The sequence below is a fragment of the Rattus norvegicus genome, chromosome 3, assembly GCF_036323735.1.
Source record: "Rattus norvegicus strain BN/NHsdMcwi chromosome 3, GRCr8, whole genome shotgun sequence".
In the NCBI taxonomy this organism is placed as follows: domain Eukaryota; kingdom Metazoa; phylum Chordata; class Mammalia; order Rodentia; family Muridae; genus Rattus; species Rattus norvegicus.
Genome location: NC_086021.1, coordinates 163923046 through 164051475, shown reverse-complemented (window position 1 = coordinate 164051475; position 128430 = coordinate 163923046). Strand labels below are relative to the sequence as shown.

General features: G+C 45.9%; 1 protein-coding gene and 2 non-coding genes across 3 annotated transcripts; 1 reads left to right on the top strand and 2 right to left on the bottom strand.

Annotated features, from left to right (window-relative positions):
• The first annotated feature begins 6913 nt into the window (after nucleotides 1-6913).
• Nucleotides 6914-22138, top strand: Ahcy (adenosylhomocysteinase). The gene is made up of 10 exons (NM_017201.2): nucleotides 6914-6967; nucleotides 12985-13175; nucleotides 14634-14709; nucleotides 16329-16478; nucleotides 17089-17201; nucleotides 17595-17802; nucleotides 17882-17969; nucleotides 18063-18180; nucleotides 19588-19782; nucleotides 21303-22138. Exons 1-10 carry the CDS (start codon nucleotides 6940-6942, stop codon nucleotides 21432-21434), a joined length of 1299 nt encoding a protein of 432 aa, NP_058897.1. The 5' UTR covers nucleotides 6914-6939; the 3' UTR covers nucleotides 21435-22138.
• A 7960-nt stretch (nucleotides 22139-30098) lies between these two features.
• On the bottom strand, nucleotides 30099-117708 carry Asip (agouti signaling protein). Its single transcript, NR_131764.1, has 4 exons — nucleotides 117627-117708; nucleotides 35433-35583; nucleotides 33623-33687; nucleotides 30099-30494 (listed from the first exon to the last, which is right to left on the bottom strand). It is a non-coding gene; the product is annotated as an agouti signaling protein, transcript variant 1, non-coding (transcript).
• On the bottom strand, nucleotides 54309-54390 carry Trnaa-agc28 (transfer RNA alanine (anticodon AGC) 28). Its single transcript has one exon. It is a non-coding gene; the product is annotated as a tRNA-Ala (tRNA).
• Nucleotides 117709-128430: the final 10722 nt, after the last annotated feature.

Genomic DNA, 128430 nt, shown 5'->3' with positions numbered 1-128430 from the left:
TGCTAAGGCATCTGTACCCACACACACACCACATACACATATTCACATGCGTGCTAAGGCATCTGTGCCCACACACACACCACATACACATATTCACATGCGTGCTAAGGCATCTGTACCCTAACACATATACCACATACACATATTCACATGCGTGCTAAGGCATCTGTACCCACACATATACCACATACACATATTCACATGTGTGCTAAGGCATCTGTACCCACACACACACACCACATACACATATTCACATGCGTGCTAAGGCATCTGTGCCCACACACACACCATATACACATATTCACATGCGTGCTAAGGCATCTGTGCCCACACACACACCACATACACATATTCACATGCGTGCTAAGGCATCTGTACCCACACATACACCACATACACATATTCACATGCGTGATAAGGCATCTGTGCCCACACATACACCACATACACATATTCACATGCGTGCTAAGGCATCTGTACCCACACACACACCACATACACATATTCACATGCGTGCTAAGGCATCTGTACCCACACACATACACCACATACACATATTCACATGCGTGCTAAGGCATCTGTACCCACACACATACACCACATGCACATATTCACATGTGTGCTAAGGCATCTGTACCCACACATACACCACATACACATATTCACATGTGTGCTAAGGCATCTGTACCCACCCATACACCACATACACATATTCACATGCGTGCTAAGGCATCTGTACCCACACACATACACCACATACACATATTCACATGCGTGCTAAGGCATCTGTACCCACACACACACCACATACACATATTCACATGCGTGCTAAGGCATCTGTGCCCACACACACACCACATACACATATTCACATGCGTGCTAAGGCATCTGTGCCCACACACACACCACATACACATATTCACATGCGTGCTAAGGCATCTGTACCCACACACATACACCACATTCACATATTCACATGCGTGCTAAGGCATCTGTGCCCACACACATACACCACATACACATATTCACATGCGTGCTAAGGCATCTGTGCCCACACACACACCACATACACATATTCACATGCGTGCTAAGGCATCTGTACCCACACACATACACCACATTCACATATTCACATGCGTACTAAGGCATCTGTACCCACACACATACACCACATACACATATTCACATGTGTGCTAAGGCATCTGTACCCACACATACACCACATACACATATTCACATGTGTGCTAAGGCATCTGTACCCACCCATACACCACATACACATATTCACATGCGTGCTAAGGCATCTGTGCCCACACATACACCACATACACATATTCACATGCATGCTAAGGCATCTGTGCCCACACACACAACACATAAACATATTCACATGCATGCTAAGGCATCTGTGCCCACACACACACCACATACACATATTCACATGCGTGCTAAGGTATCTGTGCCCACACATACACCACATACACATATTCACATGCGTGCTAAGGCATCTGTATCCACACACACACCACATACACATATTCACATGCGTGCTAAGGCATCTGTACCCACACACACACCACATACACATATTCACATGCGTGCTAAGGCATCTGTACCCACACATACACCACATACACATATTCACATGTGTGCTAAGGCATCTGTACCCACCCATACACCACATACACATATTCACATGTGTGCTAAGGCATCTGTACCCACCCATACACCACATACACATATTCACATGCGTGCTAAGGCATCTGTACCCACACACATACACCACATACACATATTCACATGCGTGCTAAGGCATCTGTACCCACACACATACACCACATACACATATTCACATGCGTGCTAAGGCATCTGTGCCCACACATACACCACATACACATATTCACAGGCGCGCTAAGGCATCTGTACCCACACACACACCACATACACATATTCACATGCGTGCTAAGGCATCTGTACCCACACACATACACCACATACACATATTCACATGCGTGCTAAGGCATCTGTACCCACACACACACCACATACACATATTCACATGCGTGCTAAGGCATCTGTACCCACACACATACACCACATACACATATTCACATGCGTGCTAAGGCATCTGTACCCACACACATACACCACATGCACATATTCACATGTGTGCTAAGGCATCTGTACCCACACATACACCACATACACATATTCACATGTGTGCTAAGGCATCTGTACCCACCCATACACCACATACACATATTCACATGCGTGCTAAGGCATCTGTACCCACACACATACACCACATACACATATTCACATGCGTGCTAAGGCATCTGTACCCACACACACACCACATACACATATTCACATGCGTGCTAAGGCATCTGTGCCCACACACACACCACATACACATATTCACATGCGTGCTAAGGCATCTGTGCCCACACACACACCACATACACATATTCACATGCGTGCTAAGGCATCTGTACCCACACACATACACCACATTCACATATTCACATGCGTGCTAAGGCATCTGTGCCCACACACATACACCACATACACATATTCACATGCGTGCTAAGGCATCTGTGCCCACACACACACCACATACACATATTCACATGCGTGCTAAGGCATCTGTACCCACACACATACACCACATTCACATATTCACATGCGTACTAAGGCATCTGTACCCACACACATACACCACATACACATATTCACATGTGTGCTAAGGCATCTGTACCCACACATACACCACATACACATATTCACATGTGTGCTAAGGCATCTGTACCCACCCATACACCACATACACATATTCACATGCGTGCTAAGGCATCTGTGCCCACACATACACCACATACACATATTCACATGCATGCTAAGGCATCTGTGCCCACACACACAACACATAAACATATTCACATGCATGCTAAGGCATCTGTGCCCACACACACACCACATACACATATTCACATGCGTGCTAAGGTATCTGTGCCCACACATACACCACATACACATATTCACATGCGTGCTAAGGCATCTGTATCCACACACACACCACATACACATATTCACATGCGTGCTAAGGCATCTGTACCCACACACACACCACATACACATATTCACATGCGTGCTAAGGCATCTGTACCCACACACATACACCACATACACATATTCACATGTGTGCTAAGGCATCTGTACCCACCCATACACCACATACACATATTCACATGTGTGCTAAGGCATCTGTACCCACCCATACACCACATACACATATTCACATGCGTGCTAAGGCATCTGTACCCACACACATACACCACATACACATATTCACATGCGTGCTAAGGCATCTGTACCCACACACATACACCACATACACATATTCACATGCGTGCTAAGGCATCTGTGCCCACACATACACCACATACACATATTCACAGGCGCGCTAAGGCATCTGTACCCACACACACACCACATACACATATTCACATGCGTGCTAAGGCATCTGTACCCACACACATATACCACATACACATATTCACATGCGTGCTAAGGCATCTGTACCCACACACATACACCACATACACATATTCAACAACAGTCATAATAGTAAAAAGTTTAAATGTTATAAAAATAAAATAAGTCTCAAACTAGGGGCTAGCAAGATGGCCACCGAGTCTGATGCTCTGAGTTCGATTCTTGGGACCCACATAAGTCAAAGGAGAGAACCAAGTCTCACAAGTTGTCCCCAGACCTCCATATGCAAGCTCAGGTGACCTGGGCACACAGAAATGCATAAATAAATGAGTAAAAACAAATCTAATAAGAAATTATAGCAGACAAAACTGTTCTTATATTTCAAGACTCTCAAGAAAGGAATGCCCAAGTTTAAATAGTTCCACTGGGTACTACCGAAGATTAGAATTAACAGAGACTGGAGAGAAGGCCCAGGGGTTATGAGTGATGACTGCTTTTGCAGAGGACCCAGGTTTGATCTCCAGGTTGATGATTACCTATAATTCCAAGGGTCTGATCCCCTTTGGCCTCCAAAGGCACCTGTACACAGGTGGTGCATATAACTCACACGGGCACATACATAATATAAACACAAATAAAAGTGTTTTAAAGAGGGCTGGAGAGATGGCTCAGTGGCTAAGAGCACTGACTGCTCTTCCAGAGGTCCTGAGTTCAAATCCCAGCAACCATATGGTGGCTCACAACCATCTGTAATGGAATCTGATGCCCTCTTCTGGTGTGTCTGAAGACAGCTACAGTGTACTCACATACATTAAATAAATAAATCTTTAAAAAAAAAAAAAGAAATGAGGTTGGAACCTCACTCAGTTAAGCTAATGAGTGTTATTAAAAAAAAAGAAAGAAAAGAAAGCTATTTGAAGACTAAAATACTGCTGATACAAGTCAACAAACTATAAGTTAGGAAAAGCCAGGCATGATGACCCATTCCTTTAATCCCAGCACTTGAGAAAACGGCAGGCACATGTCTGAGTTTGAGGGCAGCCTGGTCTACAGAGTGCGTTCCGGGCGGCCAGGGTTACGAGGAGAAACCCTGCCTCAGAAAACAAACCAAGGAGGAGCAGCAGAGGAGATAGAGTAGTGGCTGCTCGGGGGCTGGACCACACCCTTCCCTGTGCCTTCAAAGGTGTCACAGAGTCTGGTGACACCTTGATCTCTGATTTCTAGCCTCTAGAGCGCTAAGAAGATATGCTTACACGTAGAAATAGAAACAGAAACAGAGTTACTCAGTCTACCTCTGCCTCCCAGTGCTGGAATTAAAGGCATGTGAATTACTCCCAGTACCTCCCTGTCTCTCATTGAATCTACAACTCCTCTGTTTCTTAAATCTTTTTTTTAAAAGACTTGTTTACTTACTTTATGAATACACTGTAGCTGTCTTCACACACACCAAAAAGGACATAGGATCCCATTACTGAGATTGTGAGCCACCATGTGGTTGCTGGAAATTGAACTCAGGACCTCTGGAAGAGCAATCAGTGCTCTTAACCACTGAGCCATCCCTCTAGCCCATTCTCTGTTTCTTAAAAAGAAAGAATTTAATTGTTGGCTTGCTTACAGTTTCATAGGATTAGTCCATTCTCATCATGGTGGGAATATTTCAGGAGCATAGTGGCACTCATGGTGCTGGGGCAGTCGTTGAGACAGACAGGCAGACAGACAGACAGACAAAAAGATAGATAGAGAAGGGAGTTCATACTTGTTACTGTGAGCCTAGTCAAAGACCCACAGCCGGGGAAATCACAGGTCCTCAGGAGAAGCCTACTGCTATTGAGCTAAATTAATGTGCTGTCTCCTAAAATATTCTCTTATACTCACAGAGTGGCATAGCCCTCAGTTTTGGTCAGAAAAATCTCTTTTTCAGCAGATGGCAGGTGATGTAAACAACCGTGGCTGGCTGAGGTGCTGAGGGTGACTGGTGAGCTCTCAGCTCATATCAACCTCTCTCAAAGCTCAGGGGAACACCACAGAAGCAGGAGCAGAAAGGATGTAAGAACTGAATAAAGGGGAGGGGCGTTGGGACACACAGGACAAGGTCATTGCAATCAGAACTCACAACAGCTGCAGTTACCTGCACAGGCCCTGCACAGGGCTGGATCCCTGGCGACAATGAGTCATGAATGAAGGAGGGGCCCTGGGATGGTGCTAAAATTCCTTCCTAGGAGACATAAGCAAAATCTACTCCTCTTCCCAAATAACCCGAGGCGTGAATCTGCTGAAGATCACTCTGGGGAACCAGTGAGTTCACTGAGCATCCTGACAAAGCACATACAGGTACAGGCCAGGGGTTACTTGAAGGGGTGTGGACGATCCTCTTCCCAAAAGGCCATACCTGGAAAGCCTCTATTCAGCAGGGATGAGGGCTTCTCCAGCAGCTAGGTAGCTGGAGCCCACATCCCCGGTTGCATACTCCAGTCCCTCCCCAGGCCATGTTCGATGTAGGCAGAGTTGCATATAACAGGTGGCAGGGTGCAGCTAAATGCTCGGAAGAGGGTCTTGTGCTTCTCCTTGCTACTCCATGAGAAGACAGACAAGTCCGGCTGGGGCAAACTTTTTACAAAGGGGCCAGCTGAACTCCCCAGGGATGGTATTTCCTTTCTGAAAGCTATTGGCATTTAGAGCTGCTGAGGGAAAAGTCATACTCTTCAGGGGTACAACCACTGGTGAGTTATCTGTGCTCCTGTGCATTGCTCCTCAGTCATCCATGGGAGCAGCTTGTGAATCACCAAAAAAGACTACAGAAGGAGAACTTCTTGAAGAGCAGCTGGGGGCGAGCAAGGAAGGGAGGGCAGAGGGCGGAGAGAGGAACACATTGCAACTTGTAATTTTTCTTTCTTTCCTTTTGAGATAGGGTCTCTGTAGCCCAGGCTGGACTGGAACTAATTAGACCAGACTGGCCTCGAACTTGTGACAATCCTCCTGGCTCTGGTTCCCGAGTGTGGGAATTACAGGTACGTACCACTAGGCCCAGCTCTTTACTTTTATCTTGCGCGGGTCGTACACCTGAAGCAGTAAAGGCTCAGGGAAGTAAATTGGCTAGAGCCTGAGAGTTCTGCCTTGTTTTGACCTCTGATTCACTGGCTGAACGAATGGGAGAAGAACCGCCTCTCTACACGCTCCCTCCAAGTCGGCTGCCAGGGATCCAAAGGCCACATAACATTTGCATAACATTTTTGATTTTTGAGGCAGAGACCGAACTTCGGCCTCGCTCCCGCTCAGATCAGTGCCCTGACCTAGGCTCCGCCCCCAGGTTTCAGCCCCCAGCAAGACTCATGAATATTCAAATAAGAAGATATTTAAAGACGCCGGCGCCAGGCGTAGATCCCTGCCCCGCGCCGCCCGGCCCCCTTCACAGAGTTCATCACTCCTAGCGGAAGCTTCGCCAGCATGGCTGATAAACTGCCCTACAAAGTCGGTGAGTCCCAAGGGTTCAGTCCTCCGTGGCGACTCGGCTCCCGTCCTGGGTTTGTTGTCAGTACGGACCTGCGTCTTATTTAGGTGGCGGCCTCGGGGCACCCGGGACCCCTAGAATCGCTTGGCCTGGCCGCGCAGGTGCCTGGGGACTGGAGTCCACACGCCGCCGAGAGTCAGAAGTGGGAAGCGGCCTCGGACTACGAGTCCCGGCGTGCCTCGCGGCAGGCGCCCTGAGCGGTAGCGCGGGCTGCGATCCCTGGTCCGGCAGCGTGCTCCTCGCGGAGAGACCGGCCCTTGGGAAGCGGCCAAAGAGGCCTTGGCCCTGGCCCTGCGCTTTGGCGGCTTGGGTGGCCACTAGCAAGGGCCCACCGGTGGTCTTCTGGGCCTTGAGCAGGGCGGGAGAGAGCATCGGTGCTCCAGGTGTTAATAAGGAGAGGCCTGGAAACGGCCAGTACCGGTGCACCGGGGACTTAGGGTCAGAACAGCTCTGTCTGTGGTGATAATCTAGTGGATGACTAGAAAATTTGGAGTGGTTAGAAATTACTGTTCATTTTGTCCCGATTACAAAAAGCTGTCTGAGTAAACACACCTTCACTTAAGCGTTTACAGTGAGTGGGATGGGCACTGCCTTGTAGCTTTATTCTAGACCAACCCGTTTTATTATTGTAGCTCTCTATGGAAGGCACAATTTTATGTTTACAATGAAAATCCAGAGGTATAAAGGTCATTTTCCCAGAATCTTGTAATGAAAAGTGGTTGGCTAGAATTTGGACCCAGGCCATCATGACCTCTAAGGTCGTCGTCATACCTTCCCCTGTTGTCTGTATGCAAACAACCCTAATGACATTTCAGCACAATCCAATTCAGACTGTGCCTAGTGACACAAACTTGTAATCCCAGGCCAGCACTCACTACTGAGGCCAAGGGATCATCGATCATCTGATTTCAGAGATCAGCCTGAGCACACAGTGAATTCCAGATCAACCTGGACAAAATAGGGAGACCCTGTCAAAACAAAACAAAACAAACAGAGAAACAAAGCAATTCAGGCTGGCTAGCTTTTAAAATAATTTCAATACTCCATTAAATTGGAGAGAGTCCCCAACTTAAGGTGGATGCTATCCTTTTACACAGGGGAGGAACCTAGGAAAATTCTTAAGATAGTTCATCAGCCAGCACTGTAGATTATTGTCTCCATTGCGTAGATGCTGAGACTGAAGTCCAGAGAGGTTTAAGTCAGTGTTGTCTTGGTGGAAGAACTAGAATGGAGGCTTGCCATACTGTGGAGGGGTTGGGGGACCCCGGATTGTATGGATGAGGATAAGGCTGGGTTCTTGCCTGTGAGGGGAAGAGGTGTGAATCATCCATCAAGGAGGGTATACTATAAGCTAGACCTTACTCTCTTGGCACCTCCTATAATCCTTGGGTTCAGGTTCAGGTAGATCAACCTTATTTTGAAGAAGTGGGTTTAGAAAGGGTGGCACAGTTTGGCTTGTTCTTTTTGACAGCTGCTCCTGTGATTTCTGTAACCCTCTGGTTCTCTTGGCACTAATAGCTTCCAAGTCTGATATACTAGCTTCTCCTGTCCCTGTGGAGTGGAAGTCCCATTGAAAACTCTGGGACTGGCACAGTAGCCCCGAGGGCATTGAAAAAATCATTTTTAGCTAGAGGGACAGGTAATAGTAGATGGGTAGAATTTAAACAGGATAACAAAAAACAAACCAAAAACCCAAACAACACTTTGTCCTCACTATGGGTCCTGCCCTTTACCGGCTGGGGATTTGGACTGCTACAGTTGGACTAGGTTCTCCTTCCTTCCTTTTTAATTTCATGCTCGTTGGTGGTTTGCTTGTTTGTGGCTGGAGGTGTCAGATCCCCTGAAACTGGAGTTATGGCAGTTGTGAGTTACCATGTGGGTGAGAGCTCTTAACCACCAAGCCATCATTCTAGCTCCCTCCTTTCTTATTTCCTCCATTTCATTCATTTTTATTTTTTTCTCTTGTCCTGTACCATTTCTTCATGAATCTTTGCTCATTTATTTTTTAGCAGCTGGTATGGTCGGTAAACATTTTCTGACTGTGCCAGGGCCTGCTGGTCACTGGAGGTATGAAAGAGACCCAGGCGCAAGGTTGAGGCAGATAGACTCATAGAGTATAGCACAGTGTCAGTTTTATGTGAGGAGATCTTTTCTCTCCATGGTTACCAGTTCTCATCTCTCCTCCTAGGTCTCTGGTCTTTTTTTTTTTTTTTTCAGAGCTGGGGACTGAACCCAGGGCCTTGCACTTGCTAGGCAAGCGCTCTACCACTGAGCTAAATACCCAACCCGGTCTCTGGTCTTCTTGCTTCCATTTTGTTTGCCTGTTTTTTGAGCCTCAGCTGTTCTTGAATTCAATCTTCCTTTAGCCTTCACAACACTGTTTATAGGCACATGTTGTTGTAGTTGGCCAATAGAATCTTTTCACAAGAAAAATCTGGTCATTGAATAATACCTCCTTTGAAACTCTAGGTGACCTAGCTCACTGACAGTGAAATCCTGATTTATTTTAAAGCCTCTGTTTGAGTCGGCCTGCCCGTTTTTAGTTGTTTTTTTTTTTTCTTTACTCATTTTTATTACATGTGTATGTGTATTTTGCCTGAAGGTATGTCTATGCACCTCGTGCATGTGATGCCCACAGAGGCCAGAAGAAAGTGTTGGTTCCCTGGAACTGGAGTTATAGACAGTCGTGAGACTCTATGAGCTGCTAGGAATTGAACCCCAGAACAGCCAGTGCTCTTCACCATTAAGGCATCTCTCCAGCCCCTCAGTGTTCATGCGTGTTTGAGCATATACCGAGCCCGGTACTTGGTATGAGCCTTCCAGGCTAACTACCTTTGTTTAAGCCCTACGATGGGAGAGACCTATGTGTCTGAGCAGCTAGTGAGGAGAATAGAGTGGAGATAGAAACAGTTGCTAGATTCAAGTGGGATCTGAAGCACAGGTAAGGATTGGGATTTGAAATTTTTAAAAGGTTGTCTACTGGGCTGTAAGGAGCATGGTATGTGGGAACAAAGGGGACCGTGAAGCTACTTTGTTGGTCCAGTTTAGACGAGGGTGAGATGTTCAGTCAAAACCATGCTGATGGAGGTGGGGTATGACGGCCCACATCTTTAACCTCAGTACAGTGGGAGGCAGTTACCTGTGAGTTTGCTGCTAAGCTGCTCTACACAGCGAGTTTCAGGGCAACCAGAGCTATATAAGAGGCCCTCTCAAAAAAAAAAAAAAAAAAAAAAAAGGAACCCAACAACAAAACCCAGCAAAAAAACATGCTGACAGAGGCAAAAATGGGAACAAGAAATTTTACAAGGTTTTGGCCGGAGTGGTTGGTTGAATGGTGGTTTCATTTTCTAAAATGCAAAGATTGAGGGTGTTAGGCCAAGGAGTCTTGAGGGCTTGCACTTGACGGACAATAATTGGCCATGGATCTAGAGCTGCTGAATCAGCAGTTGGATCGTGCATCTCAAATTCGTGGGAGAGGTTTGCACTGGAGGTAAATACGTGGGAAGGTATTCAGAATCATATGGCTAGAACTTGTCGAGCATTGTGAAGAGCTACTATGGATCCCCGAGGGTTCCTAGAGTTTGCCAGATGAAGAGCAGCCAGGAATGTAGGAGGGAAAGGTCAATAGAGAATCAGATGCCAAGGAAAGAAAGCATTTCAGAAATGAAGGAGTCGTTAGTGGAGCCCCTGCTCCTGTGAGAAACCTGAGCATAGGTAATTACTTCAGTGGCCCCCTGTTACCTAGGTGATCAATGCAATGGTCAGATCTGAAGGAGTGAGAACATGGCCTGGGACCAGGGACAGTTCATCTTTTGCATCAGACAAGAATGTCTAGTTAACCACAGATGGAGTTTTGACATTACGTTATCAAGTTGATGGGGAAAGATGTTTAGGGAGAGGAGAAGGAAAGTAAACTAGGGAAATGTGGTAGGATTGATTGCTGGGATGTGTCAGGTTTCCCTCAGGTTTCACATTCATAGAAAGCAAAGTGTCTTCCTGTGGCTGTCATTCTCCTACCTGGTCCAGTGGAGGGCTGGCTCTCATTAGGTGGGAACTTTGTTGTTTTGTGTGTGTTTGTGTTTGTATGTGTGTCTGTGTGTGTTTTGTTTTCGAGACTAGGTCTCTGAAGCTTAGGATGGCCTCAGAATCATGGCAGTCTTAGTGACTCAGCTTCCCTAGTTCTGGGATTGCAGGCATGGAGCCCCTCACCCCAGCTTTAAGTAGGAGCTTTGCCTAGCCAGTTCTTAGAGTCTTAAGAGAGCAGGGGATGGACAATGAGGTGGAGATCATGAAGGGAACACTAGGAATTGATAAAAATCAACAGTTTATAGATTCTGAGCTGGCTGCTTCCTCTTGGGGTTGGAAATCTGTAGGGAGAAGGGACATGGCCAGAGGTGGTCATTTGAAATCCAGATTTCTGGAGGAGCTCTCATTGTTGATGTCCTGGGGTAGTGGTGTGTGTTTGTATGTGATGAGGGAGCTGTGTTTGTGTAGCAGGAGTGAACCCTTCCAAAGGGGTGGAATGTTGACCTTGGGAACTGTTTGTAGTGCTGGCGGTTGAACTTAGGGCCTTGGACATGCCCTGTCACTGCTCCTTTGAGATTATTTAATGCAATTTAGGAAACAGAATAATGTATTATTGTTATATCATCATCATCATCAACAACAACAACAAGACAGGGCTTCATGTAGCCCAGGCTGGCCTTGAACTTGCTATGAAGTCAGGGATTCCCTTCCTCCTGCCACCATCTCCCAAGCACTGGGATTACAGGCATGCTCCACCACTCTTGGCCAGTTATCTGTTAAATTATTAAACTCCTATATCAGCCTCCTCTCTGTCTCACCTCCATTTCCTAGGGTGATTGGGAAGATCTAAAGTCCCCCAAAGGTAAAAATCGTGGCTCTGGGGAGATGGCTCAGTTGGTAAGCTTGCCTGTCTTCACAAGCATGAGAACCCGAGGACAGCACCTGAGTTCAGATCCACTTATAACCTCAGTGCTGACGAGGCAGAGTGTCTACCTACCCAAGAGAGTGAGCTTCGGTGCAATGGGAGATCCTGTCTCAAAGCACAAGACAGAGAAGCTGAGAAAGACCCTTGACAGTGACCTTTAGCTCATACATAAGAAGAGAGGCTGTTGTCCTTTCATTTAAAAAATAGCTTCCCCCAGGTCACTAGGGGAAGTGATGTAGAGGTTTGTTGCTGGAATTTCCAGCTCTAATAAGCCCGTATGAAAGATACACTTTAGATATATTAATTATAAACCACGTGCCCAGACGGGGCAGATCTAGTACCATTCTCATTCCCTAACTATAAGACCCCTTGTTACTTGCAGTTTTTTCAGGCCATCAAGTTCTGGTCCATCGAGGCTTCCTCCTCCTGTTCTTCTATACATTTCTTTTTTTTTTGGTTCTTTTTTTCGGAGCTGGGTACCGAACCCAGGGCCTTGCGCTTCCTAGGCAAGCGCTCTACCACTGAGCTAAATCCCCAACCCCCTTCTATCCATTTCTTTTCCCTCTCCCTGCCGCCCCTCTTGAGCCTCCAGTCCCATGTTGGCAGGTATCTGTGGAAAGGACTGACTGTGTGAGATTCATCGTTCCAGAGCTGTTTTTCCAAGGAGCATTTCTTAAAAGTTACATCTTTTTTTTTTTTTTTTAAAGATTTATTCATTTATTATATATAAGTCCACTGTAACTGTCTTCAGATACACACGAGGTACAGACAAGGGCATCAGATCTCTTTACAGATGGTTATGAGCCACCATGTGGTTGCTGGGAATTGAACTCAGGACCTCTGGAAGAGCAGACAGTGCTCTAAACCACTGAGCCATCTCTCCAGCCCCCAAGGAGCATTTCTTTGTTGTGAGTGACAGACTGCCCAACTGAAGGCTATAGGCTTACACTTGGATTGGTCCTTCTAAGGTGATGGTTCATGGTTGATGGGAGGAGATTGCTCCTGTAACTTACCCATTCCTTTCTTGCAGCGGACATTGGACTGGCTGCCTGGGGACGGAAGGCCCTGGACATAGCTGAGAACGAGATGCCAGGTTTGATGCGCATGCGGGAGATGTACTCAGCCTCCAAGCCACTGAAGGGCGCTCGCATTGCTGGCTGCCTGCACATGACTGTGGAGACTGCTGTCCTCATTGAGACTCTCGTGGCCCTGGGTGCTGAGGTGAGGCCCACAGCTCTCTGACTCCTTCGAGTTGCTTCCCCTCTCTGGGCTCATCCAGGAGTGAAGACTGTGCTGGTAGGGAGACATAGCTCGCAGAGTCTTTTCTAGTCACCTTGGCTTTCTCTCCATTTTCCATTGCTGCCGCTCCCAGGGGCAAATAATCTTTAGTGTAATTTCTCCAGTTGGGAACATAGCTTCTTTCTGATTGCTCAATACACCTTCCTGCCCAAGAGTGCAGGTAGAAGAAGCCCCTCCCCCCAAGATTCCATTTAGTCATCCAAAAGCACTCCCATTGGCCTTCTGTGGGCCAAGTGCATTCTGGACAGTCATGTTGCTAGAAAGAGTGCTTTGATTGGTTTAGCCTGAATCGTGTATAGTAAGATCTCAAGGAGAAGGGGGCCTGGTAGAGTTGGGCAACCAAAAATAAGAGTACTTGAGGGCTTGTTTTGTGGACAGCATCCCACTGTCCTATAGAGTTCAGGTTAGGCTTGAGCTGTCTTATTTAAATGCTCATACCCATCTCCATTGACCTTTTTTAGATTTGTTCTTATTTGTGTGTATGGAGGTTCGCCCACATGTACATTTGTGTGCCACTTGCTTCCAGTGCTTGAGCAGGCTAGAAGAGGGTGTCAGATTCCCTACAACCAGAGTTTCAGATGGCTGTGAGCCACCGTGTTGGGGCTGGGAATTGAACCTGGGCCCTGGATAAGCAGCCAGTGCTCTTAACCATTGACTCTCTCCAGCTCTCATTGCCATATTTTATTTTCAACGTTCAGCTTGCTGGCGATCTGACCTCATAGCTTTAAGTATTGCCTGTGTGGTGATGACACCTCACTACCTGTGCAAGCCTGACCTGGAGCCACAGACTTATTTGTCCACATATTGGTATAAGCCACTTGGAGAAGTTCACAGTCCAGACACACTTAGTTTCCTGTCCTCCTTGTCCTGAAGTCATTGCCACATTACCTGTGTCCTTGTTCACATAGCACTAGAGTGTCACATCCATGCCTGGTTCCCACAGAGGCCAGAGAGGGTATCTGATCTCTGGAATTGGAGTTCTAGGTGGTTGTAAGCTTCATTGTGGGTGCTAAGAACTGATCCTGGGTCCTCTAGAAGAGCAGCAGGTATTCTTAACTGCTGAGCCATCAGTCCAGTTATGTGTGCGTGTGAGTCAGAGTCTCACTGTATAACTCAGACTGGCCAGGAACTCCCCATATAGCTCAAGCTGATCTTGAACTCTGATCTTCTTGACACTACATCCTGAGTCCTAGGATTATAGGTATGCCACCATGCCTGGGCCAGTGATTTATTGTTTTGTTTTGAAGATCTGGTGGTGTCAGGTAGCCACTCACTTACAGTCCCCAGCCTCGCTCAGCTTTAAGGCTTTCCTTCCCTGTTCCTAACATCGGTGCTTCCTGGCCGCTTGTGACCAACAGCCTTATTTCCCTGGCCCTCCAGGTGCGGTGGTCCAGCTGCAACATCTTCTCCACTCAGGACCATGCAGCGGCTGCCATTGCCAAGGCTGGCATTCCAGGTGAGAAGCGGGGTCACTGGGTTATGTGGGAGTGGATGAGGCTCTCTGCTTTTTTTTGTTTCCTTTCCTGAATCCTGTAGTAATAACCTTCCGTATGGTAGAGAGAGGATCTTAGCCTAGTGACTCACTGCCAAGAGCAGCTTTGCCCTCCTACCTCGTCTCAATCCCGTGGAAGATACTGACCGTCTGAGCTGTGTCGTGTTCAAGGGAAGGACCTTATGATTGGGAGCCACGTGGTGTAGAGGGTAGCGATTCTTAGGGGAACCGTGTGGGCCATTTTCTAAAGAACTGCCTGGGTGTAAGGCAGAGCGAGAGTCAGATGCACTAGCTGGGGTTCAGTAGTGTAGGAGGATGAGAGGACCAGGGCTCAAAAGCAAAGACTTTGTCTCAAACTGCTGCAGAACGGTGCTTGTCTTTCTGACCTGCAAGCAGGGACTTGTTAGATTCAATGGTGATTAAGTCACAAAAATCTTCATCAGGGGGCTGGAGAGATCTTTCAGTTTAGAATACTGACTGTTCTTCCAGAAGATCTGGGTTTGATTCCTAGCCCCATATAGCCGCTCACAACCATCTGTAACTCCAGACCTAGGAGATCTAATATCCTCTTCTGGCTTCCTCAGGCTACCAGGCAAAGACATGAATGCTTGCAGACAAAACACTTAGAGATTTGGTAATAGTGGTAGAAGTCCTACTCGGCTATAGGTAGAGGGGCAGAGGGAAGGGGCTCTATAGCCTCACAGGGTTGAATGGCCAGTCAGCAGCTCTTCTGCCTTGGCTAGGCTTGGCAGCCCTTGTTCAGAAGAGGCTTCGCTTTCTACAGCGTTATCTTCTACAGTGTGGGGAGGGAGGCAGCTGGCTGACTGGCTGGAGTCCTGTGCAAACAGGAGAAGCTTGTGAGCCCTGCACCTGTGTCGTTGCACGCGCTGTGAGGCGCACCCACCTGCCAGTCCCCATGTTTAAGTGCTGCTTCAGGGTGCTTTGCTGAGTGATGCACATCCTAGTCCCATCCGGAGGTATCTATGAGCGGTGCTGGCAGTGCCACCTCACTGAGTTTGCAGGAGGGAACATGAGAATGGGGCATGAAGCAGTTACAGAATCTGGCACAGAAAACACTCCCTCTGTAGTAGCGTCTACTGGGACACCTTAGCTATACATCACCCGAAACTACAGAGACTGCCAGGCCCTTAAGACCTTTCGGTGAGGAACAAATCCAGGGTCCTACCTGAGGGTGCCCACTGATTGGGACGTTCCTTTGTGTGGAGTCCTGTTCTGTGTGGGCCAGTGTCCTACTCCATGGAGCTCAGGCAGGAAAAGATAAAAAGGGAGTAATTTTTTCTAGACACCTACATCTAGGACTGTATGTGGCCTCTGTCTCACTTGACTTAGGCTATAGCAAGCCCCATTTACAGAAGAGGAAACTGGCAACGTGCATTTTCCAAGGTCACCTAGCTCGGTTTGAGCTTAGATCTGTCCAGCTTCAAGCTGCGCAGTTCCTACTGTTGTGTGTCCAGGGGCTGGACGTACTTAGGATGGGTGCTAGGAAGGAGATGGTATTGGCTTTGTTGATGAAATTCTCTAGAGCCTCCCTGCCATTTTCTCCTGTGTCACTTACCCTGCAGTGTTTGCCTGGAAGGGAGAGACGGATGAAGAGTACCTGTGGTGCATTGAGCAGACGTTGCACTTCAAGGACGGACCCCTCAACATGATTCTGGATGATGGCGGTGACCTTACTAACCTCATCCACACCAAACACCCACAGCTTCTGTCAGGTGAGCAGCTGGGGTGGGTACTAGTAGCCTGAGGGTATCTTGCTCCTTCACAGACATGAGGCAGCGGGCCTGGCAGAACTTCCAGATCTATAGGAATGGAGGACAGGAGGTTCCTGCAGGCACTGGCCTTCTGACTTGTGATGTGAAACCAGGGTAACTGAGGGTGGGGGCAGGGCTGGCTGAGTTCATAAACACAGCCAATGCAGGGCAGTGCTAGGAATGGCTGCAGGGAAGCAGCTTTGCTGACTGTGTGACAGGGAGGAGAAGGAGTATGGAGAGACAGAGGCCCCGAGGTAGGAAGAGATTGACTATATAAAGACTTAGCGTCACTGACTAGTCCATGAAGGAAGCCCTCTCTTGAATATTGTGGGAGTTACAGGACAGCTGGGTGGAAATGATGCCGTGTACTAGGCTGTGGTGATGGTTGGTGTGAGGAGGTTAAGTCATTAGCCTGGCAGGACTGTGGATGGATGGCATCAGATGGCACCTCCCTGGGTGACTGGGTGGACCTTACAATCAGGCACAGGTAGGAACAAGGGAGAGGGGACAGAAGGGAGTGAAAGGGGCTTTGGGTAGAGATGTGTTCTCTGATGCTCCTCTTCTTGTTCAGGCATCCGAGGTATCTCTGAGGAGACCACAACTGGCGTCCACAACCTCTACAAGATGATGGCCAATGGGATACTGAAGGTGCCTGCCATCAACGTCAACGATTCTGTCACCAAGGTGAGCCCTGGGGTAGCGACATCTCTAGCTGTTGGTGCTCAGAGAGCTTAGGAGTGAACCTCTGAAGAAAGGTGTCCAGGAAGGGTATGGCTGGGCCGTGAAGCTCCTATCTGAGAGGGACAGGGAGAACTATCCAGTAGGCCACAGCTGCTGCAGGAATACCATGGCTTTGATATCAAGAACTGTAAAGTTAAGTGTATTCTTTGACCCAGCAACCTGTCCTAGGTGTTGATTCTGTAGAAAGACTTCTAGACCAACAGAAAAACTAGGGACATGTGAGAAGATTCTTAGGGGATCAGCCCAGGCTGACAGGGGGTCTTAGCCCAGCCTGTGGGGTGCTTGGTCTCAGGGCATTGCCTGCCCCCATTGTCCCCTTGCACCCTCTCCTTTCAGAGCAAGTTTGACAACCTCTATGGCTGCCGGGAGTCCCTCATAGATGGCATCAAACGGGCCACAGATGTGATGATTGCGGGCAAGGTGGCAGTGGTAGCAGGCTATGGTGATGTGGGCAAGGGTTGTGCCCAGGCCCTGCGGGGTTTCGGGGCCCGAGTCATCATCACCGAGATTGACCCCATCAATGCACTGCAAGCTGCCATGGAGGGTATGATAGGGTAAGGGTTGGCTGTTGGGGTTAGAGGAGAGTGAGGCCACCTTTGATAACACATGCCTAATGTCTGCAGGCTACGAGGTAACCACCATGGACGAGGCCTGTAAGGAGGGCAACATCTTTGTGACCACCACGGGCTGTGTTGATATCATCCTTGGTCGGTAGGTAGCATGTCGGAATCCTAGGGAGCAAAGAGGACTTGGCCTGGGACCACTCCTGGTCTCTGATCTCTCACGGGTTGGGCTCCCTCATAGGCACTTTGAACAGATGAAGGATGATGCCATTGTCTGTAACATTGGACACTTCGACGTGGAGATTGATGTGAAGTGGCTCAATGAGAACGCTGTGGAGAAGGTGAACATCAAGCCCCAGGTGAGAAGCCCCAGCTTTCCACACAGGGCTGCCGGTGAAGGGAGGAGGGGAGGAGGAGGAGCGGGAGCGGGCTTGTCAGTTGCCTACCACAGAAGCTGTTGCAACCTAGAGGGGAAGCTGGTTAGAGCTGGATTTGAGGAGTCAGCCGAGGCCGCTGAAATCCCTGAAGGTTGCCCACAGATTGTGTCACGTGGCAACCTCACTGTTTCAGAAAGCTCACTTGTGCTTGTGAGTGAAGAGGGCAGACAGTGGCAGCCCAGGACACAGGACTCTGAGGGCGCATGCTGGATGGCATGCTGTCAGCCAGAGAGCGTGGGCTGGACTGGCAGCAGGGTCAGGATGGGGAGGACCTGAAAAGGACATTGCATTTCTGTCTGCAAAGTGGGCCCATACTGAGAGAACGGACAGCTCTGTGCAGGACACCCAGAGGTCCTTTTGGTTATATGCAGTTTTTTATTTAGGTTTTATTTATTGTTGGGTTTTGGATTTATTTATTTAAATTTATTTATTTCTTAAGACTAATATCTCCTTATAAGAGTAATGTTTCTTGAAAACTTTTAACCCAAAGATTTATATATTTTAATGTGTATGTGAATGCTCTATCTGCATGTGCACCTGCAGGCCAGAAGAGGGCATGAGATCCCATTACAGATGGTTGTGAGCCACCGTGTGGTTGCTGGGAATTGAACTCAGGACCTCTGGAAGAGCAGTCAGTGTTTTTAACCACTGAGCCATCTCTCCAGCCCTTAAGAACTTTTAAGTTAAGCTCTTTTTTACATTGTAGAGCTGGAGATTAAACCCAGTGCTTCATCTAAGCCAGACAAGCACTCTGTCATCATCCAGCCTTATGCATACATGTGTATATACATTTTACCTAACCGTTTTATGTGTGTACGCACATGCATGCTTGCATGAGGAGTAAGAGGACAACTTGTCAGAGTTGACTCTACTATATGGCTCTTGGAGATTGAACTCAGGCTTGGCGGCAAGCAGCTTTACCTACTGAGCCATCGGCCCATCCTGCATTGAACTTTTTAATGGCAATTGAGAGCATGAGATCTGGCCGCAGATTGTCAAGGCTCAGATCCGCAGCCACTTCTGAGTGTGTGGCTCTGAACAGATGACTCAGCCTTGTAAACTTCATTCTGAGGGGAAGACGAAGTACTCACTGGTGGTCAGTAGAGTGTGTGACAGTGTGTGACAGTAATATACGACTAGCTGCTACCTGCCGAGTGCCCACAGAATGCCGAGTGCTTTATAGGTCTGCATTCAAGACGTTCTCAGACACACTTGTTAGGAGATTGGGCTGTCTCTGAAGGGTGGGTGTGCTTTGGGGGCATTCCAGGCCATCCTGTGCAGTGTAGGAGGTAAACAACAACACCTTACGGTTGACCTGGGCCCTTGCAGGTGGACCGCTACTTGCTAAAGAATGGGCACCGCATCATCTTGCTGGCTGAGGGCCGTCTGGTCAACCTGGGTTGTGCCATGGGCCACCCCAGCTTCGTGATGAGCAACTCCTTCACAAACCAGGTGATGGCACAGATTGAGCTGTGGACCCACCCAGACAAATACCCCGTGGGGGTTCACTTCCTGCCTAAGAAGGTAAGCTCTTGACTTTACTGTAAGCCAGAGCTTATGTGCCGGTCCCTGGGCTCCCTGTGCAGGCTTGCTAAAGTTTATAAAGACGTGTCTGTCTGCCCTCTTAGCTGTCCTCCAGAGTCCTCAGTGCTCCCTGGAGCACAAACACACACGTGCACACGCACACACCCACACCCACCCACACACACCCACCCACCCACCCACACACACACACCCAGTGGCATTGGCCGTGGGTGTGACTCAGGTCTGGAGCTCCGTTCCTCATCTGTAAAGTGAAGGCAAGAGTACTTTCCTTAGAGGTGGCAAGCATCTCCCACACGTCTACAAGGAGTGGCAGGAGGTTGGTAGCCCAGCACACAGCTCTAGTGCACAAGGCTTCTGACCCCTGAAGAGAAGTCACGTGCTAAGGTCTTGATAGGAAATAATTTAAAAATATGTGCAACACATGGTAAGCTAGAAAACATGGACAGGCCCCATTTGGTTTGTCCGTGTGCTTGGATTTTAGACAGGGTCTCAGTATAGCGCTGACTAGCCTGGGACTTGGTGTGCAGACCAGGCTGGCCTTGACTCGGGCCTGTCTGCTGCTGCCTCTGTCTGAGTGTCCCTGTTGAGACTTGGGATTAAAGGTGCAAGCCTCCATGTAAGTCTTGGGTTTGTTGTTCATTTTTGTGATGCTGGATATGGAGCCCAGGTCCTCATACTGCCACACAAACATCCCTTACTGCATCCCTAGTACTTAGCTGGGTCAGCGGCATGTTTCTGTAGATTCATTAGGTACCTTACTTCATGATGACAGTAGCCACCATTTACTAAATTATAACTTACCCCCTCGAACTAACAATCTGAACGTCAGCTTCAAAAGGTGGGTATTGGTATGTGTGCCCTTGTAAACGAGGAAACCAAGACTTAGAGGCTGGTGTGCCCTTGGGAGTTTTTGGAAACCCAGCTCTAACTGCCCAGGTAGTCACCCATTCTTCAGCACACTGGTGCAGGGTGCTATGAGAGGCAGGCATCCTGAGGAGACTGCCCAGGCAGAAGAGGCCTCCATTCCACTTCTAATATGCATTCCGGGTTAGGCCCATCTTGCATCTAGCCTGAACCGGCTATCACTTTCCTTCCTGTTTCTTGGGGATGTTTGTGAAGCTCCGAGGAGCTGTGGACACAAGATGGCTTTGGAGTGTAAAAGCACTCTGGGCTGGGCTGTAGTCCTGCCATTATGAGGTGTAGAACTTGTAGAGAGTGTCCCTGTTGATAATAAAATGTCCTGTTCATCCAGGAAGCATTGTGCTTAGCTGCTTTGGTTAGAAGAGGTGAGGAGATAGCATTGGCGTTCCATCAGAATGATCCGATGGTTGTGCGTGACTCTCTCTTGGGGGCAGCACTGCAGCTGGCCTTGAGGAGAGAACGTGGTGTAATGAGGGTAGGGCCACCTGCCAGCACCCTGTCAGAGCAGTTTGTTGGCTAGATGCAGGTCAGGGCTCTAGAGCATGACGTGACCTCCGGGTTTTTCTCTTTCTCCCCAGCTGGATGAGGCAGTGGCTGAAGCCCACCTGGGCAAGCTGAACGTGAAGCTGACCAAGCTGACTGAGAAGCAGGCTCAGTACCTGGGCATGCCCATTAACGGCCCCTTCAAGCCTGATCACTACCGCTACTGAGAGCTGGGACTGCCCTTCACCTTCCAGCTGCCATCCTTGTTCCAGGCCCTACCTCTCGTTCCCAAGAGCAAATGTCACCAACTTTGCAGTTACTTCTCCGGTGTTCTGCTCCCTCCCCCGGCCCTCATCCACACTGTGACTGGTCTTTCTGTCTTTGGCTTCTGCTGTACCCCTCATACTGTTCCCTATGTGGCATAGAGAACAGAGAGGTACCTGGGAGGCATCCACAGGGGATCTGAGCTCTTGGAAGGTCTGAGGCTGGATGTTGCTGGTGGTCACAAGCCCATGCACCTTACTATCCAAACTCTCGCTTGGTCTTTAGATCCGTGTGCTTGGTTTACAGACCAATGGTTTCTCGGCCCAGGACCCAAGAAGGAGCTCTACCATGGGGGAAGGAACCACTGGAGTTTGAAGGCTCCTGAGAGCTTGGCCTTTTTACTGTTGGGCTGTCTCTTAAACCTCCTAATACTGAGTTGGTACTTTTGGTCCCTATTTCACAAGGGTTAGGACAGATTAACCAAGAAAGGACAAGTGACAGAGACTGAAAGGGGCTGGAAAAACAAATAGGGAAAGGCCTGTCACTACGGTATAATTGATGGTTCCTATCACAAGCCTGGATCACAAACAGATTAATTTGTTCTATGTTTATATACTGTTTAGAATGTTAACACAGGAAGGTGGATAAAATACAGTTTCTAGTGCCTAAAGAATTTTGGCTCTTTATTAAATTTCGAGAGTGTGGTATATGTGGGTGTGTGCTTTTGGAGGACACTAGGTGTCCCATCACTCCTCCATATTCCTCTGAGACAGGGTCCCTCACTGAACTTAAAGCTAGGCTGTTTTGTTCTTCCCAGTTCTCAGCTCAGTGCTGGGGTGAGAGTCGAACATGCCCATGTTTAGCTTTTTTACAAGTGCAAATGGTTTTACCCATTGAACCATCTCTTCAGGGAAACCACACAAAAAAGTATCTTATTTGCCCACGTGATTAATTTACTGAACCCATTTGACCATTGAAAGCAAATCAAAACAAGCCCCATGCCCAGGATGGCAAGAGGCTGTTCTAAGTACCCTTTGCTGAATGAAGGGCTTGGTTGGAATGCTGGGAAATGTGAGAGCTAAACATGGATGGCTGGGAGGTCCAGGTAAAGACCGGTTCTCAGGGAGATCTAGGACAGCCAAGACTACAAAGAGAAACCCTGCCTTAAACAGCAACAACAAAGGAGTAGGGTTGGTTTGTTTTTGAGACACGGTCTAAAGTTGGCTCAGGCTGGCAAACTCTATGGCCAGAGTGACTCCGTTTCTGATCTTCCTGCCAGTGTGATGTGAGTACAGGTTTGCGTGTAGGTGAGGGCAGCTTCGTGAGGTCCACTCTCACCTTCCATCTTCATGTGGGTTCTAGGGACCGAGCGAAGGGCTCAGGCTTGCACAGCAAACCGGCACCTCCACCCCCAGCTCCTCACTTGACTGAGCCTACAGTCACAGGCCCAGAGACTGAGAGTGCTCGTTCCCAAGCCACCTCCCTGCCGCATGTGTAACTGGAAGTGCATAAACTGCATGAGTAGATGATGACTTTGCTGAAAATCATCCGTAAATTTCGGTAAATTCAACATTGTACCCACTTCTCAAGTGATCACCATAAAATGTCAAGATAGTCAGGTCTGATTGATGGACGTGTGTGATCCCTGCACTAGGAAGTGAGAGCAGGGGAGTCAGGGGTTCAAGGTCAACCTTGAGTACACGGGGAGTTGAGAACAGCCTGAACTGTGTTGAGATCTTGTCTCCAATAAAAAAACAGGTAATGGCGGATGGATAGGACCAAAATCTAGCGGATAAAGGTACAGGTATTCAGAGAACGAGGAGCAGTCCTAATTCATGACACAAAAAGATCTATTACCATCCTCTCCTCTTTGTGTTTTCTTTTTCTCAAACCAGAGTTTCTCTGCAGCACTGGCTGTCCTGGAACTCACTCTGTAGACCAGGCTTGCCTCAAACACAGATCTGCCTGCCTCTACATTTTCCGTGCTGGGATTAAAGGTGTGCAACACCACCCAGCCCCCAATACTATTTCCTGCACATTAACTGCAAGCAAGGTTTTAGGCCAGATCTTTGTTTTGAGATGGCTGTGCTATGAAGCACAGGCTGACCCTGAATTTGCAGAACTCTTGCCTCAATTTCTGGAGTGCTGTGATCAGAGGGGTACCCTGTCATTATAGGGGACATTTTTTTTTCCAGAGCTGGGGACCGAACCCAGGGCCTTGCTATTGCTAGGCAAGTGCTCTACCACTGAGCTAAATCTCCAACCCCTAAAGGGGACATTTTTAAAGACCCTACTCATTCTTCATGTGAACTTACTAGAGACTGGACTCTGAGGCACTGAGAGAGACCATGCAGATGAGCTAGGTGTTGTATTAGGTTGGATTCCTTAAATTTTTTCTTCCTTTTTTTTCTTTTTTTTTCTTTGGGGGGGGTGTTAATGAGAGAAGAGTAGAAGAAGAGAGGAAAGGTGGCCAGCCATGGGCATTGGGGAGGGGGTGGGGAAAGGGGCCAGAGCAGCAATGAAGAAGAAAGAGCAGCAAGAGGGTTAAGAGGGTAAGAGCATAAGAGGTTGGATTCTTAGAACCAAAATCTGAGACCTATACCACAGGCCCAGGGTTAGGACTGTGGGAGCCAAGTAACTGGATCTCAGGCCGCTAACAGCAAGACCCCAGCAGGAAGGGCTGCTTCACCCTACCTTGGCTTTACCATGATGGGTTTTAGTAAACAGGAGGGGAGGATGCTGCTCTGAGCCAAACGTTCGGTAGACAGCAGCTATGTGGGTCCCTCCAAAGGCCTGGCAGAGTGAGCACTTCCCTGAAATCTGAGAGTCCCTAAGGTGAAGGGGACCTGTCCCCTGGGCTAGTTTCTGTTACCCTGGCTTTTCTGTTCTTTGGAGATGTCTTCCTGTTTTCAAAACCTTTAAAAGTAACAAAACTTTCACATCCGGTCTCGGGTGTGACTCTGATCTCAGGTGTGCTACTCAGTTTTACAGGCTTGACCTTGACCAGGTACCCACAGTGAAGGGTGATTTGTCTCCTGCCTTCTCCATCTCCGTGGCTGGCGTTGAGGTTCCTTCTCAAAAGTTCCCTGAGAATTAGCTGAGGGCCCTGCAGTATTTGGCCTGACCTTTGTTGTGCTCTCCCTGTACCCCAACTGGAGGATTGGGAGGCAGTGATTTGGGGGTTAAGGAGAAGAACTAAGTCATGCTACTCAGAATAGACAGAAGTACATCAGGTTGTCGCCTTGAAGCTCAAGTTCTATATCAAGTTGGGAGCGGAGGGGGTTGTTTAGAGGGTAAGGAATTTAGACTATTTTGAGAGCTGGACAATGCTTATCATATTTTATAAAAGCACCTTTGTACTCTTCTGTAGGAAGGACTCTCCTCCTCACATTGCAAATGTTTGTTCTGGGTTAACCTTCCACCTAGATGTCGTCCAAAGAGCTGTGAGGGAGGAGTACAAGACTCTGGCCTTGTGTGCCAATCCTCCCATGTACACAGAAACGATAAAGGGGAGAACAAATCCTTCGCTGCTACAGAGGAGGGCGGGGGGATGAGGAGAGCTGCACCTGCACCACACACCTCAGAGGACTGACCACTTGACCAGAGAACAAGGCTCAGCTCTGGAGTGACTGACAGCCTGCGTCTCCCTTCCTGACTAATGAAGCGGAAGGCAGATCTGACAGATGGGAACACACTGTCTTCTCAGACCGTTGGCTCTGAAGAAAGCCAGGCTTAAAGATTCAGTACCTGGTGTCTGCTGTTGTGTCAGGAGGCAAAGATCCAGTTACAAAACCTTAAGAAATACCTTGCAGTTAGAGCCTTGCTAAAGTAGGAAGTCAGAGTTTAGGTATGGAGAGATGGTACCCCAAAGCTGCAGCAACTTAGCTGCAGTCACCTTGCAGGTCTGGGTACTGTGTGCCTCTAGGTGTCAGGCTGTTGGAGACTCCTAAGGCTTGTGACTCAAGGATCCCCTTTTCAGGTCTTAGCTGGAACAGAAGCCTAGGGGCATGGAAGAAACATGGACTATAAAACCCAGGAAAGGTCGTGGGGCCACTGATACCACTGAGAATCCCAGGAGGCAGCAGGCAGTGGTTTGCTCTGCTTTGGAGATCAGAAACTCCAGGAAGCCAGATTCTCACCCATGAGACTCAGCACTATTCCAGGAGACAAAGTCACAGGCCTTGCTTGAGGCAACCAGGGATGTTCTTGTAATCTGGGCCTTGCCAACTAGCTTCACTCAATTCCTCGATCAACTTTGAGAATTGTCTTATGAATGAGCACTCGATTCAAGTTGGTCCAGATATCAAACACACAGCTTTAGGGATTTTGCTAGAAACCTGCTGTAGTAAACAGTGACCCAGGAGCTTGCTCTGGAAGCTGAATGTGGATCCCTGTAATTTTACTGTCGGCTCAAGTAGTCTCCAGCCATTGGGCATAGGCATTCTAAAGAGGAACCTGGAAGGTGTGAAAACCTTCAAGACTCAAGGGGGAGGGTATTTGCTGACTTCCTCAACAAGAAGGCCAAGCATCATTACCACTACTAGGGCCACTTCCCAGGGTGCAACTCTCAGATCTGGCCACAAGCTGGTAAGTAGGTACTGGCTTCCTGCAAGCTACCAGGAGAAAAGTCCGCTCAAGAACGAATAGAGCACACACATATGCCATTTCAAAATATTCTGCTTAATAAAACAAAACCCATTCCTTTTCTTTTCAACTACTTTTTTTTTTCAACACACACACACATTAGCTACCTTTGGTCCATGGAAGAAGAAACCCTAAAAAGTCTAGATGAATCTGAAAGGTACTACAGATGGTTAGGCTAATTCAGATCAAATCACTCTTTTCTTCACTTACCCTGTTCTCTCCACACATGTGGCATTGGCCCCTGGGGCTAGGTTCCTTAATAAAGTTCCTATTGGAGAAGGGTAATTTCCTGCCAGTGGATAGCGGTGCCATATCTGTGCTTGTCGAAACAGATGGACGAGTTTAGAATAAGGACCTAGTAATTGCCAGACAGACTGACCTAATAATATTCATAGTCTGGGGCCCCGAGGGCCTTCTTCCTCCGAGACTACTGTTTTTGAAGTATATTGCTTCTGTGAAATCACAAGCATTAATTTCTTTTTAAAAAAATATCGGGGCTGGGGATTTAGCTCAGTGGTAGAGCGCTTACCTAGGAAGCGCAAGGCCCTGGGTTCGGTCCCCAGCTCCGAAAAAAAGAACCAAAAAAAAAAAAAAAATCAAAATCTTTAAAAAAGACGTAATTAAAACATGCATGTTTAAATCTTCTATGCATTAAAGTTTAACATGTTGAAAAACCACCTGGACCAAATTCTGAAATAAACTGCTGTCTCCGTTTACTAGAAGGCTGTCTGAGGTCACGGGGTGACCTGTTAAAACCTTTTATGTCTCCACGTGACTTAAACTTTCTTCTGAAACCAACCCAGAAGACAAACTGGTTGATGAGGCTGATACAGGATGTCGACTGTTAGCGTCTAATAACCGATTTCAATGTCTGGTGTGCATTCTTCTGACATTACACTGATTAAAAATGCCTTCATATGTGCTACATGACGAGAGTCTCATTTAAGACTTTTCTGGGGCTAAGGGTGTAGCCAGGTTGGTAGAGAGTCTGTTTAGCAACATGAAGCCATGGGATGGATCCCTAGCAATGTATAAAACACAAGTCGCACACACCTATCCTCTAGCACATCAGAGGTAGAGGCAGGAGGATCAGAAGTTAGAAGCTAGCCTGGGCTGGGCCAGCCTGGGTTACATGAGACTTCCATGCAAGAGAAAAAGGTTCAAGGTTACACAATGAGGACTTTGGGTGCTCATGGGAAGAAATGAATAGTGAAGCAAACCTTCCCAGGACAGCGTTCACACAGTGTGTGTGTGCATGTGTGTATGTGTGTGTGTGTGTGGTGGTGGTGGTGGAGGAAATAAATAATTGTGTTGAAGCTGGATTAAGGCACTCATATCCTTACAAACCACAACTACTTTTGGGCATAAATGTGAGCTTAATTCTGGTCGCCAAAGTGGGAAGAGTTTTGCAATGGCCCAGGGGCCATGATCTTAGAACTCTAAAGCTTACAGAAGAATTTCAAAAGAGTAGAAGAATCTTGGCATCTCAGAGCTAAAGGAAAACTTGGGCAGGTAAGCGGCTTGGCAGGGATCTGAGTGGATGGCACATGAGCTAAGTGTGTGGGAAGAGGTCCCAGAGCTAACAATTGCTCTGGCCTCTGAGGATCAGGGGTCAAGACCCACCGGACTGTAAGCTCTGTAGGGGCAATACCATATTGGAGTTTTTCATTAGAGCAGTTACAGTACCCGACGCACAGTAGGAGGTCAATACACATTTGCTAATGAGTGAACTGCTGGATTAGTGGTCTAAACCCAGAAACTCAATGGCTGTTACTGAAGGGCTATGGGGTGGTGGCAGCAGTGGGAGGTAGAGGCAAGTGAATCTTTAGTTCACTGCCAGCCTGGTCTACACAGCCAGTTCTAGGCCAGCCAGAGCTACACCCAGTGGTATTTTTGACTCAAAACAAAGCCAAAATTGAAAACAAATGGGCTGACAGTTGAGCTTTGTGGCCCAGCCTCACTGTGGGACAGTACCTGGTCAATGAACAGTGTCAGGGAAACACAGGAGCGGTTGTTGCAATGTGTTCCCAATCTCCTCATTACTGATGACATTCACTCAGCAGCAGCTGTCACGCAAGGAACAAAATGTTCTTGCCTTGTGGGTTTGCAGCCTAAATGACAGAAAACAGAGCAACTGGCAGCTTCTCTGTGAGCGTGGCTGTGTGTGTGTGTGTGTGTGTGTGTGTGTGTGTGTGTGTGTGTGGTGGTGGTGGTGGAGCTGTGTTAAGGCATAGGGAAATAACAACTTCCTGGAGTTTTACCAAGAACAGCAGGAATTAGTATTTCTCGTTTTAAAGATAAGTATATGGCAGCTGAGGGAGACACACAAAGACTTTCCCAGTGTCCGCACCCTGTGGACAGCTTTGCCTGGAGCACCTGTCTTTTCTTGTGTCCCGTCCAGGTTGGCGGCTGGTTCGAAGTGTTGGCCTCTTTGTGTTTCCACACTAGGAAAGTATGACACTAAAGGCACAATCCGGGTCTCTTTTTGGGAAGGTCGGTGGCAGAAGGGGAATTTGAAGGAGTAAAATTTGCATTTATTATACGTGTTACTGTTGTGGGATGTGTGTTTGGGAGTGCGTGTGTACTGTACTGTAGCGGTTAGACAACTCTGGAATTTCTTTCCTCTTAAATTTACATGGGTCTTGGGGTTTAAACTCAGACTGGCAGGCTTGTGAGCCATCTTGTCAGCCTGTTTAGGACATTTGAAAAACTAATGGCAAATGAACACAAAGGCTTGAAAAACTGGACCTGTGTCACTGACACACACACACACACACACACACACACACACACACACACACACACACATACCCCTCTCTTTCTCCTGCCCCCCTCTCTGGTTATCAGGGCTAAGATAAGGACTCCAAGCCTTTCTGTCTTAGAGCCTCTCTATGGAAATTTTTTTTTTTTTGATGAGGCCTTTTTGTTTGCTTTTGGTATTGGCAGTATAGTAGTAATTTGCAGGGGTAGGGGGTAGGGTAGGAGTAGCTCAGGCTAAGGAAGGGAGCTCTGTACATGTTTTCTCCTCAGCCATTCTTCCTAGCACTGCGTGCACAGGTGCCACGGCCAAGGACAAGTAGACGACATTATCTAGAGCCCTTCCTCTAGTCTCAAAGGGCGTCCATCTGCCCCTCCCTGCTGGTCCTTCCTTATTGTACCTGCTCCCAAAATTCTTGACTCCTTTCTGTAAGTGCTCTACCTGCACAGTTCTTTCAAAGTTACATCGCTGCACCTCAGCTTCTCACAGATTGAGACTCTGTGGGACTTCAGGAAAACAGTCTGGAACATTTTTGGTCTTTGATAATTTTGTTCGATTGCTGCTTTTCAGTTCCCACCCACAACTCCCCATACCGATTCTTACCGGTCAACAGAACTAGGGTGAAAATCGAGGAAGGTTATCTAAAATTTTGCTTCTTTGGGAGCCCAAAAGAATTGCTATTAGAATTTAAAAAAATAAAAAGGCCTTGGACTAACCCTGGCATAAGAAAAACTCTCAGGTCCAAACATCCGTGAGCCCTTGGGAGCAAGAGAGAGTGGGTTTGGGTGGTGCCTTTGATTGGAGCCTCTTAAAAGTTCTGGGATCAACTCAGATCCTTCTGGTTTTAGAAACCCATTGCAAATCACAGTCCCGCCTCCCCTCGCCTACCGGGCTGAGACTGCTTATGGAATTCTGCACGTCTTGGATTTTTGTGCTCCAGCTTAGGAGGAGAATGGGTGAAAAGATTGGAAGATGGTGCCCTAATGGTTCCTTGCCCTTGGTTTGGAGGCAGCCTAGGCACTGGCAGGCTGGAAGGAACCGGGCAACAACGTGCCCACCCGCAAGATGCGGTAACACCCACGAGAGCAGGTGTAGGCGGTATATAGCTGTTTCTCTAGGGTCAAGAGTGGCGCGTGTGCAGACGGCAGGATCTCCGCAGGAACCAGAACTCCGTAACGGAGCAGGAAACTTTCGGCTTTTTAAAGAAACAGTCACACTTTCCCAGCAGTCTAAAAATACTGTATTCTGATTTTAGCCTCCACTAAGTTTCCTAGAAAACCCATCTTCTGAAAGCGCCCACAACTCACAACCACTGGCCACGCCCACCTATAAGCCCCACCCGCAGAGACCCGCCCCTCAGTCTAGAAGCGCGGGACCCTGAGGTCCCGCCCAGTCACCCTGTTTCAGAAGCTGCGCGCGCAGCGCAGCGCAGCGCAGCGCAGCAGCGGGATCAGCAGTTGGGGTTGAGTACGCGGCAAGTGCAGGCGCTGCCGAAGAAACGGCACTGGCAGGAGGCGCACGGGTTGCAGCAGGCGGGCGCAGGCGGCTTGCAGCTGTCGCGGGTGGCCACGCAGGGCGAAGGTGGCGGGGGCCGTGCCACCTTCTTTATCGAAGCCTTTTTCTGTAGGAGAGAGACGTTGAAGACTGCTGAACGGGCCACGCCATCCTGCGACCCTCTGACCCCTACCCACCTCTACTCTTGAGTGCAGGGCATCCCAGAGGGTCCTTGCCTTCCACCCCAACCTGCACACCGCCTTCATCTTCAAGCATGCCTAGCTCTGCCCGGGCTCTTTTCTTAGACCCCACTCAGCCCTAGTTTTAAACAACCTTCCTGCTTCACGCCTTTCACCATCCCCGTTACCCACTGTCCCTGGTTAGGCCACTTGCTGTCTTGACACCTGTCCTCTAGAGTTAATATCTTCCAATGCATAGGAAGAAAGCTCTTCCTATGACCTCATTGTCTGCTTAAGGGTCCCCAGTGATTTCTCTAGGGAAAAACTAACTTCCTTTGGGCCCTAGAAGACCCCTGTGTTTTGTCTCTGCCCTTTGGGCTAGCGCTACCCCATAGCCTAAAGATATTCTAGTACGGGAAGTCAGTGTGCTGTTTAGTAATAAAATGCGGACAGTGCAACTGAGGAATTGAGTTTTCTATTTAAGTGTAACATAAACATGTATTTTCCTGTTAAACACAAATTTACTAGGTCCACCTTTAGTATTGGGATTGACATGTGCTGTGTCAGCTGTACACCAGATTTTAAAGATTGCATAAAAGTAACTTTAAAAATCGTTTACATGTTAAAATATTACTTTTTACCGAATTCTTAATGTTGTTAGTCTTTTAAGGAGTATTATAAGGGGTTGGGGATTTAGCTCAGTGGTAGAGCACTTGCCTAGCAAGCGCAAGGCCCTGGGTTCAGTCCCCAGCTCCGGAAAAAAAAAAAAGGAGGCTATTATAAAATGCAAAGTTATATATACAAAATTATATATATACTGTGTTTCTACCGGATATTGCTCAAGCTTACTAAATTTCCGTTTAATACTTCTCTAGGCCTTCACCATGCTTTATCTAAGAATGTAAACTAGTTTATTGATTTACTTGCAGCCTGGTTTCCCTACACTGACATAAGCTCCACACAGCAGCAGTCTCTTGTTTACTGCTGAGTTACCAGCACATGTACATTATAGTATGTACATATATTTTGTTCAGTGCTCTCTGCTTTGGTTACAGTCGACCCAATTATCTGAGACACATTAACACAGGAGTAGGACGTACCAACAATGCTCCAATCTGCTATTTATCAGAGTGTAGGAACCTGTATTATCACAGTATGGTTTTAGGTATAGGTACAAAACCATGAAATGGTCCTCAATCAGTGAGAAAGCATTCTTTTACTCTATTTCAGCTTGAAAGGCTCCATTTGTTCCTAATATGCCATTCATTACTTTTTTTTTTAAATGCAGTCTAACTGCCTTTTTAACAAAGCATGTTTTAGCATCGTTTCTCAAGTTGTGGGTCAAGACCTCTTGGGAGTCCTTAATAACCCTTTCACAGGGCTTACCTCAGACCACTGGAAAACACAGATATTTACAATTCATAACTAACAAAATCACAGTGATGAAGTAGTAATGAAAATAATTTTAAGGTTGCAGTCACCCCACCATGAGGAACTGTATTAAAGGGGTTGAGGACCCTGGACTCCGAGCCTTTAGCAGGTAATAATGGGGTTGGGGATTTAGCTCAGTGGTAGAGCGCTTGCCTAGCAAGCACAATGCCCTGGGTTCAGTCCCCAGCTCCGGAAAAAAAAAGAAAGAAAGAAAGAAAGAAAGAAAGAAAGAAAAGAAAGCAGGTAATAACATGCAGCTTACTTTAATATAGTATTTTGTTTTGCCGTAGTGGGAATTGAACCCAGGGCTTTGTGTGTTTCAGGCAAGCTTTACTACTCCACTATATCCCCATCCTTTAAAGATTTTCATTTTGTGACAGCGTCTCCATTTGCTCAGGTGGGCACCCTGAATTTGCTGCAAAGTTCCAGCAGACCTTGAAGTGGGGACCCTCCTGAGCCCCTGGGGTTGCAGGCCTGTGCTGCCATGCTCCATCAATGGTGTTTTTTTTTTTTGTTTGTTTGTTTGTTTGTTTGTTTGTTTGTTTTTTTTTTGTTGAATCTCTCACTCTAGCTATAGCAAGTGGTGTCAGTTTCTATCATACTTCTATGTTTCAGTGGCTGGGCAGTCCAGGCGCATCCAGAACTTGGTATGTAGTTTGGGATGGCCATGAACTCCTGATCTCTGTGGTCCCCCCAAACCCCAGGTACTGGGAATACAGCTGTGTACCACCATATCCCACTCAGTTTCATTTTTTAATGTTTTTAGTTTGTTTGTTTGGGAACAGGGTTTCTCTGTGTAGACCAGGCTGGTCTCAAACTCAGAGATCCACCTGTCTCTGCCTCCTGAGTTCTGAGGAGGCAGAAGGTTGTGCACCACCACACCCCGCCCAACTTCTATTTTCTGTTCTTTACATCTTCTTATCTTTATAATTTTTTGATGTGCCTTGTGTTTTGATTGCATGTATGTCTGTGTGAGGGTGTCGGACCCCCTGCAACGTGAGTTACAGACAGTTGCAAGTGGCCATGTGGATACTGAGAATCGAACCCGGGTCCTCTGCAAGGGCAGCCAGTGCTCTTCACCACTGAGCCATCGCTCCCCTTTCTGATTTTTAAGCAGATGAAACAACTGGGCACAGTGGCATGGACCTGTACTCTTCAGCACTCTGGGAGCTCTGGACAAGGAGGGTGGAAGGTTTGCAGTCAGCCTGCACTGCAGAGCAAAATCTTGCTGGAAATACTCTAGGGCTGAGAGTGTGGCTCAGGAGTGGAACGGCCCACCTTGCACAAGTCCCTGGAACTTGGTCCCCAGGACTGCAAAGGAGGCAGGAAAAGAGGAAACTCAGGTAAGGCAAGAGTGGTTCTTCAGCAGCTGGGGTTTAGGTAAATATCCAAAAGAACTGAGAGACAGATTTCAGGAATGCTCAGGTAGCCTTGGGAACTAGTTTTCAGCAGGCTGCTGTTTTGCTCACTGAATTTCGGCTCTCAGGCTTCTATGGAAGCCCTAAGGTTCCAGGCCAGGAAACCTCTAGGTAGTTTTCAGGTTTTTTTTTTTTCTTGTTTCCTGGAGGCCGAGGAAGTATCTTTCATTTAGTTCTCAGCCCTGGCTTGCAGTTCTCCCACCCCACTCAAGAGCTCCCAGGTCTACCTTGGAAGACCTCTTCCGCTTCTCCGCTTCTTTTCTGCTGATCTTCTTGGATTTCTTGTTCAGTGCTTCAAAGAAAGACAGAAGGAGCAAAGCCAGATGTTTCTGGGGGCCCAAGCTGTGGTGAAGTGGGAGAAGCAGAGGGGACTCTGGGAAGTCTTAGGGAGAGAAAGAGGAGACTTCCAGATGAATCACATTAGGGAATCAAGCCAGCAGGTTCTTGTTAGCCTGGCTTCAGACCTAAAGAGCAGCGTACTCTGAGGGGAGGCCAAGAGTAAACCCAAGAGAGACCTGGGACCTGTCAGTGGCATCTGTTAAGAGAGCTGGTCTTTGACCTTGCTAACCCCTGAACGCTGCTAGTTCTCGCAGGTGCAAGAACAGCCTGGGAAAATGGACGCAGCCTTTTGTTACTGGACACATCATTCCCACCATCACCACCACCATCACCATCATCACCACCACCACCACCACCACCACCACCATCTAATCTCAGAGCCAGGTATACCTGACTCAAACCTATATAGCAGCTATGGTCTTTCCCTTGACAATCAGTTTTCTCATCTCCCAGAAAGAGTTCCACTGTAAGAAATTTCTATATGTTTACATGGGGCTGGAGAGGTGGTTTAGTAGTTAAGAGTGCTTGGTGTTTGTGCCTGGTTTGTTTCTCCACACCTATGTGGTGACTCACAGCTGCCTGTAACTCCAGTTTTAGGGGCTTCAACGTCCTCCTCTGGCCTCTGAGGGTACCAGGCATACAGTGTATAAGCATAGATGAAGGCAAAAAGCACATATTCACATAAAAATAAAATATTTTTAAAAGACCGACATATCAGCAGGGCATGGTGGCACATGCCTTTAGCCCCAGCACTTAGAAGGCAGAGGCAGGATCTCTGAGTTCAAAGAAGCTTGGTCTACAGGGTGAGATCCAGGAGAGTCAGAGCCATACAGAGAAACCTTGTTTTGAGATACTCAAAACAAACAAAACAAAGCAAAAACCCCAAAACCAAAAAACAAAACCAAACCAATAACTAACTAAATAAAATAAAAAGGGCTGGCATATCAATAACATTGATGTCTCCTCTTTTCCCTCTTTTGACTTCCCTGATCTGTCTAGATCTGTGCCCAGTGAAATGCAAGTCTGCAAAGATCTACTAGTCCTGAGCTTCCGTGTATGATCTGCCTCTGTCTGCGTTCTGGCTCTGCTCATTAGGAACTAACGCCAGTAAGCTCCAGTTTCACCAGTTGTAAATTATAAGTGGAACGGGAGTCACCTCACGAAACCTAGCATACTATGTGTGTTATCACTTACAGGAAATGAATCGGACCTTATGCGTGCTAAGCACGCACTCCCATCGGGCTTCATCCCCAGCCCTTTATGATTAGGTGAGATCAAACCACACAAGATCTCCAAGGCCGGACTCGGCTACTCCTCGTAACTTCCCATCCCGTGGCCAGACTCATTTATCGCGGACTGATTTCTAGTTCCGAGGTTTACCTAAAGTTTGTTTTGTTGAAGAATTCTACGATTCGTTAAAGTTCATCAATGCTAAATAAAACCAAGTCCACCAAGCACGCACCTTGACCTAAGGCTTCTTCAGATCTCTGACACACTAAACTTGGTATTACAGTGGTGGCGCGCAGAGCTTTCCCAAACTCAAGCTCTCAAGGACACTGCCAAGGACGCTATTTCCCTAGGAATGAGGGAGAAAGCACCATAGCTGTGGCGGGAGGCAGCTCAGGCAGCAGGATGACATACTGTACTCCCTCTCATGGGTCAGAGCCTAGAGGCTGGGTCCCAAGGCAGGCTACTCACCCACAATGGAAACAGAGGAGAAATCCAGTGAGTTAGACTCCTGTCATCTCCAAGCGTCTCCTCAAATACCAGGTGGCTGTGGACGGTGAGGAAGCACAGGAAGCCCACGAGGGTGGCCAGGAGTAAGCGGGTGACATCCATCCTGAGAAGCCTAAGTTGGGCAGAGAAGGGGATCAGGGGTGGGTGGGAGAGAAGATGGTGGTAAGGGATGAATGTACCTTTTTGCTCTCTCTGTGTGCCTTTGGACTGGTGGTCCGACTCTGCCACACAAGTCTCTCAGAAGGGCCGGAAGTGGAGCAAGGCTGAGGGTAGGGAAGGGATGTTGATATGGGGAGAAGACAGAAAAGGAGAGATGGGGAGAAGAAAGACGAGGGAGGGAGGGAAGGAGGGAGACTGAAGCCAAGGGGACAAGAATTCTTTGTGTTGCTTTGTGCTGTCCAGAGGGCGGAGTACTGACTCTCTGTGTTTCTTTTCTTTCTCTTTCTTTTTTTACCCCATCCTGTACAAGCAACAGTCCCCAGAGACCTTAGGCCTAGGCAGAGTTGTGGAAAGGGCCTCCTGGCCCCCAGGAGTGCCTCACAGTGGCAGAGGTCTTTGCTAAGGTGGAGAGAATCCAGCTAACAAGGCAGAGCTCAGTGAGAAGGATGAAGGGTGAAGGCTCCTGAAGACAAGTGTGTGTCCTATACCCGATTCCCTGCTGACCCATTGCAGGCCGGGAGGGATGTGTCAGGATGTGTCCACGGAAACTAAACGGATTTCTTTATTTGCTAGCCCGATTTTTGAAGGGGCAGATGGACTTTCAGCAGATTTCTTTCCTCAAATGCTTTCTGTCACTATTGGATCCCCATCCCTTCCCACCCCACTGCCCCATTTCCCTCTCAGGTTTTGAAAAAGCCTGGGTCTGCATTTCCAAGGTTTCCTCCACCCTCGGCACACTGACTGTCACAGGAGAAGAGGGTAATATAGGTTGCTCATTCTGATCCTACCCAACTGCTGGGCTCCCTGTGCAGCTCCCTGGCCAGCGCCAGCCTCCTCCTCTCTGTTCTCAGCTTGGTTGGCATGCTGGCTAGTTTTATGTCAATGTGACACAAGTCAGAGTCATTTGGGAAGAGGAAACTTCAATTGAGAAATGGCCCCTACCGGACTGGCCCGTGAGAAAGTCTGTAGCACATTTTCTTGATTGATGATTAATGTGGGAGGGGGTGGCTCACTGTGGGCAGTGCCCCCACTGGCATAGTGGTCCTGGGTGCTGTAAGAAAGCAGGCTGAGTAGGCCATGAGTTGCAAACCATGAAGCAGCACTCTTCCATGGCCTCTGCATCAGCTCCTGCCTCCATGTTCCTGCCTGATTTCCTCTGATGATAGACTGTGAGCCGAGAGTTGTAACCTGGAATAAACCCTTCCTTCCCCACGTTTCTTTTGGTTACGGTGTTTCTACTGAAGCAATAGAAATACTAAGACAGTTGGCACCAGGTTTTCTGCATGCCATTACATTGCAGGAGAAGACCCAAGCAACTGGCCTCCACCCCTTCCAATTGTCCTGGGACTGTAAGGGACAGTCCTGACCTTTAGAAGTCCACCCACCCATGTAGCCCCAATGCCAGTTCTTTTTGATGGCCTTAGATCTTCTTTTCCATCACCAGGCACTGCCTGTCATAAGCTCACCACCAAATTGCTCTCCCAAAGCATAGTTAGTTAGTTGAGAGTGGGCACTGGCCCGACCAACTGTGTTTTTTCATCTTGGCTCAGTCTTAATGAAGACGTACAACTCTGGGCAAAACTGCTCCTTTAGTCAGGCTGCAATTTCTTTCCTGGTGAGGTGAGAGGAATGGACTACATCTGTGGTCTGCACGCATGTACAGGCTAACTCTTCAAAACCACAGTGACAGGTAGAGTAGGTAAAAGGAGGGTGGGTAGCTCTCCTGGCAGAGTAAAGAGTCCTGGGTTCAGTTCCTAGCCCTACATAAGGTGAGGATGGCAACATACACTTACGATTAGGAGAATGAGAAGTCCAAGGTCATTCTTGGCCATGTAGTGAGTTCAAGGTCATTTTAAGGCTGTTACTTAAAACCCCGTTCCCTGGCCAAAAGCTTGCTTTTTTTTTTTTTTGGTAACACAGAAGCCACTAGATCAGGTCCTGCCTGAAGGCCATCTTATACCTGGACTCTTACATCAACTACTGTTCCCCTCGTTGTTTTAAGCTAGTGTGAGTTGAGAGTTTTCTTTCCAACTGAAGGCTTTTTGGGCAGGGGGTAATTTGTTTTGGTTTTGGATTTTTTGGATTTCTTTTTTTTTTTTTTTTCAATCAAGCTCTCACTATGTATTCCAAGCTGACCCTGACTTCAGAGTGCTGGGATTGTAGGTTGGAGCCACCATACCCAGCTTTTAACCCAAGGCATCCTAAAGGTGCACTCCCCTGTCGCCTGCGATAGCATGGTATATCACACGTGGTTTAGATCTAAAACCAGACTTCGACCAAAGACAAAACGGAAGTCAGAGTTCAAATTTTCTCCGGCAAACAGTGGCTGCTATTTTTCTTCTCCCATCTTCTCCTCTATCTTGCCTTCGATACCCCCTTTCAACCTGCAGCAGAATAAGCTGGTCTAACAGGCTGCCTTCAGGGTTCGTACTTTACAAAAGAAATTCCTTTTCTCTGAACACCGTGGTCACAGCCTCACATAGTGAAAGCCTCACAGACACAGAAACAGGGCAGCTGAGGAACCTGGCTGAGCAGGCATCTGCTCCAGAGCCAACCATCTCACCATCTTCGAAGACCCTCTCCAAATGGAGAGTTGAGACGAATCATCTACACTTTACCCCAGCCTCACTCTTTGCTGTTGTTTTGTTTATCAAGACAGTGTAGCCCTGGCTGTCCTGGGACTCACTCTGTAGACTAGAGAACTCAGAGATCTGACTGCCTCTGCCTCATGGGTGCTGGGATTAAAGGTGTGCGCCACCGCCACCAGCGGCTTCCCAGCCTCATTTTCAGTGGAGCAGTCTTCACACTGACCGCCCCAGACCCCGCCCCCGCCCCCGCCCCAGCCCCTCTGCTTTTCTCTCAGTGTATCACCTTGTTCATCTATTGTCTCCCTCTTAGCTGCTCCGAGCTCTGTCTCATCCTCCAGAGCCCGGGCCAAAGGCTCTAGCACTTCTTTCCCTCTTTCTTCCTTTTTGAACCCCACTTTGCTCTTGGACATTGTTCAGTACCTCATTGTTCTTTAATTGCTCGCAGGGCCCGTGCTCATCAGTTAGACACAGTTCTTTGTATAAAGTAGGTAGGGCAGCGAAGCTGAATGTCGGATCTGTGGTTGGACGGACGTGACTCCGTCACTTTCCAATTATGTGAGTGTAGAGGGGAGAGAGGTCCTCTCGACCCCCTTCTTAGTTGGGGTCTTTTGCTGGATCTAGGAACCCAACTCATTGCATAAGAACTGATTAATAAGAGAAAAAGCATAAAGTTTTATTAAATTTACGTGTATATGGGGATCTTCACAAGAGCCTAAAGACTGAAGAAGCGCCCAAAGCACGATGCCTTTATATTCTCTAGACAAAGGATAATAAATTTGTGTAGTAATGACAAGACAACTGGCTATCTTGGAGGAGAGGAGCCAATTACGGGGCTGCTGCTAAGAGTGCTGAGGGATATATGGGCTGAGGGATATCCTGAGGCAGAGGGGGTGCTGCAATTGAGAAGCTCCGAGAGGCTCGCTGAAGTGGTAGGTAGACACAAGGGGATGAGACTTGTAAGTGATGGTGAGGAGCTTGGACAATATTCCAACTGAAAATGACTGAAGAGCTGTGGGTGGGAAAAAGACTTAATCAGAACCGCACCATAGGAAAAAGTCCCTCCGGAGGCCACACAGGGATGGGAGGAATAAGAATGGGAGGAAGGAAGACTCTTCAGACAGAGGCTGCTGCTGGACTCAAGGCCTCCTCCTCCTTCTCCTCCTTCTCCTCCTCCTCCTCCTCCTCCTCCTCCTCCTCCTCCTCCCCCCTCTTCCTCTTCCCCCTCCTCCTCTTCCCCCTCCTCCTCTTCTTCCTCTTCCTCTTCCCCCTCCTCCTCTTCCTCCTCCTCCTCTTCCTCCCCCTCCTCTTCCTCCTCCTCTTCCTCCCCCCTCCCCCTCTTCCTCCTCCTCCTCTTCCTCCTCTTCCTCTTCCCCCTCCTCTTCTTCCTCCTCCTCCTCCTCTTCCTCCTCTTCTTCTTCTTCCTCCTCTTCTTCCTCCTCCTCCTGACATCTCTCCAGCCTTATTTTTCCTGTGTTATTTTTTATTTTTACATACACCACAGGCTGGCTCACTAGCACTGAGCAAGCGTTTAAAAGTGTTAAGTCTAGTCAAGCTTAACTGCTTCCTGGCCCTGGTATGAAGCCCATTTTCCCCACTTTTTTCTTTTAAATTTGTTTGCTTGGTTGGTTTTGTTTGTTTTTGTTTTGTTTAGTTTTTAGACAGGGTCTCACACTTAGTCAAGACTGGCCTGGAACTCAGGGTGATCAGGCTGGTTTCGAACTTGCAGCAACCCTCCTGCTTTTGCCTCTTAGATGCTGGGATTGCAGGTGTGAACCACCATGCCTGCTTTTCCAGCCCATTACGTATGCCTGACCATAGGACTTAGCTTATTTTTTTTTACAGTTTATTCATTTATTAATTATCTATTAGTGCTGAATTCTCAACATCTGTGCCCTCTATTTCAGATCCCTTTCATATAGTCTGTGAACTAACAGCCTTTGCTATTTTCCTTTTGTTTTGTGTTATTGGAAGTGCTGGTGAGATGACTTGGGACCTTAGATAGCACTCTACAACTGAACTATGTCTTAAACTTGGTTTTTACACTCGAAGTCATGGATTCACATTCCCGTAATCCCAGCATAAGGGAGACTGAGGGAAGAAGATTCCTGCCTAAAGGAATGTAAGACACACGCATACGCGCATGTGCAACCCTGGCAGTCTGACACTAAAGGCAGGTGTGGGGCTGGGGGTGTAACTTAGTTGGGAGGTGCTTGTCTAACAAATAGGGCTTGGATTTTCCCACTTCCCACTCCATAAGGATGCATACCTACAATATCAGCATTCAGGAGGCAGGGGCATTAGATATTCTAGATCTTTCTCTGATATATATTGAGTTCAAGGCTAACCTGGGACACATGAGACCCTGTCTCAAAAAAAAAAAAAAATAAAGGGAACCTTTATATATGGGCCAGTCAGTGAATAAAGGCACAAGCCTGGAGACCAGAATCTGATCCCTGGAATTTACATAGGTGGGAGGAAGAACTGAGTGCAAAGAGAACTTTGCTCTAAGGGCCACACATATGCTGCACCACACATGACTCCCCCAGGAATAATAAGGAAAGGAAATCTAAAGATAAGTAAATAAGGAGCTGAGGAGATGGCTTAGTGGGTAAAGAGCTTGCTGTGCAAACATGAGGAGCTGAGCGTGGGTGCCTAGCATCTGGATAAGGTGCAGGGGGAGCCTGCTTGCAATCCTAGAGTTGAGGTTAAGTCCTAGGGTGCAGGGGGAGCCAGGGAGACTCCTCAAGCTTGCTGACCAGTTTAGTCAGACAGCACTTACCAGGTTAAGTGAGAGGCTGTGCCTCTCAAATTAAAGTGGAATCTGGGTGAGGTGGTCCACACCTCTAATTTCAGCTCTTGGGAGGCAGTTATAGGGAGATTTCTGTGAGCCCAAGGTCAGCCTGGTCTACATAAGTGAGTTCCAGACCAGTCAGGTTACATATGAGACCCTGTCAATAATAAAATCACAATAATGATATAAAATATAAATAAAATAATAACAATAATGATAACATGGAGAGTAGTAGAAAAAGCCAGCTAATGTGGACCTCAGCTTCTGGCAGACACAACAAACAAACAAACAAACAAACAAACAAACAAACAAGGTGGATGTGATCTTGGGAAGGCAATTTGCGCTATTATTAACCAATAGTATTTCTTATTAATATCAGACTTCAGATTAATACAGGGTTGAGTTCTAATGAGACAAGATTTAGGACTGATAAGTTTTTTTAAAGAATTATTTAGGGCTGGAGAGATGGCTCAGCCGTTAAAGGCTAGGCTCACAACCAAATATATAAGAATTATTTATTTTATGTATGTGAGTACACTGTAGCTGTCTTCAGACACCAGAAAAGACTATTAGATAACATTACAGATGGTTGTGAGACACCATGTGGTTGCTGGGAATTGACCTAGCAGAAAGTGCTCTAAACCACTGAACCATCTCTCCAGCCCTCAGGCCTGGTTAAGTTTTGATTGTTAGAAGAGAACAGTCTGCATCACGAATGATTAGTACAATGTTTTGAAGCTTTTTCTATTACCCTATGCTGCACAGAACTATAAAGATTTAGTTTAATAAAAACTTAGACTAAAAGCAAAAATCCAACTATCGGAAAATATTTCAATTAGTTACATGAAGTTAACTGTATATTTTAAATTTTATCCTGTAGCCCCAACATCTTCCAAAACCAAGTCTACGTTTAACTTTGGCCTCTAAGTGTGCCAAAGAGACCCCCAACCCCTAAATGGCAGAACTGTAGCATCGGTGGGAACTAATCAGAAGAACGAATGGATGGCTATCGGGTGGGAGGTCGGGAAACAGCTCTGACACTAGAGTAACAGCCCCAGCCAGGAGGCACTGTGACTCTCTTGAGTTCTTTACCATAAATGGCGTTGTCACACATGCTTACTGTGAACTCCTGCAAGGAGGTGGAAGGATGTCTGGGAAATCAGAGTCAGGAAAGGAGAAGAAGGCTTTGGGGGAAGATTAATTGAGACCCAGGACAGAGCTCATGAGACTGAACATGCATGGTGGGGTTCAGTCAATAGTTTAACCCAGTATCACACCCAAGGATCAGAGGGACTCATGAGCAATAGGTAACGGACAACAGCATTGTCTGCTGGGGGCTGGGCACCCACGGGGCACCCACGCTTATCACTCGCTCAGAACAGCTGGTAAGTGGGAAGGTCTTTGTCATCAGAGTTGTCGCAGACACTGGACCCTGTGCAGTGAGCAGGGAGTGGGGAGACTTGACAAGGTCAGAGGCCCGAAAGAACTCAGGACACACAGTGAATGATAAAGTAAAAAATGAAAGTTCTCTTGATAGAAACTTGGGCTGAGTTTTTGAAAGAGAAAGCCTCAGTATAATTAATTATATTTGGGTGTTGGGAGAGGGTTAAATAATATGGAAATAGAAAAGAGGTGTGTTTAGGATCCCGAGATCATCAACTTTTTAGAAGTTATAATTTTGTGCATTTTTGAAAAACAATTATCACCTATAATGTTGAATCACATAATATAAGGTGTCTAGGTGAACCCACTTGAAAAATATTGAGAGTTGGACTGTTGGCATTTGGAAGGCAGAGGCAGGAGGATTACCCAAGAGCTCACAGCCAGCTCACAGCCAACTCTGTCTCAAAAAAAAAAAAAAAATCAATGTTTCCACAGTAGGAAAAAAAGTGGAATATTTGTAACAAGCAGGATAAAGACTTTGAATTTAATCCCTTTGATTTAGGACAGACTTTGTAGTTGAATGAATTTGGGTAAAGTCAGATATTTTTTTCGGAGCTGGGGACCGAACCCAGGGCCTTGCACTTGCTAGGCAAGCGCTATACCACTGAGCTAAATCCCCAACCCTGTAAAGTCAGATTTTGATGGCAAATGAATTGCCAAAGGTGAGAGAGGAGTTGCTTTAGAACCCAGGCCTCTGTGATTGGATGTAAAGAGTCATGTGAGGTCCTGCACAAGCCCTCACCTGTATTAGTATTGGACAGTGATGTGCCCACTGCTGTCCCACAGGGCAGCAGGCTGGAAACAACGATTAACAACACTTCTGTTTCTCAGAGACAATTCATTCATGGGGCCTTCCTTTTGAGGACAAGGGTTTCCCCTCTGAGAATAAACCTGATTTCTGGAAATAGATAATGATTTGCAGAGTATTCTGGTTAAAAAAAAAAAAAAAGCAGTGTTTTTGCTAAAAAATGAGGTGTGGCCTAAATTGTGGGGATTTTAATTACAGAATAACTATAATTTGTAGCTGATGAAACCAGAATTGTGACAGTCAAGTTGAGTGATTTCCCCCAAAGCTGTAAAGCTTGAGAAACCATCAATTTGCCCAAATGTTGCAAGTTGCTTAAAATATCTCTGGATTTTAGATACGTCTTTAGAGGCAACTTAATATTCATACAAGAGAAAAAGCTCCATATTAGCCAAGAGCAGTAATAGCCTGCAATCACAGCAAGGGGGATGTTACCCGGACTAGATGCTTGCTGTGATCCTGAGGGCAGCCTAGGCTAGACACCAGGATGAGAGCTACAGAAGCTTCTCTGTCTTGGGCCTGGGGGTGGGGTTCAGTAGTAACATCCCTCCTGTGCAGTGGGAGGACCTGATCAATGCACCCTGTAAAAAGCCAGTTGTAGTGGCCTCTGTCTGTAACCCAACGCTGGGGAAATGAAGAGAGTTGGATCCCTTGGGATGCTTACATCTACTCTAGACAAATTGGTGAGCTCTGAGTTCAGTGAGAAACTGTCTAGAAAAAGAAAAAGGTAGACAACAATAGAGGAAGAAACCATTGACTTCTAGAGTCTACAAGCACCAGCACACATGTGTACACACACAAACACACACACACACACAAACTCACACACTCACACACACACTCATATACACACACACAAATACACATACACATTCACACACACATACATATACACACACACACTCATACACAAACTCACACACTCACACACACTCATATACAGACACACACATATACACACACAAATACACATACACATTCATACACACATACACAGACACACACTCATACACAGACACACACATGAATGTGCACACATGTTTGAGCTCAGATTGCACCATGATGACACTAATAATTTAAAGCTACAGAGAACACACACTCCTGAAGAACTAAGCAATCCAAGGGAAAGACCTGAGATAATCAGAATAAATTCAGACGAATACCTTTGCAGCAAGTAGACACTAGCAAGTATGGGACACAAAGATGATACAGTGTGAAGTCAATTAGCATCTGCGGATTGGGGAACACAGCAAAGGAAAGGACAACATAACCAACACGCTTTCCCTACCGGCAAGGCAAGGGAGTTGTGACTTCATGTTGCTCACCCCCAAGGAGGCTCCAGCCTGTTCAGATAGAAAAGGAATGGGTGGAGGGGAGAAAGAGCTCAAGATCAGTCAACATCTATCAGAGTAGGCTGTTGTTAGACGAGCCAATGTGCAATGGCAGTATCACTGTCTACAGTTGTTGTTGGGCAGGATGGAGGAGGGCAGGGCTCTGCACGTCTGCTCTAGTACCTTCCATGGAAACCCTTTTACCTTGTCTTGGATGTCATGGCTCGTCTGTCTCCATCTCTAAGTTCTACCTTCCCCTCCAGAGCCTGCTCAAGTTCTCTAGCCCCTCTGGGTTCTCAGCTTTGTTGGACAGGAGCACTCTATCTTTCCTGAGGTTCCTATGGGGTGCCAACCCACTTAACATAGTTTGAAATCCTGCTACTTAGTGATTCAAGTTATAGAAGGTCCAAGCTATTCTAGCTAATGTCCTTACCAGACAAGTACCTCCCCACTGAGCTCTGTCCCCAGGATAAAATGGAATTTAAGGCCATCCCACCTCAAAATACCCACCTTTATTTACCCAGTTGCCACAGCGTGTCTTATGGGTCCCTGAGGTCATAGAACAAATGACCTCGGACACAGCTGGTAGCTGTTTGTGTTTCTGGATTACTTTTCTCTTTTCCCAAGGACAGTGTCCTGAGGAATGCTGTCAGGAAGACACATTCTGCTGAGGTTGGGAAGGGAACATTTAAGGGAAGAGGTGACTGACAAAAAGGAGAGGCCCTGCCCATAAATGGTGCTCACTTCTCAAGACTGCTTCCTTAGGAGGGGGTCTGAAGAGACACAACTCAAGGCACGGAGCCCAGTGTTCTGAGGAATTTTAAAAACCAGCCTAAGTCATGACTGGTGGGAAACATTAGAAAGTCAAGGCCCACTAAGCATGAAAAATTTGTTGACATCTGAGCTTGTAATTTTGCTGTCATCAGTTAGTCCAACCCTAGAAGTTACTCTGAGCCACTAACCAAAAGCTTACACCTACTGATGTGAAAACCGGATGTGCAGTGCACATCTGTTCCCCCGGCACTCTGGGAGGCAGAAACAAGAGGATGCCTGGAATTTACTGGCCAATCAGATCTAACTGGCAAGATCCCCATACAGTGTCTCAAAGAACCAATCAGATCTAGTTAAACTGGCAAGATTCCTGTACAGTGTCTCAAAGAACCAAGGTGAAGAGAGAGAGAACCAGGCACTTGATGGACCTGATGTGACTGTCTGGCCTCTATACACATGTGCACATGCACACCTGCACACATGTGCACACACATACCTGCACACATGCACACACAGGCACCTGCACACATGTGCACACATACACACACCTGCATACATGTACACATACTTGACACACATGCACACCATTTTTAAAGAGAGCTGTTCACATAAAAATATAGTGTAGAGGTATCATTTTCCTCATACTACTTAAGATTATAAAATGTTGGAAGCATTCTCTCTGTTGAAATTCACACAAATACTTAATTGACCTAACAGCCTACTGAAGAGCCTCACCATCCCCAGACAATAGCAAGAAATAAAGTTGTAAAGGTAGAGGGCTGAGAGATGGCTCTCAGTAAGAGCTCTTGCTGCTCTAGCAAAGGACACAGCTTCAGTTCCTAGCATCTGCATGACAGTGGATGCCCTCGTCTGACCTCCTCAGACACCAGGCACACACATCCTATACAGACATGTAAGCGGGAGAAACGCTCATATACATAAGATAAAAATAAATGAGAAAAATCTTTTTAAAAGGAAAAGAAAGAAATAATCCTCATGTCCTGCTAGGGAGCTAGCATGGTGGGGGCAATGCTCTCAGATCAAACGTGAGCATCCAGGTGAAAATCAGAGAGCAGCTAGGGTTGAACTCCTGAGAGCAGGAAGAGGGTAGAAACGTAGGCCTCCAGATTACTGTAGTGTGCTCTCGCTGTAACTATTTACTGGAAAACAAAACGGGACAGAGAATCACAGTAGCTACTATGTGCTGAGAGACTGCCACCTGGCAGGCTGTGCTGTAGGTAACAGCACATTTAACCCTCTCAGAGAGGTAGAGATAGCGCGTTGGGCCAGAGTGATGACTCAGCAGTTAAGAGGGGTGGGGTGGGTGGGTGGGGGGGTGGGGGTGGGGGGCTGGGGGTGTGGGTGGAGTGGGTGGGGGTGGGGAGTGGGGGGTGGGGGGGTTTCCTGCTGCTGCTGAGGACCAGACTCGGTTCCGAACACCCACATTTCAGCTCACAGTTATCTGTAGCTTCAGTTCCAGGGGATCCAACACCCTCCTATGGCCTCTGAGAACGCCTGTGCACATGTAGTATTGGGGGGGGGGGGAGAGACAGATCAGGGCCACGGGAGATGGAGATGCCTCCATGGGTAAGCCTGTGTGAGCCTGAAGGCCCGTGTTTGATCCCTGAAATCCATCTACAAAGTTGGATGCTGTGGTGCCTCTTCTGTAACCCCAGCCCTCCTATAGAGGGATAGGAGTCAGAGACGGAAACATTAGCCAAGGCTCGGGGGCCAACAAACCCAGAGCTCAGTGCAGCAGCAGGAACAGGAGAGGCCCTACCTTCACAAGGCAGAAGGAGAGAGCCAACTCCCAAAGATATCCTCGGATCTCCACACTCACAGCCGCACTCTCTCATGCACACTTAAAACGTTTTTAAAAGCTACCCATCACAATGGTGGAAACGGAAACTCAGCACACAAGGTTACAGAAGCAGCAGAGAACAGAGTCAATCCTAAACCTGACTCCGGAGCCACGTGCGAAACTCCACCCTTCTCCTGAGGTGAAAGGGAAGGAGGAAGACCACCAGCCCTAGAAATGATGTTCCTCACCCGCATGCCACCCCAGCATCTGGGGGGTCTAGGCAAGAGGCTTACAACTTTGAAGCCATTATGAGCTACAGAGCGAGACTGTCTCAAACAAGACAAAAAGACAAAACCAATCTCTCACAACGAAACAAAGCAAGCCGCCAAAGAACCTGCCATCCCAGCATTCAGCGCGCGAAGGCTGTATATAGTTCAAAGGCATCCTTGGCTGCCTGTGACTCTGTCTCAAGATGAGAACCAGAACCACCCCAAACCTCTACAGACTGTAGTGTGCTGTCTTGGCCAATTCCTACTTGTTATGGAAGAAATTAAAACAAAACAAAAACAGAGCAGCTGCTCTCTTCTGGAGGCCTGGATTTAGGATTCCTTCAGCTCTATCTACACAGGGGACGCTGCCTGTCAGAGGACGAAGGAAGAGTTCCTCTCGCTGTGATGGGCTGTCTCCGCTTCTGGGAAGCGAGCTTCTCCCGCTCCCTCATCAGGGACTAGACTGGAGTCTGCAGAGTCTGTCAGTCTTACTTTTCATAAGTCTGGGAAGTCGGAAGGAAGGAAGGGGCTGGCTGAGGGAACGAAGGGATCTCTCTCTTTTGTAGTTGAGTCAAACAGCAGAGTGAGAAGAAGGCTGTGGATACTGACCAAGACTTTCTTCATGGCAATTTCAGCTAGGTTCCTCTGGGCCTGTTCTTAGCAGGGTTTCGATTTTGACCTGTGGTCTTGCCCACAGGATTAGTGAGAGTCCTGCTAAGCCGGGTTGGCCGCCTCCCACAGTCTGATACCTAAGGTCCTAAGCCCCTTTGTCTGCCTTCAGCAAATATTCCATTATGTTCATATGAGTCTCCTTATAACTGGTGTTTCCTCTACAGCAGTGGTTCTCAACCTTCCTAATGCTGCGACCCTTTAATATAGGTCATGTTGTGGTGACCCCCCATCATAAAATCATTTCATTGTTACTTTATGACTGTAATTTTTCTATTGTTATGAATCATAACATAAATATCCATGTTTTCCGAGGGTCTTAGGTGACTCCTGTGAAGGGGTCATTTGATTCCCAAAGAGGTTGAGACCCACGGGTTGAGAACCTCTGCTCTAAGTGGTTTTCACCCATTGTCTCATTATCTTTCCTATCTTGTTTTATTCAGTTACCTTTGCTGTACTCAGAGTTGAGCACAGTTTCTCTCTTCTATATCAGTACTTTTTCCTTTAGTGGGTATTGAACCAAGGACCTTGCACACAATAGGCAAGTATTCTACATTCTACTTCCACATTAGATCCCCAGGTCTCTTTTAACTTTATTTTGAGACAGGGTTTTAATCAGTTGCCTAGACAGGACTTGAACTCATTCTGTAGCCCAGGCTGGCCTCGAACTCGTGAACCTCTTGTTTTAGCTTCCCGAATATCTGGAAATATAGACCTTAGCCACCAGGAAGACTGAAATACTGTTGAATAAACTCTTTCTTACCAGGATATATTTTTAACAATATTAAAATTATTATGGCCTCTTGAGTAATATCTCTATTTCTGGACTAAGTTGACTAATCTAACCATTGTGCCTAACGGGTGCCAAGAGGAATGGCATGCCAGTGGGTGCTGTGATTGTTCTAGAACACAGGCTAAGAAGCAGGCCCTAATCAGAGAGGGTTTTCAGCAGGGCAGAAGCACACTGAATGCCCTTGCTGCCTGGGAGTCAAAGGCAGCTGGCATAGCCTGGATCACACATTAATCAAACCCCATGCTTCTTACCCAGAAATGAATGACCCTTACCATGTATCCCAAGTCACATATGGTTCCCTTTTCATCTTCTATCATGTGGCACAGTCACGTGGTGACTCAGCCTATTTCTCACTTTCCCTCAGAAACCTTTAAGGGAAGATGCCTTGTCAGGCGATGGCTGACACCTTTACATTAGGAAGTGGAGGCAGGAAGAGTTGAAGTCCACACTGGTTTATGTAGTGAGTTCCAGACCAGCCAGGGCTACACAGGGGAACCCTGTCTCAACAAACACCACACACACACACACACACACACACACACACACACACTCACGCACGCGCACACACACACACGCACACGCACACGCACATGCACACACACACTCACACGCGCACACGCACACACTCACACACGCACACACGCACACGCACACACACACACACACACACACACACACACACACACACACACACACTATCCCCTTGCTTTGGCAGTACTGAAAACTCTTACTTCAGCCCACTGCTATCCTGAGTGCTTCAGCATTAACAAACCTCTTGCCTGGAGACAATCTGACTCAGCACGTCTCCCTTGAATCCTGGCTCCTCTCTCTTCTCAAAACCTAGCACTGATGTTGTAAAACATATATACATACAACTCTTAGGTCTCAGAAACTACAGAAAGCAGCAGCGTCCTTTTTTGTACGCCGAGTGCTGGCTGGTTAGGGAGGGACCAGAAGCCATGTGTTGGATCTTTTGGCTCGATGCCCTCCAACTCCAGGGGAGAACAGCTAAAGGAGAAGTTGGACAATTAGTTAATTAGTTAACTAATTAACTAATTAGTTAACCAATCGTATCGACGGAACAGATGCTCCAAAGAACAAGGTGCAGGGAACAGCTGGACTGCTGATCGCACAGAGGTTTCTAGAAGGTGGTACACCTGGAGAGGGTTGGTATCTAGGTGTCTTTCCCCCTCAGTCTCACCCCATGAACCTCTCCATCAGCTGCCCTTCAGTATCCTGTGTGATATTCTTCAGAGTAAACCACAATACCTTAATAACAGTCCTGAGTTCTGAGGAGGGGTTTGTGAAGATCCCAGATCTCTAATGGGTGATTAAACACTGGGCAAAACCATCTGAGGCTTAGGACTGCCATCTGGGCATGTCCTAACTGAGAGATCGGGTACTGTCTCTAAGAGTGTCACAACTGAGTTAAAGGACACCATGCTGGAGTCCACTTCAGAACTGTTAGCTTGGTAGGTGACGGACATCTGTCACTCAGCCCTTCTGTTGACTATTGAGTGAACAGAGAGGAGAAAATGAGTCTGAGGTTATTTTTTTCCTGTGTCCTCAGGTAGTTTGGGCTTTAGGGTTCCACTGAGGCCCAGGCTTAGCTTCAAGGTTCACACTGCAGAGAAGGTTTGAAACTGTGGCCTTTCTCAAGAGGCAGAACAATGACAGTTACCTAGGCTTGTTAGTGCAGACTCTGACTCCCAGGTCCCAGACATGCATTCCTGATGTACAGGAAATACATTGCTGGTAGGAGCTGAGGAAGTGGCTACTTTAATGCCCCAGACTCTTACCTTCAGCCTGCTCACTTATCACCTTTAGAAGCCATGTCTCCACTTCTGTTCCCTAGTGGTCATACTCTCCTCGGATTTTTTTGGATTCCGTTTATTTGGTTGTTCATTTGTTTGAGATACAGTCTCATAGCCAAGAAGACTGAGCCTCTGACCCTCCCACCTCTATCTTCCAAGTGTTGGGATTACAAGCATATACCTCACATCCATCTGGCTTCATTTCTTCTTTGAGACAGGGGCTCACTATGTAGCCTCGGCTGGCCTAGAACTCACTATGTAGACCAGGCTGGCCTCGAACTCATAGAGATTAAAGGCGTTGGCCACCATACCTGGTGCCATGTCCAGTTTTATGTTATGCTGGGGATCAAACGCAAGGTTTCCTACAGATTAGGCAAGTACTCTGTCACCAGAGCGACAGCACAGTCTCTCTGAACTCCTTTCACTCGGAGGGTGTTCTGAACTCCCTAAGTGTGGTCAAAGTCAGCAATCAGCTCAGCAGCTCCCCACAACTTTACAGCAGAGGGGGGAGGGGCTTTGATGTCAGATGCAATTTTCTGCTGGAAAGGATCAAGTCAGAACCAAAGAAAGTAGGTTGAGCAAACCTTCAGAATACAATGAGACCTCTAGAGAGCACGAAAGCCACCAGAACACTGGGAACGAGCTTTCTGGAGTGGGCTGGGGTTCTCTTGGTCCATAAGGTCTCCCTCAAACAAAGAAAACCAAAAGTGACACTAAGGTGGCCTCCATTTAGCCTCCTGCGCCTCCCCCAAAGGAAACAGCGGAACAAAGGTCGAACGTCATCAAGAGTAGCAGACTCATCCACAATTGCAGACATCGTTCAAGCTTCCGTCTAATGGACTTCTCGTCTGACTGGGTATCAACTCTAAAAACGTTCCACACATATAAAGGCAAAGGGGGGGGGTTGCAATAAATGTCGCTTTGATGATTGGCTTTGACTGGGATGAACACAAAGTGAACTAATCTATTTGGATGGATTCCTGGGTGCTAAATTTTGCTCTGTGTGAGTGGGTTGAACTCAGATCCTACAAGCAACTCTCTGTAGAAAATCTAAAGCAGCATTCCAGTGTGACTCTGGGTCAACGTCGACACTAAGGAGTACTTCTTAGAATAATATGCTTTTTATGGTTTTACTGCTGGGGAACGGCAAAAGCAGGGTAAAGAGAACCGGGGAGCATACTTGGCTAGCCAGCAAAAAGGTTGCTTGCATCCTTAGTGCTAATCTCTTAACAGCTCCGACCTCCATCTGCGAATCAAATAGACTCATGTAACTTTTCCAAGAACTGCGTGAAGAAGTTCTTTCCTTGTCTGGAAGCCAAGTTGCCAACTGAATTCCCATGTATCCCACCAAAGAGGGAAGGCCATCTAACCAAGGAAGCTTGCCACCTGACGTAGGCTACTTAAAGTGTAAGAAAACAACTGGTCATTCTATAAACACTGTTCCAAATTTCACTCTGCCTCAAGCGCAAGATGCTGGGAGATTCACATTGAATAGAGGCACAAAGCAGCAAGCAGAAGAGGACAGTATACTCTACAAGGCAGCTCGAGTTAGGGCCAGTGTTTATTTTATAGCCAGATCTCCTGCAGCCCAGGCTACCTGAATGGGAACCGTACAGAAGAAGGAGATAGAATCCCCCAAGCCAACAGAATAAAGATGGTAGTTTTCTCCTACTTACAGTACAAGTGACTCTGCTCCGAATCAGCCTCCCTAAGGGAAGCTGGGCCAGAATGTCTTCCCTGTCCTTGGGTGGCAGGGGCAAGGAGCATTGCTGTGCGTCATTTTAAAGACCCCAGAAGTCCCTGGCAGCGACCTTCCCCATCTCACCCCTTTGCTTTCAGCCCAGTAAATGCAGTGGGTTCAAACTCATCCCAGTGGCCACAAGTTCTGTGGTCTGCGTGTCCTGTATTTCTCCCCAGTCTTAGGAACTGAAATTGGTGTTGACATGGAGGTTAGGAGAGAATGGAAGAGAAGGGGATGTGCTGAGGTTACTCCTTAGGCAGAGTTAATGAGGATTTAATTCAGAATTAACCCCAGGGGACACAGAGAAACCTAGGCCTAGTAACTTGACCTGGAAAAACAAATCCCACCAAGGCACGGTTTAATTGAGCTTCCCTGAGAGATTCTGGGTGGGCTAAGGAACAGTTGGTAGAGAAACTGAACCAACAAGATAGGTAGATGGTTGAGGCCTGGTCTGCCTGATTGGTAGACTCTCTTGGGGGATTACCAATACTGGTCTCATAATTTTCAAATTTCTCAAATTTTCACCACTGGAAGGAGAGGCTCTCGTGCTGACTCCGAAGGATTAGGCTGCGGCTCTCCTCTCTTCTCTGGGTTTTTCCTTGAACCAGCTAAAATTTATAAGGTCACAATTTATGATCCTCTGAATGATGTGAATCTTTTTGTCTCTTTGTTTGTTTATGTTTGAGACAGTGTTTTATGTAGCCTAGGCTGGACCACGGGTTGCTTTCACTCCGGATCCTTCTCCTGCTTTTATCTTCCATGTGCTGGGATTACAGGCATCAACACAGGTTAGATGTAGACTAAAAAAAAAAACTTTTTTAAAAAAGTTTGAGCTAATTGTCAGGAGTCTAGAATAAAAAGTTCACATAAACTTAGAAATGGAGTTTACAAAAAGGATGTGAGAATCTTCCCCCCAGCGTGTCTGTGCACATGTGTGCACATGCATGCACATGCATGGAATTAAGAGGGCGACTTCAAGTACTTATGGTCTGTCACCTTTCACCTGGATGCTCACGTTTGATCTGAGAGCATTGCCCCCACCATGCTAGCTCCCTAGCAGGACATGAGGATTATTTCTTTCTTTTCCTTTTAAAAAGATTTTTCTCATTTATTTTTTTCTTATGTATATGAGCGTTTCTCCCGCTTACATGTCTGTATAGGATGTGTGTGCCTGGTGCCTGAGGAGGTCAGACGAGGGCATCAGATTCCCTAGAACCAGAGTTAAGAACTGTTGGTGCTGTCATGCAGGTGCTGGGAACTGAAGTCGTGTCCTTTGCTAGAGCAGCAAGAGCTCTTACTGAGAGCCATCTCTCAGCCCTCTACCCTTACAACTTTATTTCTTGTTATTGTCTTTTTGGGATGGTGAGGCTCTTCAGTAGGCTGTTAGGTCAATTAAGTATTTGTGTGAATTTCAACAGAGAGAATGCTTCCAACATTTTATAATCTTAAGGAGTATGAGGAAAATGTTATCTCTACACTACATTTTTATGTGAACAGCTCTCTCTAAAAATGGCGTGCATATGTGTCAAGTATATGCACATGTGTGCAGGTGTGTGTGTGTGTGTGTGTGTGTGTGTGTGTGTGTGTGTGTGTGCACATGTGTGTGGAGGCCAGTCAGTCACATCAGGTGCATCAAGTGCCTGATTCTCTTCACCTTGGTTCTTTGAGACACTGTACAGGAATCTTGCCAGTTTACCTAGATCTGATTGGTCAGTACATTCCAGGCATCCTCTTGTTTCTGCCTCCCAAAGTGCCAGGGGAAGAAATGTTTACCAGCCTATCCAGTTTTCACATGGGTGCTGGGGATCTGAACCAGAGTCTTCTTTTTTCTTCTTCTTCTTTTTTTTTTTCTTTTCTTTTTTTTTCGGAGCTGGGGATCGAACCCAGGGCCTTGTGCTTGCTAGGCAAGCGCTCTACCGCTGAGCTAAATCCCCAACCCCTGAACCATAGTCTTCTTGCTTGTACAACTGTCCACTCATCACCCCTTTTCCAAGACAGTGCTTCATGTGGTCCTAGGCTGTCCTCAAATCCCCTGTGTCCCTGAGGGTGATCTTGAACTCCTGCTCTTCCTGCCAAGTGCTTTGATTATAGGTGTATACCACCACCCAGGTCTCTTTCCTTTGTTAGATCAAGAAGAATTTTTTCTATTGCCTTAAAAAGAATCATGGGGGTTGGAGAGATGGCTCAAAGGTTAAGATATGTGTTAATATGTGTTGTTCCTGCAGAGGACCTGAGTTCAAATCCCAGCACCCACATCAGGGAGCTCACAACTGCTCATAACTTCAGCTCTATGGGATACCCCTAATCTTAGGCACATGCAATATACAGACATACACACATGTAATATATACATAAAGGATAAAAAGTAGTTTTTTAAAAAATCAGAAAGAGGGGCCAGAGAGGTAGGCTCAGTGGGAAAAGGCACTTGCTACTAAGCCTGATAACTTGAGTGTAATTCCTGGAATCTATATGGTAGGAGAGAAATGACTCCCATATGCTGTCCATCCATGCCATGATGCACTCTCTTGAGCACACACACACACATACACACACACACACACACACACACACACACACACACACACACACATACAGAGGGAGAGAGAGAGAAATATAAAAAACAAGTCACAAATAGATGTTCTATTTTTTTCTTTATCAAGTTGGTAGAATCAAATAATTTTTCTTTTTTAATCCGTTAATGGGGTGAATTAAATTAATTCCTTTATTAAATATATCTTGCATTTCTAATACAAATTCAGGATGTCATTTTAAGTCTCTTATAGATTGCTAGATCCAGTTGTCTAATATCTAAAATCATTTCACTTATTCTTTATTTTACTGAGCTAAATGCCCCTCCCCCTGTGAGAGGGATTGAACCCAGGGCTTTGCTGTATGCAAGGAAAGTGCTTTCCCATTGAGCTAATTTCCTACATTTGTCTCTCCTTTAAAGAGTTTTTAAAAATTCAATTCTGTCTTTGAGGCCAGAAATGTCTGATCCCCCTGGAGCTGGAGTTATAAGAGGTTGTAAGCATCAAACATGGGTGCTGGGAACTGAACTCAGGTCCTCTGCAAAAATAGCATGCCTCCTTAATTGCTAAGCCATGGCTCCCCCTGTCTTTTTCTTTACATTTTTCCGGAAACGTTGTATATGAATATATTGTTCACACACACACACACACAGACACACATACACACACACACACACACACACACACACACACACACTTTCTCTTTGCTTTTAGTAGAACTTATCAACCTAGGCTGATCAGAGTGCATTGTTTAGAATGTGGCCTATAACTCGATTTATTTTATTGTCTTAGGACAATTAAGATTTTTCACTTCTTCTATCTACTTCTCACATTTCCACATTTCCTGGCTTGAGACTGTCCGCACCGGTCGTTACCTTCCATAGGATGTGAAACAGTCTGAGGCAGCACCACAGCAGTGGGAGTCTTCTGTTTGTTTGACTTTTGGTTTTGTGAAACAGGGTTTCACTCTGTGACCCCAGCTGTTGTTGAACTCACTCGAAAGCTCTGGCTGGCTTGCACTGGGATTACAGATGTGACCTCTCACCCTGGACTGTAAAACGTGTGCTTTCTTCTTTTGTATTTTGTTTATCTTGTCGCTTGGCATTCGTGAGGAGAAGTAGCGAGATCGTCTTTAATAATTTATAAAAGTGTTTATTTCATTTTTGTCTCCCTCCCCCATAGCATCTCCTGTATCCCAGACTGGCCTCAAATGATCTGGAATTTTCTGGTCCTCTTGCTTTTACCTCTTTTGTGATAGAATTACAGCCTTGCACCAATCTCTTGGTTAGCTTTCTCTCAACTTGACACAACCCAGAGTCACCCAGGAAGAGGGAACCTCACCTGGAAACTCTGCTTGATTAGCTTGTCCTGCTCAGGCATGTCTATGGAGCACCGATTTGACTGATGTGGGAAGACTCCGCCCACTGTGACAGATACCAGTTCTGTGGATAAGAGAGCTAACAGCATGGACAGAGGAAGCTTCCCATAGAGGAGGTTGACAAAGTCCCAAACGGGAAGCCCAAGCGGGCACTCCTCTGTGGTTTCTGTTTTAGTGTCTGCTTGAATTCCTACCCCGACTCCCCTCCCTCGCTCTCGAAGACTTAAAAGATTTGTAAGTTGAAAGAAACCCTTTCTTCCCTCAGGTTTCTTTAAGTCACAGTGTTTATCAAAGCAGCAAGAAAGCAAACTAGAACAGTCACCATGGCTAGTTCATATAGTGCTGGGGACAGAAGCCAGGGCCTGGTGCACATTAGGCAAACACTCACCTGCTGTGGCATTCCTCCTCTAGCCTTTGTAGCCCTTGAATCAGAGACATCCGTTTGGGACTTTGCCAACCTCCTCTATGGGACACTGCCTTCCTTTCTCTTAATTTACCTCTTTTTATTACTTTTTTCTTTCTTTGAGCTTATTCTGTTATGATTTCTATTAATTCATGCTCCTGATATTTATACTTCATTCCTTTGGAGCACTGCCAGAAGGGGAGGGTAAGTATGTTTTAAATTTTATTAGATATTTCCAAATTGCTCTGCTAAAGGGTTTGTGCTGAATTACGATCCCATAGGAACGTGTGAAAGTTTCTGATCTCTTCATTCCCACCAGTAGTTGGGATGCCAGGCTTCCGAGTTCTCACCATGGGCTCTGATAGGAGTGTCTTACTTATCACATGTCTGACGCTTAGCCCAGGGCGCGGCACAGCACTAAGTCTGTGTTAACCATTATTTACCGAGTACATCTTCAAGGAAATAACTTACAATATAAAGAAGGATTTTAGCTAGGCATGGTGGCACATACCTTTAATCCCACCAATCAGGAGGCAGAGGCAGAAAGATCTCTGAGTTCAAGGCAGCCTGGTCTACAGAGAGAGTTCCAGGACAGCCAAGGCTACACAGAGAAACCCTATCTCAAAAGAAAAATATGATTGAAATTTTTAAAAAAAGTTTTTATGATTAAAATTGTCCTAAGATGGGCTGGGTTGTGCATTGAGGTTCTGTTCCCCCAGTACCAAAGGTTTGGAAGCAAAGGCTGAAACATGACTTGGAAAGGTTGTAGGAGAGTTAGTAATTAAATAACATTAAATGCTAGAGACTTTAAAGATTCTATAGATTTGAAAGAGTGAGATTCATATCGGTTGGTTGTGGCAGCGAGACAACGGAAAGGATGGAAGTGTAGACCCCAGGGTGACCCCCAGGGAGGGGTGCAGGGCAGGCTCAGAAGGGGCTCAAGGCAGGGGCTCAGGGCAGGGGTTCAGGGCAGGCTCAGTGCAGGGGCTCAGGACAGGGGTTCAGGGCAGGCTGAGGGCAGGGGTGCAGGGGTGCAGGGCAGGCTCAAGGCAGGGAGTAGGGAAGCTAGGTTGTGGGCCGACGTTATAAACACAGAGGGTTTTCTAGAGAAGGTGGTGTAATAGTAAAGGCAGCTTGGATTACATTGTAATTGACTAGTGCCTTGCCCCAAAGGGCACTACCATGACAGAGGTCTCTAGTATCCTGATTGGCTTGTAGGTGACAAAGTCTTTTTTGATCTTGATAGTGAAGAAGAAAGTTTTATTATTTTTAAAACAAGCACCATGTTGCAACATAACAATTTTATATCGAGTGTCAACTATGCACTGGAAAAAGCCAAGAAGTATAGTGAAGAATTTTAGCCAGAGCAGCAACGGAATAATAAATTTTGGTTTTGCAAGAGTAAAGGCATTAAAAGTTAAGAAACAGAGACCAGTCCTAGCCTCAAGCCATCTTTGGGGACAATAAAGCAAACCTAATTATCACAGTATGTCTCACAAATGTGAACAGTATAAAATCTGGGCAACCATTTACATAAACACCACCTACCGTACAGCAGCCATTATGTTGTGTGGGGGAGGACAGGGATATAAAGGGGAATTATTTTCTATATCCTAAATATTCATTATCCAGTTGGACCCAAAGCCTAAAGTAAATCTGATCAGAGTCTACACTTAAGCTTGCAGAGTTCATTCTACTGGAACACGATGTTTCCAAAGCCTTTTTAAAAAAGGATTTTATCGTTAGTCTCATGTCGATGTGTGTGTCCATATGTGGATATGTGCTTATGAGTAGAAGTGTGTCAGAGGAGATCAGAACAGAATTTTGGATTCACTGGGTCCAAACAAGTGGTTGTGAACCACCTGACCTGGGTGCTGGGAAGCACACCCTGGTCCTCTGGAAGAGCGCTCCAACTCATCTGAACCTCTCTCCAGCCCTGATATCCCCAAGACTTTACCAACGTTTTGCTCCCTGGGATTGAGGACTGCATTCAAGCTCTCAAACATTCTAGGCAAGAGCCCTACTACTGAGCTACACCCCTGGCTCCTCTCTCTTTACTTTTCATTTTAAGATGGGGTCTTATTTAGTTATCCAGGCTGGCCTTGAACTCCTCTTATATCCCACGCAGATTATAAGTTTACAATCCTTCTGCCCCACCTTACCAAGCCCAGCAATTATCATCATTCATGAATCTGAAATTTGCTTAATGACTTTACGGTGTCAAATTCAAAAGACTTCAAACCAAGATACATGGGCTGCTACACCCTCAAACGCTGAGTACGCTGCTCTCTGAGTACGCCACTCTCTCGGCTCTGTCTGCTCCAGTGGTGTGGCGTCGGGTCAGGCATTTGTAGACTGTACTGTTATATGGGCTCCGCCCAACACCTACTGGGTTATAGGCTCTGCAGCTAAAACAAGCACCTGAAGGGGACGTGGAACAGGGTAAGGTATGGGATCCCTGCTTTGAAGAGATAAAATCTGTAAGAATTGTGGAGATTTGGGCTGGAGAGTTGGCTCAGCAGTTAAGAGCTTTCACTGCTGTTCCCAGGAGCCATGGATGACCATTCGATTCCCAGCACCCACAGGATGGTTCACAGCCATCTCTTAACTCTAGTTCCAGGGGATCTGATGGTCTCACCATTTCTGACCTCAAGCACAAAGGCATGACCACATGGTGCATGAAGGCATACATGAGGGCCAGACACATAAAACTAAAGGAATAAATCCGATTAAAAAAAAAGAATTGTGAAGATGTGTTATACAAATTTAAGTTATTCCTGTAACACTGGACTTGAGCCCTGATGACAGAGTTGAGAAAGACACACCTCTCTCCCCGGGGCTCTGGGCTGCTGTTTGCCACTTTAAAAATCTGTTGTTTTTTTAAAATCACTATTTGTGTTACTGCTGTAAGCACTTCTTCTGATGTTTATTTTCCTATAAATAAGCAAAGATGCGTGGGATGAGGCATGACTCCCTAATTGACGGCTGTCAGATTTTTCCTCTGTGGCAATAAGAGTATCAATCAAATGGCAGCGCCATTTTGAACACCCCCTAGAACATGCCCTGGGAAGAATATGTGATAATCCTAGCTGAATGTCTCAGATCCCGAAGACATGGCTTCAGCCAGGGATGTTTGAGTAGAAACATCCTGGGAGATGGGAGAAATCTAGGTGAGCCGGCAATAATGTCTACCTCAGCCAGAAGGAGAGCACTTTCCCGGGCTTGCCTAGCAGAGACACGTCTGTAACTGATGCTAAAGAGGCAAGGCCGGGATGGTTCAATTGCGTTGAAAGTTTCATGGGATTTATAGCCACTTGGAAACAAACGACTGGGCTGCGGTCTAGGATTTCACGGTGAGAGAGCAACATTCATCCCTCTGCCTCCTGACTTCAGATGCAATGTGACTGCCTCAGCTCCCTGCCGTGGTGATGGACTGTACCCTCCGAGGGTAAACCAAGACAAACCTTTCCTTCCTTGGATTGCCTTTGTCAGGTAGTCTGTCCCAGCAAGGAGAAAATCTATGGTGCAAGTACAAACCTCCACGACTGTGACTCTTGCTAAAGACGCCAGGCTGTGATTGGTCCAAACGCCTCTTCTGTGGCTATAGAGGTGAAGGGTCCTGGCTCACATAGCTAGCGGCTGGGAGACGCTTTCCTGAGCTGCCTCGCCTCCTACTGCACCATGAGTTCAAACACAAAGGGTTCCCCTACCCCCAACCCCTCCCCGCCTCCCAGTGCTCTTTTCTTCTTCTGTTACACAAAGAAAGAAGAGGAAGAAGAAGCAGGGACAACAAGTGGGGCAACAGAAGAGGCGGTGGCAGTGAGTGATCCCTGAGCAGTCAATGGCAAAGCGGTCGGTCCACTGAACAGTTCAGAAACAGCCGGAAGGAAGGGCAGCGGCAGCGGAAGCAAAGAGGTGGCAAGAGAAGCCGAGGAGGAGTCCAGGTTGAAGGATGAAAGGAACCAGAGAAGAAAAACTGTAGGTCCTGGCCTCTAGAAGTTCCCCCACACCTTCAGGGCCATCGGATCGCAGGCCAACAGGAGTAACTCTAATGTTAAGAGCTAAGGACTGTGGATGTCCTAGAGCCATACAAGAGTTGTGGCGTTGATAAGATTAAGGGTCCTGGGCTGGGGATTTAGCTCAGTGGTAGAGCGCTTACCTAGGAAGCGCAAGGCCCTGGGTTCGGTCCCCAGCTCCGAAAAAAAAAAAAAAAAACCAAAAAAAAAAAAAAAAAAGATTAAGGGTCCTAACACCAGAGGTCTGCTCTAAGTGGGTGTGGCCCGCCGCAGCTCCTACCTGCCTATTGAGGTAGTGGAAACAGTGGAGCCCTAAGGCCAGCACTCACAGAGCTGCTTGCTTGTTTGGGCAGAGCAAAAGGACCCCCCAGCCAGGTGATTGGTAAGACCGAGGCGACAGGCCTAAAGTCGCAGGAGTCAAACACCTGCTCCAGGAATTGTGTGGCATGTTCGGTACCGCTAGGGCTTTAAACCCAGTGTTTCCTAGTACTGCAGCCAACTTCGGACCTTCCGCTCTGTCGAAAGGGCGGCAGATGTTGATGTGGTTCACATCGAAACGGCCTTGTTAGCTTTTCTCTTTCCCCAGTCAAGCCTTAGCCTTATTTCCTTTGTACTTAGGACTTGACCTATCAGAAGCCTGTGTGTTTATGTTTCGGATTGTGAAATTATCCTTTGTTTTTAATTCTCAAATAAAGCCTTTTATTCATGGGTTTTATTTCATTTTGTTTCCTTTTTTAAAAGTTTTTGGACGAGATTTTATTATGTATACCAGCTTGACCTCAGACTCATGGTCTTCCTGTTTCCACTGTGGGACGTGGAGGAAGCCCTAAGTGTGTTAGTCCTGACTTATGTTTACGGTTGACTCGGGCACATCCATGCCAAGTACCCTAATGCCTCAGACCCAGGAGAAAAATAGCAAAGCTTTTCCAGGGGTTAAACTCAAGGAAATGGTAGGTCCTTCGAAGCTTCCTGGTCTGAGTGTGAACGTTAATAGTGAGTGCAGAAAATATCCACCCTAGCGCCCCACCCCCAACCCCATGGTAATGGTCTGAAGACTCTTGTTCCTTCCTTCAGACGTTGTTCCTACTAAGATTAGTTAAGTTGCCTCCAGTTCATATCTTACCTCTTTTTTCAACTGTATAATAAAAATCTGAGCTTCCAGGCTGGGCAGCCTCTGTATCAGAGAGCTCAGTCCTCCGAGTTCAGCTTTTCTTTCTTTCTTTTTTTTTTTTTTTTCTCGGAGCTGGGGACCGAACCCAGGGCCTTGCGCTTGCTAGGTAAGCACTCTACCACTGAGCTAAATCCCCAACCCCCCTTTTTTTTCTTTTCTTTTTTTTTGGGGGGGGGGAGTTCAACTTTTCTTCCTGTGTCCTGATGTCTGATTTTTTTTCCTCACTCCCTCACTGCCCTACAGGAACCTCTCAGGTACGTGGCACCCCGTTTCTGAATGCTGGGGTTACAGGTATGCACAGACACACCCAGACATGGTTTCTTGTTGGATTTGACACATTCGTCAGTTGCAGAGATTGTTCTCATGGGTTCCAGCAGTTCTGAGATTATTTAAAAATGGCAGTGGAAGAGACGACTTCTTCAGATGCTTTGGTACTTAACTCAAGGAAGACCACCTCTCCAGAATGGCTACATCGTTCTTGAGTGGCCAAGCATCCTCTTTCTAGGCTTGTTAGAGTCACTTTGATATTTTTGCAGCTAGACCTCTTCCTGTCTACTTTGGCACACACACTCATTCTCTTCCCTTTCCCATGTTTGTAGCTTGGGTTTGTTTGCTTGTGTTTTCCTTTTACTGGTACAATATTGCACTGTGTAGTCCTGATTGGTTTGGGATTCTCTGTGTAGACTAGATTAGTCTCAAACTCACAGAGCTCTACCTCCTTGTGCCTCCCAAGTGCTGGGATTAAAGATACATACTACCGTATCAGTCTCCTTGTAGATTAAAATATCATTTTGCCCACCTGTGGTCTGGGACTCGGTTGATTATCAATGGAGGACTAGACCTTGTACCTGGTTTAGTGGGTGCTAAGTTTGTTGAATGGAAAAGCTAAAACAAAATGCAGTATACTTTCAAGACAAATGTATCTATAAACATAATCAAAACAGAAGGTCTTGTTTAAATGATTAATAATACTAATATACTCTTAGCTACATTAAGTATACAGCCTTGAACTTATCCTATAGGGAAAACAAAGAAAATACATTTTGTTCTTAATTTTAAAGAGTTCTTCTGTCCAAGAAGAAACAGGCAGATATTTCAACTGAAGAGCCAGGCAATGGTAATCCATACCTTTAATCCTAGCATGGTGGGGCAGGGGCGGGACAGGGGTGGGGCAGGGGCAGAGGCTTCTTTATGAGTTTGAGGCCAGCCTGGTCTACAGAGTGAGTTTCAGGACAGCCAGGGCTACACAGTGAAATCCTGTCTTGGTTTTTTTTTTTTTTCCAACTGAAGAGAGGAGCAGAAATGATTGGTGTCACCTGCAGTCACACTGTGAGTCAGGGCCAAGACCGTGAGTCCCCAGGTGTTGAACTGGTCATCAACACCAGTCCAGGACTTCAGCTCTGCACCAAGTCCTGGCTTCATTTCTGCTCCATCTCTCCTGAGGCCATGAACTCCAGAGGTATCACGGAACGGGCAGTCTCAGTTTGTCTCAGAAACAATGGGGGAGAGTTCGGGGAACCTGCCTCAGGATTCTCCAACCTGGTGTCTCAGAGTGTGAGTCGACGCTGAGAGTAGAAGAAAATGTCTGTTTTCAGTGACGAAGAGAAAACCCTTAGGAAAAGGTTTCATGCCATCTCAGGGACTGCTGGGATAAAGGGCCATCCATCTGAGGCACCAAATGACAGATGATCCCACCCTGACCATTTCCTCATTTCTATAGACCCAGCTGACTCATAAGTTGTTGAGAGACGTAGCAATGGCTAATGACTAGGAACGCACGTCCGCCAGATCTCACATGGGTCTTCCAGACTTGTGAACTTACTGTGGGTCAGCACTACTGCTCGCTATTTGGGTTCTTAGTTACAAGCTGGGACAGAATGAGCCACAAATGTCAACCTAGTTGCCGCCGCAACACATCTTCACGCTGGTAAGAGCTTCCTTTTTCTCTCACGGCAATCTGTACTTGGCTTAGAAAACAAATATACTCTGTTTCAAAGTGTAAGACTCATCATGTGCACAGAGATGTTTAAGTGCATTTAATTTTCTAGTTCGTAGCATAGGGCCTGGTGCTAAAATGGGAAATGCATGCCCACTGAAAGATGACTAAACATGGGATTTGAGAATTAATGCGTTAATGAACTGAGACTTCCGCGGAGGGGGATGGCATAGGGGACTTATGGCCGGGAAACCGGGGAAGGGAATAACATTTGAAATGTAAATAAAAAAATATCCAAGAAAAAAAAATACTGGAGATGGTGTAGGGAAAAGGGATCTTTACTTAGTGTGGATGGGATCGTCACTCCAGGCCACTCCAGGAAGTAGTGTAGAAAACACTCAGAAAAGCTCAAAACCAATCTGCTAAAGAGCCAGCTCTGTGTGTGGAAGACCCTGCTATTATATATGCATATATTCCTATCTAGATACATGTACTCTATTAGTACTATAGCTTACATAGGATAGATACTATAGTATACATAGGATATAACATATACTTTACTATGTATAAGCATCTACATATTAAAACAGTTACTATAGTGTATATATATTTATACTATATGACATGTATATAACATATACTATCTAATATACAATATAGATGTATATTGTTTATGGTTTTATTTAATTACAGTCAAGTTTGAACTTAAGTGGTAAATTTGCTACCTTACATATCTCCAATAATATTTGTTTTCAATCAAAATTAAGAAGGAAATAGCCTAGCAAGCGCAAGGCCCTGGGTTCGGTCCCCAGCTCCAAAAAAAAAAGGAAATAATTTACCGATAATTCAACGAAAATATTATTTTAAATGTTGATTTACAAATGGTGCATGAAATTCCCTATGTATTTAGTCTAAGACACTCTGTGAATTTGGGAGTAAGGGAGACTCGTGCCAAAAAAAAAAAAATCATCAACATAAGCAATGCACGAATTTAAAAAAAAAAAAATCACTTAACTCTGGAAAAGGTCTGGAAAATCTCAACACTGTTGCCGTGCCTACCAGGCATTGCGGCAATGTGGAACCAAACTGAAAGATTGGCACTTCAAATGCCACCTTTTTCTTTGATGATTTTTTTTTTCTTTTCTTTTTTTCAGAGCTGGGGACCGAACCCAGGGCCTTGCGGTTGCTACGCAAGCGCTCTACCACTGAGCTAAATCCCCAGCCCCTTCTTTGATGATCTTATGATCTCTAGGTTATTCCTTCTAATACATGTTAGTCTTATGTGACTTCCTTGTTGATATGCAACATTACTATATTAAAGAACACAATATATTGAAAGTGGAAATGAATTTAAAAAACAAAACAAAACAAAACCTGAGGCTTCCAAGTTGGCCTTGTCTGACCTTTCAGTTTATATGGAATAGGAAGCAGATTCAGGGAATTGGAGGGCGCCTTTTGTTATTACACAGAATTGTGGTGAGGTGAAGATTCACACTAGTCCCCTTAAGTCCAAAGTTACCTTCACGTAATTTAATTTAAATTGCACTGACTGGAAATTCTACAGCAGGCTGAACCCTGTCCCCCGCAACATTCCGTATTAAACGGATTCTTTTGATTCTGTTTTGTTGTTTATGCTTACTTAATTGTTTGTTTTGAGACAGGCTCTCATGTAGTATAGGTCGGCCTTGAACTCGTTCTGTAGTGAGGCTGACCTTGTACTCATCTCCCTCTTCCTATTACTAAGCCTATCTTGATATGGGTCATGTGTCTGACTTTTTTTTTTTTTTTTTTTTTTTAGTTCTTTTTTTTTTTCGGAGCTGGGGACCGAACCCAGGGCCTTGCGCTTCCTAGGTAAGCGCTCTACCACTGAGCTAAATCCCCAGCCCCGTGTCTGACTTTTTGATTTTGTTTCACAAGACGTTTTGTTCACCTACTATAAATATGTTAACTCGAATATGTAAGTGCACCCTGTGTTTAGGATCATATTCTGATTTGTTAAAAAGCCAATGACACAACCTGCTTGTCAAACTCCGGATAACGATAATAAAATCATTCAATTAATTGACAATTTACTGTCTGGCGGGCTTTGTGGTAAACACGCATTCCCTCACTCAGTCTCCACAGTAGCTCTAGATGCTAGCATTCCACAGATGAGGGGATCAGAATTTAGAGAGATCCAGAGTTTGTGGCTATAAAACCAATAAAGCTGGGCCCAAACTTGAGCAGCATCCCAGATATTTTTCTCTTAAACAGTATTTCAAAATCAAAGAGAAGTTCAATGCCATTCTTTTTAGTCCATAAAATGATGGTTTTGCTTTTTTGCTTAGAAAAACTGGTGTTTTATATATGTTCATTATTAAAATGTACAAGAATCAAGGAGAAAGATTGACTTCTAGAAATTGAATACCCTTAACTAACCACAAGTCAATCATACAATCATTTGAACGTATTTTCTTTCAAATTTACTTTCCTCACAATGCACCACATATGCCCTTAAAAAAAAAAAGAAAGAAAGAAAGAGGGACATCACGCTACCAAGGGAGAATCATGTTATCTATTGAGAGCCTCTGAATTTAGTCCTTGGAATCAAATTCAATTATAACTGTGGTTTATAAGATTGAAATGAGCCAAGTCCTCCTGGTCCAGGTTCCCATCTACCTTTATTATCTGTCTGTCTGTCTGTCTGTCTGTCTGTCTGTCTATCTATCTATCTATCTATTATCTATCTATCATCTATTTCTGTCTTTATTATCTATTTATCATCTATCTTTATTTTGTTTTTGTTTTTTGAGACAGGTTTTCTCTGTCTGTTTCCCTAGCTGTCCTGGATATTGCTCTGTAGATCAGGCTGGCCTCAAACTCAGAGATCTGCCTGCTTCTGCCTCCTGAGTGCTGGGATTAAAAGCATGTACCATCATGCCCGGCTTCCATCTGTCTTTAAAACAGTTTTTTTAATTTATTTTTCTCTCCCCTGTCTGGCTTAGAACTCTCTATACAGAACTCACAGATACATACCTGCTTCTGCCTTCTAAGGACTGTCAAGGGTGTGTGCCACCACACTTGGGCTAAGTATTGTTTAAGAGCTGGGGACACAGCTCAGTGTAGACTGATTGCCTAGCATGCACCAGCCTTTCTATGTTATTGTCTATATCAATAGTTCACCCCCTACGTTTTATGGCTGAGTAGTAATCTCCTGCATGGATATCCCATCTGTTCATCCCTGCACGTGTTCAAAGAAATTTAAGACATTTCTAGTTCTTAGCTGTTACAAATAAAGCTTACATGAATATTAATACTCATGTAGGAGGCTTTGTGCAGAGATATACTTTCATTTCTCCTGGGCAGATCCATAGGAGTGGAATGGCTGGGTCACGTACTAGGTATATACTGGAAGCTGCCAAGTTTTCAGGAAAACTATACCATTTGTACACCTGTCATCAATATAAGGTTGTGAGGCTACCTTCCAGCATTGTCTCGCTAGGTGTGCCAAGAGTATAGAGGACTGACGACCATCCACCTAGGTCATTTCTCAGGACTGTGCTTGTGTGTTGGGGGCAAGCTTGGTATTGTTACTCTCTGGAATAAAACCCAGGCTTACTCCACTGCTTGCTATAAACTGGCAGGTTTTCCAAGCTCTAGTGTCCTAGTTAGGGTTTTACTGCTGTGAACAGACACCATGACCAAGGCAACTCTTATAAGGATGATGTTTAATTGGGGCTGACTCACAGGTTCAGAGGTTCAGTCCATGATCATCAAGGCAGGAGCATGGCAGCATCCAGAGAGGAATGGTGCGGCAGGAGTTGGCAGGAGTTGAGAGTTCTACATCTTTATGGAAGGCCACTAGAAGACTGGCTTCCAGGCAGTTAGGACAAGGGTCTACACACCCTTGTGACACACCTATCTCAACAAGATCATACCTCCAAATAGTGCCACTCCCTGGACTGAGCATATACCATCACATCTAGGTTCCTCTCCTATAATGTAATCTACTGTATGTGGTGTGTCTACCTGGACCATCCACATGACCTCTCCAGCACTCAAAGGGCGTGGATACCAAGGTAAGCATGCTTGTGGTATTTGCAGTGTAGGAAACATGACCTTTGATTTGAACCTCTGAGTCCTGTTGTTAGTCTACCAGCATTCCTAAAACAGCAACGTTTAATGCATTGGTTTGTAAATAGGATGAATCAAATCCCAGTCCTAAAACTTTTATTAGTCTATGTTAATTGTACAGAATAATAGGTTCCATTTATGAACCCCTATTCCTCTCATAGATCACCTTCTCTCTTTGCTCTGAATCTCCTCTTCTTTTCTCCTAATAGTACCCTCTCTAACTTACACTTACATGACCCCTTATCTTTTCTAGATTCCACATATAGTAACAGGCCCTCAGACCTTGGCACAATTGATTCAATGAGGGAAATACCATTCAGATCATAAAACTCAGCATGTAGACAGCACCATCTGCTAAAATTAAAACAAAGGCCCAATCCACCAAAGCTCACAGTTCTGGCAACACCATCAAACAAACTAAGCTTTTGGCTTCTGTAGTTCTGCTTCTGGCTAACTATTCTTGTTAACGGAAGTATGTCAATCCAGAATATATTTTTTATGCTTTAAAGTTCACCGTGGAAAAGACTCGTTGCTTCCCTGGGATCCCAAACACCTAGTGTAGTCACTGGCCAGCTCGCTAATAAAGACTTTTCATTGGCTTAAGCCCATATCATAGCAGGCTTCTCTGGTGGACGCCCCGCCACACTATGAGAAAACGTGAGATACTTGTGTCTCTGAGTCTGGCTTATTTTGCTTAACATGATCTCCAGTTCCGTCCATTTTCCTACAGGCGATATAATTGTATTCTTTCTCGTGGCATAGTAACACTGCCTGTTTTCTTTATTCATTCAGCTGTTATGGGCACCTAGGCTGACCGAGTGACTCGGCATTTGTGAGTAGTCGTACTATTGTGAATTGTTGTGAATAGTTGTGAACTGTGCACTCGCTTGCAGGTGTCACTAGCAGAAGGATGATTGGGACTCCTTCAGATATATACCCAGGAGTGGTAGAGATGAGTCTTTGGGAGTTCTAATTTAACTTGGTAAGGAATCTTCATTCTGATTCCCAGAGTAGTGGACTACTTTGCTTTCCTACCAATAGCAAGCAGGTTTCACCGCCTCCACTCTCAGCAGGATTAACAAAAGAGAGGCCCTGTAGTCCAGGCTCCTGAGAAATCACTCTAGCAGCTGAGGACGACCTTGAACTCCTGATCCTGCCAACTAATCATGAGAAAAGAATCTGCCGGAAGGCACTGTGACACAGAATCAGGGGTAGGTGAGAGACATGTTCCATGGGTCCTGACAGGCCGGCTCACTCTCCAGAGGAATCAGGAATGCAGGCACGAGCCTTGCTTCATCTCAATCATTTTCTCCCCCAGCAGCATCAGCAGCCTTGATAATTTCCTTAGGACAAGAAGCCAGGGTTGCAGGCTCCTCTCCTGTGGTCCGTGTCACCATGAGTGTGACATTCGTTCATCTGGCCCTCTGTATTGTTCAGATCGTACTTGGGGGTGTGGTGAGCAGAAGAAATGGATGCAAACTCCTCTTGTGTCTTTCTGTGCAGTGAGTAATAAAGGTATGGACCTAAAAGGTATGTCTCCCGTCAGCATCCCTAAATAAGAGCTAACTTACTAACTTACAAGAAGCTGACTTACCAACTTAAAGCCCCCAGACCTGACAGATGTGAGTTGCGTTTGCTCCACGTTCTTGTTACTATTTAATTTACTTAGCTTTGTTTGCGTGTTGACAGCGTCTCCTGTAGGCCAGGATGGCTCAAACCTGCTACATCGCTATTCAAGTCTGCCTTCTGTTGATTTCATAAGTCACCTTGACCAAAAATGATTTGGGGAGAACAGGTTTGTTTCATCTTACAACTCCTACCTGTCCCTGAGAGAAACCAGGGTAGAAGGTCAAACAGGAACCTGGAGACAGGAACTGAAGCAGAGACCTTGAAGGAAAGTTGGGGACTAGCTCATGCTTAACCAGTGTTCTTTTTACTGGGGCAGTGGAGGGGGGAGTATTCTTTTGTTTTGTTTTCTGATACAAGGTATTCATATGTAGCCTTGGCTGGCCCCAGAACTTACTATGTAGACCAGGCTAGTCTCAGATTCACAGAGATCTACCTGCCTCTGGCTCTCAAGTTCTGAGGTTAAAAGCATGCACCACGATACTCAGTTGAGCCAGCAATTTTATACAAAACAGGACCACTACCTGTCCATGGTGGCACTGCTCACAGTGATCTGGACCCTTCCACATCTATTAACAATCAAGAAGGTACTCCCACAGACTTTCTACATGACGATCTGATGTAGGCAATTTCTCAACTGAGAATCCCTCTGCCAAGTTATATCTTGGTCTGTGTCAAAGCAAACATTAGGAATGCACAGAGAGACCAAACTAGAGATCATCATCTGGTCCCGCTTCTCAGAGCTCAGGAAAACCCTTGGAAAAGGAAGAGGAAGGGTTGTAGGAGGCAGAGGGGTTGAGGACACCAGGAGAATATGGTCCACAGAATCAGCTAAGCAGGGCTCATGGGGGCTCACAGAGACCGAAGCAGTAATCATGGAGCCTGCTGGGTCTCTACTGGGTCTTCTGCAAATAATGTTGTGATTGTTAGCTTGGTGTTTTTGTGGGACTAACAGTCAGAGTGAGGTGTCTCTGACTCTCTCATCTGCTCTTGGGACCCTTCTCCTCCAGGGGGTCAATTTGCTCAGCCCTGATAAAAGGATTTGTGCCTGGTCTTATTGTCATTTGTTAAGCCATGCTCAGCTGATATACCCGGGAGGCCTGCTCTTTTCTGAAGGGAAATGGAGGAGGAATGAACCTGGGGGAGAGGGGAGGTGGTGGGTTGGGATCGGGGAAGCTGGGCTCTACTTCCTGATGCTGGGGCATAGGAGTGCTCTACCATATCCAGTTTATGTGGTGCTGAAGTCTGAGGCAAGGCTTTGGGCCTAGACAAGCTCTCTGCCAACCCAGCTATGTCGACAGCTCCTGGCCAGTCTTGAATCTCTGAGTTAGGCAATTTCAGGATTGCAAGAAGGCAAGTTTGAAGCCAGTACTGTCCCCTAGTGTGACTTCCTAGATACTATGCTTAGTTGAAATATGAGGCCTATGTTTTAAAATATCTATAGATCTATGGGCCAGTGAGATGGCTCAGAGGGTAAGAGTGCTTGCTGCCAAGCCTGATATCCTGAGTTCAATCCCCAGGACTTACATGGTAGGAGTGAACCAACTCTTGAAAGTTGTCCTGCCACCTCTACATGTCCACTACAGTACACACTTGCACACATGCACACATGCACACATGTACACCAGTGGATTAACCTTTGCATTGAGTTTTTTTTTTTTTTTTTTTTTTTGGTTCTTTTTTTTCGGAGCTGGGGACTGAACCCAGGGCCTTGCGCTTCCTAGGTAAGCGCTCTACTACTGAGCTAAATCCCCAGCCCCTGCATTGAGTTTTTATATGGCGTGAAGTTGTCGACGGAAGTTCATTTTACTACATGTAGCTAATTATTCTGGCACCATTTTCTGAAGGAAAAAAATGAGACCACAGCTTTGTTGGCAATTGACTGGCTGTACATTTCTGCATCTATGCTAGACTCTGATCTGAACCATTGACTTGTCTACCCAAAACTAAACAGATAGACAAAACTGTGATTTCGGACATAAGGTACTGGACTATTTAGATCTGAAAAGATGAAAAAGAGATGTGCCCTGATGAGCTGAGGGCGCGATTTGTAAAGTGAAGTAAAAGGCTTAAGCGTTGAAAGGACCAGAACAGTGAGTGCGCAGGGCTGAGGCTGGAGTTGAGTTATGTGTTTTTATGTAATTTATATGTAATAGGTAGCAATTTATATATTAACCTGAATCAATTTTGTTTTATAATAATCATCTCTGAAGAAAATGTGTTGTCTTGTATTGTTTCTTTTCCTGTTTCTCTCAGAGGTGATAGTGTTTTTTAGATTTATTTTACTTGTATACGTATGGATATATTGCTGACAAGTTTATCTGTGTGTGCCTGGTGCCCATGGAAGCCAGAAAAGGGTATCAGCTCTTCTGGGACTGGAGTTATAGATGGCTGTGAGCCATAGTGTGGGTACTGGGAATTGAACCAAGTCCTATGGAAGAGCATCCCGTGTTCTTAGCAACGGAGCCATCTCTGTGTTACAGATAATTTTGTTCATGTGGACTCACAGGATGCTTAAGGGTATTCTTAATTTCTGTCATTGGTAAGATCTTGTCTTAGTTACTTTTCTATTGGCGTGACAACACACCATGACCAAGGAAACATATAAAAGAGGGCATTCAATTTGGGGATCATGGCTCCAAAGGGTCAGAGCCCATGACAATCACAGCGAGAAACATGACAACAGTCAGGCAGGCAGGCAGACAGACGGACATGGCACTGGAACAGTAGCTGAAGGCTCACATCTGATACACAAAAACTAAGCCACAGAGTGAGAGAGAGAGAGACAGAGAGAGAGAGAGAGAGACAGAAAGACAGAGAGAGAGACAGAGAGACAGAGAGACACAGAGAGACACAGAGACAGAGACAGAGACAGAGACAGACTGAGACAGGGACAGGGAGAGAGACAGATGCAGAGAAAGAGCTCACTGGAAATTGTGGGGACTTTTGAAACCTCAAAGCCCACTCCCAGTGACATGCCTCCTCCAACAAGACCACACTTCCTAATCTTTCCAAACCGTTCCACGAACTGGGCATCAAATATTCAATTAGTGGTCCCCTATGGGGACCACTCAGTCATACTACCATTTTCTTACTCTATTACCTGCCATATACAAAACCTGTGTGTGTGTGTGTGTGTGTGTGTGTGTGTGTGTGTGTGTGTGTGTGTGTGTGTGTGTTTGAGAGGGTCTCTCTACATAGCCCTGGATGTCCTGGAATTCACTCTATAGACCAAGTTAATCTCAAATTCACAGATATCCTCCTGCCTCTGCTTCTGGAGTGCTGGGATTAAAGGCTGTGCCACTATGCCTGGCCAGAACCCATGTATTTGAAAACAATTATTTCATAACAAGATCTTTAATTTTTTATTTAAAATTACATTTATTTATTTATTTACTTATTTGTATGTATCACACACACACACACACACACACACACACACACACCCAAGGTTGATGTCAGGAAGCATCATTAAGGGACGGTCTCTCCTTCAAACCTAGAGCTTGTGGATATTACTAGTCTTTCTAACCAGCTTGCTCTGGGAACTGAAGGGCAGTCTGAAGCTGAGGTCACAGGTGGGCCGCCATGTTGGTCAGGAATTTACAAGGGTTCTGGAGATCATACCTGGGCCATAAGCCACTCAAACCTCCCAGCCCTTGCTTTCTGTCTTTATAGCGTTTCACCATATAGCTTAGGCTAGCGCTGGGCTTCCAATCCTCCTGCCCCCTCTTCCCAAGTGCTGGCGTCGCAGCTGCATGCCACCACACCTGGAATAATTTTAAGGGTTTTTTTTTTTTTTTTTTTTTGGGTTGTTGTCGTTGAAAACTGACTCAAGAATGAACTCGAGAGAAACTGTGAGAATAACCAGGAATAACCTGGAAAGCACGGTGATGGGATGAACACGTCCTCCCAGAAGCCAGAAAGGACGGTGGAGCTGCAGTAACTTGAACCGTGGTACTTGTATGAACTAGAACTGGTCCATAGAATCACGCAACCTGAAGACGAACTCAACAATATGAGGGTTGTTCTATGTAGCAAGAAGTGGCATGCAGTGCTGTGGAGGGCATGAGGATTAAAAAGGAACGCGCCTCTAATCTACAGAGAGGGTCGAGCTCGGGGTACAATTTGTAGCATGAACAAAAAGCTTCAGTGGCATATGGGGCATAAAATTAAGGGACTGTACACATTTTAAAGAAAGAGAAAAAAAATGGCTTGGTTGTCAGCCCACCCTGGTTGTGCAATTTCAACTGGGATTCGGTCAGTTTAGGAGCCATGGAGGCTGGTCCACCACACCGCTAAATCATCTCGTTAGAGTTGCCTCAGAGGCTCTAGTGGGACTGTCTCAGGAGTCCTCACGGGGTGCGCGGCTTGCCAGGAAGCCCATTCTGCTTGGGTCCCTGAGTCTGGGCAGCTCTTTCTCTCTTCAGTCTATTTCCACCGGGTCCTTTAGGAAGAGGTATAAGTGCCTCGGACTCATCGCTGTTAGAGCCGTGCTCCTGAACTCTCCCGGCGTTTAAGTGGCCCGGGGTCTGTGTGAACTGCTCTCCCGGGGCATGACAGATGCTGGAGCTCAGTGGTTTGGTGGAAGAGGAGTCCGGCAGTCACAAGGTTGGGTATGGTGAGGTTGCTGGAATTCTGAGAAGGCACATTCATGACGCTAGTCCCACCAGCCAGAGAGGCCACCCCGAGGCAGCTCGCCTTCCCCTGAAACATTTCAGGAGGGTCTCCTGTGTTCCTTTTGCACTGTCCTCACTTCAGAGCTTGACAGACACTCCTGAGTCCCCTTCACCAGCTGCTTTTAACGTGTGCACTGTTAACATTCGCTGGTCTTCAGTGTTGTACAATCTAATAGACACTCCCCGGTAGGGAGTGGTTCAGAGCTGAGGTTCAAACCTGTTTTTTAAAAAGATGCTTCAAAGGGGTCCAGTGAGGCGACTTAGCAGGTAAAGACATTTGCCACCAAGCCTGATGACCTCAGTTTGATCCCAGCACCCATACACTAAGAGGACCAATTCTCAAAAGTAGTCCTTTGGCCTGGCACACAGAAACCTCCCTCCCTACACACACACACACACACACACACACACACACACACACACACACACACACACTAAATAAACATAAAAATTGTTAAAATAACTTTTAGTATATATGTGTGTTTTGCCTGCGTATATCTATGCTTACCCACGTGTGCAGAAGCCCTTGGCGGTAATAGGAGGGCATCGCATTTCTCAGAACAAGAGTTTACAGATGGTTGTCAAATGCTTCGTGGGTGCTGTGAAACAAGCCCTAGACCTCTTTGGGCTCCTGCATGCATGTGGTACGTATACATACATCTGGGTACACACATGTACGCATAAAATAAATAAATATTTTTTAAAAAATAATTGTAAGTCTAAATGCCTGTATTTGTATTCTAGATCCTTTTTAATCCATTCTACTTTGTTATAGGTTTATTTCCCACAAGTCCATGCATGGACCACCCATTTACTGCCTGCACATACATCTTGTTGATTTTAACTTAGTGGTAGATGTCCTTCAGGTCCCTATAGTGTGTCAAAGACAAGATTTGGGGGGCAAATCAATTCAAGCCAATGGAGCCAACAACTTACATCCCCCCCAGCTCCTTCAAGTCTCCCAGTCTGTTGAAGGTTATCTCACTCTCTCTACCTATTAGGACTTCTTCAATCACTGGGCAGTGGGGTTGGGGGTATAAAGAAAAGAAGGAAGGGCTGGGGAGATGACTGCAGGGAAAGCATTTGTTGTACAAGTATGAGCATGAGTTATGCTCTCCAGCAGAGCCAGTTGTGGTGGCTGGAACCTGTAATCCCAGCATGCTTACATCACGTGGGAGGCAGAGACAGGAGAATCCACGGAAGCCCATGGGCTATCTTGCTCTACACAGTGAACGGCAAAGAGATTCTCTTTCAAACAAGGCAGAAGGTGAATCCCAACACCTGAGGTCGTCCTCTAGCCTCCAAGTGCATGCTGGGGCAAGTGTGCACTGTAGTCATACATAGAAATGCATGTGTGCACGCCTGTGCGTGCACGCAAACACACACACACACACACACACACACACACACACACACACCAACCATGCATACATAATGACACACCGGCATTTTTTTTAAAGGTAGAAAAGAACAAATAATTTCCCTCACCAATAGCAACAAAACAACAACAACAAAACCAAACCAAACCACAACAAAACAAGACAAAAAGGCAAAGTAACAGGAGAGAGCACTGGGTGTTGCAAAACCAAGACAAGAGAAAAGTGAGCGGCCTGACTGACCACAGTTGCTGCAGGTTCTCATGCTGGGAACACCTTGTTTTTCAGGACTGGACCCTGCTTCACTGTGTAGCCCTGGCTGTCCTGAAACTCACTCTGTAGAGAAGGCTGACCTTGAACTCAGAGACCCACCTGCCTCTGCCTCTAGAGTGCTGGGATTAAAGGCGTGAGCCACCACTGCCCAGACACTCGTTTTATATTTTTTGCACCTTTTACAGGAATGAAAATATCGTGTGCACGATGGATAAATAATCACTGAAATGTCTAGGTTAAAAGAGTTTTTTTTAAAAAAAAAAATCAAGAAAGTGAATACGCTGCAACAGTCTTTAGACACACCAGAGGAGAACATCGGATCCCATTACAGGTGGTTGTGAGCCACCATGTGGTTGCTGGGAATTGAACTCAGGACCTCTGGAAGAGCAGTCAGTGCTCTTAACCACTGAGCCATCTCTCCTGCATTCTGAAAGCTTTTAATCCTCGCACTCAGGAGACAGAGGCAGGGGGTCTATGAGTCTAAGGCCAACCTGGTCTACAGAGTGAGTTCCAGGACAGCCAGGGAGGGCTACATAGTGAGACCCTGTCTCAAAACAGACAAAAACAAACAAATGAACGAACAAACAGATTTGGAAGACAGGACCTGCATTCTGTATCTTTCTGTATCTCCTCTTCGTGTTGTGAATGCCCCTGTTTACTCTGTTCCTTGAGTCATCTGTGCTAACCTCAGCCTCACCGGGGTACACCTCCAAATGGAAGATTTAGTCTGTGTTCAACAGACTACTATTCATGGACAATAACTCTGAGCTCATGGAAGGGAAACTCTGAACAAACACTGTGACTATACCTCCGTCCAGGGACTGTGCCAGGATTTCATTTAAATAAAAATGTTTGCTTCTCTTTCACACTTTCAGAGAATAGGCTTGGCAATTGGAAGACATGGATTTTAGTCTTTGGTCTGCAAGACATGAGCTATCGGACTGTCCTTGGGTATGGCTTTTAAATTTCAAACGGGTAATAGGGCTCTGGAGATCGAAGGATTGTGATCAGAGGTAGAGGTAGTCTGGGCTACACAGGGAGAGAGGGGGGAAGGGAGGGAGGCAGAGAGAGAGAGAGAGAGAGAGAGAGAGAGAGAGAGAGAGAGAGAGAGAGAGAGAACAATCACTATGAGGATAGGCTCATATTTGAATGCTTGGTCACCAGGAAGTGGCACTATCAGGCGGTGTGTCCTTGTTGGGGGTAGGTGTGGCCTTCAGAAGTTCAAACCAGGCCCAGTGTCACTCTCTCTTCCTGCTGCCTGCCAATCCAGTTATAGAACTCTCAGTTATCGTTCCAGCGCCGTGTCTACCTGCCTGCCACCCCAATTAAGTGTTTGCATTCGTAAGAGTTGCTGTGAACATCATGTCTCTTCATAGCAATAGAAACCCTAATGAAGACAAGGTGCTCGCTGCTAAGCCACGATCTGAAGTTTGTTTCCTGGACCAACATAGTGGAGAAGGCACGCATCCGCTACCCCACACAAAGTAAGTAAACATAATAATTTTACAGGTGTCCTGGCATCGTACTCGGTGCACAGGAAGCATTCGCAAAGTTAGGCCTGCCTCCACGGTTCTGTTTTTTCAGAATAGTCATTCAGGTGACTTCTTTCTACACAAGGTTCAGTAGGATTCGGTGACATTGTCTGGCTGGACATAAGGTTTGGCTTCCTGATCCTACAAGGCCAGTTCCTTAGGAGCTTCGAGCTTACGTCTAGATACATTAGACACGTAATATGGACGTGTTTGGAGTCTATAAACCCACATGTGGCTACAGCTCGGTAATAAAAATTGATGAGCGGATGACGCCACTCTGCCTTGGTGGGACTGGATGAGGGTAATGAGCAAGGGGGCCATTTTCCCCAGCCTCCCTGTTGGGGGATGGCGGTGCTGGGGGAACAATAAATCCAGGAGGCACACCAAGTAGCCCTGGTCTCAGCTCCTAACATCATGCTCTGCCTGTGGCTTCTCACTCTAATTTGAGGGTCTGTGGTAGTTTTCCTCCTTAACAATACTGAAACCAGACTTCCACGCTAGCAATGGCCACCTCTCTGAGGAATTTCCAGCTCTCTCCAGAATCATTAGGGGAGCATGAACATATTTTCCAAAACAAAGTTAATTTTAATGAACTTAAAGTTTTACGAAATGTATGCCATGCAGCCATTTGCAGCAAAGCCTGGCTAATTAGGCCATTTCAGATGAGCTTCTTGCTGAGAACAATTTGAGAAGTTGGACAAATTATAGTTTGAAGACAACAAGTCCTTCAAGGCAAGGAAGAGCTACCGAAATAATGAGGATTTGCTAGTTTGAGATCTGGAAGGAAACGGAGGCCAAGAGACGCGAGGCTAGTATCTGGGGACCCTCCACCCTGAAGGTAACTGACAGTTACAACCCCATAAAGAGCTCTGGGAATGTCTTACATGGACCAACAAGCTACACCTCCAGAAAGAGGCCAAGAAGACAAAAAACAAAAACTTAGGGAAATGTCTATTCCGCTAATGTTGTAGATATTCTGAACCACCCATAAGATGTTTTCTTCAAGGGGAAGTCATGAGGCTGTCTTATATGTGGACCTTCAATGTTTAAATCCCCCTTTCTGGCTCTGTGACTTCAACTCTACTATTTTTCTCTGTCTCTCCCATTTTCTGTTTACCGCAGAAGCGAACTGCAGTGAACGATGTCTAAAAAGAACTGCTTCCTGCTAACTCCTTCTCAACCACTCCTCTGCTCCCAGTGTGCTTAACAAGGATAACCCAGTCTCTAGGAAAACTGTGCGAACTTTAAAATCACCAACTGCAGTTTTGCCTCTGACATTAACCAGATACTCTGTGTTACTGCTACGAATCGGGCATCAAGTAAATGTTTCCAAGATTTATTGATTGTTAATATCAGGAAAATGTTTCTCATTATATGTTCTTATAATTCCCCCCACTTTTCTGGAATGACAGGAGATTTTTTATTTGCTCCAGGGTGAAAAAAAAATCTATTTTCATTGTTAAGTTTATGATTAAGTCGGAGCTAGACAATAACATAAAAACAAAACAATCTATTTTCTTCTCAAAGAAAGAACTTCTTAATGATTTATATTTTTTATAAAAAGGAAAAATTTTATTCATAATACAGAAAAAAGTAAATCTGGGGCAAGGATTTGGACATTTTAATTTCTATTCTTCTATTCATGTCCTTATTAGTATGTATAATATAATTTGTGCTCAATCTAAACAAATAAGATTATAGCATAGGAAGATGAAGCCTGATAAGTCTCTGTGACCTGGGTAAGGAGAAACAGTGTGAGACAATTTGTTAACAGCACCCTGCAGGGGTGTGGGTGGAACTCAGTTGGTAGAAGGCTAGCCCAGCCCACACAGCGCCCTGGGCTCAACCCCAACATTGCACAAACCTGAGGACAGTGGTATACGCCTGCTGTCTCTGGTCTTCCTATCTCTTCTGCTTCCCATGAACAGTAGTTATTATAGCTAGGCTCCTTATTTTATTTTAAATTCTTTTCGCGTGTGTATATGTACAGTCTCCGTGTGCACACACATGGATGTACACATGGGTGGAGTTACACTGGTATCTTAATCATTCTCTACCTTATCTTATGAGATAAGGTCTCTCACCAAACCTGGAGCTTGTCAGTTTGGTTCCTCTGGCTGGCCAGAAAAACCCTAGGATCCTATCTCTGCCTCCCCAGGGCTGGGGACTAATGGCACCTGGCTGCTAGTCGGGTGCTGGGATTCGAACTCAGGTCCTCTTGCTTGCACTGTGAGCACCATTGACTGAAACATTTTCCTAACTCTCCCGCTGAATTCCTTAGTACCTGACCTCACTTTTCTGCCATTACTCACAATAGGCGCCATAGTTTTCTCCACATGTTAAATGGGCGAATGGCTCAAAGAGATTGTGTAGCTGAGCATTACACTCCACATGGGGTCTTAACTGTTATTGGATCTTGTATTCCACTGTCTTTTTTCTTCTCATCTTAGTGGTATCACACCCTGGTACAGTCTTTGAAGATTTTTTTTCCCAGTCTGGTTTTGCTAATCGCCATTTCAGCTATGTCTTCTACTTTTGAGCCACAAATCAATTTTGTAGGCATAGGTTACATAGCTTTCTCTGACCTGTTAATAAAGATGTTGTAAAACCAGATGCGAAACCGGCGGATCCCTGCCCGCAGCAGCTCTCTGCTCCCAAACCCTGTGGGAGAGAGACCTCACCGCCTGGTCAGGTGGGCACTCCTGAGGCTGCAGAGCGGAAGAGACCACCAACACTGCCCACCCCTGCTCACATCCCTGGCCCAAGAGGAACTGTATAGGGCCTCTGGGCTCCCCGTAGAGGAGGGCCCAGGAGCAGGAGGTCCGCTGCGTCTGAGACACAGCCAGAACCTGAAAGGACCGACTGGATAAACAGTTCTCTGCACCCAAATCCCGTGGGAGGGAGAGCTAAACCTTCAGAGAGGCAGACACGCCTGGGAAACCAGAAGAGACTGCACTCTGCACACATCTCTGACGCCAGAGGAAAACACCAAACGCCATCTGGAACCCTGGTGCACGGAAGCTCCCGGAAAGGGTGGCACAGATCTTCCTGGTTGCTGCCCTCATGGAGAGCTCAAAAGCAACACCCCACGAGCAAACTTGAGCCTCGGAACCACAGGTAAGACCAACTTTTCTGCTGCAAGTGACCTGCCTGGTGAACTCAAGACACAGGCCCACAGGAACAGCTGAAGACCTGTAGATAGGAAAAACTACATGCCCGAAAGCAGAACACTCTGTCCCCATAACTGGCTGAAAGAAAACAGGAAAACAGGTCTACAGCACTCCTGACACACAGGCTTATAGGACAGTCTAGCCACTGTCAGAAATAGCAGAACAAAGTAACACTAGAGATAATCTGATGGTGAGAGGCAAGCGCAGGAACCCAAGCAACAGAAACCAAGACTACATGGCATCATCGGAGCCCAATTCTCCCACCAAAGCAAACACGGAATATCCAAACACACCAGAAAAGCAAGATCTAGTTTCAAAATCATATTTGATCATGATGCTGGAGGACTTCAAGAAAGACGTGAAGAACTCCCTTAGAGAAACATAGGAAAACATTAATAAACAAGTAGAAGCCTACAGAGAGGAATCGCAAAAATCCCTGAAAGAATTCCAGGAAAACATAAATAAACAAGTAGAAGCCCATAGAGAGGAGTCACAAAAATCCCTGAAAGAATTCCAGGAAAACACAATCAAACAGTTGAAGGAATTAAAAATGGAAATAGAAGCAATCAAGAAAGAACACATGGAAACAACCCTGGATATAGAAAACCAAAAGAAGAGACAAGGAGCTGTAGATACGAGCTTCACCAACAGAATACAAGAGATGGAAGAGAGAATCTCAGGAGCAGAAGATTCCATAGAAATCATTGACTCAACTGTCAAAGAGAATGTAAAGCAGAAAAAGCTACTGGTCCAAAACATACAGGAAATCCAGGACTCAATGAGAAGATCAAACCTAAGGATAATAGGTAGAGAAGAGAGTGAAGACTCCCAGCTCAAAGGACCAGTAAATATCTTCAACAAAATCATAGAAGAAAACTTCCCTAACCTAAAAAAAGAGATACCCATAGGCATACAAGAAGCCTACAGAACTCCAAATAGATTGGACCAGAAAAGAAACACCTCCCGTCACATAATAGTCAAAATACCAAACGCACAAAATAAAGAAAGAATATTAAAAGCAGTAAGGGAAAAAGGTCAAGTAACATATAAAGGCAGGCCTATCAGAATCACACCAGACTTCTCACTAGAGACTATGAAAGCCAGAAGATCCTGGACAGATGTCATACAGACCCTAAGAGAACACAAATGCCAGCCCAGGTTACTGTATCCTGCAAAACTCTCAATTAACATAGATGGAGAAACCAAGATATTCCATGACAAAACCAAATTTACACAATATCTTTCTACAAATCCAGCACTACAAAGGATAATAAATGGTAAAGCCCAACATAAGGAGGCAAGCTATACCCTAGAAGAAGCAAGAAACTAATTGTCTTGACAACAAAACAAAGAGAAGAAAAGCACACAAACATAACCTCATATCCAAATATGAATATAACAGGAAGCAATAATCACTATTCCTTAATATCTCTCAACATCAATGGCCTCAACTCCCCAATAAAAAGACATAGATTAACAAACTGGATACACAACGAGGACCCTGCATTCTGCTGCCTACAGGAAACACACCTCAGAGACAAAGACAGACACTACCTCAGAGTGAAAGGCTGGAAAACAACTTTCCAAGCAAATGGTCTGAAGAAGCAAGCTGGAGTAGCCATTCTAATATCAAATAAAATCAACTTTCAACTAAAATCCATCAAAAAAGATAAGGAAGGACACTTCATATTCATCAAAGGAAAAATCCACCAAGATGAACTCTCAATCCTAAATATCTATGCCCCAAATACAAGGGCACCTACATACGTAAAAGAAACCTTACTAAAGCTCAAAACACACATTGCACCTCACATAATAATAGTAGGAGATTTCAACACCCCACTCTCATCAATGGACAGATCATGGAAACAGAAATTAAACAAAGACGTAGACAGACTAAGAGAAGTCATGAGCCAAATGGACTTAACAGATATTTATAGAACATTCTATCCTAAAACAAAAGGATATACCTTCTTCTCAGCTCCTCATGGTTCTTTCTCCAAAATTGACCATATAATTGGTCAAAAAACGGGCCTCAACAGGTACAGAAAGATAGAAATAATCCCATGCGTGCTATCAGACCACCATGGCCCAAAACTGGTCTTCAATAACAATAAGGGAAGAATGCCCACATATACGTGGAAATTGAACAATGCTCTACTCAATGATAACCTGGTCAAGGAAGAAATAAAGAAAGAAATTAAAGACTTTTTAGAATTTAATGAAAATGAAGGTACAACATACCCAAACTTATGGGACACAATGAAACCTGTGCTAAGAGGAAAACTCATAGCGCTGAGTGCCTGCAGAAAGAAACAGGAAAGAGCATATGTCAGCAGCTTGACAGCACACCTAAAAGCTCTAGAACAAAAAGAAGCAAATACACCCAGGAGGAGTAGAAGGCAGGAAATAATCAAACTCAGAGCTGAAATCAACCAAGTAGAAACCAAAAGGACCATAGAAAGAATCAACCGAACCAAAAGTTGGTTCTTTGAGAAAATCAACAAGATAGATAAACCCTTAGCCAGACTAACGAGAGGACACAGAGAGTGTGTCCAAATTAACAAAATCAGAAATGAAAAGGGAGACATAACTACAGAATCAGAGGAAATTCAAAAAATCATCAGATCTTACTATAAAAGCCTATATTCAACAAAACTTGAAAATCTGCAGGAAATGGACAATTTCCTAGACAGATACCAGGTACCGAAGTTAAATCAGGAACAGATAAACCAGTTAAACAATCCCATAACTCCTAAGGAAATAGAAGCAGTCATTAAAGGTCTCCCAACCAAAAAGAGCCCAGGTTCAGACGGGTTTAGTGCAGAATTCTATCAGACCTTCATAGAAGACCTCATATTAATATTATCCAAACTATTCCACAAAATTGAAACAGATGGAGCACTAACAAATTCCTTCTATGAAGCCACAATTACTCTTATACCCAAACCACACAAAGACCCAACAAAGAAAGAGAACTTCAGACCAATTTCCCTTATGAATATCGATGCAAAAATACTCAATAAAATTCTGGCAAACTGAATCCAAGAGCACATCAAAACAATCATCCACCATGATCAAGTAGGCTTCATCCCAGGCATGCAGGGATGGTTTAATATACGGAAAACCATCAACGTGATCCATTATGTAAACAAACTGAAAGAACAAAACCACATGATCATTTCATTAGATGCTGAGAAAGCATTTGACAAAATTCAACACCCCTTCATGATAAAAGTCCTGGAAAGAAATGGAATTCAAGGCCTATACCTAAACATAGTAAAAGCCATATACAGCAAACCAGTTGCTAACATTAAACTAAATGGAGAGAAACTTGAAGCAATCCCACTAAAATCAGGGACTAGACAAGGCTGCCCACTCTCTCCCTACTTATTCAATATAGTTCTTGAAGTTCTAGCCAGAGCGATCAGACAACAAAAGGAGGTCAAGGGGATACAGATCGGAAAAGAAGAAGTCAAAATATCACTATTTGCAGATGATATGATAGTATATTTAAGTGATCCCAAAAGTTCCACCAGAGAACTACTAAAGCTGATAAACAACTTCAGCAAAGTGGCTGGGTATAAAATTAACTCAAATAAATCAATAGCCTTCCTCTACACAAAAGAGAAACAAGCCGAGAAAGAAATTAGGGAAACGACACTCTTCATAATAGACCCAAATAATATAAAGTACCTCGGTGTGACTTTAACCAAGCTAGTAAAAGATCTGTACAATAAGAACTTCAAGACTCTGAAGAAAGAAATTGAAGATGGAAAGATCTCCCATGCTCATGGATTGGCAGGATTAATATAGTAAAAATGGCCATTTTACCAAAAGCGATCTACAGATTCAATGCAATCCCCATCAAAATACCAATCCATTTCTTCAAAGAGTTAGACAGAACAATTTGCAAATTCATCTGGAAGAACAAAAAACCCAGGATAGCTAAAACTATCCTCAACAATAAAAGGACTTCAGGGGGAATCACTATCCCTGAACTCAAGCAGTATTACAGAGCAATAGTGATAAAAAACTGCATGGTATTGGTACAGAGACAGACAGATAGACCAATGGAACAGAACTGAAGACCCAGAAATGAACCCACACACCTATGGGCACTTGATTTTTAACAAAGGAGCCAAAACCATCAAATGGAAAAAAGATAGCATTTTCAGCAAATGGTGCTGGTTCAACTGGAGGTCAACATGTAGAAGAATGCAGATCGATCCATTCTTATCACCCTGTACAAAGCTTAAGTCCAAGTGGATCAAGGACCTCCACATCAAACCAGATACACTCAAACTAATAGAAGAAAAACTAGGGCAGCATCTCGAACACATGGGCACTGGAAAAAATTTCCTGAACAAAACACCAATGGCTTATGCTCTAAGATCAAGAATCGACAAATGGGATCTCATAAAACTGCAAAGCTTCTGTAAGGCAAAGGACACTGTGGTTAGGACAAAACGGCAACCAACAGATTGGGAAAAGATCTTTACCAATCCTACAACAGATAGAGGCCTTATATCCAAAATATACAAAGAACTCAAGAAGTTAGACCACAGGGAGACAAATAACCCTATTAAAAAATGGGGTTCAGAGCTAAACAAAGAATTCACAGCTGAGGAATGCCAAATGGCTGAGAAACACCTAAAGAAATGTTCAACATCTTTAGTCATAAGGGAAATGCAAATCAAAACAACCCTGAGATTTCACCTCACACCAGTGAGAATGGCTAAGATCAAAAACTCAGCTGACAGCAGATGCTGGTGAGGATGCGGAGAAAGAGGAACACTCCTCCATTGTTGGTGGGATTGCAGACTGGTACAACCATTCTGGAAATCAGTCTGGAGGTTCCTCAGAAAATTGGACATTGAACTGCCTGAGGATCCAGCTATACCTCTCTTGGGCATATACCCAGAAGATGCCCCAACATATAAAAAAGACACGTGCTCCACTATGTTCATAGCAGCCTTATTTATAATAGCCAGAAGCTGGAAAGAACCCAGATGCCCTTCAACAGAGGAATGGATACAGAAAATGTGGTACATCTACACAATGGAATATTACTCAGCTATCAAAAACAATGACTTTATGAAATTCGTAGGCAAATGGTTGGAACTGGAAAATATCATCCTGAGTGAAGTAACCCAATCACAGAAAAACACACATGGTATGCACTCATTGATAAGTGGCTATTAGCTCAAATGCTTGAATTACCCTAGATGCCTAGAACACATGAAACTCAAGATGGATGATCAAAATGTGAATGCCTCACTCCTTCTTTAAAAGGGGAACAAGAATACCCTTGGCAGAGAATAGAGAGGCAAAGATTAAAACAGAGACAGAAGGAACACCCATTCAGAGCCTGCCCCACATGTGGCCCATACATATACAGCCATCCAATTAGACAAGATGGATGAAGCAAAGAAGTGCAGGCCGACAGGAGCCGGATGTAGATCGCTCCTGAGAGACACGGCCAGAATACAGCAAATACAGAGGCGAATGCCAGCAGCAAACCACCGAGCTGAGAATAGGACCCCCGTTGAAGGAATCAGAGAAAGAACTGGAAGAGCTTGAAGGGGCTCGAGACCCCATATGTACAACAATGCCAAGCAACCAGACCTTCCAGGGACTCAGCCACTACCTAAAGACTATACATGGACTGACCCTGGACTCTGACCTCATAGGTAGCAATGAATATCCTAGTAAGAGCACCAGTGGAAGGGGAAGCCCTGGGTCCTGCTAAGACTGAACCCCCAGTGAACTAGATTGTTGGGGGGAGGGCGGCAATGGGGGGAGGAAGGGGAGGGGAACAACCATAAAGAAGGGGAGGGGGAGGGATTAGGGGGATGTTTGCCCGGAAACCAGGAAAGGGAATAACACTCGAAATGTATATAAGAAATACTCAAGTTAATTAAAAAAAAAAAGAAAGGCAAAAACAAAACAAAAACAAAAACAAAAACAAAAAACAAAAAAAGAAACCAGATGCTCTGAACCTGGCGGTAGAGAAAGTAGGGAAAGGCCTTGAGCGCACTGGTGTGGGAGACACTGTTCTGAACAGAGCAGGCACTAAGATCACAGTAAGAAAGACACTGGAAAGCTGAAAGACAATAGACCCCATCAATCACACAAAGCAGCAGCCTGCAGAATGGGGAAAGATTTTTTTTTTTTACCAACTCCACATCCAAAATATTATGAAGAACTCAAAAAGCTAGATATCAAAAAAACACGAACAATCTAAGTAAAAAGTTGGGTACCTATCCAAACAGAGAATTCTCAACAGCGGAGTCTCAAATGGCTGGGAACAAATGTTCAACATCCTTAGACATCAGGGAAACACAAATCAAAACTACTCTGAGAGTCCACCTTACGCCTGTCAGAACGGCTAAGGTCAATCATAAGTGATAGCCCATTATGGTAGAGATGTGGGGCAAGGGGAGCACTCCTCCAGCACTGGTTGGGACTGCAAACTTGTACAGCCACTTTGAAAATCAATATGGTAGTTCCTCAGAAAACTGGGAATCGATCTACTTCAAGACACAGCTATATACTCTTGGGCGTATTCCCAAAGGTCGCTTCATCCTACCACAAGGACACTTGCTCAACCACGTGTCCATTGTGGCTTTATTCATAATAGCTGGAAATGGGAAACAGCTTGGATGCCCCTCAATAGAACTTATAAGGAAACTTGGTTCATTTACACGACGGAACACTACTCAGCTGCTTTTATAAAAAATGACATCATGAGATTCGCAGGTAAATGGATGGAGCTGGAAAAAGTAATCCTGACTGAGGTAACCCAGACATAGAAAGTCAAAGATCATCAGTGTCTTGTCCAGTTGTCATCAGAGAGACTTCCTCTGGCAACAGATGGGAGTGGATACAGAGACCCACAGCCAGACTTATGAAGAGCGAGAGTCTAAATTGGAAGTCCCTATCAGGTTCCTCTCCTTGGAGCTCTGGTGATTCCATGGAGGGGGCAGAAAGATTGTAGAAGTCAGAGGAGATGGAGGACACCAGGAGAGCAGTGCCCACTCAGTCAGCTAAGCAGGGCTCACGTGGACTCACAGAGACTGAGGCAGCAAGCAGGGATCTGCTCCAGGTCCTCTGTGTATGTGTTGTGGCTGTTAGCTTGGTGTTTCTCTGGGACTCCTAATTGTGGGAACTATGTGTCTTTGACTTTCTTGTCTGCTCTTGGGTCTCTTTTCCTCCTGTTGGGTAGCCCTGTCCAGCTCCCATGTGAGGGCTTTTATCTCATCTTACGGTGTTTTGTCATGTTTGGTTGTTGTCTCTTGGAGGCCTGGTCTTTTCTGAAGGGAGATGGAGGAGGGGGAGTGGATCTGGGGGTAGGGGAGGTGTGTGTGGGGGAGCTGGAAGGAGGGAAACTGTGGTTGTATGTGGATGTGTTGTATGAGAGAAGAATCTATTTTCAAGAAGGAGAAGGAGGAAAAGGAGAAGAAGGAGGAGGAGGAGGAGAAGGAGGAGGAAAAGGAGAAGGAGAAGAAGAAGGAGGAGGAGGAGGAGGAAAAGGAGAAGGAGGAGGAGGAGGGGGAGGAGGAGGAGAAGGAGGAGGAGGAGGGGGAGGAGGAGGAGGAGGAGGAGGAGGAGGAGGAGGAGGAGAAGAAGAAGAAGAAGAAGAAGAAGAAGAAGAAGAAGAAGAAGAAGAAGAAGAAGAAGAAGAAGAAGAAGAAGAAGAAGAAGTTGTTGTTGTTGTTGAAGTTGTTGTTGACCTGGTAAGGCCAAGTGCATTCCGTCTATCCTGGTTCTGCCTGAGCATTCCATCAATAGCCATACAGGCACATAAAAGTCCATTAACTTATTTCTCAATTGTCACTCATTTCTCCCTCGTTCTCCCTCCATTCTCACAGGAGACTTTGCCAAATGTGACCTTGAGACCAGAGACACGCTGAGGAATGACGATGTGCTTCACCTGATTTTTACCGGCCACGGCAACCAAGGAAGTACAGGCCACTTGGTTCATACATTTTTAGGTGGTGCCCGTAAATGACGGCTGGATTTTAGAATACTGCTTGGAGTGCGAATCACTTACCCAGCTATGCCCCTCTAGAGTGGGAAAACACGTTCACTTATGTCTACTCTGGTGGTTGCTAAGAACTCAACAACTCCCTTGGGGAAACCTTTGGAGAGATGGCTCAGTGGTTAAGAGCACTGACTGCTCTTCCAGAGGTCCTGAGTTCAATTCCCAGCAACCACATGGTGGTTCAAGAACATCTGTAATGGGATCCGATGCCCTCTCCTGGCGTGGCTGCAGACTCGTCAGCGTTTATAGTTCTTACAGATGTATAACCACCCCTTGGCATCCTCATCTCCAGCTTTCCCTAAGTACATGTTCCCTCTGGCTCCTGCTTCCCTAATAGTGATATCAGTCTATTAGATAACTACCCTACAAAACAGAACTCCTTTAAATAACCTGCCCCTTTCGAGTTCCTCTCTTCCTTCCCACAAGGACCCCGTGTCACCTCGGTAGTAAATAGTCTGTTGTCCCATGGGGTTTTAACTACTGTCTTTATACCTTATTTATATTACTTGTCTTGTTTCCTTGGGTATGATATTTATCTGTGCTCATTTTCTGTTTATTAGAGACGGAGCCTCCGGGGGACTAGAGCCATTATGCGTTCTGTTTTGCTTAGTGTCTTCTGCGTGGGAAACGAGTGAACGGTCAGTTGAATAAGTGGAGGGATGGGTGTCTGGTGATAGGCAGCAGCCGTCCCCATTATCTTCTGGTTGGATTTTCAGGGATTTTGCTCGTGGTTAACAGTTTGAAAACGGAAGAAGAAAAACAAAACAAAACAAAACAAAAGGAAGGAACACTGACCACGGTGGAGACAGCTACCCCATCGTTTGTCGTGGGACATTTGCCCCAGAGATTCAGTAGTTCTAAGACTTCAGATGGTTCTCAGATATACCCCAGCACACCATTCTGGTAACAGAAGAGTGTGTATAAGCTCCATGGCTTCATAATGGCCGTGGTAGCTGAATAGCGGTTCACTGAGATGGACAGAGTTTGAGTGGCTGCCTCATTCTAGCTGTGGGATGCTTTTATTTTAGAGTTCATTACAGTGAAGTGATTTGTATAATACTGAGAACAATCTGAGGTCCAGTGAGCTGACTGGACAGAGAAAAGCACATGATAAGGCCACGGAGATGCACACCTTTAATCTGGCATTCAGGAGGCAGAGGCAGGGTCACTGTGAGTTAAAGGTCACTGAGGTTTATATGGCCATAGAAAATCCCAGCTCATGCCAGGGCTACACAGTAAGACCTGTGCCTCCCCCAATAGTACTTGCTATGCAAGCCAGATAACCTGAGTTCAGTCCTGGGTAGAGGCAGGGGAGCAACTCCTGAAAGTTGTCCTCTGACCTCTACACATGTCTACATTCACGAGAATATAGAAAAGACTTTCTGTCCCATCCATTCTGGATCTCACACCTTACAAAGGAACTCAGACACGGACAACAGAGGCACTTTGCTCGTGCCACATGTGTGGTGGCAAGGCAGGGACAGAGCTGCAGACCTTGGGTTTCTAGTCTTTTCTTCTCCCGTTACAACACGCCAACTTCGTTGTAGATTGTTTTATCTCCCTCTGTTTCTTGTTACCGGCGCAAGGATGGCGGCAAGGTCTCCTCAGGCCTCAGTCATCAGAGGTGTCGCTGAAAAGAAGCCAACTTTCTCTGGCCTTTTGTTCTCCTTACAAACCAATTTAATGCAGCAATTGAGTTTGGAGAAAAGGCAGATCCTGCTCCCGAGTGTTATTGGTTATAAAAAAAAAAGTTCTTCTTTAATGTTTCTTTATTAGCTCTATAAAAACAAAGTTAATAAATGGAGAATATACTTCATTAAAATGTGCTATATAAAGCCCAGGGGTAGTTTTCTCTGTGCATCCTCTCTAAGAAGGAGTGAGGATGTCAGGCAGACAGTGTCACCACTGTCTCTCCTGGGGTGACACGGTTAGCCAGTAATACTTTTCTCAAGAACCTTCCCCGTTGCCTAAAATGCTTACCTCGAGTTTAATGATCTGAGATCAAGTTGCTTGTTGAAATGCACAAGTCACGAGCCAGGAAAACCTCTTCCTCCCTGTCATGTCTCCTGTCTCAGCAGTGAGAACTAACATACATGTTTAGTGTCGGAAATCAGAAATGCCTAGGAATAGCCATACTTATCGGACCTTGCCAGAAAATCTGTAGGCAAGGCAAGCCAGACTGCTTTAAGACAGACACACCCAGCATTTACCATTCAGTCAACACCACCCAGCCCTTATCAAGTACCAGGTACCGTTCTTAAAAGTGGAACTCACGGGGTTGGGGATTTAGCTCAGTGGTAGAGCGCTTGGCTAGGAAGCGCAAGGCCCTGGGTTCGGTCCCCAGCTCCGAAAAAAAAGAACAAAAAAAAAAAGGGGGGGGGGAACACACCGGACAGACAAAAGACCAGCACTCTGGTAGAATTTATGTTTCCTCAAAGCTGGAAAAATGATAAGCATTGTGTTTTTTCTTTTCAGAACGTGAAGATTTCTTTTAGGAAAAAAGGAGAAAGAGGAAGAGGAGGGGAAAAAGAAGAGGAGGAAGGAGGAAAAGGAGTAGGAAGAAGAGAAGGAAGAGGAAGAAAAGGAAGAGTAGGAGGAAGGGGTGGAGGAGGAAGAGGAAAAGGAAGAGGAGGAAGAGGGACAGGAGGAGGGTGAGGAGGGAGAGGAGGGAGAGGAGGAGGAGGAGGAATGGGCAAAGGAAATTATACCTGGGATCTGTCAGAAACTGAAAGATACGGGCTCATCATATTAAAGGAAGAGGAGCAAACGCTGGTCACAGGCAGCACACTGTACAGTTGTCCCAAACTATTAAAACTAGTTGGGCAGGATATATTTGAGACTTTTTGTGTGAGCCCCAAACCAAGCTCTCTGGGTAAATATTTCAGGAGATGATTATATAGAGGAAAATAGGGAATAATTTCCCCATAATACACTGTCCAGATGGAATGGGTTCCCTAATTGGCAATAAGGTGTTTGTCCCATATAGTTGACAAGGACACTGAACTCAGACCTATAGCTTTTCTACAGTCCACTCATTCATTCACCCCTGGGAGTAGGTCCCAGGACCTTGAATTTGCTCTGTGTAGCATTGCACCACTGCGCTGTACCTCCAGCCCCAAACCCAACATTTTAAAGCTACGTACACTAAGAGATCATTAGGATCTCGTCCAGCTTTGGGATTCTCTAATGGGCCATGTTTTAGGGTTGGTTTGTTTGTTTTGAGGGCCAAGAAGCTGTTTTATACAAACCAAAGGTCTGGTGAAGTGAAGTGAGGTATGGAGAAAAGGTAGCCATGACAACTGTGACTTCTGTCACAGCACATAGCACACTGGCCTTTCTGTCTACAGACTATTGTAAGGACAATGGAACCCATCATCACTGCTGCTAGAACTGAATGGGATACCACTGGTTAAATACTTTGCATTGTGTGTACTGTACTTCTCTGTGGCCGAGGACGAGTGGCTTTGCAGTCATGATGGCTAGGGTTACGCTGTGCTGACAAACCATATTCAAATCTTAGTGACTGTAGCAGAAGTGGTTTCTGCTTCATTCGCTCCACCTTCCTGTGCAGCTCGGACCCACACTTCCTTTACTCTAGGAGGAGGGTCTGTTTTGTGGAAACGGAACGGTGGCATTTCCAGCTACACTCTGCCTCCCAGAAATCACGTGCCACCAGTTGTTATGTATCTTGTTTCCTGTTGCTGTGACAATATCCCGGTTATAGGAGCTTATGGGGAAAAGGGTCTCACCGGTACATCGCTGTGGGGACATCATGTGGCGGGAACTTAAAGCAGCTAGTTATCCTATATCCACGGTCGGGAGCGGAGAGCAATGGATTAATACATGGATACCAGTGCTTTCTCCTCCTTTTTATTATACAGCATTCCCTGCCTAGGGAAACAGTGAGTGGGTCTTCCCACTCAGCAAAATCAAGATAGTGTCTCCTAAATATGCCCACGGGCCAAGCTAATCTACAGTCACTCAGCCAGACTCCCTCCCCCCAACAGGATTCTAGATTGCGTCGCGCTGACAATTAAAACGTGACCATAAATGCCACAGGGCCACTCAACCCCAGTGCCTATCTAAGACTCTCGACTCTTCTTTACCAGCAGCCAATCAGAGCTCAGATCTGAAACAACCTCTCGTGGAGGAGGAGCTTCCTGGCTCCTTCCTGGACTGAATGACCTCACTCAGTCCTTCCTGCAGATGACTGAAGTCTCGGGTGGGATCACACCCGAATCACACCGGAGGCTCTGAACTGGAACTACCCATCCGAACCATTTCCAGGGTCTTGACACACAGAAGCTGTCAGATTATAAATACGCACTGATTTTAACTGCTGGAGTTAGACGAATACGGTACAGCAGTATGGCTCACAGGTTATGTCCTCTTCTGAGTTCAGTAAGGCAGAATCTACAACCCTCTGGCCGAGAAGGTGACAACAGGGAGAGAATCTGGACTATTCATGAGCAGTAATATCTATCAGAATAGTTGAAATATTTAAATTCCACTCTCTATGCATTTTCAATAGACAAGTATATATATAAAGCAGGGAATAACTAATAGAGTCACAGAACGCGTTTATTACCCCCCCCCATATTATCCAGCTGTCCCATAAGCAGTGAGCACATGGGTGTTTTAAAGCTGGGATCTGGTACCCCTGACAAATCCCTAATCCTTCCCATTTGTAGGATTATACATCTTTCCATTTCTATCTCTTCCCTAGCTGTTGTCTCTCCTTAGTCTCAAGCCAGCTAACTTACTAGCCAAGGGTTGAACTCTGCATCTGGAAATGGTAGCTCCTATCTGTAATCTTAGCACTTGGAAAGCAGAAACAGGAGCAACAAGAATTCAAGGCTAGCCCTGGCTATTAGTAAAACTGAGACCTACCTTAGCTACATGAAACTAGAGACCTTAAAATGAAAGCTGGGTGTTATGGTACTTGTAATCTCAGCACACAAGAGGCAGAGACAGGTGGATCTGTGAATTAGAGGTTATCCTGCTTTAAATAGTGAGTTCCAGATTACATAGTCACACACACACACACACACACACACACACACACACACGCATGCACCACCTGGTATTGTTATCATAGAAATTCTTTATCTAGACAATGAACTTTTGACTACATTTGTAGCCAACATGTGGACTAAAAACCCCAAAGAAATTACCCAGGAGTAGACACAGAGAATTTAGGCAAATAGAAAATTAGTTTTTAAAATTCAAAGCTGGAAAATTACAAGTATGATCTGGTGTGAATGACTGTAAAATTAAACCATCCCCCTTAAAGGGGTTGCCTGGGGCGGGATATCAAGCCTCATGGATCCCAGAGCATCAGACTGAAGAAGTTTCTACAGACTTCCATGCCAGACAGGACCCTGCTGCCTGCAGACAGCTGAGATGGCCTTTGAGGAGGCCTCGAAGAAGCCCCTCACTCTCTCACTCCTTCCACCAGCCAGTGTCTGATGGGTCCCGAGTCTGAATGAAGGGTTCAGACTCAGTGTATCTCTCCACCTTCCACCAAGACTTACGTGCGATCAGATGGGAGAGAGAAATGAAAGGGGGAAGAGGAGGAGGAGGAAGAAGAGGAAGAGGAGAAGGAAGAGGAGGAGGAGGAGGAAGAAGAGGAGGAGGAGGAAGAGGAGGAGAACCATGATGATGTTGAAGGCAACGAAAAAGAGAGTCATCCGCATCATCCTGTGATAATGTAGAATCCTGATGTTGTATTCTCCCCAGGTAGGTCTATGTTCTCTACACCCTGGCTCTACTACAGCTAGTGGTGTGTGTGTGTGTGTGTGTGTGTGTGTGTGTGTGTGTGAGAGAGAGAGAGAGAGAGAGAGAGAGAGACAGAGACAGAGAGACAGAGAGAGAGAGACAGAGAGAGAGACAGAGAGAGAGACAGAGAGAGAGACAGAGAGAGAGACAGAGAGAGAGACAGAGAGAGAGACACAGAGAGAGAGAGGTCCCTAACTCTTCCCCTATGAAAATCATGTCTTTCACCCACACCAGTACCTCTTTCCCTTCCCCCACGTCAGCTGAGCACCCAAAGAGACAGCGTGGGACCAAACCTTGGCCAGTTTTCAACGATTACACAGCCTCACTCAGCCCCAATTGTGGTCTTACCTCCTGCTTATTCGGGATTTTCTAACTAGAAATTTATATTGTCTTTCTGGTTATAAGGGAAATAAAGACTCATAAAAACAGAACAATATACAGAAATAAGGAAAGAAACGCCGCCAGAATTTTATTATGTACAAACCAATACACACACACATTGTGTTTTTTCTTTTTACGAGACTGTCATCGTAAGATACATTTTAGTTAATACTTTTCTTACTTAATAAATTGTGGTTTTCCCATGCCAGTACCAACAGATCTATCTTACTGTTATTAAAGTTGCAGCATAATACAGAGGGGCCATAAAGTCTGGAAAAAAAACAGGCAAATTAGCACATAAAACTGATTTATCAATATGACATGCGATACACGATATTTTCGAGATTTCATGATACACTCAGCGTGTTGTCCCCTTATTCGTAACGGGCTCACTGAGTCAATTAAACTCGCACTGCATGTGGCGTGTTAGATCATGTTTTGGGTTTTTTAATGTGATGGGCAGTCAGGTGCAGCCCAAGAGGAGACAAAGCAGAGAGTCAGGAAAGCAACGGTCCCAGAAACAGGAGCCCCACTGGAAATGCACAGGGTGGTCAGGGTGCAGCCAACAGGGGCAAGGGCTGCCGAAAGGGCAGAGCCGTCAGAGGGGGCTTTGCAGTGGAAATGAGGCAGGGCAGGAGGCGTTAGTTGGCAACTTAGAATAGTTGAGCAAACTCTCAGCTATAGGAGTGGTCCCTGGGCACCTGGTTTGGGAGAAATTGAAGGAGACGCCAGCACCCCCCAGAACGCTTGGGTTAGGTGGAGACAGTGTGGTTTGGGATTAGGTAATTTCTGTATTAATAGTTACAATTCCCAGTGCTATGACAGAGAATCTGACAAAAGCTACTTAAGGAAGGAAGGAAGGGAGGGAGGGAGGGAGGGAGGGAGGGAGGGAGGGAGGGAGGGAGGAAGGAAGGAAGGAAGGAAGGGAGGAAGGAAGGAAGGAAGGAAGGGAGGGTTTATTTCAGCTGCAGTTCAGGGACAGTGACTAGGAACCAGCACTAGGAACACCAAGCCGTCATCCTGTATCCACAGCCTGGAAGTAGGGGTCAGTGGCTGCTGCTCACCCGACTTTCTCCCCTTTATGGCATCCAGTAGCCCTGCATCTTGAACGGCACCACTTACATTTAGGGCGGGTGTTCCTGCCTCAATTAACCTAACCTAGAAATCTTCTCACAGACATGCCAGAATGTCAAATCGGCAATCACAACTTGCCATCACATATACCAAATACATCCGTGAGGCTAGACCCCAGCAGTAATCCTTCACTGCTGACTAAAACTTATCTTCTGCTCGCCCTGTCTTAGGGTCAACACCTGGTTTTATTCCAGTTTTATCTCCTTTTGTATTTTTAAATTAGATGAAAGAGAGTAGGAGAGAGAGAGACAGACAGACAGACAGACAGACAGAGAGACAGAGACAGAGAGGTAGACATGGACTTTACTTTCTTTTTCTTTTATTTTTTTAGAAAAAGCCCAGAAGGCGTTTTATTGGAGATTTCAGCCTCCAATCACAGGAAAGTGGGGTCCAGGAGTCCCATCTTAGGGAGCTCTGGCATCATCCTACTTTTCACTGGCCCAGTTATGCTGCAGAGGGTGGCCCAGTCCATGTCACAGCGGGAGACATCAATAGAACTGGCCTCACACTTGTTCTTCTCCACTAGGTACCTGGGTCTTCACCCGAACTGGGGCTGCTCCCCTCTCCAGCTTGCCTTCTCTGGACCTTCCAGTGACATCTGTTGGTTGTTCAGGGTCAACGTCAAGTCTTCAGTGCCGGAAGTAGTTGGAGGAGCAGGAGGCAGGGTTGGGTCTTCTGAACTGTACATGGCGTTGAAGTAGTTACTATAAACACGGCTGATCTCACAGGTGGCAGTCATGAACACCCCCCTCCCCCGAGTGTCAGGGTCTGGTGTGGCAGGCAGGTAAGCAGACTTCTGAGGCCACAGGAAGGAAGAAATCTAAGCAGTAGAAGGCTCCGCTAGGATAGCATTGATGAGTGCGCTGGACCTTCCCTTCTTAAGAGTTCGATGTGTACTTAAAATGATGTTTGATGATATTTTGGTCAGCCAACTTTAGATGTTTCATATCAAAAGTCTTCAGAAAAAATCTAGACTGAAATCCTTCTGGGAACAGAATGTCAAAGATTTGTGACCCATCAAACCATTCTTTCTCTCGTCTTTCTAGAGCCCCCTAGGGAGAAAATGTGGAATGAAGATGTACGGAGCCGCTCAGACTTCCTTGGAGTCTGAAGAGCCCAAGTGTAGCATAATTCCCTCATTAGGATTCTACTTAACCTCTGAGGATTTTGTCAGCATTTGGTTTTGCTTAACTTTGCCCATATCCCTTTTCTCAGAAAGAGGCATTATGAGGTCCTAATGGCTTCTTGAACATCAAATAGCTCTTGAAAGTAAAACCGTGATGGATGGACTGTGAGTGAAGCGAACTGGGATGCAATTTCCCCCCGAAACACACATGGATTTAATAATTAGCAGGAAAGCTGTTCATAATTAGAAAAAATGTTTGAGAAGAATGTCCAAGACGATTGAGAGAGGGGTGGGGGTGGGAGAGAGAGAGAGAGAGAATGAGAGAGAGAGAGAGAGAGAGAGAGAGAGAATGTTCTGGACAATGATCATGCACCTCGGCTTTCTTCTGAACTTGTGATGTCACTGCTTTGACCAGGAGTCTGGGGTGTGGGATAAGTAATTACGAGTTTTTGCTAAATCTCCATTTTCCAAATGTGTACTTGGAAATAGCTGACATTTATCCTATGGAGGAAATTCCTTCATACTTGTTCAGGAGCTTCCACTATTGTACAGAAGTCAATGTACAAGAAAATTTTAAAAGAATATTCTTGCCTTTTATAGAAAAAAAAGGGGGTGAGTTAGGTATTATATTCTGCTTAAAGAAAGCAGTACAGATAGATGTCTCTATTTCTCAAGTACTTGGGGGCTGAACTCTGAAGAAAGCATTTTGCTCGGTGGACACTGTGGGCACAGGAGCAGCCTCTGTAAGGCACAGGCTGAGGCAGCTCAGACTTGTTGAGGGACTGCAATCCGCGCTGTAGAGGATGGGGGTGCACTGAGGAGTGCTGCACCGCCAGAGCCTGGGGACTGTGCCAAGACTGTATCCTAGACGACATGATAACCACTCAGCGGAACCACTCAGCCGTCCTTTATCTAGATACATTGTAAATAACCACAAGTCCACCTGGTCCGTGCAGGCCTTACAGAATTTAGACAAATGGGCAGAGCTAGGAAATCACTACCACTCACTCTCCAGGATTCTACCATTGCTCACCTCTTGCTAATGGCCTCCAAGTCTCCCCTTGCACACATCCAGGTGTCCACTACAGTGCATCTTTTCTAAATATGATACCAATGCAACCATGCACCATGCACGCTTGTGTCTGCGTTCTTAGAAGCTCAGCTTGCTGTCTTTGAGGTTTTCTCAGGTTGAAACACTCACTCTGTTTTACTGCTGAGTTTCCTGAGATTGTCTGACAGGCTGTTTACTGCGGCCCCCGTTGGCTGGTTCTGGCTTTGATAACGTGCTATGAACATTTGTGTACAGACCTTTGTCAGCACTCCCTGCAACATGTGCTGTGGCTAATAAGTTGAGAGACCCCATACCCACCCCATTAGCCAGAGTAGGGGTGTGTGGTGCTGGGAGCAGGAAAGGAAGAACTTGCCTCTAGACTGGGTAATCACAGTCCCCCATCTCCTGAAAAGAATGCTGGTGCAAGGAGAAGTCCTGTGACCAAAAACAATGGTGCACAGAGTCATTTTTATGAAGTCAGGATTCGTGTTTTCCACTTGGGTTGCTGAAATGCAGGCACAGGATCCTGAAGCCGGACGTAGGCCTGTCCACCCTGGATGCAGGGAGGAAGGGTTCTGCTGTCGTTTACTTGCATAAGAGAACCAGTACCAGTACCACTTAGAGGAACGAGAACCACAGAACAGAGAGACAGAGACACACAGAGAGAAACAGAGACACACAGAGAGAAACACACACACACACACACACACACACACACACACACACAGAGAGAGAGAGAGAGAGAGAGAGAGAGAGAGAGAGAGAGAGAGAGAGTTGAGAGAGAGAACACCCTGTTCCTGTCCCCGTTCCTGTCCCCGTCAGGTATGAGAGTACAGCCTGGCAGCAATGTCCTCCCTGAGACAGAACTGAGAATCTGAAGAACCCAGTGACTAAGGGACTGAATGACACAGGAGGAAGGACATGGGGGAAACAGCTGAATTCCCAGGTCATATTCTCAAGGTCGTGGTTTCCACAGGGCCCGCCCTTCTTGCATTTGAGGTGAGATGAGGTACTAGCCTGAGGTGGTGACAGAGTGATCAGAGGCCCTTCCTCTGTGAGGAAAGAGAAGACAGAGAGCAGCTTCCCTTACGTCTTCCTCTCTGCCCATCCTTCGTTTACCTTGACAGATGTGTCTGGACGTGTGCCTGTCACTGTGCCTTGCAATGACTCTGAGGAGAGGTAGATGAAGCAGTCAGTCTGCCTTTCAGAACCTCATACATTAATGGAGGGAAAGCTCGTGCTGTGGTTGAGGGCTGTGGAGGCTGAGACGTAGAGGATGAAGTGAGAAGCAGCCCAGAGTGACGCAGGAGGCAGGGCACAGTCAGCGCTCCAGCAGGCATGCTGACAGGCGGAGAGAAGCTGGAGACGCTTGGGTTTGATTAGTTAGCGTCAGCGGCTCACAGAACTTAAGAAGACACCTAATCCACCACCTTGTTATAAAGGACGTGGCAGTAGACGTAGATTAAGACATATCTACGTGAAGATCTGGGCAACGGTGCAGATCTCCCGTGCTGTCTCTAGGTGCCGTCCTTCAAGGCCCCATGTGGTCCACTCTCCAAAAGCACACTATGTGCCGGCTTTGTATGGAGACTTCAGTGCATGGGCATGGCCGTAAATACACACAGTAGGGAGACCCAGCAAGGCCTGAATATCCACAGGCCCCTCCCCTCTACAACATACCTTCCTCCTGGTCTCTTTGGGAATGAGGAGGGTCTGATAGCCTATTTTCAGACAAGATGGATCAGAGAATTCAGTTACAATAAATTGGAGGCATCAAAATAGTGGGGGAGATTAGAGTCTCTGTTCCGCCCCCATGGGGAGGAAATCCTAGTTTTTAAAATCTCCCCCAAGAAGGGAGTTTATAAGTGAGGAATTCTGACCAAAACCAAAATGGCGTGTGGTGGCACACAGGGACGATGGTGAGCTCTTGAAAGCTGACTCCAGATGCTCCCTGGATAGAAGGCGGATGACTTCGGTGTGAACTGATTCGAAGCACCTGCTGGCTTCTCGGAGCTGCTGCTGCAGGTTCTCTGAGGTCGAGAGAGGTCTCAGAAGGGTTGCACTGCTTCACCACTTTCCCAGAGCCTTCTAGGAAGTGTAGCGCCTACGTCGTCGTCTGTCACAGTTCTCATGCTCATTCCTACAGTGTAATGCAGGTGTGCATTGGTGTGGTATAATGACCTCGTCATATGGAGATGGGGGTCTTCTCGGAGGCTACTACTATGTGGCAATTACTAGGTGACTGACTTGGGATGTTACTTATTTTTTGAACCTCAGTTTCCTTATAGGCAAATAAGCCTGAAAACAATAATAGTCCCTTTCAAGTAAGTTAGAAAAATAAAGTGAGATAGAAAATAAAATTTTGGGTTTTTTTTCTTCTTTTTCTTTTTTCTTTTTTTTCGGAGCTGGGGACTGAACCCAGGGCCTTGTGCTTGCTAGGCAAGCGCTCTACCACTGAGCTAAATCCCCAACCCCAAATTTTGTTTTTTTCATTGGTTGTTGGAGATGGAGTCTCAATTAGCCCAGGCTGGCCTCAGTCTTTTTATAGTCATGGATGGTTTTGAACTTCTGATCCTCTTCCTCTTTCTCCCAAAGGCTGGGATTATAGGCAGGTACCGCCACCACGCAGTTTATATGCTGTTAGGGATTCAACTCAGTCTTTGTGTGTGCTGGGAAAGCACTCTACTATCTGGTCTGACTCCCAGCCTAAGAATTAAAGTGCTTTTAAGGGGCTGTATAGCTGATATTTATTGCACTTTGTCCCCCTAATCTTCAGGTACCTCTTTCTTTTTGGTCCCTGGTGACAGAATTGAAGGGTAGTAGTTGTGTTAATACCTAGAAAGCAACAATCTTCTCTGGGGTACTTGAATACAATTTCCAGGAAAGGAGAAAGGGAAACAACAAGGCTTGATTTAGATCAGTGCTGGAATCTGGGGAACACGGTTAGCGTCACTAAGACAAAGGGAAAGGACCAAGTGACAAAGGCAGAGGGAAAGGTGGAAAGGCAGAAGTGGTGATATGAAAGCAAGGGAGCATTCAGAAGAGAGGGGAGAGGAAAGCCGAGGCTTTCAGGAATGCCTCTTATTTCACACTTAGCATTCACCCTCACTTCTCTCTAATTGCAGAAACCTCGGAGAAGAAGGGAGGAGCCCATCTTTCCAACATCACTTGGGTTTTATGCCTGAATATCACCAACTTATTACTTCAGGAAGTGATTCTAAGAAATTCTGACAGGGTGACTACTAGATAAGAACATTTTCAAGAATATTGTACCTCCCTCAAATCTACCAGAAGTAGGACAGCTAAGGGAGCGACTTTTAAACTGAAGCCTGAAGGTTGAACAAGGTGTAATCTTGTAAAAAAAAAATGGACAAAGAACAGTAGTTCAGGCTGAGGAAAGAGCTCAACTGTAGATTTCACCAAGGCAACTACTTCTTAGTAGATGTAGGCAGTGTTCAGTGTAAACGGCACTGGTTCTCATGTCCCCCAGTGCACACTGGTAGCTGCTAAATGTCTTGGCCATTATGAAAGCTGAAACTCTTGCCAACGTTTGGTCAGAGTTGCCCACGAGACCTGGCCTAACCCATCCCTGCTATGAGAACAGACTGTGGGGACGTGATTGAAGTGAAGGAGCTAGCATAGTTGCCGTGGGCTCAGCTGTCCTTACACGTGGACTGCTTACCTGTAACTGTCTGGATCTTCCTCACATGCCACCATTGTTTATTTACTCTGCCACTCTTGTGCTGATTTTAGAGCCTGTCTTTTACTGCCCACCCCCTTTCTGTGACTTCTGCTGCTGCTGCTGCCATCCTCACCCAGGGGACATTTCCCAGGCCAGACATGTCAGAGCCACTCTGCCATCATTTGTCAGGACTGCAGATCCCCCTGGCACTGTCCCTTGGGTTGACTTGTTTGCTCTGATTGATCCTCCCCTGGTCAGTTCTGTGGCTCAGGCCTCAATCAGCTAAAGGTGTCCTTACGCTCCTGCCATGTTTCCTTCTTTGACGTCTATCCCAATTCTTCTATCCCTTGGCTCTGAGTGTCTTCTCTAAAGGAATCCCCATAAAGCTGGTTCATCATCAGGTCTCAGGAAGCAGCGTCCACCTTTGTCCGTGTTCTCTCTGCCTCCTGCTCCTCTCTCACCCACCACTCACTCCCTGGCAACTTGATTCTACACGTTTCTGGTGCTTTAGGGAATTCTTTGATTCATTCGCTCATTTATTAATTCATTCAATAGATTTGATCCAAGTGTCTATTATCTGCAGGACAGTGACAGGCACTGAGGATGCACAGCGAGAAACAGACAAGTCTCTACCTCATGGAACCCACATTTTCACAAAAATATGTCAAAATGTTAACCAAAGGACTATACCAAGCCAATGTAAGACAGGGGATCAACTAAGTTTCTAGGACAGAAAGGCAGTTTTGAACTTAGATTGGTAAGTCGAAGGACAAGGTATTCCCACAGTCTAGACAAAGTTAGTAATGGGAAACGAGGTTAGAGACAATTAGACTGCATATGGGGGTCTTGAATATCAAGATCGCCACTTTAAACAGAGGTTAGAATATCCACTCAGGTGTGTAGGAATCTCAACTAGTGGAGGAGCCTCTTAGAAATCTGCCTGCAAGCAGTGTCTGCATGAGCCCCTCTTCCCTTCCTAGAACTGCTGCGGCCAGGCCCCGTGAGGCCTCCTGACCGCCTCTGCTGAAATGGCTCTCATGGTACCTGAGGAGCAACGGGTTGCACATGCTGCTGTTCCTGTTGCCATCCTCATCAAAGTGCCTTGGCAAATAGATCAGGACAGCAAAGCCAAGCTCTGGTTCAATTGTCCTAACCTTAGATCAGCTCCCATACGCAAACGCAAACGAGGTCTGACTTGGGAAAGTAGCTGCAGCCTAAGACACAGACAATGGAAGGACGCATGGGTTTATCCCCCATTCCTCACCGGGATGCTTTGCTCAGCCCTGCCTGGCTGCGCATGAGGAGAACTCAGGCCCTGCTGTCCCTCAACTTGACAGCAGGGCTGCACTTCATCTCTCCTCAGGGCTCACATCTGGGGATCCCCACTGGAGATTTGTGTGTTACCCACTTTCTCAACATCTGCTCTGGAGGGCAGACATGGATGTAGTAAAGTCTCTAAGCAAGTGGGGAAGGCCCAGAAACCACACTTCAAAGTACCGGCCTTGTCCTTCCTCCTGAGGTACTGGAGCCCACAGACTTACGCTGTCTTCTCTGAGAGCTGGGACCAGTTCCCTCCCATATAGAAAAGCCAGGGCTCTTCAAAGGGATGTGGAATCTGCATTAACCCACAACCATCTGAGGAGAGGCGGCCTGTCTCGCAGGCAGGCCAAGCATCTGTGCAGTGTTCTTTGCCTCCTCCAGGGAAGCTACTGACAGCTCCCTCCTCGGTCCTGGGGCTAAGTCAGAGGGGCATCAGAGGACAAAGACGGTCCCGTAAGAAGGCCCAGAAGAAAAGCGGGTTTTCTGGACTTCAAAGCAAGCTGTCTTGTCTTCCTTCCACAGCCTTATTGAAGTCTTGAGTATTTTGGAATAATGTTTAGTGTTAAAAAACAGGGTGTTAGAAACATAAGGGAAACCATTTGTATAACCTGAAAGCCATTTTGTATGACTTGGGATAATGGAGTGTTTGCTGGATAAGGGTCCAGCTACAAGGCAGTTCCAATGTGAGCCAAGCCTACAGAAGGCTCTGATAAACCAATGACACAAGGTGGCTGTAATATGTTAATAAATGAGCTCTAACCTGTGAGCCCAGATATCGCAATGCTCATGTTCATGGGAACAATACAAAAACTAGGACTTTGGAGGTGGCCTTAGATTAAACACTGGGGACATGGCATGTTAAACCTCTCTGCTGATGCCCACTGACAGCAGGGTTTTGAGACTGGCCACTGTGTGGCTTCAGCGACCTTCCCAGCCCTGCTTTCTGAACTCACACAGACCCACCTGTCGTCACTAGCCACTAACATTCTCAAGGGCCTTCTGGGACTTCCACCAGTGCTGTCCTCCCAGCCTGTCCCAGCTGAAAGACCACCCATCGGATGCTGGTCAAGCTTGTTCCCAGTGTGCCCTCAGTGGAGAGCAATGCCCAGTGGAATTCTGCAGCATTTTCTGGTCCCCTTCCCCCCCAACTCCAAGAGAAGCCTGTTTTTAAGAGACTTCCGTAGTATTTACAATAGTGTGATATTATAAGGAATTTTAATATGAATGAACAAAACACATTCAACAGGCAAATCTCGTGTGGATACCCTAAATATATGTGTCTCACGGTCCATGGTTCTACCACACAGGGCAACTCAATTTTGCTATTAAAACCCCTTTCAAATGAGCCCAGAAGCCAGTCATTTTCACTTTATTCTTATGCAGAAAAAATTGTCTTTGAAAGACTTATTTATCATAACTGAGAAACGGCTCCATCATTAAATCTAAAGTTCCAAGTATTTGTACATGGAAGGGATTCCCAGTGAACTTTCCAAAAATGTCTACAAAGTGAGTTCCAGGCTACATGGTGAGACCTTGTCAAAAGCAAACTGTTTCAAATAGGAAAGAGAGAGAAAAGTTAAATGCATTGGGTGAGATTAACAGAAAGGTAGACGCTGCCCGGGAGTTATAAGCCGAAGCAAACCCATTCCTCCGAGGACATTTATGCTCATGGCGTTTCAACACAGCAATGGAATCTACTTGAGACAACTATTATGGCCCCACGTGGAGAGCGGTGCCCCCTCCCCCCGCTGCCAGTTGGCTTGTAGAACATGCTCACAGGAGGAGAGAAGGCACAGAGTAGGTGTTAAGATGTTAGTGTCTAGCAAGTAGCCACGAGCCGAGGATGGCAGTGTGCACCTTTAGTCCCAGCCCTCAGAAGGCAGATGCAGGTGGATCTCTGTGACCTGTGAGCAAGCCTGGTCTACTCAATGGGTTCCAACCCAGCCACGGCTGCATAGTGAGACCCTGTCTCAAACAAAAAGCAAAGCAAAACAAAACAAAACTAGCCATAGGATGCCTTTAACTCACACAACCACGAAAAGTTTATTCTATTAATCTTTTGAAATCTTAAGTCTAGGGGTAGGGATGATGGGTGGTCTTTCAGCTGGAGCAGGCTGGGAGGACGGCACGGTTGGAAGTTCCAGAAGGTTCCTGAGAGCGGTAGTCAGTGGCTAGTGGTTATTTGTTAAACAAGCAAGTCTTGCGTCTGCCTCCCCAGCGCACACATAAAAAGGTGGGTGCTATGACTTGCCTCTATTCTAACACTGGGAAGATGGAGACAGGAAAGTCCTTAGATCTCATTGGTCAGCCAGACCCACCAAATAGGTAAGGTCCACAGTCAGTGAGAGACCCTAAACCTAGTGCAGAGAAGTGGATGAGGTCCATCTCTGGCCTTTGCACACATGTGCACACAATGCACACACACACACACACACACACACCGTGTCTAAAGGATTGGAGATGTAGCCCAATGGCAAAGCACTTGTCTAGCATCCACAGTCAGTGCCACAAAAGCAAAACAAAAGAAATCTAATAGAGTTGTCTACAAAAATCCCCAAATACAACTTTATTTTTCTTTTTTTCGGAGCTGGGGACCGAACCCAGGGCCTTGCGCTTGCTAGGCAAGCGCTCTATCACTGAGCTAAATCCCCAACCCCAACTTTATTTTTCTACACCCGATATAAGCGATTCCTAATTTCATTTTAAAGGTTGTTCGGAAACATATGCCAAGGACGTCCATTAAACATAAACCTCGGGAAACAAGAGCCTCCTGTAATCCAGCCCCCATACCCAAGAATAGAGACACACGGTGAGTAACATAGTCCTTTCCAATAGGAAGCTCCCAGGTAATCAGGGATTCTGGAGAGCTAGGGAGGCCGTCACATTCCCCCACGAAGACACATAAGCAGCTTTCTATGGTGGATCGTTAATACCCATTTCATCTGCTTCTGAGTGCTGCACTCATGAGCTGGTGGAAATGCAAAAGAGCCCAACACGGTCACCTGGGATTATGATATGGTTAGCGTGCTAGCGGTCAGGAAAGGGCATTCTAAATGAACCAGTTGTACCTCATCGCAGCCAGGAAACGGCTGCTGGGATGTGGAAGATAGATGCCCTGAAGGAGGTCTTAGAGGCTGAAGGTATCTTAGGGCATCAGTTTATACTGGAGAGCTTGTAGCACTAAGAAGGTGTGAGGTCACCAGTGCATGATGCTGGAAGAGAACAATTAGGTCATCACTTAAAAATAAAAATAAAATGGGCTGGAGAGATGGCTCAGAGGTTAAAGTCACTTGCTGCTCTTGCAGAGGACCTGGGTTCAGTCCACATGGTGGCTCAGAACCACCCCTAACGAGTTCCTGGAGCTACTGTGCTTTCTTCAAGCACTGCGAGCATATGGTGCACATCATGGCTGCTGTGCAGGCAAAACACTCATACACATAAAATAATCTCTCTCTTTTTTTGAGACAATTTCTCTCTATGGAGTCTTGGGACTATGTAGACCAGGCTAGCCTTGAACTCATTGAAATCCATAGAGACCACAGAATGAAGTCCCTAATGTTGTTCTGGTGAAAATAAATGGTATTATAAGTAAATGAAGAGAAATGATAGCTTTTCCTCATAGTGTAATTCAAAAAAATAAATGTAGAAAGAAGGGGCATGATACAAAAATAACTGAAATGGAAACTCACAGTAGTGGCTGTAGGCATTTGAAAAATATTCCTACAAAATGTCTGTCAATCACGAAGACTATAATAGTAATTCCAAGGTTGAGAGACTCTGGAGATCCCACATTAACTAGGACTTTTGGGTTGACAATGAGACACAAGCCCATGACTTCCCTGTGAGAAGAGAACACTATCCCTTCTGTGTTGTTCTTGCTAAAAATAATGTTAACTTAATCATGAGGCAGCGCAGGGAAACCTAAACCCAGGAAAGATTTATATAATATGTGGCTAGTATTCTTTGAAGTAACCATGCAGCAAGAGAGAAAAAAAAAACCACAAAAACAAAGCAAAACAGAACAACAAAATTCCAGAAGCAAAAACAGAGGAACTGTCGCCAATTCAAGGACAAGGAACGGTGACAACTATGGCCAGGGCACAATGCTCAATGAGTTCTTCGTTAGACTATGAAAGGGATGTTGGGGAGAAACTGGAGAGATCCGGCAGACAGTCATACAGTCAGGACTGTACCTCTCCCTCAAGGCAAACACCCCGGCTTTGATGGATGTCCTGTGACTCAGTAAAGTATTACTATTAAAGAAGATGACTCCGGGGGTGGTGACACATATCTGTAATCCCAGAAGTTGAAAGACTGAAACTGGAGAGACCATGTTCCAGGCCAGCCTGGGCTACTTAATAAAGGTGCCACCTCAAAAACAAAACAAAATTATCCTTGGTTCAAGTCCCAGACCTGAAACAAACGAAAACAGGGCTGGGCCATGTCTCAGCGGGTAAAGTGTTCACCACACTAACTTGAGGACCTGTGTTCTGATCACAGAACCCTAACAAGCTGGACGTGGCAGTGTGTGTCTGCTGTGGTCCCAGTTTTCCCACAAGACGGAAGAAGGCAGAGGTGGAAGGATCCACAGATCATGAGCCGGTCACCCCGGTGTTCCCAGATGCAAACAAGAGACCCTGTCTGTCTCAAACAAGGTGCTGAGAGAGGACCAACACCCGAGTTTGTATTCTGACTTCCACACAGTGCACGCAAACATGAACATACACGCACACACAGAGAATTAACAAGTGAGGCCACGGGTGTGCAGAAAGGAATGCTTTTATGGTTTTCTCTAAATGATTATAAATTAGGGGCCAATAATTAATAATTAGTAGGTCAAATGTCTGCTGAAAAGGTACAAGGACCTGAGGTCAGAACTCCACCACTTACATAAAAGATGGCAATCCTGGTACTTAGGGGACAGAGACAAGAGGGTCCCTGAAGCCCAATAGCCAGTCAGCCTAGTCAAATGAATGGGGTTTAGTGAAGACACTGTCTCAGAAAACACCTGACTTCAACTACTGGTTCCCAAGCATATACATGTGCACACATACATGCACACATGTGTACACACATGAACATGTGCTCATATACCACTCTCATACACAAATGTTCTATTATGTTTCTAATTATATTTCAAAATAATTAATAAAAATACATTGAAAATAAGAATGGGGTAGTAGGTAGAAGTCAATGACGGCCCAATGACTTTTGCCCCTTCGAGACTTTGCATACGTAATTAGTATTACTGATCAATTGATTTTGAAATAGAGATCTTATCCAGCTGGGCAGAAGCTATTGATAACAGAAGCATTTCCTCCCTCCTGAGGTAGAAGTCAAAGAGGTCCAAAGCTTGAGAGGGATTGGTTGAGAGGGGAATTCTGTTGCCACGATGTTATGGAGGGGCCCCAAGAAGATTCACGCATGCGGACTCCTTGACGCGGGGGAAGTCACTAACTAGCAGTCAAGTATGAAGTCTAACAGCTGAATTCTGAGCTCGGAAGCAGCCCCTTTCTTTAGATGAGAACACCCGCAGCCAACACCTTGACTTCAGCTTTATCGGACGCTTAGCAGTAAGCCAGGCTACACTAGGGCAGACTTCTAGCAAAGGACTGAGAGTTAACAGTTCCCAAATTCACAGTTCTTTGCCGCATAGCAATATTGATATCAATTAATATCAACAATAATCAACATCAATATTAATTACTACTTATTAACTAATATTGACATTAATCAATACCAGTTCCAGATCGGATGAAAAACCAAGACCAAACCGGATGTTGCTTTCAAGAGAGGCTCATGCGTGAGGGCATGGAGTGAAAAGGAGAAACCATCTTGTGTGGCCACAGGAACGCTGAACTACTCCATAAACACCCGACCGAGTAGCAGGAGAAAACATTTTGTGTGGCCACAGGAACGCTGAACTACTGCATAAACACCCGACGGAGTAGCTGAGGACCCAGGAGCATAGCCACGGATAGGAGGACTATCTCTTCATGATGGAAGGCTATTTCATTTAAAAAGTAGCATTTCGGTCTTGCGCTGTGGCTCAGGGGCAGAGCCCTTGCCTAGCACACGTAAGGCCCTGGGTTTAACCCCCAGCCCTGCCAAACAATTTGAAAAACGCCTAACATTTCTAAATGTATATTCACATAACAACAGCGTTTCAAAATATAAGAAGTAGATGGGTCCATAGCCGCTGCTGGTGGCATCTGCGCCTTTCTCCTGAAGGGCTCGGATTGGCCGACAATGGAACCAGTTGGGAAGTCACGAACCACACGACGTAAACCAAATGGACCTGGCCGCCGCTTATTGAATCCTCCCCCTCCCCCGACTGAAGAGGACGCATGCTTTTTAAATATATCTGGACTATTCATTAATATGAGCCATATGCTTGACTATAAAAATCTTAATACATTTTAAAAGATTGAAAGAATACAGAGTGCGATACAGCCACAACAGTATTAAATTAGGAACCGCAATGAAAAGTTATATGGAAAATTCCCCAAATGTCTTGAAAATAAACACACCTGTCTCTTGCAATCCGTGGGTCCAAAAATAGTTAGAAATTCTTTGAAAGGAATAATAATTGAAACCACATATTGACAATAGTGGCTTGGACATACAGCAGTATTTGGAAGGAAACTGATACTTAAAAAATGTTTTAAGGATGTATTTTTAATTGTGTGTGTATAGAAAAGGTTTTAAGGATTTATTTTATTTTTAAGTGTGTGTGTGTGTGTGTGTGTGTGTGTGTGTGCGTGTGTGCACATACACACACGCACACCCACACATGTGCAGCTATGGGTACCCAAGGAGACACTGGCGTGGTCCTGTGGAGCTGGAGTTACAGGAAATGGTAAGCTTCCTGGTGCGGGTTCTCGGAACCAAAATTTGGTCCTCTGAAAAAGAAAAAGAGGTACGTTCTCCTAACCCTTAGTCATCTCTCCTGCCTCATGCTATGCCACAGAGAACACAGAACACTCATTGACACACACACACACACACACACACACACACACACACACACACACACACACACACACAAACCACCACCATTTAATAAGGTAAATTTTAAATGAAAAAAAAAACCCAAAAAACCCAAAACAGAAATCGGGCAACACAAAGAATACGTTACTCACAGGCAAACAATGCTTTAAGAGCTATTTCTTACCAACAATAGACAACCCCCCAACATTGAAACAACATTTCAAACAAGATAAACAAATGTCATCCCAGAGTTGTGGGCCCAGTGAACACAGCCAGGATAAATGAGCACGAAGTAAAGATGTGTTTAGATGGAAGGAAACAAAGAGAAAACACTGTTGGGAGCCGACGCTGGGAGAGCTGCTGGAGGGCAAAGGAGGCCAACAGGATACAGGGGCACCAGACCAGGGAGGGAGAAGAGGGCGAGCTGGAGCCAGCTAGGTAAATACTTGGGACTGTTCTTACTCTGAGTTTTTCCTGCTGTTGGATGGGAGCTGGTGGAATGGCTCATCGGGGAAAGGTGCTCGCTGCCAAGGGTGACGACCTGAGTTCAATACCTGGAACCCACGTGGTGGAAGGAGAGAAGTGACTCCTGCAAGCTGTCCTGTGACACCCACAACTGTGCTGTGGTGCATGTGTCTCTTCCCCCAAATAAATACGTGTAATTTAAAAGCATCTGAAAAGAGGGTTAGAGGCAAAGGCTATATAATTTTGTCTGAAAAAAAGACAACTTCATTGTCAAGTGAGAAGTGAGGGGAAAACATAGCAATGGTGTTCCGGCACTCCCTTTGAACTGATGAAGCTCTGGCAGCCCGTAGACCGCCATCTCAAATATACAAGTTGTAACCCTCTCATTACTCACCAAAAACTGTCCAAGATGATAAACCAATACATAGCAAACTGAAATAGGAACAAAGGACACGAAGAGGAGGAAAAAGCCATAGACCTACATTCTAACATATTATTATATCAAACACTCCTATGTGTAAATTGTTACATGGGATTTTTTAAAGTTTATGTTACTTTATGTGTGGTTTTGCCTGCACACACACACACACACACACACACACACACACACACACACACACACACACTCACGCACACGCACACGCACACATCATCATGTGGATGCTGGAAGTTGAACCCGGGTCTTCTGTAAGAGCAGCAAGTTCTCTTAATGGCGGAGCCATCTCTACGGGTCCCAGAAGATTTTTTATTTTTTAAATGAACCAGTTGTAGCTAGGCTAAAATGATAGAAAAAGATATAGCATAAAAATGCTAGTCATAAGAAAATCAATAGCAGCCAAAATAGATTTCAGAGCAAAGAAAACTATCAGACACAAACATATTATATGATAAAAACATCAGCTCACCCAGAATAGTGCATTTACTTTTTCAGTACTTTTGAAATTATTTCTAACTACAAGGATTTATTTGCTCACTACTTTTTTAGTCTCAGATTCAAAAGACAGTTTACTAAATAAATAAATATACAAATTATACCTTAGGAGACAATATTCATAGTGCACATATCTGATACATAAAAGCCTCTATGTTCAAGTAAATAGGCACTTAATAATTAAAAGGCAAACAGAACGATTTAAAAGGTCTAGTGGGTACGATGGTGCATGGCTGTAGTCCTAGGTGTTCAGAAGGCGGGAGTGAAAGAGCAGCTTAAGCTGAAGAGATTGAACCCACCCCAGAGAACACAGCAAGACCCCGTCTTCACACACGAGAAGGCCAGCCAGAGGACTCAACGGGTAAAAGCACTTGCTATACAAATGTAAAGTCCTGAGATCAATGCCCGAGATCCATGTAAGGTGAGAACCAACTCACAAAAGCCGTCTTCTGACCTCCACATGTGTACCATAGCATGCATATGTGTCCACACGGACACATACACAGCAGGATGCATATGCACCCACATGATCTTCTTTAAGTCCCCTGGGACAGGGACTGTAAAGGAAGATACATAAATAACCGGTAAACATCACTAAACATCACGCAGCAAACAAAGCCAGGTGGGACACTGTTTGCCTCCACTTAGAAGACCTAAAAAAAAAAAAACCCAAAGCACTTCCACCTCCAAACATAACCAGATGTTTGGGAGAAGGGGGGGCGGTTTAGGGCTTTTTGCTTGCTAACTTTTTGCAAACTTTTTTGAGGCAAATATCTTGTTACATAGCTTCAGTTTGCCTCAAAATCTTACTCTCCCACAGTCTCTTGAGCCCTGGCATGTGCCATCATACTAAGCAAGGGAATTCTTACAGGTTTGCTGGAGGGACTGTAAAAACCGCCAGAGGCAGCAGTACAAGCCTATTGTGCCCACTACTTGGGAGACCAGGATTCCTTGAGCTCAGAAGTTTCAAGTCCGTCCGAGCAACACAAGAAACTGTCTCAAAGTGACAATAAAAATTTAGCCATTTTGGAAACTTGCCGGGGAGTACAACTGTCAGAATGCTTCACACTCTACACATATCATCGACATTGTTTCCTGCCTGTGAACTGTATCGCCATGTTAAAAAAAAAAAAAAAAAAAAGGAAGAGAAAAACCGAAGGCGTATTGCAACATTGTTGACAATGCTACACTTCTTATTGCTAAGGTCCGGAACTCTTCGCCTTGGCTTCTAAGCGTCTAAGTGATCTGGCCTCCATCTGCCTTTCCTGTGATCGCTCATTCTGTCCTCCTCGTTTACCATGAAGCTACAGGGGCTTTCTGATTCGTGCCTAGTCCTGGGACTTGCAGGGTTGTTTTGTTTTGTTTTGTTTTGTTTTGTTTTGTTTTGTTTTGTTTTGTTTTGTTTTGTTTTGTTTTTAAAGCTGGAAACAGGATTTCTACAGCTCATGGCAAACTTAACTTGTTATTCCTTGTCTTCTTTCTGTCCTTATCTCCTCAGCGCTCTCCTGCCCACTCCAAAGTAAGTACTTTCCAGTTAACTTTCGTCATTACCCTATTTATTTCCCTTTTAGCACTGCCAATTTTTTAATTTATATTTTTATTAAATTTATTTTTATTATCTGTTAATTTTGTGTATCTTAATTTTTATTTAAATGTATTTTTTGAGAATTTTGTAAGAGTTACACGTGTATTTACACGTTCCATTTTCAATGTTTCCTGTCTTTTTGTGTGTTTGTATGTGCATGTGCACGTCACTCTCTACTGTTTTTTGTTTGGTTTTGGTTTGGTTTTGGTTTTGAGAGAGAGTGCATCCCACCGAGCCTGAAGCATGATGATTCAGCGGAGCTGGCCGGCAAGCCCCAGAGGGCATCCTGTCTATGCCTCTCCAGCACTGAGATTTTTCTGTGCGTGTTCAGTTGTGTGGCAAGGGCTTTACCACCACAGTCTACCTCTATGCTTTCTTCCCTTTCTACTACATCGTAAGCTGATGATGAACTCGCCTGTAGGACATGCCTGCACCGGTCCAGGAGGCTGAGGCAGAAGGACTGTCGGGAGTTTGACCCCAGGATGAGCTATGAGAACAAGAACCTATCTAAAATAAAACACTGTACTCTCATGGTCTGGAAAAGAGCCGCCACACAGAAAGCACTTGGTAAACACTGTTGATTGAAAGAATGAAGCACCTTCTGTGGGTAGACAAAGGGCAGAGGCAATTCCTCAATGAATGTAAGAAACACACGCCTTCCGTCCATTGCATTGGCAAAAGCACCCTAGAATTTTTTTTAAGAAGAATTTAATGCACAAACGGAGAAAAAAATATATCATGGCTCTAAAATCCTGATTCTGAAGTATTCAGATATGCAGGTCTGAATGTTTAGCATGTGCGAAGCCATAAGTTCATAGCTCATGTAGGACAGTATTTAATGTGTGGTGTTAGGACTTGGGTTTGTGACTACCCTTAGGAGGTCTTGACTAGGGGGGACGGAGGGTCTTTTCCGTGCCTGTCATTTTTTGTTTCTAGACCTAGGCTCTGTTTTTCTAGGAGGAGGCATAGTGAAAATTCATTACGCTAAACACTTTCTGTGTTTTCACTCAGTAAAATTTTTACTAAGTCTATCCACATATGGAATATACACTTTAAATCCCACACTCAGCAGAAAGGGCTGGGGAAAAATGTCCAAGAATTCAACGTCTTCCAACCTGGGCCAAATGAGACATTTTCTCAAAAGAAAAACAAAAAGGAAAGTCTAAATATGTCCAGAATATGTAACAGTTTGGGGCAGAGTGAAAGATATGAAGACAGCTTTTAAAATAACCAAACATCACCCTCGACAACATGAGAAAGATTCCCTCTCTTCCACCAGAGACAGATTCATTCAGCTTCCAAGAATCCCTGCTAGTGGAAGAAGCTAATTTTTATTTTACCAGTTGAAAAAGACTATTTTTAAATGCAAGGAGTGGCTCACCCTGCACCCCAAAACATGCACAACAAGATCTAAACAGTGAATTAGAACATTTCATATTTAGGACTCTTTCTCCAAGCATATTCTGTCTAAAGAGTACCCAGGACTGAAGGGAGGAATTGTACAGGGACAGGTGATGACTGAGTTGCTGGCTCCCCAGAAGGCGATTTACAACAGCATCCTCTCTACCTTTGCTGAGGCTGGCCAATAAATGGATCAAACCCTTGCCCCGTCCCAGTGCCCACCCCTCTGCTTTTCCTCAGGCTAGCTGCCTTCCAGCAGAAAGCATCCCCCCTGACAGCACTACCCATGCTCACTAGAGCCAGCTACAGCTACACAGGGATTTAAACTGGACTCAGACTCTGGCTGTACAGCCAGTTCTGGTTTCTCCCAAATCTGAGTAAAACTTCCCCACCAAAGGGAAGCAGTTCCTCTCAACTCTCAGTCTTCCTCCGAGCACACTCTCCTCCAGAGATCAGTCTTTCTAGACTCAGTCAAAGGCACCACTTGTCAGAAGCCCTGTCGCAGACATCTGAGCTTTCTGGTTCCTTGCTCCCACTTCTCTCCTCTAACAACTCTTCAGTGTGGCTAACATCCTGGCTCTGGATCTCAACTGCTTCTGTCCAGTCTGACCCTTGACTCCTTGGCTTCCCAACTCCGACTGTAACCCTGGCAAGTTTGCCTGATGCCTGAATGCCTCCCCATGGGCATCAGTGCTTGAAAGAGAAACGGTCCTAGTATGAGTGACATAGGACATGTTGGACCTGTTTCCACTTTGAGGTGCCTCCAGACTCTCGCAGAACCTGGAAGAGCCCCTTTCAAAGCCCCTACACAAAGTGAGTGTCTGCACTCGACAGAATAACAGCCTATTAAAACCAACTGTCACCATTTGGCTACCCGTTTCCTTATGTCTGCTCTGCAAGCTAGAGCAATAGCATGCGGTCTTTGGTTTCCTGAGCACACAAAATTCTGCGTTGGAAAGCCTCAACCTGAGGGAGGCTGAAACCAAATACCTCAACCTGCAATTTATTTCAGAGTTGAGAGTCTGTCTCTTTTCTTCATCTGTCTGACAGGATATTGGAGGAAGCAAATCAAAGGGCTATAATGGCTCCCATTCCAGGTAATTGCCTTCGCATGGCTGTCCTGATACAGACTGTGCCCAAAGCACAGCCATCAGCGCTAGCGTCTCAAGTGCAGTCCCGTGTCTTAAGAAGACGACACACAGACACATCTCACACAGACACCTGCACCTTCAGGGTGGCTCTCACTCCTTCCCTTCCCTTTCACAGAGCAGGTTGAGGCTGGCTGGGTTTGCCTTTCTGGTGCTTTGTGTCGTTGGCTCTGCAGCATGGCCGACTCCTCCGAGAGGGATCGTCTTCTTTCTGCATCTATGTCAGTAGGGCCATCCTGCCACAGGGGAGGGTTCAGACCTTCAGCCTTCTCTTTCCCGCTGCTATTTTGTCCACCTGTCAGTAAGATGTGCTCAGTAGCCCTCTGCTTTTATAATCATTTAAGTGCCTAACCATTTTGTAAAGGTTTGTACCCAAATAACACCAGAAAGTGTGATTCTGAAATTCCAGCAAGCAGCGTGCGCCAGAGCACAGCTACTTAAATATCGAAACTGGAAGGGAATTTTGAAAGAAGCCAAGAAGCAAAAGTAAATTAAATACCGAAGACCACTAAGGGGATTTGACAAGAAAAAGGAAATAATATACCCCCAACAAGATACATAACTACAGCATAGATATTAATGAAATTAGTATTAATGAAAACACTCGCTGAGAAAAAGACGTTTCTTCTTCCAGCTGCGCTCACCTCGTACAGTACAGTGCATGTTCCAGGACTCGTCAGTAATCGCTCGCTATGGTCAACGAGGATAAATCCAGATGGAAAGAAGGGTACTGGAATCAAGACGTAGTTTTTAGATCTAAGTAAATCTTTAAGTAGAATGCAAGGATCTCTGGTGGTCTGTGGAGAGGCTTCCAAATTACGCTGTAGGCTGGGTCAAAATGCGAGGCACACACAGTGCCCTGGATGGTTTGCTTTGGTTTTCCTTTAAACCATATTTTCCACTGAAGAGTTCAATCAAATTTAAAAATAGCAAAAAGCATTGTTGAAGAGTTCAGAGTAGTCAGAAGGAATTCGATAAAATACCTCCATAGTCTTTCTTTTCTTGCGTGTTTAACTGGCCAATAGGCTAGGCTCTGGTTTTGCTCAGACAGTCTAAAGGGCTAAAATTTTGAAACTCACCAATTCAGAGGAGAGCATTGAAAATGGCATCCTTTGAAGACTGGAAGTAAGGTCCCTTCGTCACTGAGCTTCCCATTCCGGGTGACATTCGTTCCTGGCCCTGCCTACAGCTTGCAGCCAGAAGTGGCCACTGGCAGAGAAGCCGCTGCCTGGAGCGCAGCCCCAGCTAAGCTGCCTTTCCTCAGGTTCTCTTCCAGGGAGCTGGAGCTCAGGTGTGGGGTGAAGGGAGTCAAGTGACTGCAGCCTAGGAAGATCTGTTTTTCCTCACCCTAGCCCCTCAGCAAGTTAACCCCAGGAGAGCTGGGCTGCCAGAGAACAGTTCTGTGAGCTGTCTGAGCTGTCTGATGACCGGTTGTTACCGGCCCGGGATGATGAAGGTGCTGGGCTCACCGGATGCACAGATAACACCAGAAAGTTTCATTCCTAGACTCTTCCTTTCCAATAAAGCAACATCTATACTTTACTGTTTGACTTATTTGCACAATAGTAGGTTTTTTTTTAAGAAGGATTCTAAAACAGGTGGGCTCCCTCGAGCTCAGGTAAACAATTCTGGAAGCTGACTGTTCCTCGCCGAGTGAATTTTACTGAAGGGTTTGCAACATGGTCTCCCTGCCTGGTACTTCTGCTGTGTGTATAAAGCAGGAATTGTGAGTTCGGGTGCTTGTCTGTATTACCAGAGACTGTAAGCCACTTGTTCATTTATTTGGTACAGACCTGGCCAGGAAAGAAGGAAACTATTTTCCCCCCGTGTTGCTTGATAATGTGAAAATCACTTGTTCACTCTTTGATTATGGTTAGAGAGGAAAAAAGAAGGAGACAAAGAGCAAAACCAAACCCAACATCTGGATAGAGTTTGGTACATACCTTCTGGGCCCTTGGTTCCTGGAGGTTTCAGCTAAAGACTCCCTCTTCTGAGGCTGCAGAGGCTCAAGGACTCAGACTGGTGGGTGGGAAATGGCACTTGGATGACAGCTCCTGCTAGTTGGTTTAAATAGGTTGTCAGGATGCTGTAGCCATGACCAAACCCTGCTAAGGGGAGGGGAGCAAGTGTCAAGCAGGCATGCTCACTTGTGTCTGGGGGCACACCTAGCAGGAGGCTGTTTGTCACTCATGTCTCCAGGCCTGGATGTGCTCCTGTGTATTGTGAGGTGGCTTTGCCCCCTGCAGGTAAAGCCCATGGCCTTGCTCAGGTCCTTGGGAGAGCTGTGCTTGGCTTGTGTTCTAGCTCATTTTCTGGAAACCCATGGCACAGTAGGAAGAGAACCAGAGGATCAAAGGGCTGGTTTCAGATCTAACGGCCACTCCAGAATCTGTGATTTCAGCTGAGATCTCTGCCCTCCCGGAGCCCCGGTGCTTTATCAGGAACACGAGCAAATACCACTCTTGGCAGAGACGCTGCCAGCTGAGTGGAGCTGGTGGGATCTGGTGGGGTCTGAGGCCCTGAATTGGGGTTGAGGTGGGGGTCAGGGAGCCCAGTGTGGGAAGGAGGACCTGGCTGGCAGGAGGAAGTCAGCATTGTGGTTCATTCCTGGCCTGCCACCACTGGGGAGGTAGAGAAAGGAGGATGAGGGCATCCTGGGCTACACAGCTGGTGTGAGGCCAGTCTGGGCTACATGAGGTGAGGTCTTAAAAACAAATGAACTAAAACAAGAAAAAGGGGGGATCAGAAGAAGAAGATTCGAAGATCCCAGAGGACTCACAGACTACGCACTGACTTATATCATGGGCCCAGGGAAGGAGCTCGATGGTTTTAAGTTCTGTGTCGTACTACAATTTTCTGGAAAATGCTTGCTGTAAGGTGGAATGATGGGAAATGTGCTATACTGAAGTCCAGAATGACAGTGACCCTACAAACTCCAGAATCCTGTCAGGAAAATGTTCAGACCGGTGAAGTGGCTGTGTGTGCTGGTAAGGGAACGGAACTCAGAAAGTAAAGTTAGATCTTGGATGTCTCATTCTGCAATTTCTCCTGTAGCAATTTCTCCTGTGACATAAGTCTTCCTTCTTCCCTGCTGGACAAGATGTGCATGCCTTTAAGCCAAGGCCTCAGAAGGCATGAGCTCCAGGACAGATGGGGCTGTGCAGAAAGACCCTGCCTCAAAAATAATTAAAAAATAAGCATCACCACGCTCTCGCTGTTTGTGAGAAAACGAGGCTCACCGAGTTTAAGTGGAGTTTGTTGAGTTAAGCAACTGAGTTAGTGAGAGAGTGGAGTTTCGTTTGGACATCTGTGGTCTTATCCATTTCTGTTCAAACAGTGACACTTTCCTTAAGACTCCCTCACCCTTCCCACGGGTCCCTTTCTAACTATCCCAGCCCACACTCATCTCTTCTTTGAGGGGGCTTCTCTGGTGCTCATTGCTGGTACCCCCACTTTCATAGCATATGTCTGACTTGTTATTAACAGGTATTTACTGAACTTCCTCTGCTGCCGAGAGACAGAAACGAGTAAGATGCAGCCCGACCGTCACAGCTAAAACCGAAGAGTGGAAGCAATTTATTGGCAGTCTATAAATACCTAATACACCTGACGTCAAGTCATTCACTTCCCTGTCCCCCAGCTTGGAACACTTTGTTTCAGCTCTTACAGGGGGAAAACAAAATCCTTCTAGAAATCATGTCAGCAGCTAATCCATAAGAACCAAAGATAAAACACAGAAGGCATGGCTGGCGGCTGACTTCTTTCTTCTCTGCCCTTTTTCCCATGTAGGAGAGTTTGGAGTCATGGTCCTGTCCCTGTGTCAGTCCTGAGTATCTGGTGGCACACCATAATCTTTCTCCCTCATGGGTAGAGGAATTTCTGCTAACTAGGCAGGGCTTCAGGAACAAAGCAATCATGTACAGTCCAGTTTTAGCCAGTTATCTAACTGCACACTCCCACCTGAGGATAGTGATAACTTTATAACCTGTGAATGAAAGCCCACAGATAAGAGTTAGCTGAGCAAATCCTGCTGCATAGAAAATATCCAGCCCAACCTTTAGTTTCTTTCTTTGTCTTTTTCCTTCCTTCCGTCCTTCCTTCCTTCCTTCTTCCCTCCCTCCCTTCCCCCCTCTTTCTTTCTTTCTTTCTTTCCTTCTTTCTTTCTTCCTTTCTTTCTTTCTTTCTTTCTTTCTTTCTTTCTTTCTTTCTTTTTCTCTCTTCAAGTCCATCTACACCTTACTTGTGAGCAATTTTCAATCCCATTTTTAACTTAGTGTCATGCTCTGGGATACCAAGTCAATTCAGCGCAGTCTAATAAGCAACCTTAGTTGCAAATCAATAGATTATACACTTACGAGAATGTTGATGAGGGAAGATCTTCACTTCAAAAGCTGTATCATATAAATTATTCCATCTACTATGGACCGAGAAATGCCAGAGTTTATGATGAGCCCTTAAGCTCTTGAAAGCCAGATAAAAAGCCATGAGTGACTTGACACATCCAGCTCCATATTGTAAGATTAAAATCCTTGCCCTGGGGATGCAGCTTAGTAGTACAGTGGTTGCCTAGCCTGTCGGAGGCCCGGAGTTTGACTCCTTAGTGCCATCCAGAGAAAAGTACCCCACATTCCATAGTGTAGAGTAACTTGGTATGTGTTCAAGGAATGAAAAGGAGGCCATGGGAACAAAATGTTAAGTCCTATTAGGAAGCCAAGCACACAATTCCGTGTAGGGTGCTTGCCTAGCACTTACCTGCCAAAGTCAAATCCCCACTATCTGAAGGATTAAGAAAAATCAAAATCAAGGTTCTGGGCTGAGCCTTGTTTGAGAAGAGTCCTGGTCCTGCCGCCCGAGAGGCTTGTCCTAGCAGTAAGACTCTCGGGTACTCTACCAAGGACAGCTATGTTCAGATGAGAATAGTTTGCTCTTAACATTGTATCCTAAGATATGAAGAAGAAAGTTACCCATGGCTTGTGACTTCCCGTGGTATCCACCCCTTTCTAAACCTGCCCCTGAGTAACATGTTCCTCAGCCCAAGTCCCTTCCTGCTTATTTAAGCACAAGGAAGGAAAAGCGGGTTGAACACAGTCCCTCTCGAGTATAAAGAAAAGGCTTGGAGGAACTTGATTTCACAGACTGCCTGCCTGTGCACGATCTCAGATCCTGTTTAAAAATTACTTTAGTTCTCTAACACAGCTTATCAATGTCTCCGCTCCACAACTGAGCGAAGCGAAGTCCTCAGAAGTAAGTTAGCATGTCTCAGATCCCCTGTATAAACCTGTTTAAAGCAATGGTTCTGACGTGGGAGATGACGGTAACTGGTGTTCCAGATCAGAAACCTGTCAGACCCTGGCTCTACTAGAGGTCTGCTGTGAACAAAAGAGACATTTCAAATTGCTGAACTGTTCCAATGACATGAGCAGGAAGTTCCCACACAAGCAAGCTGGACTTCACACATACTACGTGAAGTCCAGGAGCACAAAATACCTTCATAACTCTTCATAACTTGGGATTTACACCTTAATGTGAGGGTCCTTCCTAATTGGAAATGTGGCAATTAAGTTATCATAAGTAGAAGAAAAAAAAACTCAGACCAGGTCGGTTGTGGTTGCATGTGCCTGTCAGTAATGCTAGCACTTGGGAGGTAGAGACAGGAGGATTGCCACAAGTCTGAGGCCAGCCTGGTCTACACTGTGAGGTCTTATCGTAAGATAACAATAAACAAAACCAAACAGTAACTACAAACGAGCCAAAAACACCTAAAAAGAGCACTTATGCTAAGGAAACCTGCGTAGAGTTCTGACTACCCTGAAAAATCCATCCAGAAGGCCCAGTGGAGTAGTCAGAGGGTGACCCCATAGCTAGAGGTCATTAGCAGCCATGAGAAGGGGTACCTGGGGAGATGGCTCTGTGAGTAAGGTCGCTTGCTGCCAACTCCAAAGACCTGAGTTCAATTCCCAGCCCCAGATGATGGAAGGTGAGAAGCATCTCCCACAAGTTGTCTCTGACATGCAAACTTTAGTGAGGCACGCTTAGCCCTCATCCCACAAAGGGATGAGAGGGCCTGGTGAGGTATCTCAGTGGATAAAGTGCTTCCAAGCCACCATGAGGACCAGATTAGTAATGTGGTCTATTTCAGTGTCAGGCACGCTCTGACCTTAAATGACCTTAAAGAGGAAAAGTTATAGATAGATCTGATAAGATGGCTCAGCCCTTGACACATAATAGAGAGATAATAGATAGACAGACAGACAGACAGATGGATAGATGTAATAATAAAAAATACTTTAAAGAAGGAAACTTACTTGGAAGTTATTTTATTGCTTAGTGGGGTAAGAACATTCCAAGAATAAATGCAGTAATAAAAGCACCAAAAGAGGAGAAAGAAGTGTTATTTGTGGTCCAGCGCCTAGAACCCATTCTGACCTGCTGGGCTAAGGCATGTAGACAACTTGTTTAGACTTTAAGCTGAACTTTTACTGGCAGAGGTGGGGGTTGAGTGAGCATATTTGGAGACTTTACCTTCTTGGCTTCCCAGAGACCACCGTGGATTGAGTTATTTTAATGCCAGTTAATAAAGGCATCCAGTCCCTGGGCATTTATTGAGCATGTGTTGTGTGAACATTCTGTCCTGTTCATCATTGCAAAAAGGCAAGTCTTACACAAGGTTGCAAACCAGGTATGGATGGCCTCCAGGCCTCAGCCTGGTGTCCCAGGCCTGATCATTGTCGTTCGTTTGTTTGTTTGTTTGTTTCTGTTTCTGTATTGGTTTTTTCTTTCTTTCTGAGGGTCCCACTAAACTGCTCAGCTGCCCTGGAACTCATTCTGTAGACCAGGCTGGTTTCAAACTCACAGAGGTTCACCTGCCCCTGCCCCTGCCCCTGCCCCTGCCCCTGCCCCTGCCCCTGCCCCTGCCCCTGCCCCTGCCCCTGCCCCTGCCCCTGCCCCTGCCCCTGCCCCTGCCTCTGCCTCTGCCTGCCTCCCAAGTGCTGGGATTAAAGGTGTTCGCTGCCACTGCAGCTGCCACTGTCACCACCACTCAGCTACATTTTTTTAAACCAAAAAATAGGCCTTGTGCTTAATGTTTTCTTCTGGTAGCAGAAATTATTTAGAACACAGTAACTTTTGTTTTCTGGAATTTCATTCTGGTTATAAAAAATGACATAGATATGTATCTGTCCCTCTTACTTGAATGCCTTTAACTTTTGGAAGAGTTAGCTGATTTTTAAAATTATGTAATACATAGAGGGTGAGGCTGGGGATATAGCTCGGGGGTAGAGCACCTGATGAGACCCGAAGTTCAATCCTTAGCACAATAAAACAATAATAAATTAATAATAACAACAGCAATAACACCAAGGGCTGAGGACACAGCTCAGCAGGTAAAAAGTACATGTCGTGCAAGCCTGATAACCTGCATTTGACCCCCAGAACCCACACAGAAAGCGGGATGCGGGGGCTGGTCAGCAAGATGGCTCAACCAGAAAAGGCACTGGCTGCCAAGCCTGACACCCTGAGCTCTCTCCCCAGAGCCCACATGGTGGAAGAGAAGCAGGTCCCACAAATTGTCCTCTGACCTCCATACCTGCTCCATAGCTCGAGAGCACATACATGACCACCTCCACGTACATACAAACGAGTGTGGACACATCTGCAATCCCAGCACTTCCTCCGTGGGACAGGAAATGAGACAAGAAAATCAACCAGAACCTACTGAGTGAGCCAGTCTGGAGTGGGAAGCAGAGAGACTCCACCTCCACACAGTGGTAGGTGGGAACCGACTCCCTAAAGTTGTCCTCTGAACAAATCAAATTGATGACGGCAATGATGATGACGACGACGACGACGACGACGACGACGACGATGACGACGACGACGCCGCCGCCGCCGATGATGGAGATATGATTGAAGTCCTCGTGCTAGAGTTTAATAAACATTTCTTTCCCCCATCTCCTACCCACACTGGTAGCTGGTGACCAACTCTGGCCCTGCCCTGTTTGACCTGAACTGATTCAGGATCACGGCAGTGTTAATGGGTGCAGATCAAACTTCTCCACAGGCTTTTACATCTTTGAACTTAATGAGATTCTTTTAGTGGTGCTTTTTTTTTTTTTAAAGAGGAGTAAGACAGTTACTGTAGAGTTTGAAACTATCTTAACAATAATGCCACAAACCAAACCTGCCACTTACTTGGGACTTTCTAAGTGTGCTCTACTAGGACAACCCTACAAGACATTTCTTAGATGAGAAAATGAACCAGGGAGCTCTGGTTTGGGTTTCTACATACGTGTTTGTGTGCCCCCACAGGTGCACATGCATGTGTACCGGTGTGGGCTACAGGTCCACACTGGGTGTCTTTTTCAATCATGCATCACCTTTCTGGTTGCTGTTGTCTTTTGTTTGTATTCACTGAACTTAGAGCTTGCGAATCAGCTGACCTGGCTGGCCACAGAGTCCCAGGCACCTTCCTGTCTCTGCCTCCTCAGCTCTGGGATGATAGGCACTGCCCATTTCACGGGGGCACGGAGGGTCACACAGGCCCTCTGTGCTTGGCATGGGCCTTACCAACGGAGCCATCTCCCCGGCCCCTCAGGAAGGTGGGTTTTGTGTTTGTTTTGTATATGTTAAAAAAAACAACCCAGTAACTTAACTTGGTCATTCAATCAGTAAGGGGCAGATTCAAGATTTTCCTGCAACACCTTCTCCCTCTGGTAACTTTAACTTCGGTTACATGGTCATCTCTCTGCTTCCTGTTAAGTAAGTATGGGGTGAATCCTAGGGACTCCACAAATGAAAAACACGAGGAATCCAAGAAAGCATGTGAGTAAGTGAGTAGTCTAAAACACAGGGAAACTGCTATGTTATAGGCTACCTGAGACCAGGAAGTCAGAGAAAGCGAGAACACCTTGCAGCATTCATCGTTCTTGCCTGTCATGTGCCACGCTGCCCCACAGATGTTCTCATAGGCCCGGGAGGCTGGGTGCCTCCCATTGGCCCCCAGGATTCAGGAAGGAGAGGACATTTTTGTCGGATTATTTTGGTGTCTGAAACTGGTATCTTTCTTCAGCCTGTAGCCCTTCCTCAATGGCAGCTTTTGAATGGCTGTCTTCAGGACTTGTAAAGTCAGGCAGAGCAGGGGATGAACCCCCTGAAGAACTCCTGTCAGCTCTGCCATTCCCCCACCAGCCTTTCTAACCCATGGACATAGGGCAGCTCTGCTCTGACCCAAGAACCCATCCCCTCCATCCCTTGCTCAGGGGATTAAGTGCCTGCCGGAGAAGCATGGGGGGCAGAGTTTGGATGTCCAGCACCCACATAGTAAGTCAAGTGCAGGAGCCCATAAACATCTGTAACCATAGCATAGCCGGGGTGGGAAGGAGACAGGTGGGTCCTGGGAGTTTATGGGTATGAGTGGCAACTCCGGGTTCAATGAGATACCAGGCCTTAAAAAAAATATAGATAACAATAGAGAAAAATACCCCAAATTTACTTCTAGCCTACGTACACATCCGCATGTATGTACAGACACATCTGCATATATGCATAACACACTAAGACACACAACTAAGAAAGTGGATAGAACTGTTCCCAACATGTTTCATACCGTTATGGAGGTACACAGATTTAAAGTGCATCTTCTGTGTTAACACGGAGGAGGAGAAGGAGGAGGGGAGGGGAGGAGGAGGGAGAAAAGAAAAGAGAACATGGAAAATGAATAGGAAAACCAGTGAGTGGTAATGAGATAGTGAGGTGTACAGAGGGCGGGGTGTCAAGCCTGACAACCCGAATCCCTAGGATCTATGTGGTAGACGAGGAAAACTGACTCGTGTGGAAGGAATAAAAGAAGGAATAAGGACAGAGGGGTGGAGGAAGGGAAGGAAGGAAGAAGGGAGGGAGGGAGATAGGAAGACAACAGATAACAGCGCAAGCCCAGAAACAAAAATACAAGGTCTGGGCTTTCTCCTCTTCTCCCCTCTACTGAGTCTGGGAAGAGATCCATCAGGAAGTCTCCGGAGCAGAGCGCGGTGGCCGCCTGGGGGCAGTGCAGTCTCGCGGAAAGATTTTGCAGTCTGAGGCCGGGTTTTGGCGTCAGTTCTGCCCAGTTTCCTTCCCTTTCTCTCCAGGTGATTTCCTCGACTGAATTCACCCTTATTTCAGGTTCCCACTGAGTTGGTTAGGGAGGAACTGGGGTCTACGGCCTGGGGTGAGGCTCACTCACAGTGCACATCCATGTGCGAACATGCCGGAAACCGCCAGGCTCCAAGTTCCAAGAGGCAGAGTTAAACAAATAAGGCTGGAGGCGCGTCTTTGAGCCAACAAACACAACTGACTTAAAGGTAAGAGTGCAGGCTGGTCTCGAATACTGCTAACAAGCACAGGTTGTGGACATGTCTCATTTTCTTAGTTCTCTAAATGTTTTTGGCTCTCCATGAATGATGGGTGGAAAAACCCCTCCCCGCCTTCAGGAGCTTTTTAGCCCCTGCTGTCCTTGGTGCATTGCTCTATCAGGACTCTTCTCTAGGTAGGCGTCTTTGCCCAGTGAAACCCTGGAGCAGAGTCTGGCCCTCTGCGCACATTGCCTCCCCATTCAAACCTACGTGGCCCCAGGCATCGTTGGTGAAAGGGCTGCAGAGGGACTTGACCTCACAAGGACTCCACTCTCTTTATCACCATCTCAAGCCCCGCTCAGGAAGTTTTCTCTTCTCTAACCTTAAGAGCCCCTTTTGTCCCTTAGTCAAAACCAACTTCCTGCTCTAACACCCTAGGGTGATTTTAAAAACAAAAATCTGTTGATTACCCTCCCCCCTTTCTGGGATGGCTGCTTACTGTTCTCTGAGCATAGGAAGTACTTTGAGGCTTCCATACCCTTTTTTTCACATGGTCACCTTATCTGAAATATGTTTTCTGTCTCTCTGCCTGATGAATTCTTTATCCATCCTTACGTCCTAAATGAAATGTCACACAGCTGCAGCTCCAGCAATTGGGAGACAGAGGAAGAAAGATCGGGAGTTCAAGGCTAGCTGTGCAGCAAGTTCAAGGCCAGCCTGGGCTTACCCCACCTCTGCCCCCAATCTCTCCTGTAGCTTCTCCTGACTCCTTCCCTATGCAGTTCATTCACATCCCTCGTGCTTCCTTCCCTATTTTCACTTAGCTTTATAGTGCTTCCCAGCTAGATGATGAGTTCAGTGCAGGGTTGACAAACTGGGCAAAGAGGCAGTCCTGAGGTTCCTCTGCCTCGTTATCTTAAGGCTGTCTCTTCAGTGGTAGGTTGCCTAGCCTAACACTGAGCACACAGGAGGCTGGTGTTAAACCCTGCTGGATATGATCAAAGCTGGGAGACATTGGGCAAAATGTGGTTGTTCTTTTATTTTCACTTTCTATTTCCACTTCCCAGGGGATTTAGGTAACTGGTCCCAATTTCCTTTCTTATCATTTATAGTCCTCTGGCCATATGCATCCCATTACAACTTCATCTGGCTGTCGAGGGCCAGCTTTCGCAGGCCTAGCCGCCCGCTCACTCATGCCTTATATCAACCTGCTGTTCTGTGGGTGTTGTTGCAGACACTGAGCAGGCAGCCGTGAATGGACACTTTCCTAGCACTTAGATTAAGAGGAGAGCCTGAGACCAAATAAACAAAGGGGATTTCAATGACTCCACATTCGAGTACGGAAAGGAGGTCACATGGTATGGAGAACCAAAGGTTTTTAGAGGGAAGAGCCCAGCTATACTGGAACATGCTAAGAAAGCCTTTCAAACAGGGGACTGAGCAGGCACACTGGTCCTGAGCAGGGACAAGTGATCAATAACTGCTATGTAAGGAGATGGCTTGCGTGTCGCCCTTAGCTCTCTGCCAACCCTCCAAAGAGTCCTCAGTAGTTTTGGTCCCCTCTGGGAATTCCCTGGAGCCTTCACCGGCTTACCACTTCATTCAGAGTTTTCTCTCAACAAATCTTGTCGACCATCTGACACCTACCTGATCTCTTAATCTGATCTTGGTGCCTGGTGTGCCAACTTATGGGGTTAAATCTTTCTTCCCATGTGATCTCTTACTAAGATAATATCTCCTTCCCTGATTTCCTCAAGAAGTTCTGGGTTGTACTCTCTTCAGGAAAGGGCCAAAGATTCAGATGGACATCCAGTTGTAGCATGGGGTGGGGAACCCAAACCCCTATTTTGACACTCACAGGCGATTGAGCCTGGCCTCTACCTCTGCAAATCCCAGCATAAGAATAATAATAATCTTACTATTTTCTATTCCACAGTGTTGTCCAGTGGGCTGTTAGGCCCAGATAGCGAGCGAGTCATCTTAGATGCCCAAGTGGTTACATAAAGGGGCTAGAGAGCTTCCTGGTGCTGGAGACATGAAAAGCTTTAAGTAAGCCAGGAGCCCATATCGAAGCCAGATGGTTCACTTTACAGTAAAGATCACAGGGCCTGAAAACTATGAGGAAGGAGGGCCAGCCAGGGGACAAGCTATTGGAGTGAAGATCGTGGCACCCTGTACTTATGAATGGTGTAGGCCTTCTACCCGACAGGCTCCCTGTCCTTAGATTCCTACTGGACTCCCTGGCCAGTTGGATTCTTCTCAGGCCCAGACTAGTGGAGGGTTCAAACAATAAGGGCTGAACGAATGAACCTGTCTGTTCTCTGAAACATCAGGTTCCCCCACATCTTCCTGGTCAGATGCAACCCAATAATTGCCTTTTTTTCTCTAATAAATTGACAAACCCCACGTCTCAGAAATG

What these genes read in the sequence shown, in the direction of transcription:
- Ahcy (NM_017201.2), top strand. Translation starts at nt 6,940, where the DNA reads ATGGCTGATAAACTGCCCTACAAAGTCG. An exon ending in TGCCAAGGCTGGCATTCCAG is followed by an intron (nt 14,710 to 16,328) that starts GTGAGAAGCGGG and finishes CTTACCCTGCAG; the next exon opens with TGTTTGCCTGGAAGGGAGAG. An exon ending in ACTGCAAGCTGCCATGGAGG is followed by an intron (nt 17,803 to 17,881) that starts GTATGATAGGGT and finishes TAATGTCTGCAG; the next exon opens with GCTACGAGGTAACCACCATG.